At 56.9% G+C, this 137,205-nt stretch overlaps 5 protein-coding genes across 11 annotated transcripts; 2 read left to right on the top strand and 3 right to left on the bottom strand.

Moving 5' to 3' along the window:
- Positions 1-6,912: 6,912 nt before the first annotated feature.
- BAK1 (BCL2 antagonist/killer 1) lies at positions 6,913-13,343 on the bottom strand. 7 transcript variants are annotated; one of them, XM_058664412.1, is made up of 6 exons: positions 13,239-13,343; positions 10,188-10,288; positions 9,492-9,627; positions 9,025-9,168; positions 7,900-8,080; positions 6,913-7,814 (listed from the first exon to the last, which is right to left on the bottom strand). In XM_058664412.1, exons 2-6 carry the CDS (start codon positions 10,255-10,257, stop codon positions 7,710-7,712), a joined length of 636 nt encoding a protein of 211 aa, XP_058520395.1. In that variant the 5' UTR covers positions 10,258-10,288; positions 13,239-13,343; the 3' UTR covers positions 6,913-7,709. The 7 variants fall into 7 exon arrangements, with proteins under 7 accessions (XP_058520395.1, XP_058520423.1, XP_058520401.1 ...); XM_058664440.1 differs by having other exon boundaries at positions 9,492-9,565; XM_058664418.1 differs by having other exon boundaries at positions 13,319-13,341.
- A 1,035-nt stretch (positions 13,344-14,378) lies between these two features.
- On the top strand, positions 14,379-18,730 carry LOC131481350 (gametogenetin-binding protein 1-like). The gene is made up of 6 exons (XM_058669791.1): positions 14,379-14,921; positions 15,401-15,504; positions 16,114-16,259; positions 16,421-16,544; positions 17,867-18,012; positions 18,692-18,730. The coding sequence occupies exons 1-6, from the start codon at positions 14,464-14,466 to the stop codon at positions 18,728-18,730; spliced, it is 1,017 nt and encodes a 338-aa protein (XP_058525774.1). The 5' UTR covers positions 14,379-14,463.
- A 22,346-nt stretch (positions 18,731-41,076) lies between these two features.
- On the top strand, positions 41,077-100,547 carry ITPR3 (inositol 1,4,5-trisphosphate receptor type 3). The gene is made up of 58 exons (XM_004590276.2): positions 41,077-41,461; positions 55,692-55,762; positions 67,027-67,148; positions 68,432-68,518; positions 69,125-69,283; positions 69,458-69,556; positions 69,760-69,843; positions 71,540-71,686; positions 71,851-71,946; positions 72,413-72,463; positions 72,670-72,812; positions 73,736-73,835; positions 73,922-74,082; positions 74,672-74,813; positions 76,881-77,042; positions 77,500-77,672; positions 78,107-78,226; positions 78,505-78,687; positions 80,208-80,459; positions 80,549-80,693; positions 80,884-81,025; positions 81,539-81,738; positions 82,373-82,502; positions 82,647-82,704; positions 83,029-83,194; positions 83,959-84,123; positions 84,204-84,278; positions 84,605-84,730; positions 85,262-85,384; positions 85,462-85,662; positions 86,392-86,643; positions 86,828-86,953; positions 87,329-87,454; positions 88,826-88,946; positions 89,451-89,641; positions 90,020-90,168; positions 90,261-90,369; positions 90,464-90,554; positions 90,675-90,844; positions 91,537-91,714; positions 91,806-91,990; positions 92,092-92,292; positions 92,397-92,507; positions 92,862-92,957; positions 93,060-93,161; positions 93,259-93,345; positions 93,757-93,867; positions 93,955-94,147; positions 94,313-94,438; positions 94,650-94,822; positions 95,373-95,537; positions 96,119-96,311; positions 96,678-96,782; positions 96,866-96,990; positions 97,546-97,711; positions 98,228-98,388; positions 99,277-99,438; positions 99,895-100,547. Exons 1-58 carry the CDS (start codon positions 41,373-41,375, stop codon positions 99,961-99,963), a joined length of 8,016 nt encoding a protein of 2,671 aa, XP_004590333.1. The 5' UTR covers positions 41,077-41,372; the 3' UTR covers positions 99,964-100,547.
- Positions 100,548-101,122: 575 nt separating this feature from the next.
- LOC101516846 (ubiquinol-cytochrome-c reductase complex assembly factor 2) lies at positions 101,123-114,807 on the bottom strand. Its single transcript, XM_004590277.3, has 4 exons — positions 114,631-114,807; positions 105,038-105,112; positions 104,107-104,176; positions 101,123-101,316 (listed from the first exon to the last, which is right to left on the bottom strand). The coding sequence occupies exons 1-4, from the start codon at positions 114,766-114,768 to the stop codon at positions 101,189-101,191; spliced, it is 411 nt and encodes a 136-aa protein (XP_004590334.1). The 5' UTR covers positions 114,769-114,807; the 3' UTR covers positions 101,123-101,188.
- A 9,740-nt stretch (positions 114,808-124,547) lies between these two features.
- Positions 124,548-133,793, bottom strand: IP6K3 (inositol hexakisphosphate kinase 3). The gene is made up of 5 exons (XM_058672123.1): positions 133,543-133,793; positions 129,106-129,295; positions 128,117-128,274; positions 126,959-127,137; positions 124,548-125,110 (listed from the first exon to the last, which is right to left on the bottom strand). Exons 1-5 carry the CDS (start codon positions 133,742-133,744, stop codon positions 124,817-124,819), a joined length of 1,023 nt encoding a protein of 340 aa, XP_058528106.1. The 5' UTR covers positions 133,745-133,793; the 3' UTR covers positions 124,548-124,816.
- Between the last annotated feature and the right edge of the window lie 3,412 nt (positions 133,794-137,205).

The following is a 137,205-nucleotide window of genomic DNA, read 5'->3' as shown; positions in this document are numbered from 1 at the left end:
CAAGTGGGTGGAAGGCACCTAAGTACATGAGCCATCTTCTGTGTCCCAGGGTAGTCACTGGCAGGAAGCTGGATTGGAAGCCAAGTCGCCAGGACTTGAACAAGGCACTCAGATATGAGATGGGGACATTACAAGTGGCACCTTAACAGCTGAACCAAGCACGGATCTGAAGTTATCTCAGAGACTTCATACTGGGTGATAGCACTGCGACACACCAGAATAAGCCTCCACCTGTGACCCTGTGACAGAGCACGGGTTCAAGTCCTGGTTACTCTGCTTCAGATCCGCTTAGTGCCAGTGTGCTTTCAACAGTGGAAGATAGGACCCTCACTTCGGCCTGGCAACAGACCTGGCTGTTGCAGCCATTTAGGAGAATGAACCAACAGATGGAAGATCTCTGTCTGTTTCCTTCCTGTCACTCCACTTCTCAAATTCAAACAAACCAACCCTCTGGGCAGACATTGTGGCCCAGCGAGTTTGCATCCCTGCTGCTCCATGTCCAGTCCAGCTTGTGGCTGTCAGTGCACACTGGCCCGCTGTACCAGGGTCTCTGCCACCCTCGTGGAGACCCTTGAGTTGGGGCTCCAGCCTTGGCCTGTCCAGCTCTGGCTGTTGCATATCTAGGAGGGATGAACCAACAAGTAGATCTCTTTGTCTATCCCTCTTTCCCTGACAGTTTGACATTCAAATAAACAAATCTAAAAAACAAAAAACCTTAAACTTTTCAGCTTCAAAACACAAGTCTAAAATAAATTACACAGTTCAGTTTGAAACCATAAGACTCAACTGTCTTATTCTCTACGGTACCAAATACGTTTAAATTCTGTAAATACATTAGGAAACAAACACACAGAATGCCTCAACCTCCCCAAATCTTATCTAACATTTTCATAAGAGAAGTAGCATTATGGGCTTATGCCGTCATTTCTGTTTTTCTTCCCAAAGTGGTAAAGTACTTTCTGTTCCTGTTTTCCTCGCCAGGGCTTTACAATCATCTTATTGATTTGTCTCTGCAGCTAAAGAAAAGTCTGTGACTACCCTTCTAAATTTAAACTGAGATTTGAACAAAACTAATATCTTTATTATTTATGCAAAGAAGTCAAGTTAATACAGTTAAGCCAATGGTGCAATTGTTCTTGCACCGTGTGTTTTCTTTCTTTGGTGTATGTTTATTTTCCTTCCACTTATACTTGTATTTCATCTATAAAACGCACATAATCATTCCATAGTCTCTCTGACTTGGAGGTCTGTGATGCCAACATGCGACACCTGTCACTAGTCTTCCACACAGGTTTATTTCCTCCTGCCTCAGAGCTCAGATTAATGCTGAGATCCCCCGTCTCTTCTTTTCTACTGTAGGAAGATGTGTATTTGAAAGGCAGTTTGTGATAATGGAGAAAAATGTCTTACTCTGGCCACATAACTTATGTTGCTAAAGACAGTATTAGCAGGTTGGGGACCAACAGAAGATTAACAAGCTGTGTTCTGATTTTCACTTCCTCTCTTGCTTTTCTCTAATTGCCATGGAAACAAGCTTAGTCTAGGGGCCAACGTGCCAAATCAGGGTAAGCTGCCACCTGTGATGATATGAGCTCTGGTTCAAGTCCCAGCTGTTCTACTTTCAATCCAGTTCTGTGCTATGTACCAGGGGAAGCAGTGGAAGATAACTCAAGTACCTGAGCCCCTACCACTTCTACGGGAGAACCAGATGGGTTTCCAGGCTCCTGGCTTTGGTCTGTCCCAGTCCCGGCTGTTGCAGCCCATGGTTATAATGGCATGCATCTTTGAGACATACTGGAATGTGTGTGAGTGTGTTGTACCCAAAAGCAGAACATGTCCGATTTATTACATTGGTGATTCTAATTGTTCTCTGATCTGTGTATCCTCTGAAAATAAAAGGAAAATTCTGGGCCTGGCGCAGTGGCTCAATTGGTTAATCCTCTCCCTTCAAGCACCAGGATCCCATATGGGTGCAAGTTTCTGTTCTGGCTGCTCTGTTTTCTTCCTCCCTCCCTCCCTCCCTCCCTCCCTCCCTCCCTCCCTCCCTCCCTCCTTATCTCTCTCTCTTTTTTTCTAAGATTTATTTTATTTTTATTGAAAAATCAGATATATAGAGAGGAAGAGAGACAGAGAGGAAGATCTTGCATCCAGTGATTCATTCCCCAAGCAGGCCACGGTGGCCAGAGCTATTCCAATCCAAAGCCAGGAGCCCAGAGCCTCTTCCAGGTCTCCTATGCGGGTGCAGGGTCCCAAGGCTTTGGGCCGTCCTCAACTGCTTTCCCAGGCCACAAGCAGGGAACTGGATGGAAAGTGGGACCACCGGGATTAGAACCGGCGCCCATATGGGATCCTGGCGCATGCAAGATGAGGACTTTTAGCCACTAGGCTACTGTGCTGGACCCAGACTGGCTGCTCTACTTTGCCTCCAGGAAAATTCTGATGAAAGCCACTTAGCAAGAGCCTTTCTTTCTTTTTTTTTCTTTTAAAGATTTATTTATTATTTTTATTACAAAGTCAGATATACAGAGAGGAGGAGAGACAGAGAGGAAGATCTTCCGTCCGATGATTCACTCCCCAGGTGACTGCAACGGCTGGTGCTGTGCCGATCCGAAGCCAGGAACCAGGAACCTCCTCCGGGTCTCCCACATGGGTGCAGGGTCCCAAGGCTTTCGGCCGTCCTCGACTGCCTTCCCAGGCCACAAGCAGGGAGCTGGATGGGAAGTGGAGCTGCCGGGATTAGAACTGGTGCCCATATAGGATCCTGGTGCGTTCAAGGCGAGGACTTTAGCCACTAGGCCACGCTGCCAGGCCCGTAAGAACCTTTCAAGATGCAGTCAGGCAACCCTTGGGCAAATAGGCCTTGTGTGCAGTTCCAGCTGCCACCCAGGGTGCAGATGGGGGTCACGCCTGCCCTTTGCCTAACGGGGTCCCTCGTCCAGCGAGTGAAGCTCCGACACAGGTGCTTGCTCTTATGAGGATTTATTGAAGGACAAACTAATTACATAACATAACAAAACAAGAAATCCAAGTATAATACAGAAGGACAGTAACTACAGCATATTTACAGGCTTCCTCTTCTACTACTACTACTACCACTACTCTACCACTACTCCTCTTTGTTCTTCTTCTTCTTTGTTCTCTCTCAAACTTAGGTTAAAACCCTATCAACAGCCAATCCCAACAGGGCTGCTTGGCCACGCACCAAACACACCAATCACAGCCTTGATCACGCACACACACACCAATCACAACTCTGATCACGTGCACACCGTGCAGACTGCATGAGACCTTGAACCAATCTTCTGCAACTTCCTAAAACTTGTTTACTGCCTTTGTGCCGCGAGAAGACAATAACAAACGCCATCTTGGGGCATAGTCCCGCTCTCCACATTTGCCAATGGCTTTGGAATGACCTTCAGAATGTGTATGGGAAGGTTGCAGGGTGACTGTTGTCTGGACTCTCCCCTTCCCTTTGTGTATCCTTTGCTTTGTCTTCTACTTGTCCTTCCTTGGGGAACTCCTGCTCCAGGCTTCGGTCTGGCCCACCCTGGTTGTTGTAGTCATCTGAGGAGTGAATCAGCTGATGGAAGATCTCACTCTGTCTCTTCCCCTCTGTCTATAATTCTGCGTTTCAAATAAAGAAATCCTTCCGAACAATAGAACAAGTCTTTGAAAATGGAAGTGAGGATCGTGGTTGTACAGCAGTTTTGAAAACAGAACACGGCAGAAAGTCTTCATGCACCTGCCTGCTCTCCACCAGTTACATTAGTGATGCCACAAATACCAGAGCTGAGTCATCAGGGACTCTTGCTCCACGTGGGGGTGCTGAGGCCTCAGGGATTCAGGAAGTGTTTGAATGAGTGACAGTAAGCAAGGTTTCCCACTGGTCTCCTGCTTAGAAGGAGTGGCCCCAGAACCCATTCAGAGACAGAACTGTGACTCACACATCTTCGCATCACTAGGTTCTGTCTGTGAGTGAGCAGATGGGAAGCCCTGGCCAGAATCGGCCTAGTGGCCTCAGGGTCCAATGGGGAGTCTCAGAAGGTTCCATGGCAGGGGAAGAATTCACCTGGGATGGTGAAGGATAGAGCAGCTGGGGGAGCTGTGCAGTGGCCAACCCTCTGAAAGGTGGTGTGGGAGGCACTCTGGATACCCCAAGGTTTGTGGCACCTCCTCAGGGCTCACGCCTGCCTGATAGTAGACTCGGCATCTGGGCGGCCCCCTACCCTTCTCACACACAGTGTGATGGCAGTGTTACCAAGGTTTCTGGAAACCTCTTGCTTTTTCAGCAGATGGGCTGACCAGGCTCCCAGGTCCAGCTCAGGGCCTCTCCTGCCCTTGTTTTGCAGTATCCAACACTGCACGTGCCCAGCATGCCCTGGTTGGTGTGGCCTGTTTGAGCCTTGAGCATGACAGTGGCCACACTCATAAGGAACTCCAGTTCAATGCCACACCACAACACTCAGACACACACCCATCATTCATCGTTAACACATCCAGCTCCCTGCTTGTGGACTGGGAAAGCAGAGGAGGACGGCCCAAAGCCTTGGGACCCTGCACCTGTGTGGGAGACCCGGAAGAAGCTCTTGGCTCCCGGCTTTGGATCAGCTTAGCTCTGACCAGCAGAGAGCTGAATGAGAAGTGCAGCAGCCAGGACACAAACCGGCACCCAAATGGGATCCTGGCACTTGCAAGGGGAGGATTAGCCAGTTGAGCCATCGTGTCGGGTCCCAAGTGCCACGATGTTATGTCTGTATTTTATTTGAAAAAGAGACAGAGATATCTTGTGTGATGATGGTTCAATCCCCAAATTGGTGCAAAAGTCAGCGCTGGGCCAGGCTGAAGGCTCAGGAGCTAAGAACTTAATCCTGATCTCCACGTGGGTGGCAGGGGTCCTAGGACTCAAGCTGTCGCCTGTGGCCTCCCAAGATCGCATTATTAGAAGGTTGTTGGGAGCCGGCGCGATAGCATAGTGGTTAAAGTCCTCATCTTGCACGCGCCAGGATCTCATATGGGCGGTGGTTCTAATCTCGGCAACCCTGCTTCCCATCCAGCTCCCTGCCTGTGGCCTGGGAAAGCAGTTGAGGACGGCCCAAAACCTTGGGACCCTGCACCCGTGCGGGAGACCCGGAAGAGGTTCCTGGTCCCGGCATCGGATTGGCGTGTACCGGCTGTTGCGGCTCACTTGGGGAGTGAAACATCAGATGGAAGATCTTTTTCTCTGTCTCTCCTCCTCTCTGTATATCTGCCTTTCCAAAAATAAATAAATCTTAAAAAAAAAAAAAAAGGTAGTTGGATTTGGGGGAGGAGCGCAGAACCCGAAAACTCCGAGATGAGCCCCGCAAGTGCCAGCTCAGGAACTGGCGAATTTCGAGGAGTAAGTTTCTGCAGGGCTTGACTTCTTCGAGGATCCCCACAGTGCTTCTGCCCATCCTAACACTTCACCCCCGGGGATTGGAATCCAGTTGGATAAAGGGATGGCGTGGCCAGACTAGGGACAGGATGAAACCTCCCGGGACGCCTCGCAGCCTCAGGACAGAGCTCCCTCTCGCTCCTCAGAAAAGCACTAGGAGCTCCACTGCGCACGCTCTGCTGTTCTGCGCGCGCCGCTGCCATTCAAAACCAGGAAGCCCCGCCCACGAAAGGGCACGTGACGTACGCGAAGCGGCTGCGGCCATTTTGGACTCAGGCAGCCCGCGCGCCTTCTCCCATCTTTCCATCCTGCCATCCCTACCGGGTCGCGGAGGTAGCTGCTTGAAGGATCGAAGGGACAATCCTGCACCGCGTCTACTCAAACCAGAGTCGGACCCGAACGGCTTCACCGTTAGACCTCGAGCCAGTGCCCTCGTGAAGGCACCCGTTTCCTTATGTGTGATGTGGGAGTTTGAGCATCCGGCACCCCGTCTTTGGGCATCGATGGCAGAGTCCCCGCGTGTCCCAGCACGTGGTCCTCAACGTTGTCCCAGCTTTTCCTGAGCACTTGGGGTGCCTTGTAGGGCCCCCTCTGCAGCTGTCTGTCTGCCACCCTGCTGGTCCCCGCTGCTTGCAGCTGCCGGGGGACTCTTGGGGGAGTGACGAGCCTACCCCAGGGAGTGAGAAAAGGAAGCTCGTGGGTCCTGTGGGGTTCCCATGTGACTGTTGGAAGGGTGTCAGCCACGCAGACCAGGGTGTCCATACCTGAAAGGACTGGAGTTGGGAACATTGCAGCGCCCCTGTGCTTGTTATTTTGATCACCCCTGACTGTCATTCCCGCAGGGACTCCCAGGCAGGCTGACTGCTAGAAAGAAAACAGCCCTGTGTGTGTGTGTGTGTATGTGTGTGTGTGTGGCCGTGGGGACCTTAGGAAGGAGTGGCTGGGACACTGTGTCCCAGCTACAGCTAATGAAGCCAGGAGGCCTTTCTGCTGAGTGTGGGTGGTGGCCCCAGGAAGGGAGGGGAAGTGAGGCCCGGTCCAGGTGGCTGTATGAGAGGCAAGACGGGGCCTCAGATGTGTGCAGTTGTTGGGGACAGGAGTTCAGGGACCCCAACAGAGGCGGGAAGTGGGTGGAACAGGGGTTAGAGGAGGGGCCCGAGTCGCACAGCTGGAGGTGAGGACTCTGAGGCCCAGCGTGCCACCTTTCCTGGGAAAAATGCCAGGTGAGCAGCAGGCAGGTCCAGGGCCCTGAGGCCCGGCCTTATGGAGATGGAGCAGAAGACACAAAACAGTGGCAAGTTTGGGGGGAAATGCACAATTTATTTCAAACAGAGGGGCAGAGAGTAACAGGCAGGCTGTATCCCCTTCCCTGCTTTTTGGCTTCAAGACCCCTTCTCCCCTCACCCCCACCCCCAGGAGTGGCCTATGCCGGTGAGGACTGGTGTCGGGGGTAGAGTTCAAGTATTCACAGTTCTCCTGTCCACACCCAGCGATGGATCCCGCCTCTGGGGTTCTGCCTGATGTTCAGGGTCCCTCTCCAGATGAACCTTGTACCCCATTTCCCTGTACTGACAAAACAAGCCCTGACTCAAGCAGTATGGATCAGCAGTGTCCTGCTCCCCAGGGACGGTGGAGCAGGCCCTTCATGGGTAGTGAACGATGGTTTGGTTTGAGAGAGGGGAGATTCGGAAAGGGAAAGAGCTGAGACCCCCGTGGCAGGTGTGGAGGGACCCAGTGGATTCCTTCAGACAGCACCAGGGTGCACTGACAGTCTCCCACTCCCCAAGCTCAGAATCCCTGAGAGTCCAGCACTGTGGGGTGGGAACAGGGGGCAGAGCTGGGTGAGCAGCTGGGACCCCAGCTCTCAGAACCCACCCTTCCAGGAGAGCTAGGTCCTGGGGACATGGAGTAGAACCACTGACCACTCTGCCCGGGATGTCCTGACTTAGGGCAGAGCGGTGGGCTTGGGGAGGGCTCTCTCTAGAGTATTATAAAAAGCTAAAAACCATTAAAGTGGTTACCAGCCTCTTGCCCTGTTGCCCTCCAGACAGGGCTAAGGGGTTCCAGCGGGCTGGGGGATAAGGCTCTAGCCTCTCTCTGACAGGCCCATTAGCACCATGCAGTGTTGGGGCACCTCCGCACTGGACTGGTCCATGGCAGGGCCCTCTGATGCTGGAGTGCCCACCTGCTAAAGCTTCTGTACTGGAGGAGGGACCCCTAAGGGGGGAGGGGAGGAAACTTGATTTCAATCCAGGCAGGGGTGTCAGCAAGAACCCTAGAGGGTCCCTGCTGGGAGTCATGATTTGAAAAATCTCCGTACCACGAACTGGTAGAATAAAACCACAGCCAGGGCCGCTATCACATACTGGACTGTGTCGTTGCCCAAGCTCAGGGCTGCCACCTGCCAGGGAAGACAATAGGCTTAGTCAGAGAGAAAGAGGGGCTGGAGGAGCGGGAAAGTCATGGCATTTCCAGAGGGTACTCACCCAGCCGCCCCGCTGCGCGATCCACTGGGCGATGTGGCGATCCAGGATGATGCGGACCACAAAGCTGGTCACCTGGCCCAGAAAGCCCGTGAGGCCGCGCTGGTAGATGTGCTGGGCCAGGCGGTAGCCGAAACCCAGGAGGGCCACCACTCGGCCCCAGTTGATGCCGCTCTCAAACAGGCTGTAGGCAGAGGGCACCCTGTCAGCGGGAGCCCCGCCTCCCTTGTCCACACCTTCCCACGCCCTTTTCCCAGACAGAAAGCTAAATGGCTTAGCTGTGAATCGAGGCAGCAGAGGCTACCTCAATCCAACCTCAATTTGGGAGGAGCCTGTGTGTCTGAGGAAGCTCAGGGGTGCCTGAGCCACCTGCTGCTGCTGCAGGGTGTACCCTGATAGGCTGTGGGTGCTAAGAGGCACAAAGAGTAGAACTTGAAGGCAGAGGTTACCTGTGGGCCTCGCTGCTGGCCTGGCAGCCCGTGGCATGGCAGAGAGAAAGAAGAAGAGGACAGAAGAAGAGGTTAGGATAGGTCCTGGAACCACCGCGGAGTGGGGCATGGGCCTCAGAGGATGTGGTCTGGACGTGGCTGCCTTCACCTGCAGCTGCTGTCAGACCGCAAGCCTGACCCCTAGCTCAGGCGGTAACAAGGGGACTGCCAGTGGCGGGGTGGACCCCGACTTGCAGACAAAGAGGCTGCAGGCCAGGAGGAAGCTTCACCAATGCAGGGCAGGGCAGGGCAGGGCAGGGCCAGGCTCAGGCCCCAGACCTGTGGTCTCTCTGACCACCACACTAGGTTACCCCTCGGATGGCAGGTTACAGAAACAAGGATGCACTTCTAGGGCCAGCAGGTCAGCAGTCTTCTGGTCTCTGGCCTGTCCATGCTGGGGTACACTGAGGGAATCCCCACCCTGGCCCCCTCTGGAGTCCTAAGATAACTAGCCAGGTCCTTGGTACCAGAGCTCAAAAGAGGAGTCTGGGATGCAGAGAAAGACAGAGGCGGGGCAGGTGTTCACTGGGAGTTAGCCGCAGCCCCTAGGACAGCGCATCTGTGACAGAGGTGGTGTCCCCACCCAGGAGGGGCCCTCCCATAGGCTGGACAGAGCCCAGTGGTGGGGCCTGCGGGCTACCTCGAGGCTATCTTGATGAACAGCTCATAGGCATTCTCGGCTGTGGGCTGCAGCTTCTCCAGGATGCTCTGGAAGTCTGCTTCATAGCGCTGGTTGATGTCGTCCCCGATGAAGGCAAGCTGTCGCCCCACCTGTGCCATCATGCTGGAGGTGTGGCAGGCAGGTGGGTCACCAGACAGTCTGGCAGTGGCCTGGGAGCCCCGCCCCCACCCTGCCACTTCCCACAGGTGGCGCAATGTTCTTAGGCGTGATAGCTGGGCTCAGGAACAAGAAGTGTGCCAAGGAAAGTACAAGGTCTGAGACCAGGTGGAGAGCACCAGATGTAAAATGGACAACGAGAGGAGAGGATCCCTCCTCTCCACCTCCATCCTCCTGCCCCCAAGCCCCACCCTGGGACCTTCAGAGACTCCGTGGGAACCCCCACTTTCCAAGGACAGTCCCTGGGGAGCCAGGGCACTGGAGCTCACCTGTTAGGTGCTGGGTGCCAGGAGGCCATTTCGGGGTCAACAGGGGCGGCTGCCCCCTCGGTCTCCTGCTCCTGCTGGTGCCGGTAAAACACATAGCTGCGGAAAACCTCCTCTGAGTCCTGTACTACCTGCTGCTCTGCGGGTCAAAGCCAGGGGTCAGTGCTGGGGGAGGAGGTGTTGGTAGGTGGGGCTCACTGCCCACATGCTCCCAGGAAGGCAGGGCCCCTTATTCTATGCAGGACTGGGCACCTGAGCCAGGCTGTGATCCCAGGTGCCTGGGTTCCTGCATACTGTGTTCCTGCATTCTGTGGGATTTAGGGACTACAGAAAACAAAACAAAACTTGGGTCTTCAGCCCAGAAAAGTCACACAGGGACACGATGACAGAGCTGGTAGGCCACAGAACTGCCTGTGACAGGCTGAGCTTGGGCCTTGCTGCCGTGGATGGGAACAGGGAAGGCAGGCACAGCCATTGCTCCCTGTTCTGCAGACTTGCCCACATAAGGAGTGGCCCACTTCCTTGTTTCTTCTTGGGCAGGGATCATAGAACAGCCAATTCCCTTCCTTCCCCTTCCTCTGGCCTCCCTGCCTTGCCCTCTGATTTCTCTCTATCCCAAAGGGCCTAACTTTGACTGCAGCACCTGCTCCCCCCTCCCTGGCCAGCGAGGGACAAGATGGGGGCGCAGAAGACCCTTACCGGAATTGCGGGGCTGTGAAGGCTCATCGCACCCCTCGCTGGGTGGGCCTGGGCTTTGCCCGGATGCCATTGTTCAGGCCTCAGTGGAGGACAGGGTCAGCCTGTGGGTATGGGTGAGAAACAGCTAAGGTGGGGGACAGGACACCCCAGAGAAGGCCTCGCCAGCACGCTGGAGATCCCCTGTCCCAGGGACCCTACTGTCTCTGGGCTGTCCCCACCCTTCAATCTTCACTTTTTTTTTTCTTTCTGTTTGAAAGGCAGAAAGAGTGAGGTAGACCAGCTGATCTCCCACCCATTGGCTCACTCTCCAAATGCCCACAATAGCTAGGTCTGGGCCAGAGCAAAGCCAGGGACTCCATCCGAGTCTCCTAGCATCTTCCATTGTCCTCCCAGGCACATGAGCAGGGAGCCAGATTGAAAGTGGAGCAGTCAGGACTTGAATCAATACTCTGATAGGGGATGCTGAAGTTGCAAGTGACAGCTTAGCCCCCTGCACCATGTCGGTCCCTCTTTTAAAAAAATTTTTTCTATAGAAATTAATTGAGAGAAAAACAAGACAAAGATCTCTTAGGAGCAGGTTCACTTCCCAGATGTCCATAGCAGTCAAGGGCTTGCCCAGGTCAAACCTGGGAGCCAGGAACTCCATCAGGTCTCCCACACTGCCTCCCTGAGATACCCCCGCTGCCTTCCAGGGGCACATCAGCAGGCATCTGGAAGGGGAATCACCCAGGCACTGATACATGAGATGTGGGTATGCCAGGCGGCACTGCCAAGCCCTTGTCCCTGGGACTTCTCACGCCATCTCCTTGGGTCCCCGTAGTGTCAGCACCAGCAAAGGGAGCTTGCGCAGCACGTCACACACTCCCCATCGAGGCAGCCAGGGTTGCAAAGGGGAGGCAACAAGGACAACTGCCATTGGAGGCCAGCAGCCGGGGCCTCCTGGGGGGTGTGGCTGTGACTGCATGGGCCAGCTCCAGAGGCCAGCCCCACCCAGCACCTGCCTACCACAGGTGGTCACCGCACCCAGTCACCCAGAGAAGCTGTCTCCGAAGGCCTCACTTCCTCTGAGCATGTCAGAGCACAGCTCTCTTTCAGCCCAGGCCCCTTGGCCGGGCACATCTACTGAGAGCCTCCAGTGTGGGGCTACCATGTTGGAGCGCTGTCTGCATGTGCCGTGTTGAGAACCCACGTTAGCCCAGTGAGGTGGACATTCCCACAGCCATGTTACAAGTGGGAAAAATGAAGCACACAGACGCTGGTGCCCGAGGCCGCCGAGCGCGTCGGGCAGTTAGGTCAACCATGTGGATGTTCAGGTGGCCATGCAGAAGGGGAACTCTCAGAGGGCCTTGGTGGGGGGTCTTCATGTTCACCAACTGCCTGTGCCCTCCCCACTCCTGCCTTGGAGCCCCCCTAACCTGCTTCACCTCATATCCCCAGGGCCCCAAGCCGTGTACCCCAGCTTCTTAGCATATGGGGGTGTACTCCAGCCTCACCACTTGCTCCAACCTCTGACCTCACATCTCTGTCCGCTGGACCCTATGTACCCCAACCCCATACCTTATTCCAGACCTCCCACCATGTACCCTGGCCTCACACCTGCTCTCCTGTCCCCAGCTGGGTTTTTCTCGGTACCTGGTCCTGGGTGCGGCGCTGTTCTGCTGGAGCCCAGGCGGAAGGAGTGCTTCCTGGCCCTGTTGTGTTTCACTTTCAGTTTACACTCTTGGTGCTGCAGCCCTGTCTCCCCACAACTGCCTCCATCAGTATGACAGAAGCACCCCGTCTTCCTAGCCCTGGGGAGGGAGTCACCCACCTTCGACCAAGACCAGCAGCCTCCCAATCCCCTCCCCTCCTGAGTCTAAAAGGTGTCACCCCCACCCACCCACCCGCCTTCCTCTCCATCCAGGAGCATTCTGAAAGCTCCCCAGGTGCTCTCTGTGAAGGGGAGCGGGAGGGCTGGGCCACCTGTGTCCCCCAGCTCCCTAGCCTTCACCCTCTTAGGGGCAGGGACAGCCTAAGGCCCACCTTCCTGTCCCTCACCTCTGGGAGCCAGGCTTGTGTAGCCTGGCACAGCCCCTCCTCCCTGGCAGCTCCTTGCCACACCACATGTCCATCCCTCTCCCCTACTCCCCAAATCCCAGCACCTGGGGGTAAGATGCAGCCCCGGCCCCTCTAACACCTCCTCAGAGGCTCACTCTTGGAGGGCACAAGCCGAGCTCAGCAGAGCCCCCAGGCAGTGGCCTGTGCCAAACCAGATGTCCTGCCCACACCCGAATGGCTCCATTTTCTATAAGAGCAAACGCTTCACCACCCCAAGCCCCCACCCCAACCTTCTTGTGCCCAAGACTTATACTCCTCAGGGAGACGGGCCTGGATGGGCCTCAGACCCGGTCTAGGGATCCTGGGGCAGTGGAAGCCCTGAGTTTTCTGCCTGTCCTTGACCTTGGCTCTGTCCTCTACTCCCCATCTCCTGGACTGCTGAAAGCCCTAGATTTCTCATCCAGGGAGCCAAGGCCAGAGAGGAAGCTGGGGGACAGGGGGACAAAGCCAGAGGGAGTGCTGGCGAAAACAGGCCCTGCAGAGGGCTGCACAACTGCCCCGGCAAGCCTTACAGCCTCCACAGACCCGGCTCCCCGCCAGCCTCCCGGGTGGGCTTCCTGCCCCACCCTGGGGCCCCTGAAGCTGCTAGGTTAGGGAGCCTGGGGCAACCCTCCCAAGCTTACCCGCCCGGACTTGGGCCAAAGCCTCAGATCCTGAGGGACTGCTGGCTGCTCTCAGGGACAGGGGCGTCCCAGCTTCCAGGAGTAGTAGGCGTTAGGGCATTCCCCACGCAGCCTCTGCCGTCCCGGCGCGGCCCCAGGAACCCACACGGCTCTAGCGACCATAGAGGTGCCGGGTGCTTCGACTGCAATCAGCTCCCTCTAGAGGACGCATCAGCCAGCCGTCCAGAAGGAAGGCCAGGGACTGGGAGGCAGTGGGGAGGGGACCAGACAGCAGCCCATGTCCCAGCAAAACCATGGCTGCCCCTCGCCCACCTCTGCCTGAAACACCAACCTTTGTCCTGGAACTTTCTCCACTTTAATCAGCCAAAGACACAGGATGGCCAAGTTTCCCAATTGTTGCAACCCTCACACCTTATCAACCTTTGTCTTGTTGATCCAGTCAATTTGGACCGCTTCAATGACCCCCGGAAGTAAGTGTTGTGGACCACACCCATTGCACAGATGAGCAAGTCGAATCCCAGCCCGGCCAGTGAACTCTTCCCAGACTCCTGGAGCTCGCTTGGTGATCTGTAGGTGGGAAGTGATAATACCACACTGAAGTTCAGCCAGAACTTTAGACTTGTGCACCGGGAACTCTGGTGGTCCCTTGAGACTGGAAACCCCGAAGGAGGCAGGTGGGTAAGCAGAGATGAAAACGTGGTGGCAGGTCAAGCCGCCGTAGGCGACCCTTGCATCCCACATCAGAGCACTGTTCGAGTCCTGGATGCTCCACTTCCTATCCAGCTCCCTGCTAATGCACCTGGGCAGGAAGCAGAGGATGGCCCAAGTGCTTGGGCCCCTGCACCCACGAGGGAGCAGCAGGAGAAGCCCCTGGCTCTGGCCCAGCCCGGCTCTGGCTGTTGTATTCATTTGTCAAGTGAATTAGAGAATGATAGAGCTGTGTATGTGTGTGTCTTCCCCTCTCTATAGCTCTGCCTTTCAAATAAATAAAACTTAAAACAAACAACACACACACACACACACACACAGCAGTACTAGGTCAAGATGCTGCGTGGGACGCTGGCATCCCTATCAGGTGCCAGGGTTCAACTTCTAGTGCCACTTCCTGTCTCAGTGCAGCCGGTGATGACTCTGCCATCCACGTGGATGAGGGGGATGGAATTCTGGGCTCCATTCAGCCTTGGGGAGCCAGACCCAGCCTGATGCAAGATGCTGTTTGTCTTTCCCTGTCTCTCTGCCTTCTAAATCAAACGAGACCCGCAGATATCCCGGCAGCTGCATTCTTTGAGGGCAAGAGGGAGGGGACTTGTTTCAGGCCCTGGGAATGTTCCCCGGGAACAGAAGGGTACAGAGTGCCCAGCCCTGCTCTTGGGGTCCTGGTTGTCTCCTCCACTCCCTCCCAGGCCCTCCTGGAGCTGCCTCTGCCTTTAACTCACCCCTCCCCCAATCTGGTCTTGGCCTTCTAGAACCCCCAGAGGTTTAATTTGAAAACTCCTTTAACAGTTGGTCCTAAGGTGGCTGCCCTGGCTTCCCACCCTGGGTCAGGGGTCCCTCCCATGATGGAGGCCCCAGCCCCAACCCCTCAACCACGCATTCTGGGCCGCAGGTCCATGTTCCGGTTTTTCCATAGTTTGGCCAGCAGCACGGGCAGCCGGAGGAGCCCCAGACAGGCTCCTGTACAGGATCAGGGGGCTGGCACACTGATGCTGGGCTGCCAGGGAGGAAGAGGGAGGGAACCAGGGCCAACTGCCACCCTTCCCAGCACCCTGTCTGTGGCTAGGCCCCAGGGCTTCACACATCTGCCACGGCATAACCCTTTGGGGTTGGCCATGGAAGACATGAGAGCCCAGACCCCCGACCCCAAGGAGGTCCTGAGGGTGGCAGCCCAGGCTGTGGAGGCGGTGCTCGCCCTGCCCACGGGGAGCCAGGGAACGCTGGACAACCTATCCAAAGAGGGGCAGGAAAAGCAGCGGCCAGCAGGGGAGGCCCCCGGAGACATGGTGGCCCCAGACAGGTGCGTGGCACCAGAGGGTAGAATGGAGACCCTAGGTGGGATGGTGGTACCTGGGGGCACCTGGGTGAAAGCTGGGGGTGGAGATACCCTGGCTGGGACTTCCCGAGTGGAAAAAAAGCTAAAAGACACTTGAGTGGGAAGGGCAGGGGCATGGGAGTGTGGGTGGGGCTCAAAACGCAGGTGAGAGGACCCTGGATGCTGGAAAGGAACAGTGCCAGGGCAGGCTAGGCCCCCAATGCCCCCCCAGTGCCCGCAGCTCCTCTTCCAGACCCTGCCCTTGCCATTCTCTCTCCCCTAGGCATCCTGCTTGTCCCCTGGCAGCCCTCTCTCTGCCTCCAGCCTTCTTCAGGCTGCTCTGGGAGGCATAGCTGCCCCCATGATAAAGACCCCAAGAGGCACAGCATGGGGTGGGGGGAGAGGGTGGGCAGAAGCTACCCAGCAGGCTGCCCTCTCCCTCCCTGACTGTGCTGTGGAATTAGGAGCTGCTTGGCCTGGGCCCTGGAACTGGAGCCAGAATACCTGCAAGGGGCTTGGGGGCCAGCGGAGGACTGTACAGGGGACGAGAAGGACCACCTGCTAGACGGTGAGTAAGGTGGGGCGGGGTGGGCACAGGGCAGGCACTGCCCAGGGACCTTCTCCCTCCTGAGCTTCTTTTTATTATTATTATTATTATTATTATTATTATTATTATTATTATTATTTTGATGATCTTTACATAGTTGATTAGGACCCAAAGGGTCAAGGGCTACGGGAAAGTAGGTGTTACCATTGTTTCCACATTCTCTTTTTTTTCAGTGTATCTGGGGAAAAGGGGGAGATAAAGGGAGAAGCCCCACCCAGCCTCCCAACCATCCCCCTCCTGGGCTTCCTAGAGATTGCAACACACAGCGTGGAGGTTTGGGGGAAGGTGGTGCTGTAGTCAGAGGGCCTGAGTTCTAATCCCAACTCCACCACCCCCACGGAGCAGGGTGACAACGGCACTTTGCCCGACCTGAGTGTCCTCACCTATGAAACAGCAACAATTGGCACCTGTCTAGAGAGGAGGACAGTTGCAAGGACTGGTGGAGATGCCCTTTGTAAACTGACCAGAACTGCGGAAACTGGGCAACCCCACCTGCGGCTCAGCATCCTCCTCATCCCTGGCCTGCAGCCTCCCGCTGGGCACCCATCAGCCTCCTCTCCCCCTGCGCAGATGACCCCGGCCTGGCCTCTTCCAAGGCAGGGCTGACACCCTGGAACCGCCTCCTGCGTCTGTACAAGCAGCTTCAGAGATCAGCCACGGTCAAGGTCTGCTGTGGGGCCGATGTCGGCTGCGGGGATGGGGTGTCTCGTGTGCAGGTGACCTGGGCCCAGGAGGGCAGTCCCTTTCCCAGACCTTTATAAAGCTTTTCCTGTTCCTCTTCCTGTTTCCCTGGGAAGGGTGGGCCACGGGCTGCTGCTGCACGTCCTGGCTCTTGTCCTTGGCTCAGGGACCTGGCACACCCTGTTTTCCTTCCAAGGAAGCCTTGCTCCATGAGGAAGAGAAAATGGAGGACGAGAACAGCTCCCTCCAACTCTGTGTCCCACGCATCGTCACCCTACAGTCACCGCTGAGGAAGGCTTTTCGGCTCACCGACACAGTGGGTAAATGGACCCTTTTCCTGCCAAACTCGCCCCACTTTGGCCAGGGGCTCAGGGGTGCAACCCCAGATCCTACCACCAGATGACAGCAGAGGCCTACGATGACTGCGGAGAGGGCCGCCCCCACCGCGGTCCTCCAGGAATTCCCGTTAGGAAGGCCTGCAGGTGGGGACTATAGCGGTGGGACCCCACAGTGGCCACCTGCAGTCCTGGCTCTCCCATCATGAACCTCTGTGATGGAGCCCCAAACAGGAAGCACAGTTGAATTTGATGGTTATGACCTTCCAGCCCCTCTCCTAAAAGATTGCATTACTTTTGGGAACAGCCGGCTGTCTCCAGGTACCGGGAGAAAGCCCAGGCGCAAAGCGGTTAGACAGGGCATCCAGAGGAGCATAGCTGCGACTTCGGTGCCCGCGGTTTGGGCTCTAGAACCAGGCTTCAGGAGGGATGCTGAACGACTACTCCAACCTCCCCCCCAAGGGCATAAACTTGGCCTGCCTTTTGCAAGAACAAGCCCAGGCGACATGAGCTTCCGGGGGCAGGCTGCAGGAGGCAGGGGCTGGGCTGAGATCTGGAGAACCCAGCCACTGCCTTGTAAATGGCTCCGCCCTACTCCCTGCCCAACCTGGGCTCTGTGGACACAGCAACAGCAAGCTCTCCCTTCTCTAGCACTTACAATTGCCAACACCCATGGCGCCAGAGGGTGTGGTCATGTCCACATGCCCGGTGCTGGGTCCTCCGGCTCACCAGCAGCTGTCCTTGATAGTCAGGTTCAGACACCGCCTCCCTGGAGATCCCCTGAGTTGAGGGATAGGGGCCTCAAAGCAGCTCCCTTCCTCAGAGGCTGGAAATTGGGTCCCTCTCCCCACAACTTTCTGGTGGATTTGCTCAAGGGCTTCCCAGAACAGAGGAGCCCATCATGCTTGCATTTGCTACTTTATGATAAAGGACATAATTGAGGAGACACGTACAGGAAGACGTGGGGTAGCTGGGTGTGCAGTGGGCTGCCTGCGGTGTCCTCGGGGGCCACTGTGCACAAGTCCTGGCTCTACCTGAGGCCTCGCTGCGCAGGCACTGTGATGAGATCATGGCTCTTAACCTTCAGCCCCTGGCCCTGCCCTGTTCAGGAGGGGTCCTGGAAGGGCCAGCCCCCGACTTGGGCCTTGTTTTCTGCAGTGCTCAGGGTAGTCAGCTCGTTTGTACAGACCCATTAGCAAGGTCCCAGGGATCTTAGGAGGCACCGGCTCTGGCCCGCGGGAGGGCGATGCTAACGCCAAGGGCCTCCTCCACTATCCGATCACTCGGCCCTTCTCTGTGGCCCTCAGGTTTTGGGGAATCTGAATTGAAGAAGCTTCTGGCAGAACAGCAAGAGTCCTGCCTCTGGAAGCTGGGGAGCCGGGAGCACCAGGAGCACCAGGAGCTGCTGAGCTGGCCCGGGAGCACGCTGGAGGAAGGGGTCATGAAGGGCCAGGTAGGCCCACGGGCAGAGGGGCAGGGGGGAACCTTAATCAGACCCCAGCTGGACAGGCAGAGTCCACAGTTCTGATTTCGGGAGCCACACAGATAGGACTCACCCCGCTTTTCTGTCAGTCTCTTGCTACCTCGATGCCAGTTGCTAAGTCTTTGCCATCCTGATGGGCAGTCAGGCTTTCCCACAGTGTGGAAGTTTGCCCACCGCCTCCCCGCTCATACTCCCAGACCTAAAGGCTGGGATCACAGGTCAGACCCTGGACATCTTGAAGACTGGGTCCAGCCCGGCTTCCGTGGCATCCCTGATGGATCTGCCCCTCCTCTGGTGACATTTTAGCTCCTCCAGCCCCTTGTCTCCAGCGGACCCTTGGCCTGACCAGCTTTACACAGTCCTTAGCCACAGTGCTTGCTCTGGCGCCCACATGCCCTGTGACTTTCATGGTCACTTCTGTAAAAGGGGGTGTTAAAGCAACAGCCAGGGGCAGACCAGGACTGCGGTATCCTGCACAAAAATGCTGGGACTCACCCTCTGTGGTGGTGACGACCAGACAGAGCCCACTATGCTTGGGTTGGCACCTCACTCCCCTGCAGCTGCTGCAGCTCAACAGCCCAAATCCCTCACCCATACCTGAGCAGTGTCTACTAAAGGGACACACTCCGCCCCCTTCTCCTCCCTCCAGCCAGGCCTGGGGGTGCCTGAGCAGCATCGGGAACTCTGAAGGGGGTGATGACCCAGGAGTACCCAGTGCTGCCTCAGGACTGGCTTCCCCTTGTGGGTGCTCAAAGCCAACCTCATTGCCACCCCGTCCATCCTTACCCTCAGGAACCCCTACTGCAGGGGGAAGAAAGCCGCAACCCCCCAGCCTTTGTTGGGAGACCTGGGGGCAGTGCCCCCTTGGTGCAGTGTGGCCAGGACAGAGCTCATGAGGGAGGGACAAGGTGGCCGGAGAATCTTGCTCCTGGGGGCTCCCAGGAGGGAAAAGAGCCCCCCACTTTCTGGGAGGGCAGTGGCTCTATCTCAGCTGATAGAGAAAGAGGAAGACCTAGGAGAGGTGGTCCTTGAGCAGGGAGGGGCGGGAGCCACAGACAACACAAGCATCTCCCTGCCCCGTGTCTACCCCCAGCACCTGCTCCAGGAGGAGACAGACCACATGGGAAACTGACGCGGCCTAGCCAGCTCCGACATCGACGGGAAACATGCACCTCTCTCCTCGGGGCATATCCCAGGCTCAAGGGGCATCTGGGTTGAACACTGACCCCGTGTGCCCAGGCAGAGCTGCCAGCATGCTTCCTGTCCCTGACGCACACCCAGACCTGTGATGTGTTAATAAACCTTGCCTGACTTTGGCCTTGTCTCTCAGTCACTACTCCCCACCCCACAGCCTCAACTGCAGAGTCAGTGCAATTTTACCCAGGTTGTAGTTTGGTCTTGTAGGTGCCCACGGATCTGCTGGGACCACTCCGGCTGCCGACAGACAGGCAGGGGTGGTGGGCCTGACCTGAGGTGCAAGGACCCCTGCCCACAGCGCCCAGGTGGCCCCTGCTGCCTGCCCAGCAGCCGTGCTGCTGAGTCCCCGCCCTCCCCAGGTTTCCACGCCTTGCTGTGGCCTCACAGGGAAGATCCGGGAATTCTCCAGCAGGAAGTTCCGGCCCAGCCTGCCCAGGCACAAAGTCAGGAAAGAGGCCTGGAGGCCCCGCAGACCGCCTCAGGAGGCTGTGAGGGAGGAGCCCGGGGCTGCCACAGGAGGGGAGGCTGTCCAGGCTTGTCCACTGTCCACTGCTACGCGGCGTAGGGGCAGGGCCCTCCCTGAGCCCTGCTGGGGCAAAGAAGGTCAAAACGGGGCAGGCGCTGTGCCATAGTGGTAAAGTTGCCATATGGGCATCAGTTCAAGTCCCTGCCGCTCCACTTCCTGCCCAGTTTCCTGCTGATGTCCCTGGGAAAAACAGTGGAAAGTAGTAACTGCACTTGGGCCCCTGCTACCCACATAGACAGCCCAGATAAAGCCTCTGATGCCTGGCTTCAGCCCGGCCCAGCTCTAGCAGTTACAGCTACCTGGGAAGTGAACCAGTGGATAGAAGGTCTCTCCCTCTGTAACTTTTTAACTTCCAAATGAGGACATCATCTCTTAAAAATAAAGGAGGGTGTGTGGCTTCAGCACAGGTGTGGACACCTGGGAACCCAGTGCTGCCTAATTGCCAAGGTCAGGGTGGAGTGGAGAGGCCACGTGATGAGGCCCTTACAGGCTATGGGAGGCTGGCTAGCTGGTGCCAGCCGCTGCCTGGGAACCAGCAGGGTGGGAGGCCTGGACCCCTATGACCACCAGGAGGCGCTGTTCACCAGGGGTCCTGTAGACTTAGGGCATGGTGAGGGTCAGTGCTTGGTTCCCTTCTGCCTGGGCCAGGCTCTGAGTCCCCAGGCTTACCTACTGTAAGCCCCATTCCCTACTCTGCCCTGCTGCATGCCACCTATAGAAGCCAATCTGGTGTTCCCACAGGTCCCCACCATGTGAGCCCTGGACCTGTGCAGCGCTCCAGTTCAACGCTAGGATGTGGTGGTCAAGACTACCATGGGTTGCTGCTGTGACTGGCAATGGCTGCCTGGCCCTGAGGCCCCACGCCAGCCCAGCCCAGAACAGCCCAGCTCAGCCGGGGGGCGAGTAGGAGTCCGCCCTGCCTTCCCAGCCTGGGAGCAGGGGAGCCTGCAGAGCCCGGGGTTCACGGTGGGCTGGAACTGTCTCCTGGGCTTCCTGCCGGGGTCCATGGAGGCCTTGACTCAGAGTCTGGAAGCTGGCGGAAGGGCCCATCTGAGTCAGCCAGGAGGTAGCCGTGTGACTGTGTGACTCACCTGAGCTCTGACTGCCCTGCAACCATTTCCGCCCCAGGGGTGGCCCTGGTAGGTGGGGGCTGGGGCTTAGAGAGCATCTCCCCCATAGAAACTGTGTTCAGGGGTAGAAGTGGGGGTACCTTCCCAGCCCCAGGATCCTGGCTCGTTTCCAGGCATGGGCCTGGCCCAACAGTCTTAGGTAGTAGAGAAGGAGGATGAGTTAGCCCAAGGCTTGGTAGGGAGGGCTCCATGGATGAGCTTGGGCACTCGCCAAGGCTCCGGGAAGCACCGCAGACCCACCCGTGGGAGGGCAGAGACAGAGGCCGGCCTGCCCCCTCAGGTGCTGCACAGTCTGATCTCTCTCCGTGGGAACCCCTGGCCAAGGGGTCCAGACAAGGGGCCCTGTCTGGAGTCCCCGCTGATGGCCGCCCTCGCCTATCCTGGAGCCGCGGGCAGGCACTAAAGCCAGCTGCAGCCAGTTCTGCAGAGGGGGAGGCTCCACTGGGCGGGTACAAGCTCACATGACTGAGGGCCACACAGGTCAGCCACCTGGGAAATGAGCAGGAGAGCGGGACAGCGGAGGAGGGAAACCCTGCCGGGCGGGAGCAAGCTCACGTGACTACAAGCCGGGCCATACCCTCTCTGAGTCCCGGTTTCCACATCTGTGAAATGGGTGACTCATGGGTTCCCCATGGGGCTGAACGAGAGGCTATTTTGCTCACAGAAAGTTTTCCAAGAGCATCCGACATTGTTGCGTAGTGGACTCAGCCACTGCCTGCAACACAGGCATCCCACAGAAGCCCAGGAACAAATTTCAGGTGTTCTGCTTCTGATCCAGCTCCCTGGAGAGTGAACCAGTAAATGGAACATTCTCTCTCATTATCTTTCCCACTTTCTCTTTAACTGTCTTTCAAATAAATCATTATATTAAAAAAAAAAAAGGCAAGAAAGAAGGAAGGAAAGTCCTCCAAGAATCCAGCACAGAACTCTGCACCTGCGTGAACAGGACACGGGACACACGCAGGGCTGCAGTGCTGTGGAGGTCAGGCTACTGCTAGCGAGACAATCAGTCCACAGGCAACACAGGGAGTCAGGGTAAGTAGGGAAGAGGCTGCTGGTGAGGCAGGCACCGTGAAGATGCTGTTTGAAGCAGTGATAGGGCTGGGTACATGCAGGGAGGGACTGAGGGCAGCACGTGCTGGGAGGGGGACAGACTGTGCAAATGCGTGAGGCAGAAATAGAGGGAGACCTGTGTCCTGGAGTTCACAGTGGCCTGGGACTATCTCCTGGGCGTGAGGAGACATGAGGCAGAGACATGAGACAGAGACGTGAGGCGGAGATGTGAGGCCACAAAGGAAGGGGGCTGGCACTCCCTTCCAGCTTCATGCTTATGGCTTGGGATGGCCCAAAGCCCTGGGATCCTGCACCTGCAAGGGAGAGCTGGAAGAAGCTCCTGCCTTCAGATCTGCTCAGCTCTGCTCCTGCCACTGCGGCCATTTGGAGAGTGAAACAGCAGGTGGAAGATCTTTCTCCCTCTTTGTCTCTGTAAATCTGCATTTCCAATACAAAAATAAGTTAATATTTTAAAACACACACACATACACAGAGCTTCCCTCTGTTGCTGAGCAGGTAAGAAAGGGGTGGAGGCCAGCAGGTGGAAGGCAGGCCAGGGAGGGTAGGTTGGGAGGGACGCCCGCCTGCGGCCGGGGCGCGGGGTCCGGAAGGGGCCACACGGGGGCGCCCGCGGCCGCTGGCCCGGGCCTGTGCGCCCCAGGCGCAGGCTGTGCGGCCGGCGGCCCGACGGCCACCCGAGGCCACCCGGGGCTCCCACGGCTGGGACCCTCGGAGGGCGGCCCTGCTGCAGGACGCGTGGGCAGCCGTAGGGTGGAGACTCCCCCTTCTTCCAGGCGAGGGGAACAGGAAGAGCAGGAACAGGCCTGGATGACAGAACACCATGGGGTGACCTAGGCCAGGTTTGGTGAGCTCAGAGAAAGGTGTTCCAGCAGGGAGAAATCCAGAAGGTTCGAGGAGGCTGAGTAGATTTCAGTGGAAGAAGGGAACTGACAGATGAGGAGGAGAAGAACTTGCCCTCCAGGGAGCCACCTCTGTGGGAATGACCCGTGCCCCAAGCCACAGCTCAGGGTTTCTTCTGCCACCACAAGGACCTGCTCCTGGTCCCGCCATCCCTCCCCTCCCAGCCCTGCTCTCCGTGACTTTGCTGACCCACGGTCACTTCTGTAGCTTTTTCATCTTCCCCAAACAGTCCCTGCCCAGCCTGCGCCCCCTGTTCTCACTGCATGGGGTCCATGAGGGGTGAACGCCTTGCTAGGGCCTGGGAAGATGGGGATGACACTTGACGGGGGGGCGGGTGGGCAGTTTTGCCCCCAGTAGTGTTTGGTGTCACCGCATGGGAGAGGGCTGCTGGTGTCCGGTGAGCACAGGCCATAAGTACTATGCACAGTGACTGGCCCAAGTGTGGTTGGCTCCGAGCAGGGGAGACACTGCAGTGGGGGAACCTGAAAGAAGAGAAGCCGGTAGATGAGGGCCACAGGGCAGGCTCTCCAGAGCCCTGGGAGCTACAATGCTGGTTTCTGGGAAGCTGGGGTGCTGGGCTCACCAGCTGTGCTGTATGGCCATCAGTGTGGACTGGCCTGCAGGCAGGTGAGCTTGCTCCCGCCTGTTGGGGTCTCCCCATATGCCCCTGGACACTGCCTTCCCTGCAGGCTACTGGGAGGGTTATGTGGTCAGCTGAGTGTTCTGAGCCTGTGTCAGGGAGCTGCTGCTCCTTCAGGGCCCACGGCCAATGGCCGCCCTGCCCTGCCGTGTGCCCTCCACTACGTTACTCTCCCTGGCCGATCACCTGCCCCTGCCACATGGATTCTTTGCTGTCCATTGCACGTACCCTGTCCACTTCTGCTCAGGGCCTTTGGACTTGCTGTCCTCATTCTCCCCACCCCACCCCCACCTCTAGAAACCTCCTGAACCCCTACCTCATTAGGAAGTGGAGTAGCCAGGATAGAACCAGTGCTTATAAGGGATCTGGTGTGGCAGGCAGCGGCTTAACATGGTGCACCACAATGATGTCCCCTTTTTCTTTTTACTTCATTTGAAAGGTGGAGAGACACACAGAGATCTTCCATGGGCTGGTTTACTCCCAAAAGGGCTGTAACAGCCAGGGCTGGGTCAGGCTGAAGCCAGGTGTCCAGAACTCCGTCCAGGTCTCCCACATGGGCAGCCATGCTCTGCTGATCAGGAAGCAGGTGCTCCCTTGAGAAGGGGACACTGCAGGCTTAGCCCGCAGCGCCATCGAGCCTGCCCCCAGCGGGGATCTTAAATTCGTGGATAAGGGCAGTCAGCTCCGCGATGGGAAGGAAAGGGTAGGGCTGTGTGAGGAAAAGGGGAGGCCAAGTGGACCCTTGAGAAGGACTCAGGTTGTGCCTGGCAGGGCCTGGCGGGCAGAGCCTTGCTCCTCTGACTTCACCAGAAGCTTCCACGGCGAGCTGAGCTGCTTCCAGGGCCACCCTGTGGGCAGCATTGGGCTCTGCTCGCAGGCCCTGGGCAGGACACCTGCATCCGGGCACCGTGCCAGGCTGAATGGAATCTCTGCCCCTTTGAAAGCTGCCTCTTCTCAAGGGCATGGCCTGTGGTACAGGATGTGCCTGAGGGCCTGTGTGGGCCTCTTGAGTGGGTATGGGGCTAGGCCTTTGCTACCTTGAGGCTGAGTGGGCAGCAAGGCCCACGGCGGATTCTCTAACTCTGCCTCTGACTTCTGGCTTCCCTGTGTGTCTCCCTCTTCCCCCTCTCCTCCCACACTCAGCTGACCTAGACAGGGAGAGGTAGGGAGGTTGGCTGTGAGCAGTCCCTGCTCTGGGGTGAGGGGCTGATGGTGGAGGAAGGAGCCAGGGAGACTGTGTGGTGTGTGGCTGCCTGACACCCACTATGCCCTGGGCTGCTGTGGGGCTAGGTTAGGGAAGCTTGGGAGGCGGTGGGAACAGGCAGGTCCCTGTGTAGGGGAATGTGAGATGCTCCCCTGACTCCAGAAGGGGCGTGAGGACAAAGTGGCCCCTGCCCTCCCCTCCCTCCCCCGCCTCCCTGGTTCTAAGTGAGTTTCCCAGGCAGCCGACCGTGCACCGCAGCTTCCTGCCCACAATGCTGCTATTGATCGGCTGAGGCTCAGCTTTTGCACCACCTCCTCCCTGTCAGGTGCAGCTCGCTGCTGGCTGCTGGCTATGTGCTGGGTGCTCAACCAGGGCTGGGGATCATGGCTGTTTCAGCTTGCCGGTCTCAGGGTCCCAGCCCTGCTGCGCAGAGCCCCCTTGCAGGTGTCAGCCCCACCCTTCTGCAGCCTTCACACTGGCCCAAAGGGCAGGGGGGCCCTGCTCTGGGGTCCTCAGCCTTGGGGTGCACCATGGCCGCTGGCCTGAAGTCCTCACTGTCCTCCAGAGCTCGGCCCCGGGATCCCAGTTAACGCAGGATGAGAGCCTTTTGCTAAAGGCGTGCTGTGGGATCAGGGAGGCTAAACCCTTGCTTCCTAGGGCTCTGGCGTGAGCTAACCTCCATATAAGAAGGCTCAGGACCCTGAGTTTGGGAACCCAGTGTGGCAGTAGGGGTGTTGGGAGTCTGGTCAGGCTGCTGCCCACAGCCAGCACTGCCTGGTGCCAGGGGAGGGCAGCAGGTTACACAGCCAGCCAGCTAAGCCTTTTGCACGAGTGCAGGAGAGCCCTTACCCACCCCAGCCTCCTCCAGCAAGGCCCCAGGCCGGATTCCTGGGCCACAGTGCTTTGAGCAAAATCAGAAAGCTTCCTGCATGGTTGCAGTAGGAACTGGAGCATTCCTCAAAAGCATTCCCAGTTTTCTCTGGGTTCCCTGCCTGCTATTTAACCCCAGGCTGCGCCCTCCTCCACCTGCCAAAGCCAGGTTCTTGGGCTCAGACAATGCAGGCGTGGGTTTGGGCGAACAGGCTGCCCATCACACCCACGCCTCTAGCAGGGAAGCAGGAAGTGCTCAGTGGCACCTGACACCCAACACCTAATGACTGGCTGAGCACCGCCTTACTGAGCTGCCAGGCAACACCTCCGTGCCAGGGCCTGCTGTTTGGCCAGGACCAGGGCGTTCCTGGTGTCTGCCTGTGTGCCCGTGCTTGGCCTTTGGCCAGACCCTGCCCTCAACCCCTGGCACCTCGTGTCTCTGCGGCCTGCCTTCCTGTTCCCAGTCTGTTGGCTGAACAGGCCTGGAGCTGCATGGGGACAGGATAAGCCTGTCCTGAGGGCTGGAGCCCTGGGGAGCTGAGACCTGGGGCATGGCTAGGCTGGACTCCAGGCTGGGACTGTGACCAGGGCTGGGAGAGGCTGGCCATGGGCACAGGGGCCAGTGCCTGGGGCTGGGCAAGGAGATGTTTCCCAGGGTTCCTTTTGTACCTGTGGCTTTGACACCTGCTCTGTACGCACATGCTCACGGCCTGCTGCTAATACACAGACAGTAGTGGCATGTGAGTGAGAAGAGCTGGCATGTCTTGGCAGGGCGCTGCAGGTGTGGGAGCCTGGGGAGACGGGAGGGACTGCAGCCTGCTTCCGGAGTGCCCCGCTCACATCCTCTCCATCACTGAGCCCGTCTTCCAGGATCCTTGATGCCTCTGCCGCGAGGAAGACCATCTGTGGGAAGGAAGCTGGTGTAGCTGCTGTGCAGGTGGGAGGCTCCCAGGCAGAGCCTGCACACTGCGGCTGGCCAGGAGTTGGCGAAAGAGCAGCCCAGGGGCCTCTCAGCTGGCCAGGGTCCCTGCACTGCCTTCCATGCCCATCTAGAGAGCTCCAAGGGGACTGGGCTCTGATGCTAAGATGCTTCCTGTCCTGTGGGTGCTGCCTCTGGTCCTCCGAGGGCCTGCATCCTAGACAGGACAACAGAGTGAAGGGTGCCTGACCACCCAGGGCTCTGGAGTGCCTCCAGCCATTGCAGCTACCTCTAGGAAGCACCTGCCCCGCCTGAACGCTCACTGTAGCCCTCATCCGGTCCTTAAAGAAGCTGAGGGTTAGAGAAGTCACTTGTTCAAGGCTAGGATGTGCCAGGGTGGCCTGGTGGTGGCCCCTGTATGCTGACTGCACCCTGGAGAAGCCAGGGGTCCTTAGCAGAGCTCCTGGAAAGGTTGGGGGGGGGGGTTGAAATCAAACCTTGAAGGATGAGTGCAAGCAGCACCTGGGAAGGACCTTGGGCCTCAGTTTACTCATCTATGAAGTAGACACAGGCCTTGTGGGGATTGAGAGTCTGTTGAGAGTTTCCAATGTGCACCAATTATCACCAGCAGGGGTGGACTCCATGTGAGCTATCAGTGCATCCCCTGCAGGGCCTCAGGTGGTCCACAGGGGGTCTTCCAGCTTGCACTGTCACGCGAGCCTCTGAATGGAGCATTGCAGGGGCTTCACCAAGCAGCTCAGCAGGTGTCTGTTCTAAGGACCAGACGACTGTGCCACCCGGTCATGCAGCTGGGATGACACCCTGCTCTCACTTCTTGCCTTCCTGCCTGTGGGGATTCGAGGGGGGCTTGCCAGTGGGCCGGGTGGAAGCCACACGTGGTTCCTGGGCCTGTGGGTCTGGAGAGCCCTGGGCTAGCTGCAGAGGCTGGCAGCTTAGCATGCAAGGGCGCGGTCAGTGCAAGCTCCAGGCAGTGGGTGCAGGCAAGGGTTCTGACAGTTCCTCCCAGCCAGTGTCTCAGTGAGGACAAAGGAACTGCTCTTGGTCGGGCTGCTCTCTCTGTTTGTGCAGCCATTTCTCCTCCCAGGTTCCCTGCTGCACAGAGCCCAGCCTGCAGGCTCTAGGGTCAGCAAAGACCAGCAGTACTCAGCCAATCCCTTCACCTCCCCAAGCTTTCCCTGTATGAAAACCTGCAGGCGCCCCAGCGGTGCCACCTTTAGCAGCCCGAGATATCCCCAGCCCATTAGTCATCGGTTCTGTGAGCCTCAGATTTCCCTATCTGTGAAATAGGGGACCCAGACACAGACCACTCAGGGGTGGACAGTGCATGTCAATGCTCTGAATGTGGGCAGGACACAGCAGGGCTTTACCCGTGTCCCTCAGGGACACAGCCTCAAGGAGACTGACTACAGAGCCCTGCCAAGCCACATGCTCCCTTCCTGGGACTCTGAGATTCTAGACTCTTCCACTGCCTGATGCTGCCATGAAAAGGGCCCAGCACCAGGCTGGCACACAGCAGGTGCCCAACACCGGGGTTGTGGGTTGAGACTCCGAGAAACTACAGTAGGACCTGGGTTGGCGCCTTGTCCACCTTGGCGTCCCTCTGCTAGCCCACTAGACTCCCCCTCAGCCTTAGGGCCTGCCCGGTGCCTGGGGGGTTGATGGATGGACACACCTTCAGCCAGGGAGGGGGCAAGTCTTACACGACTCCCCAGAGCTCTCCAGTGTGCACCCCTATGATTGTCTCCTACAGAAGCTGCGACCCTACTTGCTGGCCTCAGGGTCTGCTTGAGAGGCAGCCCTGGTTAGCTGCCCTGAGTCCTGACTTCCTCACCCTGGGCATCCCTATGGTTCCCCTGTCCCCAGGAGGGTGCACAGCAGTGTCAGGGCTGGCTGCACAGCAAGGGGCAGGAGCCTGCCTTGGAGTCACCCTCTGGGTGGGAAAGCGCTTCCTCTGACGGGGTTGTTAGTGGCAGACACCTGGCATGGTACACCCCACGTTGCAGCCCCCTCCTGGCCCCGGCTTCCTGCCAGGGCAGACCCTGGGAGGTGCTGGGTTCCTGGCTCTCATTTGGGAACCCTGCAGGGAGTGGCTCAGTGGATGGGAGCTCTGTCCAATCAATAGAAAATGAGGCAGCAACATTTAGGACTGCCATCGTGCAGTAAGCCCATGTCAACCATGGGCGTTAGTTAATACAGAATTACTTAATAGTGGTTGATAATGTGCCGATCTTGGCACAATTTGGGTGCAGTTTTTAAAAATATTTCTTTATTTTTTTGAGAAAGGGGAGTTACAGAGGGAAAGAGAGAGAGAGCTCTTTGCTATGCAGGTTCTCTCCCCGAATGGCTGAGGCCAGGAGTCTGAAGCTTCTCCCAGGTCTCCCACATGGATGCAAGGACCCAGCACTCGGGCCGTCCTCTGCTGCCTTCCCAGGCCATTCACAGGGGCAGGAAAAGCAGGCAGGACTCATATGGTGTCCCTATGGAATGCCAGCACCACAGATGCAGGCTTTGCCAACTAGGCCACAGTGCTGTCCCTTTGGTTCATTAATTTCTTTTTTAGTTTTAATTTTTGAAAAGATTTATTTTTTTGTTGGGAAGTCAGATTTACAGAGAGGAGCAGAGACAGAGAGAAAGATCTTCCATCTGCTGGTTCACTCTTCGAAACACTGCAACATCTGGAGCTGAGCCTATCCGAAGCAAGGAGCCAGGAGCCTCCTCCGGGTCTCCCATGTGGGTGCAGGATCCCAAGGCTTTGGGCCATTCTTTACTGTATTCCCAGGGCACAGGCAGAGAGCTGGATGGGAAGTGGAACAGCTGGAATATGAACCAGTGTCCACATGGGATCCTGGCACATACAAGGTGAGGACTTTAGCCACTAGGCTATCATGCCAGGCCCTATTTTCAAATTTTTTTTTTAATTTTAACTTTTATTGGAAAGACAGATTTACAGAGAGAAGGAGAGACAGAAAAAAGATCTTCCATCTGCTGATTCACTCCCTAATCGGCTGCAATGGCCAGGGTTGAGCCAATCTGAAGCCAGGAGCAAAGAGCTTTTTTCGGATCTCCCGAGAGGGTGCAGGGTCCCAAGGCTTTGGGCTGTCCGCAACTGCTTTCCCAGGCCACAAGCAGGGGTTGGATGGGAACTGTGATCTCCAAGATTAGAACCAGCACCCATATGGGACCCCAGCATGTGCAAGGCAAGAACTTTAGCTGCTAGGCTACTGTGCCAGGCCCTATTTTTAATTTTTTAAACATTTTTTTATGTTTATTGGAAAGACAGATTTACAGAGAGAAGGAGAGACAGAAAAAAATATCTTCCTTCTGCTGGTTTCTCATTCCCCAAATTGTCACAATGGTTGGAGCTGTGTTGATCCAAAGCCAGGAGCCACGAGCTTCTGAGTCTCCCATTTGGGCTAGCCTCCATTGCTTTTCCAGGCCACAAGCAGGGAGCTGGAAGGGAAGTGAACCAGCGGGGATATAAAGTGATGCCCATGTGGAATGACCCATATGGAAGTGGAGGTTTAGTCAGTGGAGCCATTGTGCTAGGCCCAGTTCATTAATTTCTTTTTAAGATTTATTTATTGTTTTTACTGGAAAGGCAGATATACAGAAAGAAGAATATACAGAGAGAAAGAAGATACAGAGAGAGAGATTTTCTGTCTGCTGATTCACTCCCCAAGTGGCTGCAACAACCAAGCTCAGCCAATCTGAAGCCAGGAACCGTGACCCTTTTCTGGGTCTCTCACGCAGGTGCAGGGTCCCAAGGCTTTGGGCCGTCCTCCACTGCTCTCCCAGGCCACAGGCAGGGAGCTGGATGGGAAGTGGAGCAGCTGAGATTAGAACCGGTGCCCGTATGCGAGGACTTTAGTCACTAGGCTACCACATCGGACCACCAGTTCATTAATTTCTAACAAATGTGACATGCACATGATGTGGGAAAACCAGGAAAGGGAGGTTGCTAGAAACTTCTAAAAAAAAAAAAAAAAAAAAAAAGAGAAATGGTATGTTGATTATGATTAGAAAGAAAAACAGGAATGAGTGACTTGGAGTGAGTGAGTTTTCTCTGGAATTGCTCTCCCAGGAGTCCTGCCCCGCCTTGTGTGAGGGTCAGAGACAAGGAAGGAGGAGGAGGGTGGCTGCCAGCCTGCCAGGCTCATCAGTTAATGCCTACGTAGTTAAATCCACGGACTTCCTCCTGGCCCCAGGTTCCAGCTGCAACCCTGCATCTGCTTGGGGAGGGGAAGAGAGGGCGGGAAAGAGGGTGGGAGAAGCCTGAGGCTGCCTTGCCCATTCTCTTTCTGGAGTCTCACACCAGACATGTCCCCTGCCCCTCCACCCTTGAGACCTGAGGGTCGAAAAGCTAGTCTCATGCTGGCCGTCAGGTGGGTTTTGCTGCCGCCATTCTGTCCACTTCTCCCTGTCCCTGCCTCCCTCACTTGTGTCCGACCTGTCCAGGCCCTGATTTCTTGTTGTGGAAGATCCAGGCCAGGTCCCTGCCTGAGGCTGGGCGTCCTCTTTGTCCTCCCCTCTCGCCATGGGCGGCTGTTCTTGCTCTACTGCATTGGTGTGGAGGTCCTCACTGTATTCCTTGCTGCCCCAGGGCCTTTGCACATTCCTTGTCCCCTGCCTGAGGCCCTCCAAGGGCAGCCTACTTGCCTCCCCTCCCCTCGTGCCCAGCCTGTGCCGCGCTGGGGAGCCCCAGCCCTGTGTGAGCACACCGCAGGACCAAGCTGCAGTGTTGTCTAGGTGGGTGATTGACATCCGCACTGAACCTGACTGTGCGCACTTGGGGTCCCAGTGGCACCCCAGTCCCTCGTGTGGGGGCTGGCACATGGTGCAGATTCTGTGTTCGCCCGGTTGTTGAATGCAGCCCAGAGAAAACCTGAGCTGGGGCACCTGTTGGGCTGGGTGCTCCCCAGCCCCCAGCAAGGCTGCCTTTGTTCCTCTGTGGCCCTCAGGCTGGAGAGCTTGGGGGAGGGGGAGGAAGGGAGGCCGAGGCTGCCTGCTCTGGCCTGGCCAGCAGGCTGCTCCCCATCTGGCCAGCAGCCTCCCCCACGTCCAGCACAAGGGCTCCAGTGTCTGCTCAGCTCTTGGGCACACAGCAGCCCTTTCTCTTCCTCCCCACTCCAGAGCGCCTCAGCCGTGACCCCCGTCTGCCCCTCTCCCTGCTGAGTGATGCCCAGTGTGGGAGCAAGTTTGGCTGGGCGTGGAGGTGGGGTGAGCCAGCTGCGGTTGCCGTAGCAGCCAGGGCCAGTGCTGGCTTCAAGAGCCTCAGCCCAGCTCAGGTGGGTGTGGGGCGCTGCTGGAGGCCAGGGCCTAGCCCAGGTGGACCTGACGTCATCCCTTTCCTCTCCTGTCAGTCTGTGCTCGCTCCTGTCCGGCTCTGCTCCCAGGCAAGTTTTCCATGACATCCAGCCTTGCCCCAGGATCCCACAGCAGAGGTTAAGCCCCCATCTGGGCAGACTCTGGGGGCTTTGCTGTGCTCTCCCTCCCTGGGGTGTGGGGTCCTCCTGCAGAGCCTGTCCTGTCCTGGGGGGACCCCTGCCAAGACACTGACTTGGGCATCTGGACAGGAGACCACATCTGGGGTGAGCTCCCCCTCAGCTCAGACTCAGTTTGGCCCCTGAGCTTTCTCCTTCCTGGTGGTGCAACATATACTCAACAGCTGAGTACTCAGTGTGGGAGGCCTGGAGGCCTGGTTTGTTGGGCTGTTTGTTTCTTTCAGATTTATTTATTTATATTGGAAAGGCAGATTTACAGAGAGATGAGGAAACAGGGAGAAAGATCTTCCATCTGCTGGTTCACTTCCCAAATGTCTGCAATAACCAGAGCTGAGCTGAAGACAGAAGCCAGGAGCTTCTTCTGAGTCTCTCATGCAGGTGCAGTGTCCCAAGGCTTTGGGCTATCCTCAACTGCTTTCCCAGGCCACAAGCAGGGAGCTGGATGGGAAATGGAGCAGCTGGGACATGAACCAGCACCTATCCGGATGCTGGTGCTTGCAGGTGGAGGATTAGTCAGTTGAGTCATCATGCTTGCCCCTGTGGCTTCTAACATCTGCAGCCCATCCTTGGTCATCCACACAAAACAAACTTCTACTCTTAGATTGTCAATTCCTGGAATCTCTAAGCACTTCCTTATTTTCAGAATCCTTAGGCAATGACAACGCTAGAGGATGTTGGCTGGCCGGGAGCTTTCAGCTTAGACGCTCAGCAGGTGGGGTCTGTGGTGCCGTTGGTAAACCACTTTGTGGATGTTCACATCCCCTGTGGAGTGTCCATGTAGTCCGTGGCCGAGGCCAGCTTCCTGGGAGGCGGCGAATGCTCATGGCTCAGGTGCCGGGACCGCTGCCACCATGTGAGACACCCAGGCGGTGTTGCAGGTTCCTGTCCTCAGTGGGGCCCAGCTCTGGCTGCTGTTGCCAGCATCTGGAGAGAGAACCAGCAGGTGGAAGATCTCGGTCTCTCCCTCTCTGTCATTCTGCTTTTCAAATCAACAAATCTTAAGAAAACCGAATATCTCAAACTAGTTTAGAATCATGAAATGCCACAGGTTGTTGCCATTTCCTAAGCTCAGCCATGCAAGAAGCCACGCTTCCAAACCCGTGAAGACCCCATTCTGATCACAGCTGTGGCAGCGTGAGGGAGACCCCATCCCTGGCCTCCCGTAGCCCACCATGAGGGTGCGGAATCCTGCCTTGAGGAATCATTTCCCCCACTCCATGGCCAGAGCACCCTGAGGGCAGAGAGCTGGCTCCGGTCCCCAGCCTGGTTGGTGTGGCCGTTTGCAGAGTGAGTCAGTGGCTCTTTTATACACACGCACACACACACACACACACGTGTGCGCATTTAAACAGGTGTCACTTTATGGAGTGCTTAGCCTTGTACTTCAGATGTCTACGTCCTGTGCTGGGGAGGCCCTGGCTTCAAAGCTCAGCTCTTCTCCCAGCTTCCTGCTGATACAGGCCCCTCAGAGCAGCGGGTGATGGCTGGATGAAAGGATGCCTCCTGGGACCAGCGTTCTGGCATAGTGGGAAAAGCTGCCACCTGCAGTGCCAGCAGCCCTTCTAGGCTCCAGCTGGTGTCCCAACTTTTTGACTTCACATCCAGCTCCCTGCTGATGGCCTGGGAAAAGGGGGAGATGGCCCAAGTGCTGGAGTTCCTGCCACCTGCATGGGGGACTGGAGTAAGCCAGAGATGCAAGAGCTTGTGTGTATGTGTTTGTATACTCCGACTTTCAAAGAAATAATTAAAAAAAAAAAAAAGGAAGGAAAGAAAAGGGAGACATAGATGAAGTTCCTGGCTCATGGCTTCAGCTGTTTTGTGCATGTGGGGAATGAACCACAGGGTGTGGGAATGCTATCTTTCTCATGCGCTCAGGCAAGTAAATAAATAAAATGACAGTACTGGGCCTGTTGTGATAGCCTAATGGCTAAATCTTCACCTTGCATGTGCCAGGATCCCATATGGGCACTGGTTAATATTCCGGCTGCTCCACTGCCATCCCATCCAGCTCCCTGCTTGTGGCCTGGGATGGCAGTGGAGCACAGACCAAAACTCTAGGACTCTATACCCGCGTGGGAGACCTGGAGGAAGCTCCTGGCTTCTGGTATTGGATTGGCTCAGCTCCAGCTGTTGCAGCTACTTGGGGAGTGAGTCAGCAGATGGGAGAGCTTTCTCTCTATATCTCCTTCTCTCTGTATATCTGCCTTTCTAATAATAATTAAAAAATTTTTGTTTTAAATGACAATACTGGGAGCTGGTATTGTAACATAGCAGGGTAAGCCTCTACCTGCATCTCCAGAATCCTCTAAAGATACAGTTTTGAGTCCTGGCTGCTCCGCTTTTGAAAAGCAGCGGAGGATAGCCCAAGTGCTCAGACTATGCTTAGAACCAGCCCTGGCCAGATCTCTCTCTCTCTCTGTAACTCCGCATTTCTAATAACATAAACAAATCTTTCTTTAAAAAGAAAACAACAGCACTCAGTTGTGCTGGGTATCTCATTCTCACTCCACACCCACAGCCGACTCGGAGGCACTAGTTTCCAAACCCCCATCCAGCTTGAAGCATCTGGCTGCTCTGCGTTCTGCTCACCAACAGCAGGCCTGGTACGGGGCTGGAGGCAGGGGCAGAAGGAGGCTGGCTGCAGATCTTGCGCCCCCAGTCCCCCAGAGCAAGCTGTGGGGGCGCTGGGCTTCTCTTGGTTGGCGAGGGGTGGGGGGTCCCTGCTGTTGTCAGCCCAGGGCACTGGGCCAGGCCCTGGTGCTTCCTGCCCGCACCTCACCTGCCTCCACTCGCCCGCTGGGGGCGGCATCGCCCAGCTCCTGCTTCAGTGCTGCATCCTGATTTCACACCGGGAGCTGGGGGATTTTCCATCCAGCCTGAAGTGCCCCACCAGGACTCTGGGGCCTGCTCCTCTGACCGTGAAGGCGCTCCGGGGATCGCTAGCCAGCAGCTCTGGGGGCGCCCCTCAGCCTGGGGAAAACCTTGAGCACTGTGGGTGGGGGAGAACAGCAAGGGGGCAGGAGAGTTGTGTGGCTGCGGGAAGCACCCCCCGCTCACCCCACGCCAGGACCGTGTGGCATCGCAGCTGGTTCCCCTACAGGGCCCTGCCTGGGGAAGGCAGGCAGGCAGCAAGGCTCTGAAATCCAGGGTCATACACTGACCACTGACAACAGGGTGGGGTGGGGACAGTGAATGGTGTGTCTATGAGTGGGATGATTGTGTGTGGGACTGTGTGTGTTTGTGTGTATGTTTGTGGGACTGTGTGTGTGTGTGGTGACCGTGTGTGTGTGGTGACCATGTGTGTGTTGACTGTGTGTGTGTGTGGTGACTGTGTGTGTGGTGACTGTGTGTGGCGACTGTGTATATGTGTGTGTGTGGTGACTCCGTGTGTGCACAAAGGCTCCTGGGGTAGGTATAGCCCTACGCACTCTCCCTGGCTGAGGCTAAATGGTGATTGTGGTTGGAGTGCCTGCCCAGGGCGGCTTATGGCATGGGGAAGGAATTCTCTGGGAGCCCCAGCGGGCCAGGCTGGCACCCCACCCACAGCGGGTGACCCAGCAGGGTGGCTGCTGCACTGAGTCAGCCTCCTGGCGGGCTCCACCCACCTTCCTGCTCTGCTATGTGGCGAGCACGAGCTACAGGAAGCCCTGAGAATGCCCTGGCACCCACCGCAGACCACGACCCTGCCTGGGCACAGCGCCAAGTATGCATGGGGCTCCCACCCGCAATCATGGTCACAAAGGATGATAGTAGGAGCTGTCAGGGCCCAGGGGGACGTCTGTTCTGGGTTTCAAAGAGGATCCCGAGACCCAGAGAGGCTGTGCCTTGTGGGACAAGTCTCCAGCAGATGGTTGAGGGGGAGGGACACTGCTGGAAGAAGTCTGGGGTTCATGCTGGCCACTCCACCCCAGACCCCCTTTTCTGAGGCTAGGAGAAAAGCTCCACCTCACCATTCCGAAGCCCTGGTTGGGTGGGGGTTCTAGAGGCTGGCTTCTAAAGCTTTTCTGGAGCTGGTGGATAAGGGAGGCTTGATTTATTTTATTCTTGGTTAGAGACTGTTTATCTACAGTGTTCAAAATTCACAAGACTTTTTTTTTTTTTTGAAAGGCAGATTTACAGAGGGAGGGAGGGAGTGAGGGAGGAAAGGAGGAGAGAAGGAAGGAGAGAGAGAAATCTTCCATTCACTGGTTCCCAAATGGTCACAATGGCCAGAGCTGAGCTGATCTGGAGCCTGGAGCTTCTTCTGCATCTCCCATGTGGGTTCTGGGGCACAAACACTTGGGCCACCCTCCTCTGCCTTCCCAGGCACATTAGCAGCGGGTGGGATCAGAACTGGAACAGCTGGGACTCGAATCAGCACCCACATGGGTTGTGGCGTTTTGTGTAACATCTTAACCCACTCTACCACAACACTGGCCCCAAACCTGAGCTTTAAAGCTGCTGATATGGTGATGGTCACGGTGGCTCAGCACGTTAAGCTGTCACTCGGGAAACCAACATCCCATAACTCAGAGTCTGGGTCTGAATCCCGTCTCCACGGATCCAAGCTTCCTGCTAATAGAGACCTGGAAAGCAGCTGGTGATGACTCCAGTTGGGAGACCCAGGTTAAATTCCCAGTTCCTAGCTTCCTCCTGGCCCAGGCCCAGCTGTTGTAGTTATTTGAGGAGTTGACAGATTCCTGTCTCTTTTAAAAAGAACTGGACAGGGTGGAGGGGGGAGCAGGCAGGCATTGGTGTAGCAAGCTGCTGCCTGGGCTGCGAGTGTCCCGTATCACAGTGCTGGCGTCCCAGTTATGTGCTTCAATCCAGCTATCCCGCTAATGCAGCAGGGCGGCAGACGACGAAGGCTCAAGTCCTTGAATGGCTGCCACCCACGTGGGAGACCCAGTCGAAGTTCCTGGCTCCTGGCTATGGCCTGATCCAGCCCCGGGTGTTGTTGCGGTCATCCAGCAGATGGAAGATCTCTCTCTCGGTTTCCTCCCACTCCCTCTCTTGGTTGCTCTGCCTTTAAAATAAATAATCTTATGTCTTTAAGGGATTGTACTGCAACATTTAAGAGCAGGAGCTTAGCTAAGTCTTTATCTAAGCTGTGTCACCAATAAAATGAATAAACAAATTGTGATGTGGTCAGGAAGTGCACTACCACACAGCAGCCCCACGAATCAAAGGAGACGCAGAGGGACGGCACTCTGTCCATCAGCAGGCTTGCAGAGTGCTGTCGGACTTGGCTTCTGAAGGCCACTGTGTGTGCACCAGAGTAGGGTGCCTGTCCCTGGAAGGAACTGCAGCTGAATTTTTAAGGTTTCGTGCTTTATAAAAAAACAAGTTGGAACCAAATTTCGCAAAAATTTTAAGATTTGACCAAGTTAGAAGAAAAGTATTGGACATTATATTTTAATCTCTTATTTCTTAAATATTTCACAAGAATTGTAAGATTTATTTTGTTTGAAACGCAGAGTGACAGAGAAAGAGAGAGAAAGAGAGAGAAAGAGATAGGAAGAGAAATGTTCCATCTGCTGGTTCACTTTGCAAGTAGCTGCAATAGTGAGACCCATGCCAGGACTCTGCAGCTCCAACTTGGTCTCCCGTCGGGTTCAGGGGCCCAGCCCTCAGCCATCCTCTGTCGTTTCCCAGGAGCGTCCCAGTGGGTTATATGGGAAGTGGGGAAACTAGGACCCGAACACACATTGCATTGTGGGGTGCCAGCATGCAGATGGTGGCTTGATCTGCTGTGCCATGGAGCCAGCCCCTCATATCTCAGAGACTGGTGCTCCAGCATGGGGCCAGAGACCCTGTTCTGGCCAGGGACACAGGAGGATAGAAGGGTAAGGGGGGGATGCAACAATATGTGCACAGTGGGTACAAGTGCAGGAGGTCCCTAGGAATGGCACTAGGTCACCCGGGGCCCTTCCTCCCATGTATTAATCCTCTCCCCAGCTGACCAACGAGGAAGCCGGGGCTTGGAGGATGTGGCAGCGCTGGGACTCAACCCAGGCATCTGAGAGCTGGAACCTTCCCTCGGAGAGGCCACAGGCAGCTTCCACTTGAGGAGCAGTCTTGGCATGTGCCGGGGTGCAAGTGGCACAGGTGGGCTGTGAGGGTGTGAAGGTCTGGAGGGCCGTGCAAGCCATCTGGTCTCTGTCTCCTGGGCAAGGAGGAGGTCCATGGGGCAGCAAGCAGGGTAGAGGGCAAGACTTCGGTGGCATTCTCTTTCTTTTCTTTTTTTTTTTTTTTTTAAGATTTATTTATTTTTATTGGAAAGGCAGGTTTACAGAGAGAAGGAGAGACAGAGAGACCCTCCATCTGCTGGCTCACTCTGCAAACGACAGCCACGGCTGAAGCTGGATCAGTCAGAAGCTAGGAGCCATGAAGCTGGAGCCAAGAGCTTCCTCCGGGTCTCCCACGTGGGTGCAGGGCCCCAAGGCTTTGGGCCATCTTCTACTGCTTTCCCAGGCCACAGGCAGGGAGCTGGGTGGGAAGTGGGGCAACCAGGGCACAAACCAGTGCCCATAGCAGATGGCAGCACTTGCAAGCAGAGGATTAGCCAGTTGAACCATCGCTCTGGCCACTGTCTTTTTTAAAAAAAAAAAATGTTCCTATGTTTTATTTGCATGAAGGAAAGAGATAGTGAGGCATCTTCCACCTCTCTAGTGTATTCTGCTACCTGCAATAGTCAGGTTGGGCCTCGTTGAAGTCAGGAGGCCGGAGCTCAGACTGCACAGTAGAGACCCCAGTTGGAGAGTCACTGGCTGTTCCCTCCCATGGTGCAAATTAGCAAGAGAAGAGTGACATAAAACCAGACACAGGGATATGGGGCACAGGCGTCCTGAGCATGGCCTGATTTGTTGCACCAAATGCCTATTTTTGTTTGTGTTTTACCCAGCTGAACCGTTCTTTAAGCAAATGCCTGCCGTGATGCCTGGGACCTGGCATCTGTGGAAACACAGCATGGACCAGAAAAACTCCGAGTGTGGCAGCAAGTGGCAATGCCTGCCTGTCTCCCAGCACTTCCCAAGTGTCTAAGGAGGCCTGTTCCCCTGGCTAGGTGCCCCTGGGTGGTGGAGGCCAGAGGTACTGAGCACCCCAGGGAGGGTGTGTGTGTGTGTGTGTGGCTGGGGGTGGGGAGGATGGGGAGGACCAGGGGCAAGTGCTTTGGGACAGATAAAGCCAAAGTGAGGCATCTCCAGGTTCTTGGGGTGCACACATGGATGTGTGGACGTGGTGGGGTGAGGAGCACACAGGTGGCCCCTGCAGGCGCTGTTCCCAGCTCCTCCCTCTGCACCGCCACTGTGTGGGGAAGGGGGACAGGCAGATGGGTGCAGGCTGGGGACTCCACCCGGGTCTGGCACCAGCTGAGATTTTCAGGGAAGGCTGGGTTTAAACAGCTCTTTCCCTCTTCTAAACTTTGGGGAGACAGGGGTGACCTGACTCCCCGGGAACAAGAGAGACTGTGCAGGGGGCTGGTCCTTCCTGCGGAGGCGGCAGCAGCAGCTGCGGCTCAGCGTCAGGGACCCAGAGCACCGGGCTCAGAGTCAAGGCGCGTCTTCCTGCTCCTGCGAAGAACCTGCTGCCTGACCTTGAGATCTGGCACTTCATCTCCGGGCCCTGGTCATCTCTTTGGGGCAGAGTGGCTAGGATGAGATTTGTCACACTGCCGTTTACAACGCGTGTAGGTGCATTCAAAAAGCCATGCATTGTGCGACGACAGCCCACATTTTTTAAAGAACAAAAACAAACACATGAAGGAGCATAGAAAATAAGCCAGTGCCTCCCGGGTCCTGAGGGCAAAGCATTGTCTTAGAAAAGTATTGTTGCTGTAGCATATAGACCAAAGAGTGCACCACTGGTCAGAGGCTGTGAAACTTTACCCTGACTGTGCGTCCCAGCGAGAGGGTCAAACACGGATCCCAGCGGCCCCACACACGTCCTCCCCTCCCGCGCTCCAAGGGGACCACACCCCTTGGACTCCCCTCCTTCCTCGGGTCCTCAGCTGGCTTCTCCTCTCCCCTCCCCTCTTTCTTCTTCCTGTTTCAGCATCAGAGTCCCTTCCTTTCTGGGACGGACGCCCCCTACCCTACCCCTCAGGAAGTGGGGCGGAGTGTGTAGGGGAATCCGGAAGGGAACAAGAGATCAAACGGGAGTAGGGTGCCAGTGGGCACTGCAGCCCGGGAGTTCAAATAGAAGGACGAGGAAGCAACACCAAACGCCTGTGGCACGGAACAGAAAGTGGGCAAGCCGGGGACAGGGATCCGAAGGCAGGACTTGGGAGAGCAGTAGCCTGGCAGCCGTGCCCCGCACCGCAGACTCCTTGCGTGGGTCGGCTAGTAACTGGCCAAGGTAGCTCCCTTCCACCCCGCACTTTTTTTTTTTTTTTCTTTTTGTGGAAACACAGAAGGAGCCGAAAGTTCCTTAAGCCAACTCCTGGAGAGGGAGAGGCTGAACTGATTGGGAGGTTGGATCTCATTGTACACAGGAATGCGGAGAGAAAAAACAAAACCCACCCATTGCTTCATTTCCCCTCCAAACCCATGCACTTTCTATTGTGCAATGAAAAGGCTTCTCGCGTTGAGAAAAATGAATCCGGATCCGCTCGGCCTCAGAGGGACGAGCGCGCCTCTAAGCGCCAGACGGCTTCAGCTGGGCGCAGAGGCTGCGCGGCGGCCGCGGGGCTGGGCGCTCCGGGGCGCGGCCTCTGTGCGCCGTACACCGTAGCGCCAGCGGGAGCGCGGGGTTCGCCCCTTCCCCGGGCTTTGGCATTGAGTCTCAACCACCCCAGGGCTGTAGGTGGGAACCTCGAGGGCGGAGACGGCGGGGTCTCCAGGGAAAGGCAGCCCAGCGAGCCTGCGGGAGCTCGGCACTTCTCCCGAGTCTTGCAGAGCGTTTTCAGGGGGTCGAGAGAGCAGGCGACGCCCTAGGCGTCGGGGAGGCCGGGCCGGGAGGCGCAAGGGGAGCGCCGGTGCACGTGGGTGCCGGCGGGCGGGCGGGCCGAGGCAAGGGGGTGGTGGCGGAGGCGGGGTGTGGCGTCCCCGCCTTCCCGGGCGGGATTTGCATGTGTGTGTGGCGGCCTCAGACTTCCTGCTCCCACTACGCTGCAGGTACTCGCGGGCCGGGCCGGGTCGGGCTGGCGGGCGGGCGGCGGGCGCGCCAAGACGCGGGCATCTCCTCACCCGGACCCCGGGCCGCACCGCGCCGCCTCCCGCTCCCGTGGCCGCCAGCCCGTCCCGAGCGCCGGGCTCCGAGGTGGGGGCGCGCCCCTTCCCGCCCCCTGGACGCTTCGGTGCTCCGCATCCAGCCTGGGCGCGCGCCCCTGGGCGCCCCAGCCGCCCCTCGCTCTAGAGGCACGCAGCCATGAGCGAAATGTCCAGCTTTCTTCACATCGGGGACATCGTCTCCCTGTACGCCGAAGGCTCAGTCAATGGCTTCATCAGCACTTTGGGGTGAGTGAGTCGCGCTCGAGGGGGCGCGGGCAGGAAGCGGGCGCGATGGGCCGTGGTGCCAGCTGCGCGTGTCCTCCCACGGTCACCGCCCCGGGGCTGGGACCTAGACGGCGCGAGCCCCCAAGGCGAGGGGCATCGGCTGCCGTCAGCTTTTAGAGAAAGGAAGTGAAATGTTTGTTCAGGTAGGAGTCGGCGCCCTGCCGGAGTTGGCAACAGGAGCCCGGCTCCACCAAGCCTCCACCCCCCCATGCACGCCTTTCTTCGCAGGGCGGAGGGAGACTTCCTCTGCAGGTGGTCCTGGGGGTGGCAGGTGGGTGGTGGCTTGGGGCCCCGGCTGGGGAGGGCACCCGGGTCCGGACATGCCCGGTTCTGGGATGAAACGGAGCTACGAGGTGTGGGTGGGCAGGCTAGGCCCACAGCCCGGAATCCTGTGGTTGGCTATCCTGTGGTACAGATGCGGAGTTCTCACTTTTTCTCCTGTCCTGCCCCAACCCGTTCAGTATCTTCGGATTATCATTGTTTTAGGGACCTACCCCTTCCATGCGTCTGGGGCCCTGGCTCACTGGCCTCCCTTCTCCCCGCCTCTCCTTGCCAATTTCCTGAGCGGCTCATCTGGCGCCCCTGGGTCCCTGGTCCCAGGCTCTCTCGGGAACACTTTACAAACATTAATTAATTCTGGCCGCCACCCCCCAGGGTCTGCGCTGGATAAACAGAGACTCAGTTCCTGTCCCTGGGAGAGGGCGTGTCCTGTGCCAGGCTAGGGCAGGGGAGGAATTGGGCAGAGAATGGGCTGGGAAGAATTGGACTGGGAAGAGGGGCTAGAGTGCGTCCCCGCCTCTCCAGCAGGCGCCTGGGAAGGACCTGCTGCGCCCATTCTTTCCCTAGCTCCTCCTCCCAGACACACCCAGCTGCCCCTCCGGGCAAGCCCACCTTCTTCTCCCCGCTGCTGGACTGGATGCTAGCCAGCCCTGGGCACCTCCTCTTTGGAGGAGAGCCTTGTCACCCTCAGTCCTCCTGCAGGGGTGGGAGGGGTAGGTTCCCCTGGCTCTGCCAGCAGGGAGTTCTGATTGGGAATCCCAGTCCACTCAGCTGCCTTATCTCTCACTCCAGGCCTCTCCTGGTCCCTCTCCATGCCCGGCTGGCTTGCCTCCTCTCAGTAGATTTGACTTCTGCTCAGGCCCCAGTGGACAGGGTTTTTTGAGGGTAGGGATAGGGCCACATCTGGGTCAGCATTGTGCAGGCCTCCCTCAGCAAGCGCTGAGGCCAGGACCTGCCTACAACAGGTACACATAGTGTAGGGAGCACCCTGAATTCTGCTGAGGGGGGAAGCAGTGGGTGGGGGAGCCGATAGGGATGCTCCCCTCCTAGTGTCTGATGGAGGCTTCTGGGAAGTGACTCTCTTCTGAGGAGAATCCTTGTTGCCTCCTCCCACCTTGGTCTCTGTGTGTGGCCCTGCAGCCCTTTCCTCCACGCCATGTTGGTCCTGGGGACCAAGGTGTCCTTTCCCTCTGCAAGTGCCTCCAGCAACCAGAGACAGCCACCCTCCCAGCCTGGCCCTCTGGAGCCGGCTGGTGTGTGCAGGCCCCAGCTTACTCTTCTGGGGTTCGCTCTGTCTGCGGCCTTAGATGTGGTAAAGTGCTCCTGGGTCCTGCAGCCTGTCCTGGGCTCCCCAGCCCCTCACCTTTGCTCCTGGCTGCTCCTGCCTTCCCGCCTGCCAGTCTCCACCTGAGGATGTGTGTCCCACCCTTTAAGACCTGGTGCCCAGCTCCAGCTTCTCCCAGCCTGTAGGGCAGCATTAACCCTTTCCTCTGCAGTGCAAACTGCTCTCCAGGGTTAATCACGGTGTTGGGTCAAAGGCTTTCCCTGCAGGCTCATTGCATGCCAGGTGGGCCCCATGCCAGGATTAACTCATTAATCACACCGTTCACCCGTTTGGCTCCTTCCTGGTACGGTCCTGGGCCCCTGGGGCTTGGTGGAGGTGCAAGTGCTGCAGATCATGTCTGTCTAAGGTGCCGGCTTTGGCGCAGTGCCCAGGCCCGCTCCATCAGGGTCTGCAGTGAATTTTTCCGAGTTCCCAGGGGCCTGTGTGAAGGTTGCTCTTTCTGTGCCACCTTGTTCCAGCATCTTTTGCCTCCATTTGCACTTGGTTCCTGCCGCCTCCCTCTCCCTGGATGATTGGAGTTCTGGAGGCCGATTTGGTTGAATTCCCTGGGCTGGTCCAGCACCCAGTAAATTAATTTATTGGGGTAGCCTTGGTGGGCAGAGGGGGCTGGGGCATCTGGGGAGAAGGATAGAGGGGGCATGGAAAGGGAGGGGGCTGGGGCGGCCTTCAGATCCTCTCCGGAGCTATTGAAGGTAAGTGGAGGGGTTCCTTGGAGTCTCCCATGTAGTGAGCATTCCCCATGCAGATTGTACATTAACTCTGGCTCGGGAGGAGGGGTGGGGGCTGGGAGGGGATCCCCAGTGGGTGGAGACTGCTGGCCGCAATGGAGAGCAGGCCCATGCCTGTTCTTGGCAGCAGAATGTGGCCAGCACCCCGTCTCACCCTGCATCCTGGGTGGAGGCGGCAGAGGCCAGGGCTCTGGCTGCTGACTGGGGCGAGTAGAAGGGGCAGGGTTTCTGCTGGCTGCAGCCCAGGAACTGAGGGGAGCAGCTGCAGGTGATGTGTGGACCCTGGCAGGATCTCATGCCTGCTCCCTGAAGATCTCTCCTGAGGCCTGGAGACCTGGGCCATGTGAGGGTCAGAAGGGACCCCACCTCTCGCCCGCCTATAACTTCCTGTGCACTTCCCAACCTGCTTTACCATGGTGATGAGCCCAAGGCAGGGTTGGTGGTGGGGGAGGGTTGATGGTGTAGCATCCCTTGGGTCAGGGGCCTCTTGGGCACAGTTCTGGGTCTCATGGCTCCTTCCACCCTGGCAGCCAGGCATTTTGGACCAGGTTCTGCCTTCTCAAAGGATGTTCCTGCCAGCCTATGTATTCTCTGCCAGAGCTGGGCTTGTCTGAAACCAGAAGCTAGAAGCTTCTTCCAAGTCTCCCATGTGGGCACGGAGGCCCAAGTGCTTGGGCCATCCTCCTCTGCTTTCCCAGGCCACAAGCAGAGAGCTGTCTTGGAAGTGGAGTACTTGAACCAGCGTTCACATGGGATACTGGTGCCTCAGGTGGAAGCGTGGCCAACTATGCCATGGCACTGGCCTCACCCCAGATGGTCTTAACTGCACACCTCTGCTGGAGTCCCTGCTCTGAGACCTTCTCAGGCAGTGAGAACACCTGCCTGCAGGGTGGACACTGACAATTCATCTCTTTGCCCTCATTAGACTTCGTTAAGTCACTCAGCAAACATTGACTGTGGGTACCTGCTGTGTGCCAGACACTGCTGTAGGCACTGGAGAATCATGGGCAGTGGTGACCGAGTTCCTGGAGGTGGGTGCTGGTCTAGGGGACATGCCAGGACCCCTGTGCCTGCAGGAGGGGCTGCCCCTTCCCTGCAGAGCGCAGTATGGGCATGCTGCAAGCTTGCCCAGGCCTTCCTTGCCTTTTGATTTCACTGGCATGAGATGTTCACTTCTGTATGTCTAGGCAGGGGCTTGGCCTCAGTTCACCCGCTCCATGCAACTTTGTTAATGGTTTTTTTTTTTTTAATTAAAAAATGATAAATGTTGGGCCCGGCACTTGTTGGCTCAGTGTCTGAATCCTTGCCATATGGGCTCCGGTTTGTGTCCTGGTTGCTCTACTTCTGATCTAGCTCCCTGCTTGTGGCCTGGGAAAGCAGTCGAGGATGGCCCAAAGCCTTGGGATCCTGCACCTACGTGGGAGACCTGGAAGAAGCTTCTGGCTCCTGGTATTGGATAGGCTCAATTCTGGACATTTGGGGCTACTTGGGAAGTGAACCAACGGATAGAAGATCTTTCTCTCTGTCTCTCCTTTTCTCTGTAGATCTGCATTTCCAATAAAAATAATTAAATCTTTTTTTTTAAAGATTTATTCATTTTATTACAGCCAGATATACACAGAGGAGGAGAGACAGAGAGGAAGATCTTCCGTCCGATGATTCACTCCCCAAGTGAGTTGCAACGGGCCGATGTGCGCCGATCCGAAGCCGGGAACCTGGAAGCTCTTCTGGGTCTCCCATGCGGGTGCAGTGTCCCAACGTATTGGGCCATCCTCAACTGCTTTCCCAGGCCACAAGCAGGGAGCTGGATGGGAAGTGGAGCTGCCGGGATTAGAACCTGCGCCCATATGGGATCCCGGGGCTTTCAAGGCGAGGGCTTAAGCTGCTAGGCCCCTGCGCCGGGCCCAAAATAATTAAATCTTAAAAAATAGCACTGTTTAAGAAAAAGAAGATAAATATTCCGTGGAGAAAACGTGGCTTGAAGTCTTCTGTGGTGTCTACTAATGCTGTGTAAGCTTGCCAGTCTGTCACACGCACCAGTAGACACTTGCTTGTGACATGAGCCCTCCCTGCGGCTGGGGCTCTGGACACAGTGGCCTCTTGTTCCCCAGGCCCACCTCTTAGGCTGTGCTGTGCCTTCCTTACCGCTATCCAGCATCCAGGCAGTTCCTAAGCTTTTGCAGCTTCCAGACTTGAGCACTTGGGCAATTATCCTTTCAGCATTAACTTCCAGAAAGAGACAGCCAGGCCAAGCAAGGCTCCTGGCGCTCTCACTCCTGGGGCAGCGAGTGGTGACGGAACCCATGCTGCAGGGGTTCCCTGGAACTTGGGCCTGTGGTCACTTTTGAGCCGTGTGAGGATGTGATAAGGAGGGGGTGACATGGGCAGGTGGCAGGCTGAGGACAGACCCAGCCTTGGGCTTCTACCCTGGGACTGCAGGGTCTCAGGTTGCACAGGGCTCTTAGGCCTCCCAGATTGCTGCCAAAGTCACCTGTGTACACTTTGCCCAGCCTGCATTCCTGACCCCTGCCTCCTCCCTGATTTGGGCTATGTGGGGTGGTGGCTTAGGTTGGGGGTGGGAAGGAACCAACTTTTCTGCTCTCAGTTTAGACCGAGTCTCTGCTTTTTGGTGTCTCCCACCCCCGCATGTGTGGCTGGGGTCCTGACATCACCTCTTGTTGGCGAGGGGGCGGAGCTCTCCATAGAGTAAGAGAAGAAGGCAGGAGTCCTGGAAGAAGGGAGGCGAGCAAAGCCCAGCTCTCCAACAGCTTCATGGAGGCCTGTGTGTGCTCCAGGTCCGCCCTGTAGTGTGGCAGGCTGATCGTGTACTTGCTGTCACAGGAGGGGCTGGGATCAGGTAGCCGAGGTCCAAAGAGAGGAGGGCATAAGGCCTTTTGGATCTGGGAGCAGAGATGAGGCTTGGGAATCAACCTAGTGAGCCGAGGGGGTGGGCTGGGGAGGGCCTTGCTCGGACTGTGTTGGGGAATGGGGTTCCACATGGGGAGGCGGGTGGAAGGGTCTTGCCCCCTGGGTTTGAACGAGGGAACACTGTGGGTGTCTTCTGACCAACAGGTGGGTGGTAGCAGAAGGGGCAGCAAACACAAATCTCAGCCAGGGGACAGCTGCAGGTGCCCGAGGCGGACACCTGTGCCTATTTGCTTAGCAAATCCGCTCCTCATCACAGGGTTGGTGGCTGCTGCCCCTCCCCCGGCGCTCTGCAGCAGAGACTGTGTCAGAGTCCCAGAGTTAATGACAGGGTCCTTGCAAGCCACAGGAGGAAAATGAGGTCTGTGTCCCAGACGTGGCTGCCATGGTTGCCGGAACCTTCATGTCTATTGGGGTCAGGTTAATTTTTTTTTTTTTTTTTTTTGGGTGATTTCATTCTTCCTGAAGTTCTCTGAGCCAGGAGCTGCCTGTCCTCTCTTAGCCCCGCAGGCCTCTGAAGGCATGGGCTGTGTTTGGATTCAAGCCCCATGTGTTCCGTACACTGCCTGGCCTCGGGGCGGCACAGGTGGATCCTTGAGGGGATCCAGCTAGAGGTGAAGAAAGGGATGGCTATGCCCAGATGTAGGATTTCTTCTTTTTTCTTCTTCTCTTTCTTCTTCTTTTTAAAATTACAGATTTATTTATTTTAATCAGAAAGGCTGATTTGTAGAAAGAAGGAGAGACAGAGAACAAACACTCTTCCAACCATTGGTTTGGACCTGGCGCAGTGGCCTAAAGGCTAAAGTCCTCGCCTTGAACGCATAAGGATCCCATATGGGCGCCAGTTCTGATTCCAGCAGCTCCACTTCCCATCCAGCTCCCTGCTTGTGGCCTGGGAAAGCAGTCGAGGACGGCCCAAATCCTTGGGACCCTGCACCCATGTGGGAGACCCAGGAGGAAGTTCCTGGCTCCTGGCTCTGGATCGGCACAGCACTGGCCGTTGCGCTCACTTGGGGAGTGAATCATCAGACAGAAGATCTTTCTCTCTGTCTCTCCTCCTCTCTGTGTATCTGACTTTGTAATAAAAGTAAATAAATCTTAAACACACACACAACGGGCCAGTGGCGCAACGGATAATGCGTCTGACTACGGATCAGAAGATTTTAAGTTCCAACCAACCTCCCCAAACGGCCACAGTGGCTGGAGCCGAGCTGAGTTGATCTGAAGACAGGAGTCAAGAGCCTCTTCTGGATGTCCCATGTGAGTGCAGGGTCCCAAGGCTTTTCTTGCTTTTCCAGGCCATAAGCAGGGAACAGAATGGGAAGTGGATCAGCTGGGACGTGAACTAGTGCCCATATGGGATCCTGGCACTTGCACGGGGAGGGTTAGTCAGTTGAGCCATCATGCTGGCCACCCAAATGTCTGTTGAGTTAAGGGACTTCAGCCAGTTAATCCAGGTTCCTCTCCCAACGCTGCTATCTCATCCTTGCCTTGGGCATCTATGTGCCAGTCCATCCGAGTGTTCTCACAGTGCCTGCCGAAGCTGGCCTAGATTTTTGGGTGGTGGCCAGTGGCCTGAGCTGGCAGGCAGGGGCTGTGCCATAAGTTGGCTTTCACAGCTGCAACAGGGTCCCTTGATGGGGGGTAGGAGGGTTCCCCAGGCTGTGGCACCCTCACCCCGGCTGCCCTGATGGTGGTTAGGCCGGAAGGTGCCAGTTTGGATTCAGACTCTCTTAGTAGGCATCTGCCCCACTTTATTTTTTTTTCAGGTTCCCTTCTTCCTCCTTCTTATCTAATCTTTGCAGGCGGCACTGACTCGCCCAGTTGCCTTTTCCTCAGGGCTCCCACCTGGGTCTCAAAGTCCACTCCAGGCAGGCAGGGAGGGGATGGCCACCCAGAGGCTGGGATGCCACTGTCCTTCCTCAACACTGAGGTCTTGGGCACAGAGCCTGCGCATCTTTCAGGAGCAGCACCCTCCTCCACATTCTGCTAGTTCCTCTAAAGTCCAGCATGTCCCTGCCCACAGCCTCCGGCCAGTGCACCACCCCCCTCGTCTCTCTAATGATGCTCCCTTGGGGCCTGTACAAGGCCCGCTGGTCTTGTAGCACCCAGAGGATGGAAGACTCACAGCAGGGGCTGGCCTCTGGTGGGTGACAGCTAAAGTAGAACAGCAGCTGGGGCTCATGTGTGCATGCAGGGCCCCCAGCTAGGGCAGGGGACACAGGTCCAGCACAGACAGGTGGCTCCAAGTCAGGCTTTGTTGGAGAGGGGGAGACCTGAGCAGCTGCCAAGATCACATCAGTGCACCTGCACGCCCCAGAGCAGAGAGGCTCTGCAGCAGGGAGTGAACTGATGATGCCAGAGGGATGTAGCCCCGACACACTGGAAGGTCAGGTGTGCTCATGTGGTTGTGGCAGGGATTCCACCGCCCTGTAAAGGGAGGGCTGGGGGCTCTGCAGACAGGTAGGTGGCCCCTTGGAGGTGTCAGTAGACCTTGGGGCCCAAGGACTTCGAGGATGTACAGCTCCAGAGAGCGGATGAAGCATGCACCGTTTGTCCCTCAGCCCTGCTTCGGTTACGGTGCCAGGGATGTGCACCTGGAGTGACACCTGTGACCCGGCCTGGTTTAATAAACACAGGTGCTCTCCAGGACCCCTCCTCTCCACGACCCCACCTCCTCCTCTCGCCGCTGCCTGTGGAGCCCAGGAGAGGAGGGAAGCGCAGGCCGCACCGCACGTCCTGGCCCGTCCCGGGCGCGCTGGCGGAGGCGCAGCGTCGCACAGGCCGGGGCGAGGCCGAGCTCGCCCGCGCTCCGCGGCCGCGGCCACACGTGGGGTGGCGAGTTTCGCTGGGCGGCGGGGGCGGACAGGGCGGGGCCGGGGGCGGGAGCAGGACAGGGGCCCCGCCCGGCTCCAAGCGCCCCAAGACGCTTGGCAGTCCCGACCTCGCCCTTCAAGGCTCCTCAGCTGTCTGGCGCCCTGGCCCTGGGGCCTCCCCCGGGCTCCTGATGGTTCCCAGCCCATCTGATAAGGGCTTTCTGGCTAATCTGTTACCGACTTCACGCGCGGCACAACCTCCACCCTGCCCCGCCCCCAGACTGCTAAATCGTTGGGAGTTCCCGTCCTGACCGAATTCCCCAATTCCTTTGAAGGAATGGGGCAGGAGGCTACAGAGGCCTGTAGTCAGACTGTCCCAGGGCCACGTGGCCTACGCTCTGGGGGAGGGGTGTTGTCAGTCACGGGGAAGGGGAGGAGGCAGGAGCATGGTGTCTCACCTTAGGGTTCTGGGCAGGAGCCGGGTCCCACACCCAGGGGAAGCTCTCTTGCCCCTGGTTTTCACTGCTGACCCGGCTCTCCAGGAGGCCGGCCCGGCTCCCTTCATCCCCCACGCCCCCAGCACCTGCTGCTCTGTATCTGGCCTCTGGATTCTCGGCTACAGCCCAGGCTGCTTCCAAGCCTTCTTCTGGAGCAAGCTCCCCTCCAGGGTAGTCCTCCTGACCTCTGAGCGGTTTCCTTTGCTCTCCCACCTGCGATGGAGGGCAGTGGGCATGGGGAGTTCCTCCAGACACTGTGCGACTGGGATTCACAGCTGTGCTGTAAAATAGGATGCCACTTTAGGAGGACTCCTTCCTGCCCGGGTACCCAGACAGGGAGTTTACTGGAAGGTGTCTGGAGTGAGGCTCTCAAGGTTCGATTCCTTGGATTGGGGTCTTTGAGGCTGCCTGTTTGTGCCTCCCCCACCCCACCAAATCCTGGTGTGCTGATCAGGACAGGGACTGAGGGGCCTACCTCAGCCTCAGCTGCCCTGTGGCCCCAGCACCTCTGGCAGGTACTGGCCCATGCCTGTTCCCCTCCTCCATGACAGTTTGCCCACCACCAATGTTCATTTGGTGCTGTGGTTAAGATGCTGTCTGGGACACCTGCATTGCACATCGGAGTGTCTGTTCCAGTTCTGATTCTGGCTTCCTGCTCATGGAAACCCCAGGATGCAGTGGGGTTGGGGCGTTGATCCCCAGCTTGGTTCAACCCTGGGTTTTGTCAGCCATTTAGGAAGTAAATCAGCAGCCTGTATATTTATCTCTCTGCTTTGCTTTTCTTCTTTAAAAAAATATATTTATATGTATTTTTTTACATTGAAGATTTTATTAAAAATATTTATTTTTTTTGAAGGGGAGAGTTGTAGAGAGGAGAGACAGAAAGAAAAATCTTTTATCACTCCCCAAATGGCTATAATAGTCAAAGCTGAACTGATCTGAAACCAGGAGCCCAGAGCTTCTTCCATGTCTCCCATGTGGGTACAGGGGCCCGAGGATTCGAGCCTTCCTCCATTGCTTTCCCAGGCCTTTAGCAAGGTACTGGATTGGAAGTGCTGCAGTTGGGACTCAAACTAGCATCCATACAGGATGCCAGCACTGCAGGCAGAGGTTTAGCCTACTATGCCAAGTCATTAGCTTCTCTGCTTTTTTTTTCTCTGCTTTTCAAATACATAAAACAAACATATATTTTAAAAGAATTTCTTTGCTGCATCCCCTTCTCTCAGGGCTTTGCTCAGAGACAACTGTCTGATCTCGTTCACTGATGTCTTACAGGAGGGTCTATGAATTATTCAAGACTCTGAACGGCTGCTGCTTCCTTTTACATCTCTCTGATTGGCTAAACCCGGACTTCCTTCTTCTCTCAGTTCAGACAAAACACACAGCAGCGCCCTGGCCAACTGGTTATATTCCGTCTCTGCTGAGGCTGTGACTGACCTGCCAGTGCGGTTCTTCTACCCCTTCCGGTGGGGACCTTATCTTTTGCTTCTCTGCGCTTCCTCCTGCGGCCAGTGGCACAAGTTAATTCAGGCACTTGGGGTGTGTTGTGCATGTGCTGGCTCCACACCAGGCAGTGGTACCGTGGGGAGCAAAAAAACATACACATGGGTGTCCTCATGGGTGGGGGTGAGGGGTCATAGTGAACCAGGTAAATAAGACATGCAGCCAGCAGGTGTTGTGCACGGGGCAGGAGAATGGGTCATGGCAGCCAAGCTCTGCAGGAGGTGAGGGTGGCCCGAGCACAGGGCTCTCAGCAGAGGGAAATGGCCTGGGAGACTTGAGGGCCGGGAGGGGGTCTGTGCGGCCAGCCGGGGCAGAGCGGGTCAGGGGAGGCAGGAGGAGGTGAGGGCGGAGAGAGGGGAGGTGGAGTCCCAGGCTGCTGTATTTTCTTTGGCTTTGCTCTGACGTGGGGCATTTTGGCGGGTTCTGATTTGGCTGAAGGACTCCACTCTGTGGGGACCAGGTGTAGTGGAGGAAGCAGTTTGTGGAGGTAGACGGTGAAGTAGGTGAGGCCGGGAGCAGCTGGAGGTAAAGGGAGTTAGAATGTGCCTGCATCTGGAAGCAGCTCTCCTGAGACTCTGACAAAGTTGGTATGAGTGGAAGGAAGAAATTAGGGGTTGATCCCAGGTCTTTGGCTCGAGCAACAGGAAAGATGGAGCTGCTGTCTGCTCAGATGGGGAGAGTTTGAGAGGAGCAAAGGGTCTGGCACTGTGGCATGGCAGGGTACACTGCCACCTGCGATGGGCATCCTATGTAAATGTTGGTTCAAGTCCTGGCTGCTCCACTTCCAATTCGGCTCCCTGCTAGTGCACCTGGGACAGCAGCAGAAGACAGCGCAACTGCCTGGGCCCCTGCCACCCACGTGGGAGACCGGAATGAAGCTCCTGGCTCCTGACTTTGGCCTGGCTCAGCCTTGGCCATTGCAGCCATTCTGGCAATGAACCAGTGGATGGAAGATCTTTCTCTCTGTAACTGTGCATGCTAAGGTTTTGTGTTGTTGTTTTTTTAAAGGCAAATTCTTTAAAAATGTTTACATTTTAAAAATAAGTTTTACTTATTTGAAAAGCAGACAGAGAGATAGAGGCAGAACTCTCCCCTAGGTTGGTTTATTTCCCAAATGCCCATTTTGGCCAGGGCAGGGCCATGCTGAAGTCAGGAAGATCCTGAAACTCACCTGAGATTTGCAGCAGAGGACCCAAATACTTGAATTGTCACCTGTTGCCCTTCAGGATGTGCCTCCTCAAAAAGCCAGAGTGGAATGCAGAGTCAGGACTCAAACCCAGGCTCTCAGTGAGGAATGTGTGTATCCCACGTGGGGTCCTAGCGCTGCACCAAGTGGTTTTGAGATGTTTGTGGGTTTCCTAGCAGAGTAGGCAGTCGGATCTCCAAGTCTGGGGCCTCAGGGCAGGCGAGCCTGGGTGGGGAACAAGAGTTACCCAGGATGGATTCCTTGTGCCTCTGAAGAGCCCCACATGTGGCCAAGTAGCCCAAGGACGTGAATGCAGATGGAGAAGGGAAGAAGGTCAAGGATGAACCCCTGCAGCAGGCTGGGGGACTGTGTGTGTGGGGGGCAGGGTGAGGGCCTGGCATTGCAAAGTGCTCCAGGCACCTGCTCTATGTCTGCCTAGCCTGGCTCCACAGCCCAGCTGGGCAGATTGTTCAGCCTCTGCCTGCTCTGCTTTCTCTGCCTGTCAAATGGCAACAGTAACAAGCCGACTGAGATCATGAATAGCAATCTGCAGACTCATCAGACTGCTCCTCCTGCTCTGGCCATGCCCATCTGTCATTGGGGTCTGACATGCTCCGTGTGTGGAGCACAGTCCAATCCTGCAGGCTGGGGGCCCAGTGGGGGATAGGGAACTGAGCTGTATGTGGTCACCAAACCACCTTGCCCTTTGAGGTTTTGCATGGAAGTACCAGTGGGTGTGGTTAGACTCTCATCCCTCAGGTCAGCCTGCAGGCCCCTCCCCTGTCCCAGAGCAGGTTCCAGTGGGGCTGGAAGTCCCACCTCTGATCCCGTGGTCAGTTCCTCTGGCAACCCCACTCATCTTCAAGGGCTTCCAAAAGTCGCCTGATCAATAGGAGTTTATGAACATAAATTCAGGAGTAGGGCCTGGCACGGTAGCCTAGTGGCTAAAGTCCTCACCTTGCATGTGTCTGGATCCCATATGGGCATTATTTTGTGTCCTGGCTGCTCCACTTTCCATCCAACTCCCTGCTTGTGGCCTGGGAAAGCAGTAGAGGACGGTCCAAAGCCTTGAGACCCTGCACCCACGTGGGAGACCCGGAAGAGTTCCTGTCTCCTGGCTTCAGATCAGTGCAGCTCCAGCCGTTGTGGTCATTTGGGGAGTGAATCAGCGGATGGAAGATTTTTCTCTCCTTCTCTCTGTAAATCTACCTTTCCAATAACAACAAATAAACCTTAAAAAAAAATTCAGGTGCGTTTGAGAGAACCTTGCAGTTCATCCTGTGTCACCTTTACTGTTCTGGAGCTATGTGCACAAACATCCAAATTTTGTAGCCAAAGATGCTCTTGTTGCTGTCAGCCTTCAGGCAGTATGGTGGGAGCAGGGATGAAGACCAAGGGCCTGTTTGTTGCTGTGTCACGGGGCTGCATGGTGTGCAGCGTCAGCGGATTCCCATTGCAAGGGACAGGGGTCCCGACCTGTGCAGGCCTAGCAGTAAGAGCAGGCAGAGAGCGGATGCTGGGGCGGCCAGGACCAGGGCCCCTGGGGAAGTATACAGGATGCACCCCTGTGGAGAGACCACACCGGCTCAGGAAGGCTTCCTTTATTTATTTTAACAGGGCTTTATTTAAAAGTAGAGTCACAGAGAGAGAGAGAGATATCTTCCGTTTACTAGTTTACTCCCCAGTAGCCAGGGCTGAGCCACGCTGAGTTCAGGAGCCGGGGACTCCATCTGGGTCTACTATGTGGATGGCAGGGGCTGCCCATTGCTACCTCTCCAGGCAGGAAGTTGGGTTGGAAGTGGAGCAGGTAGGACTTGAACAGGCCCTGCGATGTGGCAAGAAGCTGTCCCAAGCCGTGGCTTACTGCCTTGAGGAAGACTTTGGAGGGTGGTGTGTGTGTGGGGGGGCTGTCTACCAGCCTGAGGTTCCCCAGGGGCCAAAGAACGGAGCAGAGGTCAAGGCAGTGGGAGGTCGCCAGGGTCCCTCAGGATCAGCCAGGAAGCTGGAAGGCCAATGACAAGGTAGGGAGAGACCAGAGCCAGCCCATGGAGGGGAGGTGCAAGGGGGCCTGGGCTTCTGGCGTCAACGCTGCATCCTTCAGGCCCGTGGTTCAGTCCCCCGCTCCCCTCTGTGTGAAGCAGCACTAGGGAGTAGTGCTCTGCTCAGAAGTGGGTGAGAATCCGCCAGAAGCAGCCGGCGGCAAATGCTGACATGCACCTGACCCTTGGATGGTCAGCGTTTCATCCCAGGGGCTGGTGGCATGGGAGACTTTTGAACGCAGGAATGGGGTGGAGAGGGGCAAGGCTGGGGGGAGGGAGAGGAATGTGGGTGGGTGGATGAATGGGTGGATGTGCAGATGGGAAGGTGAACAGTGGGAACTGAGTGAATGACTTCCCAAGATGCGGGATCAGCTGCAACCCTGGCTGCATGGAAGGTGGGGAATTTCAGACCCTAGGGCAGCCAGAGGGCAGCTCTGGTCCTGTCCCATGACACCCGGAGACTCACACGCCGAGGTCTGTATTTAGTGTGTCTTACTTGTGTCTGGTCTCGCACCTTGCGCTTCTCAGCGTGTTCCTGTTTCTCACTGTGTCCTCTCTTGCTCTAAGTGGCCCATTCTGTTCAGCCCCTGCTATGTTTCCTGCCCTCTTCCATTGAGGGCAGCATCTATGGTGTGCATGGCCCCACTGCACAGTGCATCTTTGGGTTGGGGTCTTTTACCCACCCCTGCCTCAAGAGACTTGGCCGTGAACAGTGTCTGGGGCCGGGGCAGAATCTTGTTGGCTGGGGGCCTTGCCTGTAATGGAGGACATTTCCAGGGGCCTTCCCCGTGCCTGGGACCTCCTCCGCCGAAGGAGGGATGCCAAGGGACTGGTGGCCTTTATTCTGTGCTGACTGAGAGCTTTGTCCCCTAGGCTGGTGGATGACCGCTGTGTGGTGGAGCCTGCTGCCGGGGACCTGGACAATCCCCCGAAGAAGTTTCGAGGTGAGACCTAGGCCTGTAGCCCAAGCCCTTCCCAGCCTGGTGACTGCTGGGCCTGGACCAGCATTTATTTATTTGACCTCGTTTAGACCTGGTGGCCTGGCTGGAGCCTCCCTGTGGCTCCTTACTCTGCTGTCTGGACTCCCTTGTCCTGTACGATGTACCCATCCTTCTCAGGGCACCCACACTCCTGGCTGCTCCAGCTGGGGCTTTCCCTGTTGGAGGGAAGCAGAATTTCTGCAGGCCTTAGGGGGCCTGGGGAGACCTCTGTGCCTCAGTGTTCCTATCCCTAAGGGGCTTGGCCCTGGTGCTTGCCCGCTCTGTGGCTGGGCCAGCGCTCTCCAGTGGGCCCCTTATCCCTGCCTGTAGGCTGGACAGTCCCTGGCAGTCCTGGGGCTGTGTCCGGTTAAAGTGTTACTGTTGTGGTCACTGGTGAGTGGCAGGACAGACAGCTGGACAGGAAGTAGGCAGGGAACATGCCCATCAGGAGAGGTTGGCTGAGATTGTTCTGTGAGGTCGATGGCACTTATGACAGCCTTATAGCGCCCTTGGTGGCTGTCAGGGTCCTTGCTGTCGGGCAGGGTGTGGGAGTAAGGGTTCCTCTCGCCTGCATATAGACCCCTGGACTGAGTTGGGTTTTAGTCCTGTGGCTCCAGAGGTTCCTTGCTTGGGGGCATAGCTCTGGCCGTGCTTGCCCCTGGCTCCCTGGACCCCCGGAAGGTTGGTGGTGGCTGGGGGCCGGGGGCCTGGACGTCTCCCAGAGCCGGGAGCTATACACAGAGGGCAGGCCGCTGCTCTGACTGAGGAGTTATGAGGGGAGAACGGGTGGGACCAGCATGTGGCATGGTAGGCTAATCCTCTGCCTTGTGGCACTGGTGTTCCATAGGGGCACTGGTTCCTGTACTGCCTGTTACCCTTCTGATCCAGCTTCCTGCTTGTGGCCTGGGAAATCAGCGGAGGATGGCCCCAGTCCTTGGCACCCATGTGGGTGACCTAGATGGAGCTTTGGACTGGCTTTGGACTGGCCCAGCTCTGGCCATAGTGACTATCTGGGGAGTGATCTGACAGATGAAGGATTTTTGTTTCTCTTCTCTGTAAAATCTGCTTTTTAAGGGCCTGGTGCGATAACGTAGCAGTTGAAGTCCTTACCTTGAACGTGCTGGGATCCCATATGGGCGCCGGTTCTAATCCTAGCAGTTCCACGTCCCATCCAGCTCCCTGCCTGTGACCTGGGAAAGCAGTCGATGACTGCCCAAAGCTTTGGGACCCTGCATCGGAAGAAGCTCCTGGCTTCTGACTTCGGATTGGCTCAGTTCCAGCCATTGCGGCTGCTTGGAGAGTGAATCATCAAACAGAAGCTCTTTCTCTCTGTCTCTCCTCTCTGTATATCTGCCTTCCCAATAAAAATAAATAAATCTTTAAAAAATATAAAATAAAATAAATCTGCTTTTTATTTTTTAAGGATTTATTTATTTTTATCACAAAGCCAGATATACAGAGAGGAGGAGAGACAGAGAGAAAGATCTTTCGTCCGATGACTCACTTCCCAAGTGACCACAACGGCCGGTGCTGCACCGATCCGAAGCCAGGAGCCAGGAACTTCCTCCAGGTCTCTCACATGGGTTCAGAGTCCCAAGGCCTTGGACAGTCCTCGACTGGTTTCCCAGGCCACAAGCAGGGAGCTGGATGGGACGGGTGAGGGTCCCCAGGGTGGGCCTGCCTGGACACGGAGGGCGTTGGCACAGGGCAGGAGAAGGTTTTGTGTGGAGGTGTGCAGTCAGTGCTGTGGGGTGACAGGCTGGTGACAGGAGGTGGGTGTGGCAAGGCAAGATCTGTGCCAGGCTTCTGGTAGTCAGAGTTTGGGGCCAATTTTGACAACAAAAAAGCCACTCAGCAGAACAAAGCATCTTTTGACTTCACGCCCTTCCTCCCTGGTGCTCCTCCCCATGCCCCCTCGGCTCTGCGGCTCCCTGTCCATGATCCCTGAGCCTCCCATGATGCGCCCACCCCCACAACCTTGGCTGAGTGAAATAGAGCGGAGGGATTCAGACTCCAGCCCCCCCAGGTCCCCTCTGTCCTGGCCCTCGGGAGGCTGGCAGAGGCCTAGCCATGCTCCCTGGGGCCCCACCCAGCCCGGTAAGAACCTGTAGTGTCTGCTGTCTGGGTGCGAGTTGGAGCATTGGTGCTTGGGCCAGGGATACGAACGGCAGCCTTTTCAGTTTTGACACTGACGTGGGAGGAGGATCTTGGCTCGGCTGGGCAATGCAGCCTTCATGATTCCTTAGATATCCCTGCAGACAACCCTGGCCCTGGAGGGAGTGGCCAGGGCGGGTGTGGAGCTCTGGAAGATGCTTTGGAGGTTGGCTAGGAGGAGAAGGAGAGGGGACTGAAGGTGACCCTGTGCCGAGTCCCTCAGGGACTCTCTCCTGGACGCACTTTCTCTGCCACACAGTCGGCTGCTCACTGCCCTGCCGCCTTCACCTTCACCTGCTGCCTCTGGAGGTGCCCTGGTTGGGCTGGGCGAGTCTGGCAAAGCTTCCGCCCACCCCTGCTGGGCCCCTCCCTGTGGTTTCAGTCCCAGCTGCCTTCCCAGGCTTCCCAAGCCCCAGCATGCTGGGGGAATTCTGTCTAGGCTTCAGGGAGTCTATCCTCGGGGAGGGCCTGGCTCCTGGTGGCCCTCTGCGTGCAGCAGTCCGAGCCCACGTTGCTGTGACTGCTGTGGGTCTTGCATGCTGGCTGCAGCCAGGGCCCTCTCTAATCCCCTCCCGCCACTTGCCCTTTCCACCGGGGCCAGAGACAACCTCATGTCAAAACACGTAGGTTGGTGTGCATTAGCAGGAAGCTAGATGGCAAGCCAGACAGAAGGGGACTCCTTTGTGCCTTTTTTTTTTAAAAGAGGACTTATTTTATTTGAAAGAGTTGAGAGAGAGGGAGAGACAGAGATCTTCCATCTGCTGGTTTACTCCCCAGATGGTTGAAACCAGGAGCCAGGAGCTTCATCTGTGTCCCCTACATGGGTACACGGTTTGGTAAATTGGAAGTGGAGCAGCTAGGATTTGAACCAGCGGTCATATAGGATGCCAGCCAGTGACTTAACCTGCTATGCCACAGCACTGGCTTATTTTTTTTTTTAAAGATTTATTTAATTTTTATTGGAAAGTCAGACATACAGAGAGGAGGAGAGAGAGAAGAAGATCTTTCGTCCGATGATTCACTCAAGTGAGCGCAACGGCCGGTGCTATGCCAATCCGAAGCCGGGAGCCAGGAACTTCCTCCAGGTCTCTCACGCGGGTGCAGGGTCCCAAGGCTTTGGGTCATCCTTGACTGCTTTCCCAGGCCACAAGCAGGGATCTGGATGGGAAGTGGAGCTGCCAGGATTAGAACCATTGCCCATATGGGATCCTGGCGCGCTCAAGGCGAGGACTTTAGCTGCTAGGCCATGGCGCCGGGCCCAGCACTGGCTCCTAAAGCCCACATCTTAAAGGCAGCCTTCTGCACCAGTGTCTGCATGTGGCCCTTGCACGCTCCTTTTGGGATCCTTCCACTGTCGGATGCGCTCTGGTGCGTGTGACGGATGGCTCTGTGCTGGTCTCCTGGGTGAACAGGCTGTAGTGCCTGTACCTGTGCGGGCTCCTGCCTGCTGACAGTGCATCACTGTGTCGCTGGTTGAGCAGGCTGTAGTGCCTGTACCTGTGCTGGCTCCTGCCTGCTGACAGTGCATGGCTGTGTCGCTGTGTGTCCCCTGGGGCTTCTGTGCAAGGCTTGTCTATGTGGCTTGCTCTGCGGGGTGGGTGCACCTGCCCGCTCCTGGTCTGGGACCCTCAGTCCTCTGCAGGTCCTCTCAGGCTGCCGTGTCCCTGCCAGCTCGGTTTGGGTGCAGCCGCAGGGTGTGACTAGGCGTATCGTGGTGGTTTTCATTCTTGCTTCTTAGATGTTTATTGGCCACGTAGGATGTGGTTCTTAACACTTTGACCCCTTCCTTTCATGAAAGTGATTTATGCACAGGCTCTGGGATGAAGATCAAAGCCTGTTCCTCTGCCTTTACCTCTGGTCCTTCTCCCCAGGGACCCAAACTAGAGACCTTGGGCAGGCCATTTCTTTGGTGGGGAGCTTGGCGCCCATCTATCCACCTGCCTCTCCACACGGCCCTTATTTCTCCTTGCTCCTTTATGTAAATACAGACGTCATTCACCCCCACTTGGCACACGGGGGTGGCGTTCTGTGTGCTCTGAGCCCTGTGCTCATCTTTCTGTTACTGTAGGGACCTCAAACCTACAGCTTCCCTAAAGCATTCTTGGTTCTGTTTCCTAGACAACTCTATGAGGGCAGGGTAACTGCAAAGTCCACACTTCTAAAATTCGAAAAAGGTTACTTTTGATTGGGGTAAAATACACACTCATCAAGCTTACCACTGCAACCACTTTCAAATGCACAGTTGAGTGGCATTCAGTGTGGCGGTCACTTGTTGTTCTCCACTTGAAGAACTGACCTGCAAATTCACGAAACAGCAACTTCCCCCTTCCCTCTTCCTGGCCTCTGGAAACTGCGGTTCTTTATGTTTCTATGAATTTGCTCTAGGTGCCTCAGAGAAACAGACTCATACTGCATTGTCTTTTTAAAACTACATGAAGGGGGGGAGGGAGAGAGGAATCTTCCCCTTACTGCTTTGCTCCCCGTTCTCGCAGAGCTAGGGCTGGGCCAGGCTGAAGCCAGGAGCCAGAGATGTCTGGGTCTCCCACGTGGATGGCAGGAATTCAAGAACTTGAGCCATCACTTGCTGTCCTCCGGGATGTATGTGCGTGGGAGGCTGGGCTAGAAACGGAGCAGGTGCTCCAACACAGGCTCTCCGCGGGGATGCAGGCCTCCCAAGCCGGTGTTGAGCTCCAGTCAACACCCACCCCTGGATTTGTTCTTTTGTAACTGGCTTCTTTCTCTTAGTATAATGTCCTCCAAGTTCTTCCAGCCTGTATCATGGGTCAGAATTTCTCTCTCTCTCTCTCTCTTTTTAAAGATTTATTTATTTTTTATTTTTATTGCAAATTCAGATATGCAGAGAGAAGGAGAGACAGAGAAGATCTGTCTGCTGATTCGCTCCCCAAGTGGTCGTAATGGCTAGAGCTGAGCTGATCCAAAGCCAGGAACCAGGAGACAGGAGCTTCATCCAGGTCTCCCAGGCGGGTGCAGGGGCCCAGAGGTCCTGGGCCATCGTCGACTGCCTTCCCAGGCCACAAGCAGGGAGCAGAATGGGAAGTGGGACCGCTGGAACTAGAATCAGCGCCCATATGGGAGCCTGATGCACGCAAGGTAAGGACTTTAGCCACTAGGCTACTGCACCAGGCCCAGGATTTCTCTTTTCAAGAGGTATATGGCTCGGCACGATAGCCTAGTGGCTAAAGTCCTCCGCTTGCATCTGCTAGAATTGCATATGGGTACCGGTTTGTGTCCTGCTTGCTCCACTTCCCATCCAGCTCCCTGCTTGTGGCCTGGAAAACAGTGGAGGACAATCCAAAGCCTTGGGACCCTGTGTCCATGTGGAAAATCCAGAGGAAGCTTTTGACTCCTGACTTTAGATTCGCTCAGCGCTAGTCATCATGGCGACTTGTGGAGTAAACCGGTGGACAGAAGATCTTTCTGTCTCTCTCTCTGTGTATCTGCCTTTCCAACAACAACAATAAAAAGAATATTAAAAAGGAAGAAGATGTGGGGCTCAGCACAGTAGCCTGGCAGCTAAAGTTCTTGCCTTGCATGTGCCAGGATCACATATGGGCACTGGTTCGTGTTTCAGCGGTCCTGCTTCCCATCCAGCTCCCTGGAAAAGCAGTCGAGGATGGCCCAAAGTCTTGGAACCCTGCATCTGTGTGGGAGACCTGGAAGATGTTCTGGGCTCCTGGCTTTGGATCGGCTCAGCTCTGGCTGCTTGGGGAGTGAATCAGCGGACAAAAGATCTTCCTCTCTGTCTCTCTTCCTCTCTGTATATCTGACTTTCCAATAAAAATAAAAATCTTAAAAAAAAAGAAAGAAGATGCATAGTAATTGATTTTCATCTATTTGAAAAGCAAAGCAAGAGAGATAGGGAGGGAAGAGGAAGAGAGAGAAAGAATGAGAAGGAGTGAATCTTTCATCTGGTACTTCACTCCCCAAATGTCTGCAGCAGCCAGGACTGGACAAGGCTGAATCTGGGGGCCTGGAACTGCTTCTGGGTCTCCCTTGTGGATGCAGGTGCCTAAGCACTTGAGCCATCCTCTGATGCATTTCAGGCACATTAGCAGGGAGCTGGATGGCAAGTGGAGCAGCTGGGACTTGAACTCACACTCAGCCACTCATGAGCAGCTGAAGCTGCTGCACTGCCGAGCCTGCTCTAGAGTCTGTCGATCTTAGGAGTATGTGGATTCTGCTTCATGGCTGGCTGTGATTTGTTTCATCAGTCCTCCCTAGGGGTCCATCGTTCCTTTGGTGGACCCAAATCCAAGGTACCACCTCCCTCCTCCTGTGCTCCATACCCCGTCTCTCCCAAGCCATGGCAGGTGCATTTTTCCAGCATCAGGACCGCATCACCTCCACGTTCTCTGTAGCTGCACGGATACCCCAGTGTGTGCCTGACAGGTAGTGTCTGTACATTGGAGACAATTGGAGGAGTTGCTGTGCACATTTTTGTGGCGATGTAGCTTGCACTGGGCTCTGTCCCTGTGTCTAATTCCAACAGTGACACTTCAACCTTGGTTGGTAGCCAACTATCTATGATGGAAAATGGGGTGTGTGTGTATGTCTTTAAAATGCCTGTTTGGGGGCCTGGTGCGTGGCTTAACGGTCCTCACCTTGAACGCCCCGGGATCTCATATGGGTGCTGGTTCTAATCCCGGCAGCTCCACTTCCCATCCAGCTCCCTGCCTATGACCTGGGAAAGCAGTCGAGGACTGCCCAAAGCCTTGGGACCCTGCACCCGTGTGGGAGACCCGGAAGAGCTCCTGGCTCTGGCATCGGATTGGCTCAGCTCCAGCCGTTGCGGTCACTTGGGGAGTGAACCATCAGACAAAAGATCTTCCTCTCTGTCTCTCCTCCTCTGTGTATATATCTGACTTTGCAGTAAAAACAAAATAAGTCTTAAAAAAAATGCTTGTTTGGGGGTGGGCACTTGCGTCTGGTTAAGATATTCTCACCCCCTTGCTCTGGCTCTTAAATCCAGCTTTCTTCTAATGCAGACCCTGGGAGACAGCAGGTGCTGGCTTTAAAGAGCTTGGGGCCAGAATGAACAAACAAAGCAAGCTTGGGGTCCTGGTGCTGCTGTGGAGACGTGGGTTGAGTTCCTGGCTCCTGGCTTCAGCCCTAGCCCAGCCTTGGCTGTTGCAGGCTTTTCTTTGGGTGGGAGTGCGGAGAAGGTAAATGACTGGGTGGATGAATGGGAGCTCCTTCCCCCCCCCCACATTTAAAACGTGCATATTCTCAGGCCTTGCCCCAAATCTGCCTAGATCTGCAGGAGGTTTAGGAGTTTGTGTCATTTAAAGCCTCCTTGGGGCCCATATTGTGGCACAGTGAGTAAAGCTTCCACCTGCCATGCTGGTTCGATTCCCTGTTGCTCCACTTCCTATCTAGCTCCCTGCTAATAGTCTGGGAAACCAGCAGAAGAAGATGGCTCTAGTGCTTGGGCCCCTGAGCTCATGTGGGAGAACAGGAGGAAGCTCTTGGCATTGTGTTCAGGCTGGCCTCAGCCGCAGTCACTTGGCCTTTTGGGTCTTCAACCAGAAGGTAGAAGATTTGTCTAATTATTTGTCTCTGTATCTGCAACTCTGCCCTTAATAAAGAAAATAAATCTCTAAAAAAATTTTCAGGCTTTAAATCTGATTTTGTGAAGTTTTCTCCTTCTCCTCTCTCTCTTTTTAAAGATTTGTTGATTTTTATTGGAATGGCAGATTCCCAAAGAGGAGAGACACAGAGAAAGATCTTCCATCTGCTGGTTCACTACCCCAGGTAGCCACAGTGGCTGAAGCTGAGCTGATCTGAAGCCAGGGGCCAGAAGCTTCTTCAGGGTCTCCCACGCGGTGCAAGGTCCCAAGGCTTTGGGCTGTCCTCACTACTTTCCCAGGTCACAAGCAGGGAGCTGGATGGGAAGTGGGGCTGCCGGGATTAGAACTAGCGCCCATATGAGGTCCTGGCACATGCAAGGTGAAGATTTAACCACTGAGCCATTGCACTGGGCCCTTTCTCGTTCTCTTTGAAAAAAAGACTTATTTTTATTCATTTGAAATCTAAAGTTACAGATATGAAGAGAGAGGAGAGTGAGAGAGTGAGAAAGATCTTCCATATACTGGTTGGTACAACTAGGTCTGGGCCAGACTGAAACCACGAGCCAGCAGTTCTGCTCATTCTTGCCCTCTGCAAGGGTCTTCAGGCTTTCTCGTGATGCCTGCAGCGGGGCAGGCAGTGAGAGGAAGCCAAGGGCGTCTGATTTCAGGGTCCTCTCTGGATGCTTGCGGTCCCGGCTGCTGGCTCCCGGAGCTGCCTGAATGTGTTTGACTGTGTATGACTGTTGCCTTTGAGAAGCTGGGTCTCAGCGGAGGGCGTCTGGGTTGATGCCACACTTGCTGCCAGGCCCTGGGGCTTCATGGTGTCGGATCCTTGGTGCCCAGGGCTGCCCTGGGCGGGCTGGCAGGGCGAAGCGGGCATCCCAGCTCCCGTTCCACACTCAGCCCCTGAGGTCCTGGGCTTGGACCCCCGTCCCTTCTTGGTGAATCTGTCCAGATACAAACTTGTGTTTGCTGAATCAGCAAATATCTCCCCCCACCTGCTCAAGGAGCTCAAGTGTTTGCATGTCTGCTTTGTCTATTGTCTTCTACCCTTAAATCCTCACTGTTTGTCAGTTCTTTAGAAAGTCTTACAGCAATACACGAGGGGACTTGACAATATTTGGGGGGCCATGGCATTACAAGGTCATGTGCATTTTCCTGACACTCTCAGAGGCCTGTGCATGCCCGTGCACCCTTGAAAATCCAGTTGCTGTGGCTGTTTTCTGTTGGGTTGATTGACGCATCATAACGAGGGTTCTCAAGGCTATTCCCAGAGCCCGCCTACCATGACGGAGCCATGACTTAAGTACTGAAATGTGTTTCCTACTTGGGCCTGGGTCAGGACAGCTCCAAGGAGGACAGGGCAACTCCTCCACCTTGCTCTCTGATGAGGGTGCAGGGTGGAGTCAAAGGCTGGTTGCCCTGCGCAGCCCCACCCAGACCCAGCTCCTGGGCCCCTGCCACCTGACCCCCCTTTCCCAGGGCTCCCTGGCCCTGCCAGCAGTGGCCTCCTCCCCCTTCCTCCCTTCAAGGCTAACTTCCAGCCCCACCCCTTACACTTGGAGTCAGTTTAGGTTACTGTGTGCATGTGGCAGGTACTTGCCAAATTTCAGGCTAGAGGAAGGGGCTGTAGTGACAGTCACCAGGACCCTGTCGCCTCCCTTGTGTGTGGTGAGGAGGCCAGCCGAGCCAGCTCATGGGAAGTGTCCTTGTGAATATGCCGTGTAGTGGTGGCAGTCCACAGCCAGGGAAGGGAAGTGGGGCCAATGGAGTGCCCCAGAGAGAAAGGAAGCAGCTGATAGTCAAGTCACACCCAGTCCGTTGTAAAAACATTAGGCCGGGCAAACCCAGGGCAGACCCAGAGAGGTGACAAAGAGCTTCCCTTGAGTCACCACAGTGGCAGCCCTGAGTGCACCCAGCAGCAAGTAGCAGACTTCTGGAAATGGCCAAAGGAAAAACAAAGAAACCCCAACTGCGGGTGATACATGGACATCACCCGAGACAGTCCCCACCCTCACGCCTCCTGGGAAGTTTGGCGTTTCCCAGCCCCACAGGGACAGTGGCGCAGAGCTGTGCCCCGAGTGTCTACCTGCACTGGGGGTGGGCAGGACGCTTGGGTCTGCAGTCCCATGGGGCAGTCCTGTTGGTGCAGGTGCCCAGCATCCCGGTCTGTCCCCCAAGTGCCAGCTGTGACTGCCATTGGGACAACAGAGATCTCCTCCCTCGACCCGATTTCCAGAAGGTTCTTTGTTATGGCCCCTGCCTGGGCCTCTAACCAGGCAGTGGATACATGATGGCAGTGGGCCAGGCTTTGAGGGTGGGGGAGCCCTGCCTGGAGGAGCAGGAGGCCCCTGCTGCATTAGTGGGGCTGCACGGGGCCCTCTTGGCCCTGCTCCCTCTGACAGGTGGGGGCTTGTATCCAGGAGCACCGCTCACTCTGGCTGGGGTGCCTGGGTGGGCAGTCCTGGCCGCTGCCCATGTTGTGGAATTGCCATCCCCCCTCTTCCAGAAAGCATTGTCTTCTCTAGTCCTTAGCTTAGCTGCCTTCTCCTCCCCATGGTGCTTGGGCCTCTGCCACCTCTTGGGCTGTATGGAAATCCAGTGTTGCTTTGGTGCCCAGGGGCCGGGTGACCAGCTGTGACCAGAGGAGAGAGCCCACCTTCTTAGGAGTGTGAAAGGGCTGTCCCCTCAGTGGCCCTGGTGGCACCTCTAGTCCTCTCCCACGTCTCACGGAGCCCAGTGTGATGGGTTATGGACTCACGCTACTGAAGCAGGTGCAGGAGTTCAGGGTGATTGAGGCTTGCTCCTTGCCTGGGTGCAACTTCTGTACTAGGAGCTGGCTGCTGGCTGCACAGCCCAGGGTGTGACGGGCAGGCACCTGTGTCTTCCCTCCTGCTCTTCATCACACTGTAGGATCTTCCAAGGGGCTCGATGAGTAGAAAATGGGGTGCTCTTGATGGAGTTCAGATTTAGGAAGTGGATGGGTGCTGTGTTTCCTTGCAGCCGGACTCAGGGCAGCGTGTGCACTGGGATTTGCCTTGTGTTGGGTCCAGGGCCCTAGAAGCAAAGCCGGGGGTGGATGTCTTCCTTGGGAAGGGGTTTTGGATGTAGCTTCTGCACAGAGCTCAACAAGGGTATTGCACTTCCATTCTACGTCTATTTCTGGCGTCCCTCAAGGGTGCGGGGCCACACAACTTCCCAGACATCTGTGTGCCAGCTAGCTTGCGTGGGCTGAGGTGCTTGGCCAGAGGACAGGTGTGCGCCATCAGCCACCAGAACCCACCAAAGCTGGGCACAGGTATGAGGCCCAGGAAGCTTCAAGTAACTCCGCACAGGGAGACTCCCTGAGGAGAGCCCTGACAGGCTGCTCAGATTCCCTAGCTGGTGGGGTGGGCCCTGGAGGGTGGAGCTGCAGCCTGGGCTAGTGCCAGCAGGGCCTGGGTCCCTGGGTGAATGGCGCCTCTTCCCCCTGTAACCCTCGCACAGACTGCCTCTTCAAGGTGTGCCCCATGAACCGCTACTCGGCCCAGAAGCAGTACTGGAAGGCCAAGCAGACCAAACAGGACAAGGAGAAAATCGCTGACGTGGTGCTGCTGCAAAAGCTGCAGGTACGGGAGCCCTGGGAACTGGGGTACGCATGTAGGGGTGCTTCTTAGAGCTAATGGGACCCTGTGGCTGAGCCTGCTGACTTTTAACCCACCCCGTGTGAGTGCCAGTGAATGGGGGGCTGGGGTGAGTACAGTGCCCTTCTGGTAACTCCCTAGTCTAACTCCTCTGTACCAGATAGAAGAGGGTGCCTCTTTCCCTAGGCTGGCACAGTCTTGTGTCAGGGGCACTGGTTCTGTGAGTTGAATGGACACCATTGTATCCAGCTGTCCGTAGAAGTACTAGTGGCTCCAGGGAACCCCATGTGAAAACTCCAGTCTTAACCTCCTTGTTTCAAAGCCAGACCCTTGGATGGGACTGGTCTGTCCAGAGCCGTCCTGTGAGTTCTCCAGCATTCTTGATGGCCTCTGGTCTCCAGTGAACCTTGCGTTCTTTAGACAGGTGGACAGTGTCACAGTGCCGAGGCTGCTGGTTGTCCATGGCCTCCTGTGGCCATCTTGAGCAGTCTCCCCTGGATAAAACTCAGGACCCCAAACCTGGTGCCCATGGCCCAGGGAGTGGGAAGCCTTGCCTGGGCCAGCAACTCTGCAGTCTGCTTCTGTACCCTCACTTGGCCTGGGTGCTCCCCCTGCCTTGCCACACAGACCTTGCTTGGCCCTGCCCTGGAGAGGGGGTCTGAACTGTCCTTAGCTGTGACCAGGGCTGGAAAGAGGGGGATGGAGGGTGTTGCCTGAGCCCCTTCATAACCCTGCCTGTCTTCCTGTGTGGGGCGGGCAAAGACCTTCCTCTTGCTGCTAACACAGGGAGGTCAGTCCTGAATGGGTGTTCACCGTGCACGGGATGCACACCAAGCAGAGCAGGGACGCAGTGACTGCTTCTCCGGGGGCTGCGAGCTCCCAGAGCCATTTCCAGAGGGCTCACAGGGGAGTGGAGAAGGGAGTCGGGAATTGTACTCAGCACACCTGAGCAGGGCTTTGGGCTTGTGGGGGTCCCGTGTGGGGCCCTTGGGAGTCTGGGGAGGTGGAGTTGGCGTTGGGGTACAGCCCTGGGTTGCTGAAAGTGTGGGGCAGCTTTGACTCCTGGTGTACACCCTGGAGGACATGGAGCCTCAAGCCCGCCTCGGCATGGCCAAGGCCCAGCTCAGAGGCCCCCAGGGGTGCCTGTGAGGCCAGGATGTCCCAGAGGCCTGCCTGGGTGGGAGTGTATGTGTGGGCTAGCAGGTGCCATGGGAGGCTTGTCTCCTGTTGGGAGCAGCTGCTGAGCCCTGCTGCGTGTGTCTGCCCAGCATGCGGCCCAGATGGAGCAGAAGCAGAATGACACAGAGAACAAGAAGGTGCATGGCGACGTTGTGAAGTATGGCAGTGTCATCCAGGTGAGTGTGGCGGACTCTGCCTCAGCAGGTGACCTCAGTGGGCAGCTGTGGGTACTGCCCAGATACCGCCTGTATGTCTGGCTGTGGGTGACCTTGGCGGTATACGCTCTGGGGGCTGTGCCCAGGCATGTTGTGGCACAGTGGTCACGATGTATAGTCTGGAGCCATGATGTCTGCTTCCCTCCTGCCTCTGCCACTCCTTGCTGGCGCGCCCGTGGGCAAGTCGTGACACTTCTCTGCCGTGGGTCCAACCAGAGAGTCACTACAGGATTATGGGAACAAGTCTGTGTGAGGATGTGGGACAGTCCTTTTGTGACCCCTTGGGTGCCCGACAGGGTAGGCAGGCATGTGATGTACATGCATGAGGTGTGTGCATGTCATGTATGTGTGTATGTGTGTGCAGTCCTGTGTGGCCTCTGTGTGTGTGTGTGTGTGTGATGAGCCTGTGTGGTCATCCGTCTCAGCCCTCAGTCTGTGTGTTTGTGCAGTGTGCCTGTCACTGCATGTGTGCCAAGGCTGTGACCAGGAATCCGGCAGGTGCCCCCCAGGGTTCCACTCCCTGCTGGCCTCTTGCAGCCCGGTGACCAGTCCCCACTCCCACCCCAGCTCCTGCACATGAAGAGCAACAAGTACCTTACTGTGAACAAGCGGCTGCCAGCCCTGCTGGAGAAGAACGCCATGCGGGTGACACTGGACGCCACGGGCAATGAGGGCTCTTGGCTCTTCATCCAGCCCTTCTGGAAGCTGCGGAGCAACGGGGACAACGTGAGGATGGGGTTGGGGCTGGAAGGACCTACTGGCAGTTTCAGGGGGGCACTTCCAGGGTCTTTGATGGGGGTTGTCCCATTTCCTGGTAGGGCAGACTGAAACCCGGATAGCATCGTGGGAGTGTCCCTGCCCTTCCCACCTTCACCGTACCCTGCTGCTCTGTCCCCTCAGGTGGTCGTGGGAGACAAGGTGATCCTGAATCCTGTCAATGCTGGGCAGCCACTGCATGCCAGCAACTACGAGCTCAGTGACAATGCCGGCTGTAAGGAAGTAAGTGGATGGGCAGCAACGTTCTGGGGCGACTTCCCTGCTGGCTGCCCACGAGTGTGGTTGGGAGAAGACACTCTCACTCCCAAGTGTATCCACGGCTGGGCTGGGTCCTCCCTTTAGTCCCTCCTGGTCTCCCGGTGCTGTCCTGTTGCTTGGCCAAGGGGGACTACCTGAGCACCAGGGGTCTGTCCACCCTTCTGTAGGTCAACTCTGTGAACTGCAACACCAGCTGGAAGATTAACTTGTTCATGCAGTTCCGGGACCACCTGGAGGAGGTGTTGAAGGGGGTAAGCACGGGAGCCCCCAGGCCGCTGCCTGCCCAGCCCCTCGTGCCCCAACTGGACCCCCACATCCCTACAGTCTTCCTTCAACTCTGTACCCTGCCTACCCCTCTCCTGCATTGCACTGGGCACATCCATGCCTCCACAGCCCTCTTCATCCCCTCTGAGTCCTGGCCGGCCTCAGTTCTCCCTCTCTTTCTCTCATTGTCTTTCATTGCTAAGGGCTGGCAGCTGGGCAGGGCTCAGGTCATGGGAGGACCCAGGCCTGTGCCTGCCTCCAGGACACGCCAGGCCCTCTGTGGCTCTGCTTATTGCCCTCTTTGGCAAAGATGCCGTTGCTGAGTCAGGAGTTACTACCCAGCCTGCGTGGGCGCCAGGATAGGAGGGAGGACTGGCAGGCCAGAGATGGCCAGGGCCTGTCGGGGGCAGGGTGCCTAGGAAATCCGCAGGAAAGATTCTGGGAGGGACACTCGGGGGGGCTCTCTGGGGACAGGTGACAGGCTCTGGAGAAGCCACCATAGGGGCCACCGCAAAGGCGCTGCTCCCTGCCCTGCCCTAAAGCACTGTGCCCCACTTCCCAGCTGGGCTGTTGTATTATTTCCTGGCCCCCTAATCCTTTCCACCATGGGCTTCTCTGCTCTACCCCAACTCCCCCATGCATACTGTGCATGCTCTCCACACCCTGAAACCCATGTAAGTCCGTGCATCGTCCACTCAGAGTTAGAGCCCAGGCTGGGCGCTGCCGTCCACTGGGGGCACACACCAGCCTCTGTCCATGGGGCACTTTGGGGATGGAGCCTCCTGCGGGCGTCACCCAGAGGGATGGCTTGTAAATGCACCACAGCCCAGGCTGACTGCAAAGCCCCCTGCAGTTCTTTCCCTTGTGCTCTCCCTGTACCACCTGGGTGTGGACATGGCTGGTTCTGCCACAGTGATGCTCCTGGTGTGTGCACAGTCTTGGCACATCCTGTGTACATGTGCGTGTTCTCTGAGTGCTCCGGGCAGGGGCAGGTGATACCAGGAGCAGCGGCTCCCCACCCCCAGGGACACACACCCAGGGGTGGGAGGTGGCAGGGATCTTGGGCCTGGATTTGTGCCACTGGCTACCTGACCCTTTCCAGGACACTCTCTTCCTGGTGCCTGGGCAAGCCCTACCAGGTCACCTGCCCAGAGGAAGTGTGAGTGTTGGTGAGAGTCCTTGTCAGATGCTCACATGGTGGCTGCCGTGTGCGTTATTGCACTGGACGTGTCATGAGCCTTGTAACTTCTGCAAAGAGGCCGGAGTAGTCTCAGCTGATAGAAGACACACCCGGGGCTCAGAGATGTCGAGCAACTCACCTGAGATAACACAGTTTATAAGAGCAGAGCCAGGGTTCACATTGGATCTCTGAGCCTTGGCCATGGCCCCTGCTCTCCAGCTGCTCTGGCCTCCCAGGGCAGCAAAAGCAATGGGTGTCGTCACCAGTAGCAGACAGAGAGGGCCTGCGGGGCTGAGCAGGTGCAGTCCCTGCTGCCCTCATCGGGGTACAGATGGCTGAGGGAGAAAGGCTAAGGTGGGCTGAACAGGAGCAGACCCAGGAGAGCTGCAGGTCGGGGTCTGGGGTTCAGATTGTTGCTGTGGTTTGCCTCTGATGGACTCAGCAAGGAGACCTGGCTGGCTGCTCTCAAGGGTCTCAGAGCCACACCCCCTGCCTGCCCGTAGGGAGATGTGGTGCGGCTGTTCCACGCGGAGCAGGAGAAGTTCCTGACATGCGATGAGTACAGGGGCAGGCTGCAGGTGTTCCTGCGCACCACGCTGCGCCAGTCCGCCACCTCGGCCACCAGCTCCAATGCCCTCTGGGAGGTGGAGGTCAGAGTCCCCAACCCGCCTGCCCAGGGCTCCACCCTGCCTCTTGCCCACCTCCCTAGAGGGTGGGATGCAACCTCACCTCTCTCCTGGCATCCTCTTCCCTATCCCCCCATCCCTGTCCTGGGCCAGCCTCTCCTCTGGCCTCACCCCTGCACACCCCCCAGGTGGTCCACCATGACCCCTGCCGGGGAGGAGCTGGCCACTGGAACGGCCTGTACCGCTTCAAGCACCTGGCCACGGGCAACTACCTGGCTGCTGAGGTGAGGGGGAGGCAGGGGGCATTCTGAGAGCTCAGGCTGAGTGTGCACCTGTGTGTGGGAGCCCGTGGCTGCGGACAGGTGCAGGTGCCCGCAGACCCCGGCTGATCTGTAGCCATGCATTGATTGATCAAGTGCTGGTGGCTGCACTGCAGGTCTGCTGTGCACCTGCTGTGTGTCAGGCACTGGTCTAGCACTGGGCATGTGGCTGCAGTGCAGGTCTGCTGTGTCCAGAGCACACATGCCTGTGTGTAGTGGGATGGGGTGAAGAAGTGCCCTGAGGTGCTCCCAGGGGTGGTTCTATGGGTGTAATGTGGATCTTGGGCTGGCCTGGGCACTGTGGGAGGGTGGAGGCTGGCTGCACAGACCCTTTGTGGGTGGCTGTGTTGTGGGATGGGCTCAGGGGTGTCTGGTTTGGTATGTCCAGGAACCCTTTCCCCCCTACCCCCCAATCCTGTATCCCTGTTAGGAGAACCCCAGCTACAAAGGTGATGTCTCGGATTCCAAAGCGGCAGGAGTGGTGAGGACCACAGCAGGGCTCATGAGCCCTGGCAAAAGTGGCCGTGGCCTTCCCCAGGGGCTAGGTGGGGACAGGGGAGGCTGTGAAATTGCAGGAGGTGGGCTGGCTTTGGACGGCCCCTTAGGCGGGATTCCAGGGGTCTTAGGGGGCTGGAGGGGCTAGAGGGGCTGGAGAGGCTCCTGCCTGATGGGGGATCCTTCCTGCAGGGTGCCCAGGGCCGCACAGGCCGCAGGAATGCCGGGGAGAAGATCAAATACCGCCTGGTGGCTGTTCCACATGGCAATGACATCGCCTCCCTCTTCGAGCTGGATCCCACCACGTTGCAGAAAACCGACTCCTTTGTGCCCCGGTGGGTGTGCGCTGGGGACTCCCCGGCAGGCCATCCTGTCGCTGGGACTCTGAGGATCAGGCACCTCCCTCCTTTGCAGGGCCTTTGGCCTCTGGGGTTCCTGCAGGTCCCACCCCTCTGGTGGGGCAGCTCTGAGGTGCCAGGGAGTTGACCACCACCTGCCCAGCCCCAGTGCTGCACACACCGGTGCTGCCCTGTGCTTGCTGCTGGATCACGATATCGCTCTAGGGGTTTTAATCAGTCACCTGACCCGGTCAGGCTGGTGCCTTGTCCAGTTTGTGCATGGGGAACCCCAACGCTAGCAGGCAGACCAAGCTCTCCGACCACTGAGGTCCCGCCAGCCCCGAGAGTTTAGGAGTCTTCTAACTGGTCATCTAGGCATTAGCATTTACTAGATGAATGACCTCAGACAACTGACTCACTCTACCTCAGTCTTCCCATCTGTGCAGTGGGACTATCAAGTGTATATCTATTCACAGGGCTGGTGGGAGAATGGAGTACCACCTTACCCAGAACCCTGGGGGCCCTATGCTCTTGGGGGTTCTGGCTTTGTCATTTCAGAAGGGTAACCATCCATTTCATAATCAAAGACATGACACACACACACACACACACACACACACACATCTAGACCTTAAGTGGAATGAATCATCCCAGTAGCCGTGTTTGTCCAAATATATCTTGGTCCCAGGGGTAAAACAAGCATTGGTTTTGCAAGTGAGAAGTCGCTGGTCTGTGGAAGAACCGTAGTGGGGCTGGGGGCCGGTGCCACCACGCGCCCGGTGCCCCTGGAGGGGCACCAGTGACCCATGCTCTGAGGCTGTGCGGGTGCAGTCAGGTAGACGAAGGGCCGGACTGGGGAGGTAGCCCGGGCAGGTGTTGGCTGTGCTCACGGCGCACGCTGTGCTCCGCCCTACCTGCAGGAACTCCTACGTGCGGCTGCGGCACCTGTGCACCAACACGTGGATCCAGAGCTCCAATGTGCCCATTGACATCGAGGAGGAGCGGCCCATCCGCCTCATGGTAGGGGCCGCCTGGGACAGGGGTGGGGTCGGGGCTGGGTCCAGAGCTGGTTCCCAGGGGCCCTGCTCTGACCGCTGTCCCTGCAGCTGGGCACCTGCCCCACCAAGGAGGACAAGGAGGCCTTTGCCATCGTGTCGGTGCCAGTGTCTGAGATCCGTGACCTGGACTTTGCCAACGATGCCAGCTCCATGCTGGCCAGCGCTGTGGAGAAGCTCAATGAGGGCTTCATCAGCCAGAATGACCGCAGGTGGGCAGCTGGGCAGGGTGTCCGGATGGACCGCGCGACATTATCCTCCTGGGGTGTGCATTTCATGAACAAAGAAGTCAGGAAGCCTGGGCAGATAGGCTTGACCCTTGGTCCCTGGCTCCCCCTGGACTCGTGAAGCGGGGGGCCTACCGCACTGCCCTGGTCTCCCCAGATCTGACCTTGAGGACTCCTGATTACTCAGGAAGGTGCTGAGGCTCAGAGAGGCTGAGACATTTGGTCAGGTCACACAGTGAGGAAGGGGGAGTGTCAGGGCACAAGCTGGGATCCCTGCACGTCAAGCCCCTGCCTTGAACCCCATGGTTCCCATCCAGATGGTTCAACCCTGTGGTTCACATCCAGAGTCTTAGTCTTAGGGGCACTTCGGGATCTAGGGAGGATAGGCCTGGGTTGTTTTGGGAGCTGTTCAGGGGGCAGCTGGGGCATGAGGCAGCAGGCCAGCGATAGATGTGGTGCTTGGGCCAGAGTGTATGAGTGACCTCACCGATGTGCTCCCAGGCCTGTGCTCCCTGGAGGCATGTCCTGGGCGCAACGCTTCACACTCCGCTCTCCCAATTGTCCCCTTGTCCAGGTTTGTCATTCAGCTGCTGGAGGACCTGGTGTTCTTCGTCAGCGACGTCCCCAATAATGGGCAGAATGTCCTGGACATCATGGTCACCAAGCCCAACCGGGAGCGGCAGAAGCTGATGAGGGAGCAAAACATCCTTAAGCAGGTGCTTGTGGGAGGGGTGGCCCCACGCCTCACTCTCCCGTTTGCCTGTTCCAGCTCACTCAGTGGGAGCTGCTGACTCCCAGCACTTGCTGTTTGTCCTCCTCTGAACAAAGGGACACTGGGCTGGAGGTGTTGTGGTGCAGCAAGTTAAGCCGCTGCTGCTGGTCTGCCCGCATCCTGTACCAGAGTGTCCGGTCCGAATCCTAGCTACCCTGCTCTCCATCCAGCTCCCTGCTAATGTGCCTGGGAAGGTGGTGGGAGATGGCTCAAGTGCTTGGGCCCCTCCCACCCACGTGGGAGACCCGGATGGAACGCCTTCTGGCTTCCACCTGGCCTAGTCCCAGCTGTTACATGCTGCGGGAGCGAGCCAGCAGGTGGGAGAGTTCTTTCTCCCTGTTGCTCATTTCTTCTCTCTGTGTCACTTTGTCTTGCAAATAAGTGAACATGTCTTTAAAAATTTCGAGAAGGTGTGCTCGTTGAGCATGTGCAGACACTCCCTGAGTGCCCTTCACTTGCTGAATTGTTTGCGCCACCCTCAGGGGAGGAGTGGGGAGCCTAGTGCACAAACGGATGCTGTGTCCTGGAGCACCATAATGGCCCAGAGCACACAGCTCGCCAGCACTAGAGCCGGATTTGAACTCAGGATGTCGAGTCAGAACTTCTGCTTTTTCTTTTTCCCCCCTTAAATTTATTTATTTTGATTTGGAGGGCAGAGTTAGAGAGAGATTTTCCATATGCTGGTTCATTCCCCAAATGGTTGGAGCTGGGCCGGTCTGAAGCCAGGAGCCAGGATCCTCCTCCAGGTCTCCCACACAGGTGGCAGGGGTCCTAGGACTTGAGCCATCCTTTGCTGCCTTCCGGGGTGTGCATTGGCTGGAGTCAGGAGCCAGGGTTGGGAATTGGAGTCAGGCACCCTGATGCAAAGCATGAGTGTCTTAGCTTGCTCCCTGACTTGTGCTTTAGGAATAATTTTTTTTCCTCAGTGTTTTAATATGAGAACTTGGTAGTGCGGAGAGGTCAGTGAACCAAGAGTCCAGTGAATACCTGGACTCTTGGTACCTGTGGTACCTGAATGGGGTCGGCCCCGCCTGGGCAGCCCAGCTCTCACAGCCTTCCTGGCTGTGCGCATTTCCAGAGGCCGCCGCTCACCTTGGGGTTCAGTATGTGTCCCCTGGGAACCAGCACATTATCCACAGCACCATCCGTGCACCTGTGATCCCCAGTCCTATCTGTTCCTCTGACTACCCAAGTACGTTTCTTTTTAAAGCTTGTTGTTGGTCTGTTTAATCAGAATCCTATTTGGTCTTTTCATTCTAGTGTTCTTTTTTTTTTTTTTTAATTTAAGATTTATTTATTTCCAAGAGTTAGAGAGAGAGAGAGAGAGACCTTCCATCTGCTGGTTCAGCCCCCAAATGGTTTCAATGACTGAGCCAGGCTGAAGCCAGGAGCTTCTCTGGCTCTCCCACGTGGGTGGCAGGGGCCCACATAGCTGGGCCGTCTTCCACTGCTTTACTCTAGTGCGTTAGCAGGGAGTTGGAATGGAGGTGACTCAAACTGGCGCTGCTGTGGATTCTGGCGCTGTAGACAGAGGCCTAGGCCACTATGCCTGAGCGTTGACCCCTGTTGCTCATTTTTATTTCTGTACTAGAAAGGTTTTTCATCCCACCCACCCAGCACTGGATCTTTTTTTTCTCACTTTTACGATTGTGTTATTTTGTTTTACTGGTGAGGACAGCCTGTGTCTTGTTTCCCTAAGCTTGGGACACAGCGGTCTGGCCGGCCGCTGCTCTCATCCTCAGTGCCCGAGATGCTGGGACCTTCTGCTCTCCCTCCAGATGCTGAGGCAGGCTTCCCAGAAGGGAGGGGCAGGCTGAGGTCAGTGTCGGAGGCTGGCCAGGAGCGCAGAGAGTTAGAGCCTGTGTTAGGACTCACGGGGTCCGGCCTGAGTTGTGGTCCTCAAATCAGCTCAGGGTGCCGGGCAGTGGCATCTGTAACAACTAGGGTCATGGGCTGGGGTGGGGGCTCCCTCCTCATCTTCTGTGGCACCTGTTTGTCTGCACCCCCCCAGATCTTTGGCATCCTGAAGGCCCCGTTCCGTGATAAGGGGGGCGAGGGCCCCCTGGTGCGGCTGGAGGAGCTGTCAGATCAGAAGAATGCCCCTTACCAGCACATGTTCCGCCTCTGCTACCGCGTGCTGCGCCACTCACAGGAGGACTACCGCAAGAACCAGGTGCGTCGCCTGCCTGCTGCTGCGCCCTCTGCCCAGGCCCGGCTCGCTGCCTGGCTCCTATGTACCCTCATTAGCAGGCCATTCCTTTGTGCCAGGCACTGCTGCTGGTGCCAGGGCAAGGTGGAATGCCAGAGAGCAGGGCCAGCGCATCATAGGTATACGACCTGGCCTGGTGCTCCCAGGGGCCTTGCTTTGTTGCCAGCTTAACATTTTCAGATTCTGAGCCAAGGCTCTGCTCCTTCATTTTGCAATGTTCCTGCAACATTCTGCGGTTGGCATAGAGTGGTGGGGGCATGGGCTGTGAGCTAAGCCACCCCATAGCACACGCATGCTCTCCTCTTAGCACTGGCCTCTGGGTTGGCCCAGAGCTGGGGGTCTGGCGGTATGGGGTTCCAGAGCACGGCTGCCACCCCGCTTTGTGACCCCTGCCTATGTGTCTGCCCCTCCCCCTTACCAGGAACACATTGCCAAGCAGTTTGGGATGATGCAGTCGCAGATCGGCTACGACATCCTGGCCGAGGACACCATCACCGCCCTGCTGCACAACAACCGCAAGCTGCTGGAGAAGCACATCACCAAGACTGAGGTGGAGACCTTCGTCAGCCTCGTGCGCAAGAACCGCGAGCCCAGGTGCGCCTGCGCCAGGGCTGTGCTGCTGGCACTTCTGAAATGCAGGGGAAGGGGAGACCTGGAACCTCGGCTGCCAGGCTCCTGTCTGTGCATGCCCCAGTGAAGACCTCTTGTCTTCCCCCGACCCCCAACAACTGAGCTTTGTCATCTGCACCTGCTGCTGAAGGGATGAGGTCATGTCTGTGTGATTCTAGTTACTACCCATGTGGACTGTCACCCCCTGCCCTTGCAGCTCCTCCTCCACCCCTTGACTCTAGCTGGAGCCTGTCCTCTGTCTCGGGCCAATACCCTGTGGGCTGTCCCTTCCTGGGAACCTGTCTCCCCTCCATCCAAGGCTTGAGGATGGATCAGCAGCCTGCTGGGGGAGGGGGTGGGTTTCCTCCCTGCAGGGCCTGCTGTCTGAACCCCTTCCTGCCTGTACGTCACCACCACAGGTTCCTGGACTACCTCTCTGACCTGTGTGTGTCCAACCACATCGCCATCCCCGTCACCCAGGAGCTTATCTGCAAGTGCGTGCTGGACCCCAAGAACAGCGACATCCTCATCCAGACTGAGTGAGTGTTGTCCCTCACCATGGCTGCCTGGGCATGGGGGAGTGGGAGGGAGCAGGTAGGCACTGGCATCCTTGCCCTCTGCAGACAAGGACCCAGCCCCTGCCCTGTGCCCAGTTTTTTGCCTGGTACCATGGGGGAGGGGAAGGGACCACAGCCCTGCCTGCCCTGGGCTGTTTGCCCACCTCCCCACCGACTTGGAGCTGCACACTGCACAGAGGGCTGCACTGTGAGGCTCTGTGAGGCCGGCTCGCTCACAATGAGGTGGCCTTGGCCTGCAGGCTCCGGCCCGTGAAGGAGATGGCGCAGTCCCATGAGTACCTGAGCATCGAGTACTCGGAAGAGGAAGTGTGGCTCACGTGGACCGACAAGAACAACGAACATCATGAGAAAAGTGTGCGGCAGCTGGCGCAGGAGGCGCGTGCCGGCAACGCCCACGACGAGAACGTGCTCAGCTACTACAGGTGTGTGCCCGCCCCGCCCTGCCACACCCACCCCACCCCGTGGACTCCCTGACCTCCCCTGGTCACAGCCATCACCCCCAGAGGGATGAGTGAGGGGCCGGCTGGGCAGCCAGGGAGTGCTGTGCGGCCTTGTGATCAGGGTCAGCCCCAAAACCAGTTTGGCAGAAACCCTGAACATTCGAGGGGCCTTCAGAAAGTTGTGGGAAGTAGGGATTAAAATGCCACTGAAGATACCTGTCTCTCATCTTGGAGCTTCCGGCTCATGTGCCCTGAGGGGCAGTGGTGATGGCTCACGTTGGAGTCCCAGCTGCTGGCTCTTGTCTTCAGCCTGGCCCAGCTCTGGCTGTTGAAGGTGCTAGGGAGTGAGCCGGAAGACAGGAACTGTGGCTATCTCCGTTTCTTCCTCCAGGTCCCTCCCGTGGGTGGCCAGCCCCTTTCATCTCACAGCGCTGTGCACATCCTCATCTTTCTTTTTTAAAGATTTTATTTCTTTTTATCGGAAAGTCAGATATACAGAGAGGAGGAGAGAAGGAGAGACAGAAAGATCTTCCATTTGCTGACTCACTCCCCAAGTGGCCACAATGGCCAGAGCTAAGCCAATGTGAAGCCAGAGCCTGGAGCTTCTTCCAAGTCTCTCTCTTGGGTGCAGGGTCCAAGACTTTGGGCCATCCTTGACTGCTTTCCCAGGCCACAAGCAGGGAGCTGGATGGAAAGTGGGGCCTCCAGGACATGAATCAGTGCCCCTGTGGTATCCAGACGCATGCAAGGCGAGAACTTTAGCCCCTAGGCTACCACATCAGGCCCTCTTTTTTTTTTTTTAAGAATTATTTATTTTTATTGGAAAGGGAGATATATAGAGAGGAGGAGACACAGAAAGAAGGATCTTCTGTCCACTGGTTCACTCCCCAAGTGGCCACAATGGCCGGGGCTGTGCCAATCTGAAACCAGGAGCTTTTTCCAGATTTTCCACATGGGTGCAGGGTCCCAACATTTTGGGCCGTCCTCTACTGCCTTCTCAGGCCACAAGCAGGGAGCTGGATGGGAAGTGGAACAGCTGGGACATGAACCTGCACCAGTATAGGATCTGGGTGCATGCAAGGCGAGGATTCAGCCACTAGACTACTGCACTGGACTTTGTGTACATCCTCATTTTTCTAGCTCTGCTCCCAGAGCTGTGTTACCAGCTGCTTGCCTTGCCTTCCTCCCTTGCCATCCTGCCTGTCCTCTCCCCGCCCGCAGCAGGATTCTCCTGCCTCCCTCTTCCCCTCCTGCTAGCCGTCTCTCATCTCTGACACCCTTCTGTCCCAGAATGCTGGTGCTGGCTGAGTCAGCCGATGGGGGGAGGGGGACTACGATGCTCACAATTCCAGGTGGGTTTGCCTGTCATCCTTCCTGGGTCAGGACTATGGTCCCTTCTGTCATAGTGACCGGGGTATGGTCTAACCCATGTCCCTATGCACAGACCTCCATGCATCTGCAGCATCCTCACTGCCCACCTGCCTGCCTGTCCTGGCCCACAGGTACCAGCTGAAGCTCTTTGCCCGCATGTGCCTGGATCGGCAGTACCTGGCCATTGATGAGATCTCCCAGCAGCTGGGCGTGGAGCTCATCTTCCTGTGCATGGCTGATGAGATGCTGCCCTTCGATCTGCGCGCCTCCTTCTGCCACCTGATGCTGCATGTGCACGTGGACCGCGATCCCCAGGAGCTGGTAACGCCTGTCAAGTTCGCCCGCCTCTGGACTGAGATCCCCACGGCCATTACCATCAAGGAGTGAGAAAGGGGTGGATGGAGGGCGGGGCACTGGGGGTGGCTTGGGCGTGTGTCAAGGGACCTCATGCTTCCTGGCCTCGGACCCCCAGCTATGATTCCAACCTCAACGCCTCACGAGACGACAAGAAGAACAAGTTTGCCAGCACCATGGAGTTCGTGGAGGACTACCTTAACAACGTGGTCAGTGAGGCCGTGCCCTTCGCCAACGAGGAGAAGAACAAGCTGACCTACGAGGTGGGCCGTGGTCAGTGTGCTGTGGGGTGCTGGTCTGTCGAGTCCACATACCCTAGCCTGGCGCCCCCCGCCAGTGCCGGGAGACCAGGTGAAGCCAAGTAGCAGGTGTCAGTACTTATGCCTGCCTAGTCCCTCCAGGGCCCCTCCTTCCTGGCCCCGCCCCTGCTCACAGCCCTTCCCCTCCCTGCAGGTAGTCAGCCTGGCGCACAATCTCATCTACTTCGGCTTCTACAGCTTCAGCGAGCTGCTGCGGCTCACACGCACACTGCTCGGCATCATTGACTGCGTGCAGGGCCCCCCTGCCATGCTGCAGCCCTATGAGGACCCAGGCGGTGAGGTGCCGCCCGGCCAGGCCAGGCTTGCTGATCCACCTGCTGTGCTACCTGGCTGTCTGTCCTGCCACAATGGGACTCTGTAGACCCACCCCCCATGCCCTTCCAACCTTACCTGGGCCACAGGGATAACTACCTGGGCTCTCCGGTGACCCCCATCTTTGGCAGAGTAGCTTGATGTGACAGAAGAGTCTGGGGCCAGAGGGGACACAGCCCTGCCATCTTCCAAGCCAGGCTGAGAGGGTGGGAGTGTGCCCTGCGTGTGTGAGGGGCAGGTGCAGAGCTGTTCCCAGGCCATCAGGGCCTCTTCAGAAGGTGCTGGGCTTCTAGTGCTGGGCTGTGCAGCAGATCTCCTGGGTTCCTACCTGGGCACTCGCTTGCTCCCTCACTCTGGCCATCCCTCCTTTCTCCAGAATGGCCTCCTGGGGTCGTCCCTGAACTGTGAGTGACTCTCCCCAAAAGGTGGGTTCCCCATCCCAATACCCCTTCTCAACTTCCTCCTGCAATTGGCAGGCAAGAACGTGCGGCGCTCCATCCAGGGCGTGGGCCACATGATGTCCACCATGGTGCTGAGCCGCAAGCAGTCTGTCTTCGGCGGCCCCAGCCTGCCTGCTGGTGCCGGAGCGGCCGAGCCGCTGGACCGCAGCAAGTTTGAAGAGAATGAAGACATTGTAGTGATGGAGACCAAGTTAAAGATTCTGGAGATTCTGCAGGTGGTTGGGCTGGAGCCGGGAGGTGTGGGCACAGGGTGAGGGGGAGTAGACACAGATTTCTCACTTCTGCATCTGCTGACTGCTGGGGAGGGGGCTGTCCCCAGATGGGTGGGCAAGCAGTGACATTGTGGGGGACCTGGTCAGAGGAGGCTGACAGAGCTGCCGAGCCACTGAAGGGCTGGAGCTTCAAGTCTGCATCCTGGGGTGTGCTCCAGGAAGAGGGCCACTCAGGGGTGTCCCCTAGGGACCTTTCTGCATCTTCATGGCCTCGACTTCTGCTTCCTCTGAGTGCCCAGGGTGCTGGCTTTGGACCCGGGCCCTCTAGGTCAGGTCCTGTCAGCTCCGAGCTGGGACTCGCTGTGTGTGTGCCTATTCCTGCCATGTGTGTGCTTGTGTCTGTGTGCATGGGTCCAAGACTTGCAGCTTCTGGGAGGATATACCAGCTACTAGGAAGAGGACACTGGGCTTCCCAGGACACAGGGGCTTGGTTCTGTGGTGACACTTAAGAACCTCCCCTTATATCCCTCACCCCGAATGCTGGCACCATTCCGGGTCCTGCCCCATCTGCTTCCGGGAGCCAGAAGGGCCTGCTGACCACAGCTGGTGCTCACCTGCGCCCACTCCTCTTGTCCAGTTTATCCTTAATGTGCGCCTGGACTACCGCATCTCCTACCTGCTGTCTGTCTTCAAGAAGGAGTTTGTGGAGGTGTTTCCCATGCAGGACAGTGGTGCTGACGGCACAGCTCCCGCCTTCGACTCTACCAGTGAGTCTGCCTGCCCACACAGACCAAGGCTTGGCCCTTGGTTTCAGCCAGTTGGCTCTAAGGCCTAGGCCAGAACCAGGAGTGTCTCCCTGTCCCCTCGCTACGTTCCAACCCCTCCCTCTATCTGCCTCTTGCTCCCCACAGCTGCCAACATGAACCTGGATCGCATTGGGGAGCAGGCAGAAGCCATGTTCGGAGTGGGGTGAGCAGATGGGGGAGCAGGGTCGGGGCCCTGTTTTGAGGTGATCAGGATTCTCAAGGCTCGGGAACGGGGGAGGAGAGTGCCAATAAGGAGGGAATCGCTGCTGCGGCCTCTTCCTGGTCTCTGGATCCCACAGTGGGAGTCCCTGTTCAGGTGCATGATTTTGAGGAGTGCTTAGGTGCCCTGGGGCACACAGGGGCCACTCAAGGTCTTGGGGCAGTGAGGCAGCCGGCAGCAGCAGCTGCCATGCTGGGTGGGAGGTGTGTGTGGTGGCAGCAGCGGGGGTTGAGTGCAGCATGCGCCTGCCATGCCTGGTGCCCGCAGGAAGACGAGCAGCATGCTGGAGGTGGACGACGAGGGTGGCCGCATGTTCCTGCGGGTGCTTATCCACCTGACCATGCACGACTACGCCCCATTGGTCTCGGGGGCCCTGCAGCTCCTCTTCAAGCACTTCAGCCAGCGCCAGGAGGCCATGCACACCTTCAAGCAGGTGCTGGACATGCTTGCTGGGTGGGGGACTCGGGGGAGGAGGGGCGTGTTGATGGACACATTTGAGATCTCAGCCTTACACAGCACCTTGGGAGCCAACACAGAGCCTGGGCCTCTCTGTCCATCTTTGTTGGCTGCCCAACCTGCCATGTCTTGCCATGTGGGCAGCACTTGGCAGCTCTCAGGCTCCTACTACATACACCTGGGCCAAATACTTTGCCTCCTGGCCTGGCACTCTGGCTGGCCAGCCATAATTGCCTGCTGTTGTGACATATGCATCTCACGATCTCTGTGGCCCATGTATTCACTGGAGTGGGCTGGCACTTCCCAAGTGCCCACTGCGTGCCAGGCACCAAGCCTCGGGCTAGACATGTCTCCTGGCCTTGTCACAGTGGTCCCCAACAGTGGTCACTGTTCATCCCTGCCGGGGACAGTTAAGGCCCAAGGAGCTTCCTGCCTCGCCCCCAGGCCCAGGGTGAGGAAGCTGGGGGTATGGCCAGGCCCTGGTTCATAGCTCTCTTGGCTGTCACTCGGGGGTGAGGACAGTGGGTAACAGGACATGAGTCAGTGACTGAAGCCAGGTGATGTGGCTTTTCAAGGCAGAGAGGCCTGTGGCTATCAGGGAAGTCCTGCTGGAGGTGGTGGGTCAATGACAAGGCAGTAAGCCCTGAGTAGTGTTCGGCAGGGTGGGAGGTCCTGGCCTGGGCAGAGTACACAGGAGTCCCAGTGTGACCGGCCATGCCACTCTCATCCCCCACCCCTCAGGTGCAGCTGCTGATCTCGGCCCAGGATGTGGAGAACTACAAGGTGATTAAGTCTGAGCTGGACCGGCTGCGCACCATGGTGGAGAAGTCGGAGCTGTGGGTGGACAAGAAGGGCAGTGGCAAGGGCGAGGAGGCCGAGGCGGGGGCCGCTAAGGACAAAAAGGAGGTGAGTCAGGGGGCTGGAGCTGGGCTGGGGCTCCCTGTGGGGCTGGGCCCAGCTGACCCCGTCCTTCTCTCTGCTCCCAGCGGCCCATGGATGAGGAGGGCTTCCTGCCCCCGCCCGGGGAGAAGAGCAGTGAGAACTACCAAATCGTCAAGGGCGTGAGTGCCGGGGTCCTGGGGCAGTGTGGTGGGGTGTGTGCATGCCCCCTTGGAGGCCCCTCTGCCAGCGGCTGGCCTCGTCAGGCATCTCAGAGTCCAGCTACAGTGACCACAAAGCTGAAAAGTATTGGTGGGATTCTGTCTGGTGGTCACGTTCTCTGCTTTCTGGGGTGGCCTTGGGGGCCATTGGGGGCTAATGCAGTGGCCATGACCGCTGTTCCCCTTCCCACCCCAGGTGTTAGCTGGGACCTGGCTGTGGGGAACCGGGGGCAGCAGGGTAGGGGTGAGGTTGAGGGCCTTCGGTCTCACCCCTTGGCCTCCTGCAGATCCTGGAGCGGCTGAACAAGATGTGTGGGGTCGGGGAGCAGATGAGGAAGAAGCAGCAACGGCTGCTCAAGAACATGGACGCCCACAAGGTCATGCTGGATCTGCTGCAGATCCCCTACGACAAGGTGACCCTGACCTCTGACCCCCAGACTACTTCACCCATTAGTCCCTAGCACCAACCTGATCCAGCTGAATTTTGACCTTCTCAGCTTGACCTTGATTTGGCCCTAGCCTTACCCGAATGTTAATCCTGATTCCAACTTCTTCCCTGAGAATCTGTTTCATCTCACCTTAACCCATGTGGACCCTAACCTGACCCCAGCCTCTCCTTGGCCTAGACACATAGCCACAGCATTGGCCTTGTCCTGAACCTCACCTTAGGCTCATCCTCTTGGTGTGTCCCCAGGCCTGCCCTTCCCAGCCTTTGGCCCTGGCTCCTCATGCTCACTGATGCTGACTGGTGCCAAGCCTCACCCAGGCCACCGACTGTCACCTGCCCTAGCCCCTTGCTGCAGCAGCCTTCCCTCTGACTTGGCCTCTTCATTGTCCCCATGCCAAGCTCTGATGTAGTCCACACCTGTCCCAGCCCACTCTGCCTCCCTGGAACCCCCCCATCCTGACCAACTACCCCCTTTCCACCTCGTTTCCATGCCCAGAGCGACGCCAAGATGATGGAGATCCTGCGTTACACGCACCAGTTCCTGCAGAAGTTCTGTGCTGGGAACCCTGGCAACCAGGCCTTGCTGCACAAGCACCTGCACCTGTTCCTCACGCCTGGGGTGAGGATGTGGGGCCTGGCGGTGGGTGGGCAGTGCTGGCCCCGCCCCCGTTGACCGCTCTCTCCCATCCCCTGCAGCTCCTGGAGGCTGAGACCATGCAGCACATCTTTCTCAACAACTACCAACTGTGCTCCGAAATCAGCGAGCCCGTGCTGCAGCACTTCGTGCACCTGCTGGCCACACACGGCCGCCACGTGCAGTACCTGGATTTCCTTCACACCGTCATCAAGGCCGAGGGCAAGTACGTCAAGAAGTGCCAGGACATGATCATGACCGAGGTGAGGGCAGGGCAGGGCTGCGCTTGGAAGCCTGGCTGGTGGGTTGTGGTGGGCAGTGGAGACAGCTTCAGGTGCTGCCCAGTGGCGGGGAGGTGGTGGGAGACCCTGGGCTGTGGGTCTAACAGGATGGCAGCGGGGCCCCTGGGGAGTGAGGCCCGGGAGGAACTCGGATAAGAGGCCTGAGAGATGTCAGGCCCGTCTTCCTGCTTCCTTCAGCTCCTTACAAGTCCGGAAGCGCTGGGTTGTGCCCAGCATCCTGTGCACTTGAGATGGGGTAGGGGGTGGCGGGACTGGGGCTAGTGCTTTGTCCTTTATGCTGGTTGCTGGCACCCCAGAATCTGGCACACAGCGGGGACTCCACAGACACCTGCTGGCAGGAGGCATGGGGGCTGCGGCTCAGACTTGGTCTGTGCCCGTTTGTTGCTGTCGTTAGGTGTGAAGAATACAGTGGCTGAGGCCAGAGGACACTGTGTGGGCTCCTCCAGACAGCCCAGGGGATGAGGGGAGGGGGAGATCAGAGAAGGCATCCTGGAAGAAGTGAACTCTGAGTCCGGGAGGCCTGAGACCCTCAGCCAGGGACCCTGAGTGCCGGGCAGGTGGGCGTGGTGGGCAGGCTGGACCCACAGGCTCAGCCTTTCCCTGGCAGTGCAGGACAAGGCTAGGCAGAAAGGGGGCTGGCATGTGTTTACTGAGGGGTTCTAAGGCGCGCCTCCGCTGACCTCTCCACAGCTGACCAACGCAGGTGATGACGTGGTCGTGTTCTACAACGACAAGGCCTCGCTGGCTCACCTGCTGGACATGATGAAGGCTGCCCGGGACGGCGTGGAGGACCAAAGTCCCCTCATGTACCACATCTCCCTGGTGGATCTGCTGGCCGCTTGTGCTGAGGGCAAGAATGTCTACACGGAGATCAAGTGCACGTCCCTGCTGCCACTGGAGGATGTGGTGTCGGTGGTGACACATGAGGACTGTATCACTGAGGTGCGGCTGGAGATGGCAGAGTCGGGTCATAGCACAGGAGGGGAGAGGCTGGACGGGGAGACGGCCCATGGGACAGGGAGAGCCTGGACAGGGCGATGGCAGAGCTGAGCCACGACACAAAGGGGAGAACCTTGGTGGAAGGGGGCCCTGTGCACTTCCTGTGTCCATCTTCATCCCCATCCAGGTGAAAATGGCCTATGTGAACTTTGTGAACCACTGCTACGTGGACACGGAGGTGGAGATGAAGGAGATCTACACCAGCAACCACATATGGACGCTCTTTGAGAACTTCACCCTGGACATGGCTCGGGTCTGTCTTGGCAAGGAGGAGGGAGAGGGGAGGTGTGGGAGTAGCCTGCTAAGAAGAGCAGTGATGGGGTACCCTCCTGCCCCACATTAGGGGAGGTGTGGGAGCAGCCTGCTAAGAAGAGCAGTGATGGGGTACCCTCCTGCCCCACATTAGGGGAGGTGTGGGAGCAGCCTGCTAAGAAGAGCAGTGATGGGGTACCCTCCTGCCCCACATTAGGGGAGGTGTGGGAGCAGCCTGCTAAGAAGAGCAGTGATGGGGTACCCTCCTGCCCCACTTCAGGGGAGGTGTGGGAGCAGCCTGCTAAGAAAGGCAGTGATGGGATACCCTCCTGCCCCACATCTGGGCTGCCCCGAGCATCTGCCCATGCTGTTCCAGGTCTGCAATAAGCGGGAGAAGCGGCTGGCTGACCCCACCCTGGAGAAGTATGTGCTGACCGTGGTGCTGGACACCGTCAATGCCTTCTTCAGCTCGCCCTTCTCGGAGAACAGTACTTCCCTGCAGGTGCACCTCCCCACGGCAGCAGCTCTGGGGGGTAGAGGGGATAGGTGGGGAGACATGCGGGGGTGTCCATCAGCCCCGCTCTCACATCCCCAGATTCTGCATCTTCAGATGCAGCCCCCTGTGGATTGAAATTCCCCACCCTGTGCTGAGAGACCCACAGGCGTACCTGCCGCCTGTGGGCTCTCCGTGGTGCTAGGCCTCAGAGTGTCAGGGGTTGGGACTCACGTAGAAGTGACAGGACATTGTGTGAGAGGAGGTGGTACAGAAACGCCCACGCATGGTCCTTAAGGGGCTCAAGCCTCGTGGGACCTGCTAACTTCAGGGGTCCTGGAACCAGTGCGCCCCCTCCAGGTCTTGAGGGAATGTGTTTGTGTTTGCTTGTACCACCAAAAGGAGTAGCGGGCTGTCACCCCTGTGCAGTCATGAGCTGTGCTGTTGAATAAAGTAGTCCCTGGGTCAGCAGTCTAAACAGCAACGTTTAGGAGCTAGTTTCCAGGGCTCAGAGATCCCCAAGTTCAGTGGGCCTGGCAGATCCCAGCATGCCAGCCAGGTGGGGGGGTTGGGTGTTATCATTGCATCGGTAATCAGGGAAACCTGATTTGTATAGGTCAGACCTGCTGGTCATGGGGGTTGTGGTGTCCCTAGGGTTGATGAAGTGGGCTAGCCATCTTGGGTCTGCATGAGCAGGGGAGCCTCAGGCCTGACCATAGCCCCTTGAGGTGGGCAAAGCCAGGGTTCCTGGAGGAAGGGCCATGCCTTGCTGCGGAAGTCAGACACACCTGAAAGGAACAGCAGGAGCCAGATAAAGGGGCACCTACCAGTGATGAAGGAAATAGTGGGTCCCACCTGTGAGCCCAAGGCTCTGTGATTGGGCCTGGCTTCCTCAGGATTCAGTTATATTATGCCAACCTTGCCCTGTCAACCCCAGGGTGCGAGTGGGGCGGAGGGATCCAGGGTAAGCAGCGTGTGTACGGTGGGTTACCATATGGAGAGGGAAGTGGCACAAACTGTCCTGTCTGGGTCACTCACTCCTTGAATGCTCACAACAGCTGGGGCTGGCCCAAGAACTTGAACCAGCATCAGCTGCCGCCTCCCAGGGTGTATATGAGCAGGAAGTTGAGATCAGGGACAGAAACTGAAACCTGAACCCGGGCTCTGTCCCGAGCAGTGGGTTACCTGCTTTGCCCAGAGCCTACCCCTGAATTCTGCTTTCAGGGGAGGAAAGGGTCAGGCACCTGGCCGTGCCAGGGCTCGAGGGAGTGAGGGTGCCTTTTCCCACTCCTGCTCTCATCCCTGCTCTTAGTGGTGCCCACTTGGGATCCCAGTTGGGAGGGGCCGGGCCATTGCAGTGGGTCGTGTGGCCTCTTACAGACACATCAGACCATTGTGGTCCAGCTTCTGCAGTCCACCATGCGGCTGCTTGAGTGTCCGTGGCTGCAGCAGCAGCACAAGGGCTCCGTGGAGGCCTGCATCCGGACCTTGGCCCTGGTGGGTGAGTGTGCCTCTGCTGCCGGCCAGCCACCTCCAAGCCCTCCCCTGACTCCACCCTCCCAGGAGCACCTGACCCTGAGCACGCCCGGCACCTGTTCCCAGGTGGCTCTCTGGGCGTCTTTGTGGGCTCAGCACCTCGGCATAGCGAACAGCTGTGTTGTCCTCTGAGTCAGTTTCCCAGCAGAGCAGGCCGGGTGATGTTCCCCAGCTGGGGTCTGCGCTTATGTTTTGTGTTTGCAAATGACCTCGGGCAGGAGCCAGGGCTACAGAGGATCAGGGCCAAGGGTAGATGGCGGAGGCAGGATGGGGCCAGGGTGAACTAGGAGGGGAAGAGTGGACTTGAGTCTGTCCAGTGGGGAATGGGATGGGAACCCCTGTGCCCCACCTGCCCAAGGCTCTTGGTCTGGGTTTTGCTGTCCTCCAGCACAGCAGCCCCAAGCTGCCTCCACCCCACCCCACCCCACCCCACCCCACATCCAGCCTTCAGCGCCTGCTTCTCTCCTAGCCAAGGGCCGGGCCATTCTGCTGCCCATGGACCTGGATGCCCACATCAGCTCACTACTCAGCAGTGGGGCCAGCAGCACGGCTGCTGCCCAGCGGAATGCTGCCAACTACAAGGCAGCCACACGGACCTTTACCCGTGTCACGCCTACCGCCAACCAGTGGGACTACAAGAACATCATTGAAAAGCTGCAGGTACGTGTGTGTGGCCTGGTCCTTCTCCGCTCCTCCCCTCTACTGCCCATCCCTTCAACTGCACTCCTTCTCTCCTCTGGGGACTTGAGGCCTTGGGGCTCATGGGGGAGGTGGGACCTCCCCCCTCCTGTATGCAGCACATTCCTCTCCACTGTCTCATTGGCCATGGAGGGGATGGGGTGGGTTATTCTCCCCTGTGGGGAGCAGACTGAGGTTCCCCGATGTCATGCTGCTGGGGACATGCTGGGCCTGTGGGTCTCACTAGGGGCCTGGGGCTCATGGGCTTTTCCTTCAGAAGTCTCTGGGTCTGGGGTCCCCTGGTTGGGTGCAGGGCAGTGTGGGGGGTAGGATGGTGACCCTGGCCTGCCCTGTCCCCAGGACATCATCACAGCCCTGGAGGAGCGGCTAAGGCCGCTAGTGCAGGCTGAGCTGTCGGTGTTGGTAGATGTCCTGCACTGGCCCGAGCTGCTCTTCCTGGAGGGCAGTGAAGCCTACCTGCGCTGTGAGAGTGGTGGCTTCCTGTCCAAGTGAGTGGGGCACCTGGGGGCTGGCAGGGTCAAGGGACCGGGGTGGACACCGGTGGCACGGGGCCGGCCTGAGCTCCCTTCGGCCTGCGCAGGCTGATCCAGCACACCAAGGACCTCATGGAGTCTGAGGAGAAGCTGTGCATCAAGGTTTTGCGCACCCTGCAGCAGATGCTGCTCAAGAAGGCCAAGTACGGGGACCGGGTGAGTGTCCTGCAGGGAACTGGGACCTGGGGACCCTGGGCTTGGGCCCTGTGCCCACTGGGCACCCCTTTCCTGTCCTGCATCCACCCACCAGGGCAACCAGCTGCGCAAGATGCTGCTCCAGAACTACCTGCAGAACCGCAAGTCCAGCTCGCGGGGTGACCTGTCGGACCCTGTGGGCACGGGTTAGTACCGCCTTTCCCAATAGGCTCATTCCATCTCATTCCACCTGCTTTACTCACTTGAGTGAGCCCTGCCCACTTGAGTAAGCCCCACCCCCTAAAGCAAAGCCCCGCCCCTCTTAGGCTTGGACCAAGACTGGTCCGCAATCGCAGCCACCCAGAGCCGGCTGGACAAGGAGGGGGCCACCAAGCTGGTGTGTGACCTCATCACCAGCACCAAGAATGAGAAGATCTTCCAGGAGAGCATTGGCCTGGCCATCCGCCTGCTGGATGGAGGCAACACTGAGATCCAGGTGTGCAGGGGGCCCTACCTGCTCAAGAGATGGGTCGAGGCTACCTAGTGGCAGAGGCCTGGGTGCTGGTGTCCCTCAGGAGTGGCTCCTACTCCTCCCTCTCAGCCCCTGTATTGGGTGGTCTCTTTACCGACTCATGTCCCAGCTGGGCCTGAGCCTGCCCTCCACTGTCCTGTCTGTATTGTGACTGTCCATTCATCATGTGACTTCCTCTGGGACCTGCACCTGTTGCAGGGTTTAGCAAGGGGCAGTGTGACTTCCAGGACTCCACCCCTCTGCTGCTGGGTAAACAGGTGGTGCGAGGTGGTTGGGCCTGCTCTCACGGCCCTGCTGACCTCCCCTGAGCCTCAGCTACAGGGTCCCAGGCTGTCTGTCTCCACCACTTCAGGTGGGCCTGGGCATGTCTTGGGAACCTTTTCCCCTTCATTGCTGCCCCTGCGGCCCCAGGAGACCTTGGGGATGGCCGTTAAGAGAGCCAGGCTACGGGCTCAGCAGCGTGGCCTAGTGGCTAAGGTCCTCGCCTTTATCCCATATGGCCGCTGGTTCTAATCCCGGCAGCTCCACTTCCTCTCTATCTCTCCTCCTCTCAGTATATCTGACTTTGTAATGAAAATAAAATAAATCTTAAAAAAAAAAAAAAAAGAGCCAGGCTTAGCGCTGGGGTCCTTCCTGCTCCCCTGTCCACCCCCCAGAAATCCTTCTACAACCTGATGACTAGCGACAAGAAATCAGAGCGCTTCTTCAAGGTTCTCCATGACCGCATGAAGCGGGCACAGCAAGAGACCAAGTCCACGGTGGCTGTCAACATGAGTGACCTGGGCAGCCAGCCACGGGGGGACCGGGAACCTCCTGACCCTGCTACCGCCAAAGGTCTGGAAAGGGACCAGGGCTGGGGCAGCAGGAGGTGGTGGCAGTGCTTGTGTGCCTGGCCGTCACGCCTCACCTCTGCCCCACCCTGCAGGTCGTGTGGCTTCCTTTTCCCTGCCCAGCTCCCCCTCCCATACCATGCTGGGCCCTGGCCTGCACCGGGGGCACGAGGTGGGCGAGCGTGTGCAGAGCAACGAGATGGGCACCTCTGTGCTCATCATGCAGCCCATCCTGCGCTTCCTGCAGCTGCTGTGTGAGAATCACAACCGGGATCTGCAGGTGTGTGCACAGCTTGAGGGTGGGGACCTGCACCTGAGCATGGGGGTGCCCCCATCAACCCAGGCAGGCACCCCCACACCCACCGCTCCTGTGCTCTGCAGAACTTCCTGCGCTGCCAGAACAACAAGACCAACTACAACCTGGTGTGCGAGACGCTGCAGTTCCTGGACATCATGTGTGGTAGCACCACAGGGGGCCTGGGGCTGCTGGGGCTCTACATCAACGAGGACAACGTGGGCCTGGTCATCCAGACCTTGGAAACCCTCACTGAGTACTGCCAGGGCCCCTGCCATGAAAACCAGGTGGGCTGGTGAGGTGGCACAAGCCGCAGAGGTCTTGGCGCAGGGGGTGGTCCCTGGGGCTGCTGCAGTTCTGAGTCTCCGCCTCCTCACCCACCTCCTGCCAGACATGCATCGTGACACACGAGTCCAACGGCATCGACATCATCACTGCCCTGATTCTCAATGACATCAGCCCCTTGTGCAAGTACCGCATGGACCTGGTGCTGCAACTCAAGGTGACCCCCAGCAGGCCTGTGGGTGTACATGTGGCATGTGCGATGTTACTGTTGAGCATATGGTGGTACATGCAGGGTGTGTGTGTGTGTATGTGTGTGTGTGAGGTGTGCACACAAGGGTGTATGAGCCAGCTTCACAGGGTGCACTTAACTCTGCTGCCACTGCACTGGGAGAGTTGACAAAAGGCCCGTGCGTGGCTTGGCTGGCTGGCTGGCTGGCTAGCTGTGCTCGGGGTCACCTTGAGTGGTTGGGGCCAGAGGTTGGGGAGGGCCTGGCATGTCTCTGGGGTGGGGAGGTTGTGGGACTCTGGTGAAGGGCCTCACACCATGTCCTGCCCTGGCCCCTGCATCCAGGACAATGCCTCCAAACTGCTCCTGGCACTGATGGAGAGCCGGCACGACAGCGAGAACGCCGAGCGTATCCTCATCAGCCTCCGGCCCCAGGAGCTGGTGAGCTGGGCGGGTGAATGGATGTGTCCTGGAGGGCATTAGGGGTACAGCCGACCCTCCGGCCCCAGGAAGAGGGCATTCAAGCAGGTGCTGCCCCACCAGGTGGACGTCATCAAGAAGGCCTACCTACAGGAAGAGGAGCGTGAGAACTCGGAGGTGAGCCCACGGGAAGTGGGCCACAACATCTACATCCTGGCCTTGCAGGTACCAGCACTCCCCAACATCCCCGCACCCACCTCCCACCCCTGACCATGTTGCTGGAGGCCAGCTATGCCACATGACTGCCCACCCTACCCATCAGCTTTCCAGGCACAACAAACAGCTGCAGCACCTGCTGAAGCCAGTGAGGCGCATCCAAGAGGAGGAAGCTGAGGGCATCTCTTCCATGGTGGGTGGCAGGGCTGGGAGTGAGGGGGTGTGGCCAGGCAGTGGATGGGATGGGCTGGGAACCAAGCTTGGGGGCTGTAGCATGGGGGTAGGACCAGAAACTGGGGGCGTGACCTGGGGCAGAGTGAGGAACTGGGAGCTGGACTAGAATGTGGGGGTGGAGTCCAAGCCATAGAAGGGGCCTGGTAGCCAGGGAAAATAGGGATGTTAGAAATGGATCTGGGGCGGGTCTGGGGACCCAGAGCAGGAGCCAGGCTGCCCTGGGGGAGTCCCTGGCTGCCGCTTCTCCCTCCTGTACAAGATCCTTAAGGCTGGCTCGGGGACCGTAGAGGATGCTCCCTGGGCTGTGACTTGGAGCTGGACTCTGGCCTGCCTATGGGGGGCTGACCCTGGCACTCTGCTCCACCTCCAGCTCAGCCTCAACAACAAGCAGCTGTCCCAGATGCTTAAGTCCTCAGCGCCTGCGCAGGAGGAGGAAGAGGACCCCCTGGCCTACTATGAGAACCACACTTCACAGATTGAGGTGGGCCGGTGGGGCGGTATGTGAGGGCAAGGCTAGTGCCCCTGGCCTCGCGTCCCCTGACCTTGTTTGTGCTCCCTGTGCTCCCAGATCGTGCGGCAGGATCGCAGCATGGAGCAGATCGTGTTCCCAGTGCCCGGCATCTGCCAGTTCCTGACGGAGGAGACCAAGCACAGGCTGTTCACCACCACCGAGCAGGACGAGCAGGGCAGCAAAGTGAGCGACTTCTTCGACCAGTCCTCCTTCCTGCACAACGAGATGGAGTGGCAGCGCAAGCTCCGCAGTGAGGACCCAGTGCCCCCCGAGTCATGTCACCCTCTCGCTGCCACATCCTCCTCCCCGAACCCTGGCCCGGTGTCATATACCCATTCCTTGCTGAGCAGGACTTGGTTGGGGGGTGGCAGGAGTGTTAGTGGGGACTCTGCTCACTGCCCCACCCCATCCCCAGGCATGCCACTCATCTATTGGTTCTCACGCCGCATGACCCTGTGGGGCAGCATCTCCTTCAACTTGGCAGTGTTCATCAACATCATCATTGCCTTCTTCTACCCTTATGTGGAGGGTGCTTCTACAGGTATGCGCAGCTGTCAGCCTCTTGGCGGGGGGTGGGGAGACCCAGATGTGGTCCAAGGGAACAGCCAGAGGCCAGAGAGGGCAGCAGCTGGCCAGGGCATCCCCCAGGGCCTGGAGATGCAGGTGAAGTGAAGGAAGCTAAGATCGGGCACTGGGGGGCTCCCAGGGAGAGGCGGCTGATGAGCCCTGTCCTCTGCTGCTCCCATTTCCAGGTGTGCTGGGCTCCCCGCTCATGTCGCTGCTCTTCTGGATCCTCATCTGCTTCTCCGTCGCAGCCCTGTTCACCAAGCGCTACAGCATCCGCCCCCTTATTGTGGCGCTTATCCTGCGCTCCATCTACTACCTGGGCATCGGACCCACACTCAATATCCTGGGCGCCCTCAACGTGAGTGCCCTCCCCAGGGACCTGGAGCTGCCCTGCCTGCCTGTGGGTCAGGGATCCCAGGCTTGTCATGGACCAGCAGTCATGGAACATACCTCAGTCACTGCCAGAGTTCACTGGAGTGCTGGTGTCAGGGCTTCCATACACACCGTGTGCGCTGCCCAGGGTCATGTTCACATAGCGGGTTTCAGAGGTATTGTATGATGATGGCTCTAAAGTGCTCCAAGCAGAGCAGATCCCTTCCTGCCTGGTCACCATGAAGGCCTGGGACAGTCCCCCTCTGTCCCCTTCCAGTCATCATGCAGGCCCAGAATGGTCTTCTCTGTCCCTTCCTGGTCACTGCACAGGCGCGGGATGGTCCTCTCTGTTCTACACCTGAACTGGAGGATCCAAGGGATCCTCTTCTGGTCTGAGTGCTAGGAGCCTCCAGCCTTTCTGGGAGCAGCTTCTGTTAGTGCTAGGCCTCCAAGTGGAGCATTAGCAGGCATGGGGACAGGATGGGGACTTGGGCAGGACACTGACCCCTATGCCCTACCCTTTCCCTTCCTCTCAGCTGACCAACAAGATTGTGTTTGTGGTGAGCTTTGTGGGCAACCGCGGCACCTTCATCCGTGGCTATAAGGCCATGGTCATGGACGTGGAGTTCCTCTACCACGTGGGATACATCCTGACCAGTGTCCTGGGCCTCTTTGCACACGAGCTCTTCTACAGCATCCTGGTGAGGCCTGGGGTCAGTCAGGGGTGGGGGAAGCTGGCGGCTGGATGGGGCTGTGTGGTCAGTGTGGGGCTTCTCTAGAGCTACCAGGGGCTCCCGGGGGCCAGTCTCTAATGGCTGTGCTAGCTGGAGGGATGTTCAGGGTCCTCTCTCATTGGACTCCAGCCTGGCCCTCAAGCTCTGATGGCCACTGCATCTGGTGCAGTGGAGTTCAAGCTTGGACTCTGGGACCAGGCAATGGGTGTATATCCCAGCCTGGCCACTCCTAGCTGGGTGCCTTTGGGCAAATTTAACTGCCTGGTTGCTCAGTTTCACAGCGACAGTGTCTGGTGCATTTCAGAATAAGCCTGTGGCACACTGAGTGTGTCCTGGCATTTAGCACATGGCTGGGAGCATCACCACTCCCCTACCCCTGTCATGTGGTACCTTGCCCATAGCACTCCAGGTTACCCCAGTAAGTCTCCCTTGCAGCCCCACCCCACCCCTGCTTGCTGCTACCCCTGTGCAAGCACAGAGCAGTGCTACAGCCGGAGTGGCCTGAAGGTCAGCCATCCAGCTGCTCAGGGCCTGTCCCCACCCTGCAGCTATTTGACCTCATCTACCGGGAAGAGACTCTGTTCAACGTCATCAAGAGTGTGACCCGCAACGGCCGCTCCATCCTGCTCACCGCCCTGCTGGCCCTCATCCTGGTCTACCTCTTCTCCATCGTCGGCTTCCTCTTCCTTAAGGATGACTTCATCCTGGAGGTCGACCGGTTGCCCAGCAACCACTCAAGAGGTCTGGAATAAGACAAGGGCGGGGTGGGGGACACTGTAGTGCTTATCCCAGGCCTCCTGCCTCAGTTTCTCCCATGAGACTCTGGGGAAGTCATGACATCTAACAGAATCTTGGGGTTCTGACCTTGGCCTTGAGGACTGGAGTCCCTGGGAGCTATTGTCACTCATGTTTAAATTGTTTCAGGGGCTGCCCAGGTACCAGGCCTGGGCGTGCAGAGACCTGTCCCTGTTCACAGTAGGGACCAAGGCATGAAACCTACTGGCTGTGGCTGGAGTGGGGGCAGGCAGCACCAGGAAGGTCTCCTGGAATGGTGTCAGGTCAGGGGGGAAAGACCTGGGGTCATAGAATCTTGTCACTGTCCTCCAGCCAGCCCTCTGGGGATGCCACATGGAGCTGCCACATTTGTGGGCACCTGCAGCGGGGACAATGTGGACTGTGTCTCTGAAGTGTCGGTGCCCGAGGTCCTGGAAGGTGAGGGCGGGGTATGAGTGGGCATCTGGGTGAGGTGGGCGCAGAGGCCACTGGCCCGGGTCTGAGTGCGCTGACCATTGTAGAGGAGGAGCCAGACAGCACAGAGCGAGCCTGTGACACTCTCTTGATGTGCATCGTCACTGTTATGAACCACGGGTTGCGCAACGGTGGCGGCGTGGGTGACATCCTCCGCAAGCCCTCTAAAGATGTGAGTACCAGTGCCCCTGCCCTCGGTCCCAGGAGCTGCCCCACCCCCACCTTCCCCGCCTGGCCCCGCAGCTCCCTGCTGCTGCTGTAAGCAGAGGGAGGGTGGTGTCCAGGGCCTGCAGCAGGGAGGCCAGGGTGTGGAGGCTGAGTCAGCGCTGCAGGGCGGCCTCGTGATCTCCCTTGGGAGCCAGCCTGTCCTGAACGTCCGTCCATCCCTGGGTCCCCGGGAGTGAGAAGCTGCCTCCCCGGCCAGACAGGGTTTCTAGAATGTGAGGTCAGGCACCCGGAGGGTGGGGCAGAGGATTTGGGAGCTGGCTTCTGCCCCAGCTACCCAAGAGTGAGGGGAAGGGACAAGCCCAGACTCTTCCCATGGGCTGCACCAGCCTGTGCTGTCTGCTCCTCCCCAACCGTTCTCTGTGTTCCATGGAGCCAGCCCGGGGCCACTTGCCTTCCTCATGGCCTGGGAGCCAGAGGCCCTGGTCTCTGGAAGGCACCGGGCCCCTGCCTTGGAGAGCCACGGGGACACTGGGCCAGCCCGCCTGCCTTGCCTTCACAGGAGTCCCTCTTCCCGGCCCGAGTGGTCTATGACCTCTTGTTCTTCTTCATTGTCATCATCATTGTGCTGAACCTCATCTTCGGTGTGATTATTGACACCTTTGCTGACCTGCGCAGCGAGAAGCAGAAGAAGGAGGAGATTCTCAAGACCACGTGCTTCATCTGTGGTGAGGCCTGGGGCCTGCTGTGGCTGCAGCTGCCCTGCTGGGGGGCCCAGGGTCCAGGGCCCAGGGCCTGCTGTGGCTGCAGCTGCCCTGCTGGGGGGCCCAGGGCCCAGGGCCTTCCTGCAGCCACCCTGCCAGGGCGTTGCCAGAGCCCAGGGTCTGCTGTGGCTGCAGCTGCCCTGCTGGGGGGCCCACCAGTGGCTACTTGCTTGTCCTGGGATGGGACAGAGCAGAACCTTGCCTTGACTGCAGGCAGTGGGAAAGAGCCTCATGTTTCCAGTTTCAGGCTCCAGAATGCAGTGGCCAGTTCCCTCAGCAGTGGGACCAGCTCCTGCTACCTCCCTGGGGTGCAGGGCAGGAGCTGCAGTTAGGCAAAGCAGGCTCTGGCTGGTTAAATGGCTGGTGCTTAAACAGAAGTGTGCAGAGCAGCCCAGCATGGGCTGTCAGGCATGTTCCCCCAGCCCCGGTAGGCTGCTGGAGGCCGATGGCCATCTTCTCACCCACCCCCACCCCCTGCAGGCCTGGAGAGGGACAAGTTTGATAACAAGACAGTGTCCTTTGAGGAGCACATCAAGCTGGAGCACAACATGTGGAACTACCTGTACTTCATTGTGCTGGTCCGTGTAAAGAACAAGACCGACTACACCGGCCCGGAGAGCTACGTAGCCCAGATGATCAAGGTATGGCAGGCTGGGGCCAGAGTGGCTGCACAGCGGAGGCCTTCAGGCCTTTTCCTGCAGTGGCCACTCTGGGAGCCCAGTGGGGAGGGCTCCGACAGCTGGGGCTGGTCCTCTATTGCCCCCTGGCCCTGCCAGCAGCCTGCAGCCATGCAGGAGCCTCCAAAGCCCGCGGTGGACGAGTATGTCACTGCCAGTGGTGCAGTGATGCTGGGGAAGTGACCAATTGTGGGGCAGTTTCTCAGTCTGGGTGGTCCCAGGCAGGGAGGGAGCCTAGAAAAAGGTAAAGGTATCTGACATGGTGGAATCTACTGGCATTTCCGCTCTCTGGAGCCAGGGACAGAGGGAAAGGGAGGGTAGTGAATGATGCCACGGGCGGGAGAGTGGGTGGCCCTAGTTGTCTGGAGTCCCAGGACAGCTGTGCTGGTGACAGGACCACAGTGCTCACTAAGTGCCCCCACCCCCCACAGATGGATAGGCCGCTGCTGCCCACACACGTCAGGGGGTAGCCCTCAGTGCCCACCCCCTCCATTCACCATTTGTCTGACTTGTGTCTTCTGGGGGCCTGCATGATGGAGTGGGCCAGAGGAAGGAAGGATAGGAGGGGCTTCAGGGTCCTGGCACCTTTCCAGTGTCAGAAGAGTTAACTGATGGCACCGACAGCAGTGAGGGACCGATCCTGGCTGACAAGGCTGGCCGGCCATGGGCAGTCCTGTCTTGGATCCTGCCAGTTCTTTGTGGCCGCTGGTCATTTCAGATCTTCCTGTGGCATTTCCAGAGAGTCAAGGGGTTTGGCAGGAGTGCTCCCTTCAGGTACTGTTCTGAATGAGGCCTTCAGAATGGCCAGCCCCTGCCCAGGCCCATGCCCCTCACTGGGGTGATCCCTTTCAGAACAAGAACCTGGACTGGTTCCCCCGAATGCGGGCCATGTCCCTTGTGAGCAACGAGGGCGAAGGTGAGCAGAACGAGATCCGGATCCTGCAGGACAAGCTCAACTCCACCATGAAGCTGGTGTCCCACCTCACGGCCCAGCTCAACGAGCTCAAGGAGCAGGTAGCCCCCCACCCCATCCTGGCCCACTCTTGGCATCTCCAGTGGGCGTCCTCCCTGCTGGCCTGCATCAGGCTGTGAAGGCAGTAGAACACCTTGCTACACTAAAAGGGTCCCACTCCAAGGCCCTGGAGGACAAGGCCAAGGGGAAGTTCAGCCTAGGTGTGTGGGGGCCCCTCTTCAGCTCTTCCTCCTGGGGACTCCTTGGGCCAACTTCAGAGCTACCTGCCTCTCCCCACTGCTGCCCAGCACTCCATTCCAGGCATCTGGCAGTGGCTGCGGGGAGGAGCTGCCCCCCTTCTCGGGTTTGGCGTCACAGCTGCACCGAATCAGGAGTTTGTGACATGGAGGAGGGGCTGGAGCTGACAAGCTGCATTTCCCAAGGGGCCTGTGGAGGGTGGGAGGGGACAGGGTATATGTGTGTGTGGCTTGATTGTGCCTCCACCTGTCCCTCCTTAGATGACGGAGCAGCGGAAACGCAGGCAGCGCATGGGCTTCGTGGATGTGCAGAACTGCATGAGCCGCTGAGGACAACCCCAGAAAGCTCCCACAGGGACACACGACATGGGAGACTGTGCCTGGGAAAACGGCCCTGCCAGAGCCTCTTCCTGCTAATCTCGGGCTGTGGCCAGCAAAGAGAGGGAGCCTCAGAACTGACAGTCCTGTCTGGGGCCCTGAAGGACTCCCTGGAGCTCGGTTTTCTTTGTCCTGTGGTGCACGCCCCCTTGTGGGCAGCCAGCAGTGGACTCCCCTCTTCTCTCCAAGCACTACAGGTAGTTGCGCCTCCATGGGCAGGGGGTGGCGAGCCAGTCTCCAAGTGACATTAGGAGTTAACTTATTCCAAGATGCCCTGCCCAGCCTGTTCCTACACCTCAGGCCCTGCTGGGGACGGTGTACAGACCTTGTTCCCATTCAGGTCTCCTGATGATTCAAGGTTGGACAGCCTTTCCCCAGGACCCACCTCTCCCAGGGCCAGTCGTGGGCCAGGACATGGGCTGGGCGGGTCAGCAGGATGGCTGCCTGCCTGGGCTTTCTCTTTGTGGCGTTAATGTCTTACAAGTCTTTTTGTCTTGAGAATTAATGTTAATTGCCTAAATAAATTAATGAAATCTAGTTAATTATAAAGGGTGCATTTCCTATACTCCTCTAGGGTCTGTGGGGTACACAGCACCCCTCCCTGCTGGCCTGGCCGCTGCCCATGGGAGGTGCTCACAGCCATTCTGGGATGTTCTAGTTCACTGTTCCTGGCTCCCACTGTTCCATTCATTCCACAATGCACAGGAGTGACCATCCGCTGCCACTCCTCTTGCTAGCATTCCTGATTCTCGATGCTCAGGGGACATGTCTTGCGGCCGCCTATAAAACCCGCCCAGTCTGCAGCCTGTCTAGTGCAGTCCCTCCATCCAGCCTGTCCTCCTCCATCTATGGCTGTACTGCCAAGCAGACCATTGGCATCGCTTGGCCTCCCTGCTGCTTCAGCTTCCTCCCAGGGCCTCCCACAACAACAAGGAGCCCCCCCACTCCAGGCTATGCAGGAAGTGTCTTGGCACGAGGCCCTGTAACCTTCCCATGGCCCCATGGCCCCTCCCTGAAGACCTCTCTCCCCTGCCAGTCACAGCTGACAGCTCACTCGCCACTTCTCCTGGGTAGAAACTTTGTAGAGCATGGACTTCCGTTCCACCGAGGCCAGACGTGGCTCCCAGGCTGGGAGGTTAATGGCTTTATTGACAAGGGCAACGGAAGGGACTGCACACTAGGTTGGTGGGCGGGATAAGGCCCGCGCCCAGGCCTTATGCTTCTCCTCGGGACTCTGGGAGGCAAACTTCTCCTGCAGTTTCTTCCACATGCCTTTGTTCATTTCCTTAAACTCTTCCAAGGTATCTGCAAAAGACAACATGGAGGTGGGCTGGAGTCTGGGCCTGGACTGCATATACATGGGCAGCTAGTAGTGGGGTGCACCTCGGTGCCTTTGCACCACAGTATGAAGAAAGTATGCAGTGGTGCGGAGCATGCCACCCACAGCCCGCCTGCTTCACTCCACATACGGCTCACTGCCTGGTTTCTGGATGTGGAACCAGCAGGAGGAGGGTTTTTCACTCGTTCAGCTGGCACAGCTAGGGAGTGGTGGAACTGAGAAATTATTTTCTTTTTGAAAACATCTATTTTCACCTACTTGAAAGGCAGAGCAATGGAGGTGAGAGAAGTACTCTCCCATCCCCTGGTTCACGCCCCAGCGCCCTGAGTTCCCCCTTCATCTTCCATATTGGGTGGCAGGAGCCCAAATCCTTGAGCCACCATCTGTGACCTTCTAGCTGTGTTAGCAGGGAGCTGGACCGGTATTCTGGTTTGGGATGGGATACTGAAGCAGCAGCTCAACCTCTGGGAGCTGTACCTACCTGACAGTGCAAGCTCCCTACATGCTATAGAGCTGAGGTAGACCAAGGTCAACTTAATTAACCATTTGAGCCCCGGGCTCATCTGTAAAATGATAAAAAATCAAACAAAAAAACTTTCAAATTTGTGAGGGTTGGGGCTGATACTGCAAAGCCAGCATCCCATATGTGTGCCATTCCCAGCTGAACCATTTCTGATCCAGCTCCCTGTTGTGGCCTGGGAAGGCAGTGGAGGATGGCCAAAGAGCTCGGGCTCCTTGCACCCAAGCAGGAGGCACAGAGGAAGATCTTGGCTCTTGGTTTTGGCCTGGCCCAGCCCTGGCTCTTGCAGCCTTTTGGAGTGAACTAATGGATGGGAGCTCTTTCTTGGTCTCTCCCTCTATCTGTAACTGTGCCTTTCAAATAAATAAATCTCCAGGAAAAAAATGTTGTAAGGGTTAAAGGAAATGAGGAGGGTGGCTTGCATGCCCTTCCCCCTGCTGAAAAGATTTCTTTGTTAATCTGTGGGCCCAAGGGGCTGGGCAGAGCATGCGTCCATAATGTGAGCACACCTGCTAACCCAACCCAGGAGGCAACCCAGGCTTCCCTTAACCTCCACCCATCTGAGGCCAGAAGCACCTGCTTGCTACCTGCTGTGACAACCAGGATCATCTCTGGATATTGCACCAGGGCCCCTGGGAAATAAAACTGTCCCCGGCAGAAAACCAGTGGGCTCCAGTGCCCCCTTAGGCTTGGGGGCCACCACAGCTGGCTTCCTAGCTACATTTAACACATGGACATTCTCAGGCCATTTGCTTAGCCTTCATGGGATGAATGTCCACCTGCTAGCAAAACTCCAAGAGAACAAAAATAGCCATTCTGACCAGCAAAAGGTAACTGACATCATTTATTAACGACATCCACTGTCAGTGGCTCTTGGCTAAATCAGCACAGGTGCTGTCCTTTAGCCACCAGGCCAGCAGCCGCCCTGGGAGAGCCCTGTCTGCCTGCAAGTCACGAGGCCTGCATGAGTGCTGCCCCTCACCCCACATCCAGGGGACACCCGGGGTCAGACTACAGCCCCTTTAGGTTCATGGTCTCCCAGGCTTGTGCTACCAGGGGCTGCAGGTCCTTTCATGCCCTATCACGGGAAATGTGGGAAGCTTATCTCCAACACCTGCCACCAAAACATGAGGCTTACTGGCAACACAAATTACAACCCGATTTCCCAAGGCCGGAACAAGCTGCAGCACGGCCGATGCAGGCAGGCCCACACCTCCCCGTCTCCCTGGCCTCTCGTCCCCCATAGACTCGGGCTTCCCTGAGGGGTCCCAAAGGGGGCAGAGGCAGGTCCCCAGAATCAGTGTCCATTCCACTCTCAAATCCACACTTTGTTTAGACCCTCTGGGCCCTCATGATGACCCTGAGCATCGACATGACAGCTACACAGACCCAGACAAATGCCATTCTGCCTGCCCAAAATACCTTCATCCCAGCTTTCCAGAGAGCACTGTCATAAAAATAGGGTCACAGCCGACAAGAACAGCAGGTGACAACATCAGGTTTTCAATCTGCACAGAGTTTTCTAGAAGGTCAAGTCCCTGAACCTAGCTGCCAGGGGCTGCTAGGAGAGGAGAGAGCCTTGCGGAGTGCCAGAAGGCAGGTGCTCTGGGCTGTGCCCTCACAGGAAAGGCCAGTCTATTTTGGTATACAATATCCTTGGCAATGGAAAGAATCATTTTCCAGTACCTGCCCGCTCTCCCGCCTGGCTCCTCCGCCCCAACCCCTCTGGTGACAATGGAACCCAGGAAGTGAGAAGGGGCCAGGCCTAGCAGGGTGGGGTCTATCAGGGCTCCCATGCAGACCTAGAGAATCCACAGACTACGTCCCTGGGGTCAGATAAGTCTCAGTCGGATATCCCTATACAGGCTTTATTGAATGGCTTTTTGTTTTAATTAAAACCCTCATTGTTTATAGAGCCCCCTTAGGGCTATAAAAATAAAATTATTTTCCTCCCATCCTGATTTCAACTACTTCCATTTGGCAAATACGTATTCCCTTGTGCCCTGCTGCCCAGCCTTGAATTTGAAAGCACTAAAGATGGATTTTCTGTTTTAAATGAGGCCTCTGACCTTCTCCACATTCCGTGGCCTGGCAGCACGGGCCCTGCAGCTTCAGCATTTCCTTTGGGCAATTCCATGAGCCACCGCATCGAGCAGCACTGTCTCATTAGACAACTCCCCTGGCCACTCAAAACTCATTTGCAAAGTGACAGGGAGGGCAGCTGTGCTCTCGGTACCTGTGGACAGGATCAGCTTGTACTCTTCCAGGGACAGGCCGCTGAAGCTGGTCTCTCTGGGGCGTGGGTACTGGGGCAGAAAGGGAGAGAGGGAAGGGAGGCAAGGTCAGCTCTGCAGCACACAAGCAAGTCACATGTGGCCCTGGGCACCCAGAAGCCTGCCAAGTCCAGCAAGGAGAGCAGCAGCCCCACCATGAGGTCAGACTTGGCTTCACAAGAACCAGCTGGGCCCAGAGCAGGCAGCTCCACCCTCTGGGTCTCAGAGACACCCACGTGGTGAGCCCTTAGAACCCTCTGGACATCAAGTGCATGGCTGTTCACATCCCTTATAAAACTGGCATATAGCATTTGCGTATCACTTATGCATACCCTCACCTCCATTTGAATTGTAACACCTGATACCCCTGCCATTCAATAGTTGTTATACATATTTAGGAAACAATGACCAAAAAAATCTGAAATTCTTCTCCTGAATAGTTTTTATCTGTGGGGACATGATTCTGCGGATGCAGACTCTTTGGCTGAGGAGGGCTGGCTGTGTAGGTGTGGAGTTAAGGAACTTGCTTTTCAAGCCTGGGGAAAGTCACATGACATGGCATCGGACAGTGATCAGCTCAGGGCAGGGGAGAAACCTGGGTCTGGCCACAGGGATGTCCAGCCTGTCCTGTGCACCTGCACAGAAGGGAATGCAAGAGCCCCAGCACCTGTCACAGACCCAGGAGTACACACCAGCACAAAAGCACTTGGCTCTTATGCAGTGCCTTCACAGCCTTTGTCTAGCTGGCCTCAAAGCCTCCACAGGCACCTTTGTTGGCCTGGTTGAAATTGCTGGTTACACGGCAAAGCAGGGAAGGCACAGCTCTTCAGGAAATGTGGCATAATCAGGTTTCACTCATTTTTCCCAGCTGTCCCCATCAGCAGGCCCACTCACCTTGTGTTTGTAGTAATTTGAATGGAGCCGTGCTAAGCTCTCGTACATCTCATCGCAGGCCTCGGGCTCTGCAATCTGGAAAACAAGGAACCCCAAAGGAGTGAGCCATGGAGTCCTACCGCCCACGCTGAGCCTGTACTCCAGGAAGGACCACTCTCGAAGCGGCACAAGCCCCTTGGCCTCATGGGGGTAGAGCTGACCCACAGCCCCCTGTGGCGGGAAATCGCCTTTGCTGCGGAGTGGCTCCACCTCATCAGCACCTGCTGAGCTCCACGGGGGTGGGGGGGCAGACACAGAGACAAAGTGTGGGAAGGGCGTCCCTAACCAGGGCCAGGTCAGGCCCGGTGTTGGGAGGTGGCTGATGGGCTCCATCCCCAGGGATGCGAGCTGTCATGGCACCAGTAAGACTCAGCTGGTTCCTGACGGATGTGCAGGAGTCAGGGAGCAGAAATGGCCTTCCCAGGGGACAGGGCAGCCTGAGTGAAGCTGACCAAGGCCAGGGTACATTACAGCCTGGACAGTCTGCCCGAGGACCTGCTGCAGGTACAGGCAGACAAACCCCTGATGTTGGAGGTACACCTTCAAGAAGAATATTTTTAAATTTTCTTTTTATGAAAAGAAAAAACTAACCAAGTGAACATCTGCCTGTGTAATTGGGAAGCTGCTGAAATTGGGGAAGAAAGGGAATAGGAAGGCAATGTTTAAGGTGAGCAAAGTAAATAGGACAAGAACCTTGACCTTGAGCCCAGGGTGGCAAATGAAACCCTGCCAACAGAAGGGGAAACAAATATGCCTCTGGCCGCCCCTACAAGGAGTCACAAGGCCAGATGGGAAGTGAACTTTCCCTTGCCTGGATGTTCCCCTGTTCCCCTCCCGTGGCCCCTCTGCCCTTGCTTTTCCTTGTCCAGCCTTAGATTTTTCTGCCAACAATTCTGAAAGTTCTGCAGAACAAAACTTTTTCTTTCATGTTCTCTCCCAGAATTCCAATGACAGATCTCTTTTCTAACTGGAATTGTCTCTCCAAGAAGGCAGAGCATAAATAAATCAGCAGTTAAGCGCTCTAATAAGGCGGCTCTGCTTCTGCCTCCATGTGCGTATCAGACAAGGTCCCCATGTGACTGCAGGCAGAAGAGATGCCCCGTTCCTGAGCTGGCCCCTGCTCCTCGGGGGAATGCCCGGGGGTGAGGAGGTGGCTGGGGTTGGCTGAGTGGACAGAACAGGTGGCCAGCTCCTCAGGGCACACTCTGGAGGACCATACCTGGAGCACTCCATCTCCAGCAGGCCAGTATAACAGAGCTGGCACAGAGCAGGGCGGGAACATCACCAGGAAAGGCCGAGGGAGGGGTGTCTCTTTCCCCAAAGGTGACCAGGCTGAGGGAGGAGTGTCTCCATCATGCAAGGTGACCACACCGCCTCTGTCGCCTGTTCGGACAGCTGTGTTTACTGTGGATGTCAGGCAAATCAGCTCATCTCCCTGACACCCACCGGAGAAGCGCCTGCTTCCTCCTCCCTGTAATTGCCCACCCAGTTCCCTTCATCCCGCGGTATCTCAGGGACTATTTCTGAAGGATGACCCACAGTTCGCATTTAGGACACCCAGCATGGGCTTGACTCCATTTCTAACCCGAAGTCCACATCCTGATTCTACTGTCAGCACAGAGGAAAAGGACCGGGTACCGCACCTAAGGCATACACCTCTGGTCCTTTAATTGGGGACACTCTGTGGCCTCTGTCTTTCACGAATGGACACTTCTGAAGCCTATGGACTAACTTACCCTTGCTCTAAAAAGCCCCTACTTGGGAGGGTGGTTGGAGGTTAACCGAGGGGAGGCCTAGACGACCGTGATCTCAGACCTGGAGCACCAACAAATACGCGGGAGCACTGTGTACAAGCTATCAGCCGCAGCTGTATTAAATGCAGGTCTCTACCTCTGAAACTAAGAGACACAGCCAGCCTTGTGGCAGGGGGTAAAGCCATCTTCTGTGATGTCAGCATCCCACAGGGGCACTAGTTTGTGCCCCAGCTGATCTACTTCTGACCTAGCTCCCTGCTAATTGCCTTGGAAAGCACTGGGTGATGGAACAAGTACCTGGGCCCCTAACACCTATGTGGGAGACCTGGAAAAAGCTTCAGGTTCCTGGCTTCAGCCTGGCCCAGCACTGGCAAGAGAATCAGTGGATGGAAGGTCTCTATCTCTGTAACTCTTTCACATTTAAAAATCATTTTGAGAAAGGTGGTGTGAGGGCTGGTGTTGTGAGGGCTGGTGGCATGGCCTAGGATTTTAAACCTCTACCTGAAGTGCCAGGTGGAGTGGGTGTTGGTTTGAGTTCCAGCTGCTCTACTTCTGATCCAGCTTCCTGCTAATAAGCTTGGGAAAGCAGTAAAAGATGGCCAAAGTGCTTGGGCCCCTACATTCACGTGGGAGACTCAAAAGAAGTTCCAGGTTCCTGCCTTAGGACCGGCCTGACTGTGGCTGTTGCAGCCATTTGGGAAGTGAACCAGCACACTGGAAGATCTGTCAATCTGCCTTTCAAATAAGAATAAATCTTAAAAAAAAAAAAAAAAAAAGACCCAAGAGAGGTAGAGGTGAGGAGGATGGTGTGGAATGAGATGGTGTGGGTGGAGGGAGGCTGACTCTGCTGTGGAGCTGGGAGAACTGCTGGCAGACAGTTGCTGGAACCAGGAGGCTGCAGCTGGTGGCGCAGGCAGCCCATGGCAAGCAGAGACATGGAGGATGGCCCCTGTGGACAGGGCTTCCCTGGGGACCTGCCAGCTCGTGGTGGCCACCACACTCTCAAGGGTCAGGTCACTGGTTTGCAGACACACACTGCACCTGGCTGGCCTCCACCTGGATCTGTCCTCCTCCCGCCCTGCTCTCCATCAAGCCACCTTCCCAACCAGGCTCGCAGGAAATGAGTTCAAGCCCCAACTCCCCACCTCTGTGTCCTCAGTAAGTCTGCCCTGCAAACCCAGGTGCCCGTCCTGCCTCTCCAACTCCCCTGATGTGAGGAGGCCCCAGCAAACTGTCATTGGCCTCTCATCATAGCCCTGGGATAACGAGGACTCTTCCCCCATCTTGGAGAGCCTGCTGTTTGCTGTGTGCCTTCCTCTACCTCTACCACACCCCTCAACACAGCCTTCCGGGGGCTGATGTGACACCTGAGAGCCACAAGCACAGCCAAGCCAGCCACCTGCCCCCTGCGGTCAGAAGGGCTTCTGGGGCTGCAGCTCAGAGGTGAGAGAGGGGTTAAGATGAGTCAATTTCCAGCTAGGTTCTCACTGTGCAAGGAGAGAGGGAGAGGAAGACAAACAGCCAGGGCTGGGCTCCCAGGCACACCTCACCCCGGCTCAGCAATGAACACGGAGCTTGTTCACCACGCAGAAGGCCATCCATGGACACTGCTAATTCCAGAAGCCTAGACCAAACACCTCCTTCTCACACTTCCCTCTTGGACTCCAGTACAAACATTCCTGAGACGTGAAATATACAGTTTTCCTGGTAAAATACACTATGCATTTTTTAGAAAATTTCTTATGCATAAGCTTTAAAGTACCCGATTTTGCACCCACACCTAATGAGATTACGGACATTTGAGGACTAATAGCAGTGCTGCCTCTGAGAAAGGCAGCAGTGGGGACACTATGAAAAATTCAGTACCGCTCCCTAAATGTGAGTAAAATAGATGTGTGACTGACAAAACGTCCTTTATGGCTCTATTCTTGCTCCTTTTGCATTTCCCCTGCTCAGTCGTCAGTAAATTTCTCTTTACCATATTAAACTTTTATACACGCAAATCTACAGCAGTGCCACAGGCACTGATTTCGATTTTCAAAATTGAATTTTGGGTGGCTACAGCAATCGGCTCAGCGGCCTCTGTTCTCGTCATACAAAGGGACGCATAAGCACTTCTGGGAAAGGGTGTCGCAAATTGCTCTGCTAATTAAGGGAGAGCTGGATATGGTCCAGAAGGATCTAGGAAAGGAGGTTTTCATGACTTGGTAATGAACTTTGGAAATGAGTTCACTCTGTTATAGGCGCCTACTCCCCCTCAATTCAATTGAGCAGGTATTTCCCAAGCACCTATGCGGACAGTGCTCTGCTGGGAGCTGTGGGGGTGCACGAGGAAGACCCTGCCACGGCGCAGGAGGAGCTGACTATCAGGCCGAGAAGGACTCCGCCAGCCATGCCTGGGGCAGCACAGAGTAGACTCGCAACACCAGGCCCCTGCAGGTACAGGTGCAAGGTAGGAGCCAGACGCTGGGCGGGGCCCACACAGAGCTGCAGTCCCTAACTTCAGGGCTGGACTTGGACCAGAGGTGTGAGGAAAACACACAAAAGGCACAGCGATGAAGGTGCTCCTCAAGCAAAAACCTGGGAAGGCTTTAAGGGCCAGGGCGAACTCCACCCACGAGGGTCCTGGATGCAGTAGTACAGCGCTCCGGACTCTCCTAACAACCACTCATAGCTAGCAAACCACACACCCTCCTGAGGTCAGGTCTGCTCCTGGGGTGGTGAGGCCACGATGGACCCCTATAATGGCCTGCCAGCTGTCCAGGCCCTAAAGCCCTTGGAATATAGGGATGCCCCAAGGGAAGCAGCCTGCAATGGATCTTGTCAGGGCAGCACTTGATTCTTTTAAACCTACTGAGATCAACGCAGCGCCCTGTCCAAATATCACCCCACCCAGAACTGGAAGAGAAAAAAAGATGGAGGTGTTTGAACTTGTTCTTAAGAGAGCCAACTCTCCTCCCAACACCTGTTTTGCAGTGGGTTTGAGATTATACCTAAAAACACATCATCTCTCCTTAGGCCACTCCTCACAAATCTGACTTCAGGGGGCTCACATATTGGAGGATGGGGGTGGGGAACACTGAGCAATGTTGCAATAGCTCCACCAGGATGGCCCCCATCAGGTATGGTGGTGGCGACTGACTCTCTGCTCTAGAAGAAAGCCAGAGGCCAGCCTCAACCAGGTGGCGACCTAAAACCCCTGCCAGGAGAAACCCAAGACCTCCAGCCAGGGCCTGCATTAAACCTGGACACGATGCAGTACGGCAGTCTGTGGGCCAGCAGCGGCAGCCCCTGCACTGGGTAAACGGGTGCTGTGCACAGGCAGGATCTTCCAGAAACCACTTAGGCGCCTAATGAAGTCAGAACTTGTTTCCATCCCTGTAGTTAATCAACAATCCTAGCTGTTTGCCACCTTCCCCCACACTGTGACTTTTGTGAAGCCCTCAGCACTGCAGGGAACGCACGTTCTCTTGACAAAATGGCATTCAAAACCATCAACAGGATCTTAAGAAAGCACACACCAGGCACGGGGTGCAAGGGGTGTTCCCTGTGTTCCAGCTTCCCACCAGGCCCTCCCCCTAGTAGGGTGGGGAGCCCCAAGACTCCCCAGCCGGTGGAGTAAACACAGGCAGTGGCTTTGTCCTCAGGTTTGGGGTATGAATTATTAACGGCTTTTGTGTCCCACTGAGAGGACCCTGTCCCTTCCCACCCTGAGGGAGGTGGTGGAGGTTCACAGAAAAGCAGGTGTGTTAACACTGGGCAATGCCTAATGCCCTGACCCAACTACCCACGGTCCTAAAGGACTGTGCAGGGCACAAGAGACAGGCCTGAGGTGCAGGAACAGAGGCGATATACCACTCCAGAGAGCAGTGACAGTGTACCGGGGGGTGAGGCCAGACAAGAGCCAGAACAGTCTCTCATGGCCAGGAACCCCAAGTGAGCCATTTCATCTGCTTGCTCCCCATCTGTACAATGGGCCTGGGAATGACCCCTCTGCTTAGCTGCAGATCTTCAACACACCACGCTCTATGCATCTTCCAGGGTAACAGTGAGATGCAGGAAGCTAGCAAGCCCACTGCTGGTCCCTCTCCTCTGTGGGGACAAGAGGGCTGCAAGAACAAACCATCCCCAGCCCCAGACCTAGCCTTCTTTCTGGCAGCTAGCAGCGTCACCAAGGCGGAGCGCCATGCCAGTTGGCAGGACAGGTCTCAGCCCCGCCCCTGCTGCCAGTGGAACCACCTTTTGTTCTCAAAGTCTCTATCCTGTTGGAGGGAGTGACTCAAGGTGCTGCTCCCTAGACCTACCGCAGAGATTGACTAAGCCCAGGTGCATTCTCAGGTGCTGTGAGGATGTGGGACCTTGATGGCAGTGGTCTTGAGGGATGCGCCTGCTGGCATCGTGACGCAGCGACGCAGCCATCAGCATGGGCCGCCTGCGGAGTGGTCACAGGGTGTTGTCAGAGCAGCAGTGGCAAGCAGGGAAGCGCAACCCTGGCCAGTGCAGACACTTCTCTCCCTGGTGCTTCAGCTCAGGCTCAGCTGTGCGCCAGCCCAGACCTGAGTGGACACACGTGGACCAGTCCCAGAGCCCACCCTGTAGAGGCAGTCCCCTGGCTCCTGCTGGGACACACATAGGGAGAGGGATGGGGTCAGCCTGAAGACATCCCCTAGCTGAAACCTGCATGCACCTGCAGTTGCCACTCAGACCACGGGAGTGGCTCTGTCAGGAGCTATCTCCCCTCCTGCTGCCCTACCCTGCTGACTGCTCTGGCCCTAACCACCGAGTGGGGGGCACTGTTACTTCCTATCTGCCTAAGCATCCAGCTCCTGGCTTCCTACCTGTGAGCTGCTAGGTGACGGGAACAGTGGTCCTCCTCTAGATGCCACAGTTTCCCGACTCGGAGCTCTCAAGCTATGTCTCACGCTCTGAGTACTGAAACAGCCCCTCCTCACTCTCCACTACTTCTCTCCACCGAGTTCTGCTACATCTGCAACTCTGTCCAAATGACTGTGACTCATGAGCCATAACCAACCATCTACTTAGCTCTTCATTCAGACGTCTACCGAGCGTCTTCTATGTGCGAGAGCTAGGGGGAGAGTGAGGGAGGGAGGTGAGGAGAAATATAAAAATGGCATCATCTCTATTCTCTGGAAGCTGTGTGAAAACAGTAAGTACCAGCCTTCCAGGCCTATGGGGCTTGAGGACAGGACTCCAAGGGTCCCTCCAGATCTTCACATGTTATACCAGTGGAGGCCCCCAGGAACAGAGTGGGGAACCTGAGTGGAGTGCAGGATCTGCCTTGTCCCAGAAGTCCCGGGCCAGACGCTCCACTTGCACTGCCACCCCATCAGCAGTCAGATCATAACGATGCCATGGGGGCACTCTTGCTCCACCAGGGGCACCAGCCAGACTCCCTGCTGGACCAAGCCGCCATAAGCACCTGTTCCTGCTTTGACAGGTCTAGATTAGGTTTCCCAAAGGCCCTGTCTCCAGGCTGACCCCTTGCCCGGGGCCTAGACTCAAAGAGCCTAGTCCCTACGTGACATTTCCACGTGGGTGCCGAGTCCACGTGTTTTCTCACATTAAATCAAGTAGTTCATCCCACACAATGGCAGTCCCTTTCAGCAGCCAGAACAGAGCCATTTTACAAGTAGCTGCTCAGCTGAAAGCCTCACCTTGGTGCTATTCTGGGGCCCGTTCCATCTCTCCGTCCACAGTGTATCAGCAAGTCCTACGGGCTCAGCCTGCCCACTCTACCCCTCGCTGTCAGCCTCATCCAGCCTTCAGCACCTCTAGCCCAGGGCTCACTGCTGCTTCTCTCCAGCCTCCAGCTTATGTTCTAGTCATCTGTAACTCACTGACCACAAATGACAAGAGGTATCTTTTTTTTGAAGATTTATTTATTCTTATTGGAAAGGCAGATACACAAAGAAAGGAGATTCAGACCTTCCATCTGCTGGTTCATTCCTCAAAAGGCAGCAAAGGCCAGAGCTGAACCAATCCAAAACCCGGAGCTTCTTCCGGGTCTCCCATGCGGGTACACGGTCCCAAGGCTTTGGGCCGTCCTCGACTGCTCTCCCAGGCCACAAGCAGGGAGCTGGATGGGAAGTGGAGCAGCTGGGACACAAAATGGCACCCAAATGGGATCCTGGCACATGCAAGGCAAGGATTTAGTCATTAGGTTATTATGCCAGGGCCAAGAGATATCTTTCAGGAAAAGTAAACTAGGTCACACCAATTCCCTAAATGGTCCCCCCCAATTGACTTCTCACCAGCTTTGTAAGATACACCTCCTGGAGCCGGGTGGGGTATCTTAGTGACTAAATCTTCACCTTGCATGAGGGATCCAATATGGGTGCTGGTTCATGTCCTGGCTGCTGCACTTCCCATCCAGCTCCCTGTTTGTGACCTGGGAAAGCAGTCAAAGATGGCCCAAAGCCTAGAGACCCTGCACCCGCATGGGAGACCTGGAAGAAGCTCCTGGCTTTGAATCAGACTGGTTCCGGTCATTGTGGCCAGTTGGGTTAAACCAGCTGGATGGAAGACCTTTCTGTCTCTCTCTCTATATATCTATATATCTGCCTTCCCAATAAGAATAAATCTTAAAAAAAAAAAAAATTTCACCTCCTGGGGCCAGTGCGGTAGCTCAGTAGGTTTTACCAGCAAGCACTGGCACCCCACATAAGCACTGGTTTGTGTCCCGACTGCTCCACTTCCCATTCAGCTTTTTGTGGCCTGGAAAGCAGTAGAGAACGGCCCAAGTCCTTGGACTCTTAAACCCACATGGGAGGCTCCTGGCTTTGGATCAGCTCAGCTCTGGCAGCTACAGCCATTTGGTAAGTGAACCAGTGGATGGAGGATCAGTCTCTCCTTCTCTATATACACTTGCCTTTCCAATAAAAATTACTAAATCTTAAAAAAAAAAACCAACCATGCCCTACCCAGAGCCTTGTAGGCCTGGCCTGCCATGCCTAGCTCAGGCCCTCCTCTGATTTCACCCTAACTCACCACTCTATACCATGCTAACTGGCTCCTGGCCTCAGGACCTGGGCAGCACCTGCAGCACGGCCCCTGTGGGCAAGCGCACACTGTGTGTCACCCGCTCCCCTTGGGTCTCCGCAATCCACTTCCTCGACTCTGCTAGCCTCTCTTATTTTTACGTGTTATGGTACTGATGTGAACTGTCACAGGTGCACCTTCTTGTTGATGGTGTGTCCTGAATGGCGTCACATTCCGTGGCAGGACCTCATGGGTCCCAACCACTGCCGCCTGCGCACCAACCCGAGGCCCTGGCGAGCCGCAGGGGGCTCAGTAAGCACGTGCTGGACTGGTCACTGCATCCCAGGTGACAGCAAGCCTGCAGTCCTGTTACACACAGCAGCCCGAGTGTCTGATCCCAACCTGGGGTACGGGGTCCAGGAGCCTAGGAAGAACGCTGGGCGAGGGTCACAACCCAACACGGGGAGGTGATGCCGTCGGGCCGAGCCCGGGGGCCACAAGCTTGAGGCGGTTCTCATCTGCAACAGGTCAAGTTGTGAGCCGCAACCCTCCTAGTGTCTTCCATGGCCTGCAGAACTTTCTAAAACATGGAGGCGCAGGCCCCGCCCACCCTGGGACTCGGAGACCTGAGGCTGGGCGGCCCCGGGGCACTTGGCGTTGCAGGGACGACCGGCGCCCTCCACAGCCCTCCACGCACCGACGGGGTCCCCGCGCCCGGAGGGAAGGCCGCGCAGGCCCCGCCCGCCCTGCCTGTCCTGCCCCGCCACCCCGCCTCGCCCAGCCGTCCCCCACGCCGGTCACCTGCGTATTTTCTCCCTCCCGAAAGGCCTGTGCTACCCGCTGCCGCAGGTAAGCGCCCAAGTCCCGGCCCCGTTTGGTCTCGTCCACCGGCCATTCCTCACACAGCTTAAGAAATCGCCGGTAGCGGCTGGCGGCCATCTTGGGCCCCGCGTGTCCCCGCCCCCCGGGGACGGAATCGGCGAAGGCGGAGGGCGCTTGCGCACCACGGCTCTCCGCCTTCCCGAGGGGCAGGGCGCGCGGCGGAGTGGGCATGCGCCCCGCCCTTCGCCTCGCCGTTCGCCAGGGGGCGCTGTTCGCCCGGCTCTGGCCCTGAGCTGGCTTCCCCCGCACCCCGCTCTTCCTCCGCCTGCAGGTAGTGGCCGCGCTCGCAGGGACAGGCCGACGTGCAGTACCCGAGGGGCAGCTTCTCTTTACAACGACTACACAAGCTCGAGACTTCGTAACTCTCCTCTGAGGCCGCTGCTCTTTTTGCATAAACGAATACATTTGCATGTAGATATTGCTTGTCTTGGGTAGAAGATGTATTTGAACTTCACCGCAGCGCCTACCCGCTCTTCACACCTAGCACTGGCTTTCTGTTGTACCTCCCGGGCTCCTCAGCCGTGTCTGTCTGCCTGCCCGTCTCTCCTCTCTCTCCCAAGCCGGGCGCCTTTTACTGCAAGGTGCTGGTTTCCTAACCTGAGCAATGTCAGCTGAGCTGATTCAGCCTGGGAACCAAACGAACAAAACGAATGGTGAAATATATATAGAAGATTTGCCTTATTTATTTATTTATTTTTATTGGAAAGAGCAGAGAGAAATATCTTCCATCCTCTGGTTTACTCTGTAAATGGTCACAGCACCAGAGCTGAGCTGATCTGAAGCCAGGAGCCAGGAGCTTCTGGGTCTCCCACGTGAGTACAGGATCCCAAGGGTTTGGGCTGTCCTCTCTTGCTTTGCCAGGTCATAATCAGGGAGCTGAATCTGAAATGGAGTAGCTGGGATACGAACCAGTGCCCTTATGGGATGCTGGAGCTTGCAAGGTGGGGATTTAGCCATTGAGTCATTGCACCAGGCCCCCAATGCTTTACCATGTTAACACAGGGCCTACTGCTGGGTGGTATCAAATACACTCTGAATGCTGTACATCCCTCCTCCTCCTAGCTCTTCCTGTCTTGTGCAACCCAAACCCTAGACCCAGTAGGAACTCCATTGCCCTCTCTCTGCCACCCCCCCCCCGTTTTCATCTTTCACTGCCTTCCTGGAAATATTAGCAGGGAGCTGAATTGGAACCCAAACAGTCGGAACTCAGATCAGTGTTTATGTGGGATGTCAGCGTTACAGTTAGTGGCTTATTCCATTGTGCCACAACACCAGCTCCTAACCACTTTTTAATTAATTAATTAATTATTGGGAGAGTAACTCCACAGAGAGGGGGAGACAGAGAAAAAGATTTTCCATCTGCTGGTTCACTCCCCAAATGGCTGGGGCAATCCCAAGCCTGGAGCTTCTTCTGGGTCTCCCACATGGGTGCAGGGTCCCAGGGACTGGGGCCATCCTCTGCTGCTTTCCCAGGCCATTAGCAAGGAGCTGGATGGGAAGTGGAGCAGCTGGGACACAAACTGGCAGCCATCTGGGATGCCAGCCCCACTGGCAAGAGGCCCAAGCTGCCACACCTCAGCATCCCCTCCTTCCTTTTTAGGGCTGAATTACATTCCATCGTAAGCACAGACACTTTGCTTGACCTTCATGCTGCTGTGACCTGGGATATAAATATCTCCCTGAGTCCCCGCTTCCCTGGATCTGTACCCAGAAGTGAAGCTGTGGCTTCCTACAGTAATTCCATTTTTAACTTTCTGAGGAACTGCCCTGCCATTTTCCGTAACAGCTGCCCCATTTTCCATGCTGTCCACCGGTTCTGAGTGGCCTGTGCCCTCCCCAGGGAGTGTGAAAAAGTATCCCGTGGGAACTTTGATTTGTATTTCTCTCATAATTGGCGATGTTGAGCCGCTTACTGTCCTTTTGTATATCTTTAGAGAAATATCTACTCACGCCCTTTGTCCAATTTTTTTTCTTTTTAATTAATTTGAGAGGCAGAGGAGAGAAATTGTATCCACTGGGCAAGATGCTTACCTCGTTTCTGAACTGGATTGCTGTTTGTTGCTGCTTTCAGAGGCTCTTTGTATATTAACGTATATTCCTGGATATTAATCATATTTATCATTTGCAGATTTTTTTTTCCCACTCACATTTGTTTTGGGGCTGGCTTAGTGGCATCATGGGTAAAACTGCACCCTACAGTGCCAGCATCTCATTTGGATACCAGTTTGAGTCCTGGCCGCTCCACTTCCAGTCCAGATCCCTGCTAATGGCTTGGTAAAAGCAGTGGACGGTGGAAGCTGAAGTGCTTTGGCCTCTGCCACCGGTGAAGGAAACTAGATGAAGCTCCTGGATTTGGCCTGGTTTAGCCCTGGCCATTGCAGCCACTTGGGAGAGTGAACCAGCAGGTGAAGATCTTTCTCTGTCTCTCCATCTTTCTCTCAGTAACTCTGAGTTTCAAATAAAAATAAAGAAATATTCTATTTTTAAAAAAATCTGCTTGCTACACCAAGCCTTCTCTTAGACATCTCTTACTGTGCCACCATAGGGGCTGGCTTTTCTCTTGAAAAGATCGCCTCCCCGCATCCAGATTTTCCTGAAGAAAGCCCCTGCCCCAAGCAATGTCCCCCACCCCTCTCCCCCTTGTGTCTCCCCCTGCCCACCTTGTGCAGGGGAAACCCGGGCGATTCACACCTTAGTGGATTGGAGTGTGAAGTCCGGGTGTATTTATGTAACCAGATCACACAGTTAGTGGCGATGGAGGCTTTGACTAAAGTGGGAGATGAAGCTGTGAGTGTCTAGCAGCTCAGGGGAGTAAGGGAAGAAAGATTCAGGTGGCTTCTAAGAGTAGCAAGCGGCAGTTCTGGGGCAGGCAAGGAGCCAGAGGGAGGGGGGAGTTTAATTGGAGGAGAGATGAATGGGTGTTTTAAAGCAGTAGCAGCTTAAACAGTTTGGGCTGCTTTGAAGGTGTTAGGAATCTCTGAGGATCCAGGGTGTGCATTCAGGGCATGTGAGAAGTGAGGTGTCCAAGGGCACTGCCTCCAGGGAAGCCTGCCTAATGGCCCCCCATGCACACCAGGTTCTGAGTCCACAGATACCTCCTGCTCCATCCTCCCTCAGCTACTGTGTAGCCACCAAGTTTCAGTGGCTGTCCAGAAGCGCAGAGCACAAGGATTCTGTGTCTCTCTCATGGAATGCCAGGCACCCAGGGGCACCCCAAGACCATGTAATTTGAAGAGCACAGGGCTGGCTGACAGCTGCCTAGGGAGCTGGGGACCGAGGTCCATCTGTCACAGGCAACAGGAAGAGCAACTCTGGGTGGCAGCAAGAACAACCAGAGAGTGGCTGGCTGCCAGGGCGAGCTGCCCCAGTGTACCCTTCCAATGCTCCCTCTTCCTGCACGTCTGTGCCTGGTCCCTGATGCGTCCACTCTGCCCACCTGTCCTCCCCCACCTGGCAACGTGTTTGGCAGCTGCTTTAGTTGCCATGCTTTTGGAGTAGGGTATTCCTGGCTTGTAACGTGGGCTCCTTTATGTATCCGCTGTGTGATTTTGTCAGAGCCTGGCATAAAGTAAAAACACAAGGACCCTGGTAAAAAGCTATTGAGGATTTCCAGCCAGGGCCCTTCCTGGTACTGGGCCTAAGGCAGCTGCCAGCAGGTCACATTGTCATGTGGGGGGCCAAACAGGTGAGGACCCTGCACCTGTCGCTTCTAGGGTCAAGTGTGAGAGGCAGTAGTCCAGCACACAGAGTGACAGTGTCCTGGGTGTTTATGTCTCCATTTGTTGGCTGACTAACAGAGTGATTTCCACCATGTTTTTTGCCAGGGAGGGAAGGAGATGGGGTACGGGGTGCACAGCCATTAGGTTGGGGTAGCCAGGTGGGGCTTGGATTTGATAGACACAGGGTCACAGGGGAGGCTTGCAGGCAGAGGGGCAGCAAAGAGAAGGCCCTTGCAACAACTGGCCTTGGGCTGCTTCATTGCTCCAAGCTTCAATGGGGCTGAGGTGAGCAAGTGAGCAGGGAGTGTTTATTGTTCTGAGTGCCTGATGTGAGTCGGCTCATTCAGTCCTCGCAGTGGCTCTTGGAGGTCAGCCCCACCAGCATCCCCCTGTGCAGAGAGGGACACTGAGGCACAGACAGGCTGGGCTCTGGCCATCGTCATCCGCTGGGAGGTGGTGGAGCCAGCACTTGAAGCCAGGATGAGCACTCCAGAGCCCCTACCCCTTCTGGCTCAGGTGCTCTTGTGGCCTCCTGGCTGCATTTCAGCCCTGGGGCCTTTTCTGGCCTGATTTTCCCTAGGGCCTGTTTCCTTTCCTTGTGCCTGTGGGTGGCTTGCACCAGAGGCTCCTGGCTAGTCAATCTACCCAGCGCCTTCTGGGAGCATGAAGAGGCCGCTGCCTGGAACACAGTGCCAGCCCCTCAGGGAGTTGACGACCACTTGAACACCCACCTGCTGCTGTCACTCATTGCTGGCTGAGAGCAGCCTTCCACCAGGTCCCACCTCCCAGCCCTGGGGAGCCAGTACTTGGCCTTTCTGGAAAGAAGGCACCAGGGAGGGGGCACACTGCCTCAGCATTTCAAGCCACAATGATCCCAGTAATCAAGACCCCAAATTGCCCATTTCAATGGCTTGAAAGTAAAAATACCATTCTGAATGCTGGTGTTAATCATGTAAACATTAAAAAGGAATTAAACACTTAGCTTCATTGTGGGGCCATTGCCTGGGTTTTCTTCTTCCGACTCATTCAACTGAGGAAACAGTTGGCATACAGGACCTCAGTGTTGCCAGAAAAACATGGACCTGGACTTGAATCCAGTCATTCAGTGCCCCTTTTGTAGAAGTAGCTGGAAGGGTCCCACTGGCCATGGCTACCCCACTGCCTGGGGCGGGCTGAGCTCCTTCCAAGTCAGACAGGTGCTTGAGCGGGTCTCCCTGGACCCCTCCAGTGCAACCTCAGCAGGCAGCGCTCTGTCCCCCTACACCAAACTGCCTGATAGTTAGTGCACTCCCCCACCCCACCACACCCCACCCCAGAGAGGCCTTCCTGAACCCCATCTACAATGGCCATCCCTCTTCTAGCCCCATGGTCCCCTTTCACTTCAAGGTCACTATTGGGTGGGAGGGCCTGTTGTACAACTGCCTGTCTGTGAATACTGAGTCTTTAGAGTACAACCTGGGCCTCCCGGCCCACCTGTCCCATCTCCACCTGCTAGGACTTGGGGAGAAAGAGTCAGGGCAGAGCCACAGCACCAGGATGGCAGGATTTTGTGCTGGGGTTTGTTTTCGAATCTTTCGTCCTGTCTCAGGAGTTTCTGACACCAAATTAAAACGGGCCCAAGCCCGGCTGCCTGTCGGACTGCCTGGCCCGCTTGCACATGCCTTGGCTCCAGGCTGCAGCCCCCTCCCTCTGGCTCTCGGCATGCTTGTTTTAGTTTGTTCCTTCGTCTTCTGCTTTATGTTTCTGGCCACAGAGGCTGCAGATTTAAATCAAAAGTCCAAAGTTTAGATCATTCTGGAGAGCTGCTGATGAGTGGTCTTGCCTTGCCATTTGTTTTATTACCCTGCCGCCTGCCCTTTCCTGCGCGGTCTAGGAGCTCCGTGCAGCTGCCAAGAGTGATGGGGCTGCCAGGGCGCTGCCCAGAGGCCCCGCGCGTCCCGATGACACTGCATTATGGAAAAGCTGTAATAACATTCCACTCCGTAGCCTCCTCCTCAATCACACCGGGGAGGCTGGGGCTGGGTGGGGATGAGGGGGAGGGGAGGACATCCCCCTGCCCGCTGCTGCTGGAGGTTGGGTCTGGAGCAGGTTCTCCACTCGTACCTAGGAAGCCGTGTTCATTCTTCTGCCGCCTCCCTTGTCTTGGGGCTCATACCACAAGGTCCCTGCTGTCCCCCACAACACCCACTTGCTCCTTATTCCCCCTCCTTCGCTCTCTGTGAATCAGGTAGAAAATGAGGTGGTGGAAGAGAGAGCCTGGGGGTATCATCAGACTCGCTTCCTGTTTGCTGCCACAAAGGCTGAGCCCCATGTCAGACACCCACCCCGTCCCCTGTGTCCCCTGGCTGTCACCGGTCAGCAGTGAGCAGCACCAGGTGCCAGGGGCTTGGAGACAGAGGGATCCCTTGCTGGCCACACTGGACTGGACTGCCGTGCCCCTGATGTCGGCGGATTGTGTATCACAGGGTTTCACTCAACCCGTGTGACTGTAACCCCAGGAAAGAAGAGCAAGGCCCAGCCGGGGCAGGGAGCCCAGGAGGAATCAGTGTAGGTGGAGGGCACAGATGCTTCCTGGTCCCCACAAGAGGGCCCTGTGCTTCTGTCTGGTTCTCTTGGGCCCCAGAGCCAGCCCAGCCCAGACCATTTGCCAGTCCTGGACAGAAAACCCGGAACCCTGCTGTGCGTTGTGGACCCACTTTCTGGAGCGCAGGCCCTTCTGCACCACTCTTCCAGTCAGACACTCTTTTCAGGCTCAGAGCCCACATGGGCATGCCCCACAAGCCCTCTGCCACATCCAGCACCCCCCAAACCGCCGTGACTGAGCACTGTGCCTGTGTGTGCGGGCAGCCCTCCGCTCCTGCTGTAGCTCTGGAGGTATTGTCAATCCGGCTCTTGTAAAATCCCAAGGTTCCTAACAAGAACATCACGATCCTTACCCGTCCTGGTTTCCCATACGGGCCTAGCCCTGTGCCGTGTGTACCGGGAACTTGGTAAATATTTGGTGAAAGGATGGAAGTCAGGCAGGCTGGGAGGATTCATAACATCATGATGAAGAACTCCTTGGCTAGATTTCCCAGTGTCTCCACCATCTGGGCTCCTTGCCTTCCTCTCCTGCCCATTTCTGCTGCTCCTTGTCACAAAGTCCCCACGCTGAAGTGGCCTAGCCCACCGTAGGGCTTTCCTTCCCCTCCCAAACATGGGCGCCTGCCCCTTCTCCACTCCATTCGCCCATCGGAGCCCACACAGCTCCACTTCCTCCAGGGCTGTGCTATCAGCGAACCTCTTCAGGCTCAGATTAGGGGGTGTTCACCTGCCATCTCTCCATCCTCGGCACGTTCTGGGGAAGGTTGTTGTCAAGTCCTTCAGCATGAGTAAGGAGCCCAGCCTGAGTGGCTGCTTGGATACACCTGCCAATTATGGATGATCCCGGCTTCCTTGCTTCCAGCTAGTTCAGATTGCGGAACACACACACACACACACACACACACACACACACACACACACACACACCAGCCATCTTCTCTCTCTCTGCCTATCCTATCTCTTCCCAAATTTAGACCAGTCAGGTAGGCTCACCCATGGAGGTTTTTTTGTTTGTTTATTTTTTGGCTTTTTTTTTTTAAAGATTCATTTGTTTTTATTCGAAAGGCAGCTTTTACAGAGAGAGAAAATCGTCCACTGATTCACTTCCCTAATGGCCACAACAGCTAGAACTGAACTGATACAAAGCCAGGAGCCAGGAGCTTCTTCCAGGTCTCCCATGTGGGTGCAGGGTCCCAAGGACTTAAACCATCCTCCACTTCTTTCCTGAGCTGTAAGAGGGAGCTGGATTGCAAGTGGAGCAGCCAGGGTATAAACCAGCGCCCATATGGGATCTTGGAGCTACAGAATGGGGGATTAGCTTGTTGAACCACCACACCTGCCTCTCTCCCCAGCCCACAACCTCATGGAGTTTTGAATCTGCAGTCATTTCTAGGGTTCCAGACTGCATCAGGAATACAGAAAGATGCTTCTACACCCGTGGCAAACTCTGTCCACTTCTTAGCACAAATGGCAGCGCTGTTGCCAGGGATCTCAGGAGAGAGGTTCTGAGTTGATGGGGACTCAGGCTGGGCCTTGCTTCATGTGGGGAGGAGGAAGAAGGCCTCATGGGGAAGGGTCCTGGGGTGGTGAAGGGAGCACCCCATGACAGCAATGAGGGCACAGAGGGCAGTGGGAGGACAGGTGGCACCAGCCACGGGCCTTGTTTCCCTGCTGCCCCTCTGTCCCATTCTCAGGCAAGTCTCACAACCTTTTTCTCTTGGGCTCAGATAAAAGCTGAGGTCTGGAGCTCTGGGCTTGGTGGCTGTGGTGCCAGGTTCTCAGGCCTAGCGGAAGCAGTGCTAAGGGCTTGGCTGGAGGCCGACTCCCCTTGGTTGCTCCGTGTGCTCTGACCCTCCGCCCCAACCACAAGCACTGAGTGGGGGAACCAGTTACAGCATTGCCTGGCCAAACATCACTGGGGACCTTCACCTGCTTTGGAATCCATGCAGGCTGTTCGGAAATCAAATAAGAGCTGATATTCTGCAATTCCCTCTTTCCTTCTGGTGATGTGGATTTGGGGTCTTTGGTGGTCATTATCCACAAGAACCCCCCAACCCCTGAACCTTGGATTGTCTAAGGTGCAAGTAAAAGGACCCCTTGGCTCTTGGGGCTGGCGCCGGCCTGGCATATCCACATGAATGCTTTCTTAGCCACCATTTCCACCTAGGCTCCCTGAAGGATGGCAGGACATCAGTACGTCATTCTTGCCGTGCTCTCAAGTCACCCGTAAATCAGAAGGGCTGTGCGGCATGATGATCGGAATAAATAAACAGAAAGGGTAATAAGGCATGCTGATAATCACTGGTGACCTCAGCAATTTTATTAACAAATTTATTTCCCTAATTGGGTAACGCATCCCGGCGCTCGACTCCAGGGCATTGTAATAGGTCTCCACGCTGCGGCAGAAGGAATTAATTAGGCTCGTGCATTCTGGCTCCATATTTACACTTCTCAGCCAGCCTTGTCAACACTGCCCCTGGTTTCTGCACGCCTTCAGGTTCTTTTCTTCTGCCTCTCCCAACACTCCCCCACCAAAAAAATAAATAAATAGAAAGTGGGGAGGAGAGGTTCATGTTGGCTCCTCCCTTGCTCCCCCTCCCCCGAGAAGCTGCAGGTTCTGCTCAAAGGCGTTAGGCGGTCAGAACGTGCAGAAGCCTCATTTCCCAGAGGCGCTTAGGAGGCTGTAGAGAGACCTTCTTTGTGCCTGCAGGCTTCATGGAGAGAGAGCTGCAGCCCCAGCTCACCTGCACTTGTGCCTGGGTTTTTCCTTGTCCCTTCAGAGCCTAGGGACGGAGCAGGTGAGATGGACAGATGTGCCTCACTTTATTCTGCCCCACTGCTCCTACACTTAGGAACTGGAGAGGCATCTGTTAGCTCGGTCTGCCCTTGCAGCAGGTAGCCCATATGAAGAGAAAAACCATGGAGTGGCAAACTCACACTTCAAGTCAGGTTCTTGCTCACGGCATGTGAGGACTGTGGTGTGGCCGCAGGAAAGCATTGTTTGATGCAGATGCTGTGGGTTTTCCCCGGAACACTGCATGTCCAGCTCCCAAGGCCGCTCGCTAGGGGCTCAAAGCAGGGCTAGCATTGGAGTGAGATGCTGGCATGTGTGGAGTTACCTCCAGAAACCTGGAGGAATTGTCTCACAGCTCTCAGTACAGTCTGCTGTGGAGAGAGATGGCTTTCAACGGTAGCTGTCTTTTTTTTTTTTTAAGATTTATTTATTTTTATTACAAAGCCAGCTATACAGAGAGGAGGAGAGACAGAGAGGAAGATCCTCCGTCCGATGATTCACTCCCCAAGTGACCGCAACGGCCTGGAGCCAGGAGCCAGGAGCCAGGAACTTCCTCCAGGTCTCCCACGTGAGTGCAGAGTCCTAAGGCTTTGGGCTGTCCTCGACTGCTTTCCCAGGGCACAAGCAGGGAGCTGGATGGGAAGTGGAGCCGCTAGGACTAGAACCAGCGCCCTTATGGGATCCCGGTGCGTTCAAGGCGAGGACTTTAGCCGCTAGGCCATGCCGCCGGGCCTGGTAGCTGTGAGTCTTAAGTGTCATTAAGACAGCCCTGGCTCCCAAGAGGGCCTTGTTGGAGTTGTGGTACCCAGAGAAGCCCAGGTGGGCCCCAGAAGGGTCAGACTCCCTCTTGGATGTCCTGTAGCATCCCAATGAGATTTTCCAGGCCAAAAATATAGCCAGGATCTGGTCCGTCATAAGTGGTATGCCCGTCTCGGGAGCCCTCATATATTGTGTGAGCAAAGTCGATCATCCGGATGTCCACCTTGGGGAACCCTCCAGGACAGCTGGCCTAGGTTTCTTGAGAAGCTTCCAGAGCAGGCCAGCCACCTGAGGTCCTCTCTGGCAACTGCTGCCCATCGTAGATGAGGAGGAGAGAGCTGGAGTAGAAGCGGTATGATGTCTGGCTCCTGATGACGGCCAGGAGGGCCTGGAGCTGGCTCAGCATGGGCCCCAGGAGCTCTGTGCGCAGGCGGGTTCCGTCGTGCAGGAACTGGTGGAGGGTCTGTCTGAACCCCTCCACCGAGAGCTTCCGGCCGTCATACTTGTCTTTGCAGAGATAGTACTTCCCAGCAGTCTGGTATACCTTACACAAAAAAAGAAGAGCCTGTGAGGAAGGGCAGACTTCAAACAAAATCACATCTGTTACCTTTGCAGCATTACCAGCTACGATAATCTATGAATAGGTTTCCAGGGCATGCAGGGCCCCGAGAGGGGCTGCCACAAGCGGAAGATGATCCTCCCTCAAGCACCAGCCTGGCGGATGCATTTAACATGCCTATGGTGTGTTTCTAAAGGTAACCCAAGGTCTACAAATCCATCATCCAACAGAGGTGACACTCCACCCACTTGGGAAAGATGTGGATCTCCTTCCTTGTGAATTTCCAGCATCACCTCCAACTCAAAATTTAAGTCTTGGCTCCCGGCCCTCTTCAATTCAAATATTAGCAAACCCAAGCTTGCGAGCTTTAGCCAAAATCTGCGATCACGGCCAACGGCCTTGGAAAGCCAACCAGATTAAATTTTTTCCCCAACAAAGTTTATGAAATCCTTTCTCAGCAGGTTCCAAGGGAGCAGTAGTGGTTCTTCAGGGGGGCGTGGGGTGAGTTGTTACAGGGTGAAAATTCAGGCAAGCTCGGTTGTGTCAGGGGTCTGCTGGCGGCCCATGTGCCCCCGGCATGTGGGGGGGATGTTCACTGCCTCTCTGGGGGGCTGATGCCTTCTCTCCTCTCCCTTCCCTCTTATGTCTTGGCACCAGAAGGGAGCAGATGGAAGGGAGACGCTGATGAAGGGGCTGTGGTACCCGCCCCCATGTCACTCAGATGGTACAGGAAGCTGTGAGGCTGAACCATGGTCTGTGGTTAGCATGGCCAGAGGGGGACTTGGCACACCTGGGCAGGTCTGCCCAGACAAGGCCAAGATGGTTTCTTTCCTGCCTTCAGATAACCTGATATGTTTACAGAAAACCGAGGTTGGAAAAAAAAAATCAGAAAGGTATGATAGGCTGTGTCTTGCCTTTGGAGGGTTAGAGACTGGCTGTTAAATTAGCTGTCATAAATACACGACAGGCGTCACCTTCCAAATCAATCGCATCAATTTCAGGTGGTTTGTGGTCCAGAGAGAGAGATTCCATTGACACGGCAAATCATCACACTTCATTCTCTGGAGGATCACATCCCAAGCCTTCCAAGGGACATCTGTGCCACAAATTTATAGACTCCACTTGCAGCTGCAAGGGGTGGCAGTTTCCATTAAGGGAAGCTATAACGTTTACCATCCAGCCGGTGTCTGCTTCTGCTTGGAGCAAGCAGACTGTGCGAGCGAGTGCGGCCAGGGCGTTCACTGCCTCTTGCTCCCCTCAGCCCTGCTGTGAACCACATCGGAGCTGCTGCAGTAAGGAGGCATGGAGTCTGCGCCTCAGGAAAAATAACCAGTCCCTTGCCTGGGGTGAGCAGGGTGTGGCCTTCCCACTCTGATAGCCCAGGCAGGCAGCCAGAAGCAGAAGAGAGTGGACAGGGAGAGAAGCGCTGGCTAGTAAGGATAAGCAGACAAGAGGCCGATGGCTGGCAGCACTTGCGGAACCAGGGGCCACCATGGTGGTGGTGGTAGTGTGTGTGTGTGTGTGGGGGGGGAGCTGGGGGAGCTGCCTAGGCGCTTCCCCTCTGCTCCTTCCCCAGCCCCTGACCACACACTGATGCCTACCTGGGCAGGACCATGCAGCTCCAGTGCCGCGTTTCAGTTGCCAAGAAGTAGAGAAATGATAGGGCATTGACACCCCACTGCGTTAAAAGTGCTCGTAAAAAAAACCCTGGGTGTCACAGACCAGGCGTGTTCCTCCTCTCTGCAACAGTGGCTGCCCAGCCCGGTGCGAGGGGTCAGTGGTATGTGGCTGGGCCAAGATGCATCCCCAGCTTGAGGCAGACAGGCTACCAACCTGCATGCCGCAGATGCGCACACCCAGGCGTGCCGAGGTGCTCTGCGCACACTTCTTGGTGTGCCGGGCCTTCTTCTCCTCAGAGGCGTCGTCCCCATGCTGCCGTGTGCCCATCTTAAGGTCCAAGATGCAAGGGTGCGTGTGCCGGGACACCACGTTCTCCAGCAGCAGGAACCCTGCTCAGATGAATTAAGGCGGCCACAAGGGGGCGGTACAGAGCAACTTACCCGGAGAGCTGAGTGCCTACCCTCCTCCCTTCCCTCCTCCTTCTTGTAATTAAGAATACAAGATATTCGCTTCGCAGTATCTTGCATTATAAGAAGTCCATTTATTTAGAGGGAGTTTATGAATATGTGAACTTTTAAAAATTTTTTTTCTCTTTTACATTTTTGCTCTGGGGTTGAGACTTCAATGCGGGCATGAAATCCCGAGTGGGTCATGCCCAATTTAGATTTTATGGCAGAAAATCACTAGGCAGAAACCTTCAGTCGCTGAATGGGCCAGTACCTTTTGGGAGAAGCGGGCCATGGATGTGAGCTCCGGAGAGGAGTTTCAGGAATGTTAATTTCGGTGGAGTACTTATCCTGCAAGATCTTCATGGGGTTCAAGGCAATGGGTGTGATTCCGTATATAACGTGAAGCTGGCTGCCTGTCAGAGGAGCGAGCCCAGCTGACCAAGGGCCATTTCTAACTTGACTCTGTTCACTGGGTTCAAGGCAGCCCCAGGGAGGGCATGGTGGGGTCCTCACTTATCCTAGCCTTTACCCCGCAGGCCTTGCCCAGGCTCCATTCTCTGGGCCCAGGGCAGAGGCAGGAGTGCGTGTGCCCCAGCTGCCTGCTGCCTCCCCACACAGTGTGGCATTAATCCCTGCTGTGTGCTCACAGAGGTGACTCTTGCCCGTGTTGCCCTGAATGCCCAGGTGGTAGAGACCCAGCCAGGGGCCCTGTAAACAACCTTGGGTCCAGCTTTGTGTGTTCCCAGTGAGACTTCTCTCTCCATGGCGCTGTCACTGCGAGGGAACCCATTTTTCTGGGTTCTAGGTTTGAGGCCTCGTTCTTCCATGCCATCCTCACACTTGTCCCCACCTCACCCCGCTCCCCTGTATCTCTGGCCCCTGATGGGGTCCACCCTGCTGTTGGCCAGTGGGGCAAGGATACGGTGCCATTTTTTCTCGGGGTACTCAGAGCACAGGCGGGTCAGGTAGGCCTGGTGGCAGTGCAAACCCCAAGGGTTACAGCTCCTCCTCTCCGCATGGTTCCTATTCGCATCTTCTGCCAGCAAGGACGTCTGGGCATCCCGGTGGAATCTGGCCAGGCTGTGGTGAAGGAAGCGAGGGCAGCTGAGGGCCAGGGTGGGCTCTAACAAGGGCTGTCCCTGGCTGCTGCCTGGCAGCAGGTTATACAACACAGCCTCTCATGGGGAAGGGGAAGTGGTTCCTCCAGACCCACTCATCAGAGTCGGAGCCATTCATACTCACTTATCTGTGAAGGGGTTTATGGGTGGCTTGCTATGGGGCACAGCCAGGGCTTGGGTCCTTGGATTGCTGGGAGCATCCCCCACCCCATGTGGGCCTTGGCCTCCTTGTCGGGTACAGAACCAGTCATATTCCTTGTGGGGAGGAAGTGGTCCCCATGGCTGAGCCCTGGGGGTTCTGTCGGGAGTCAGCTCCCTCAATGGGAGGGTCCCTGACCTCTGAGAGGGGGAGGGGAGGCTCAGGCTTCAGTCTTCTGCATCTCAGGGGCCTGAGCCTCGACACCCTACCAGCCCCACTCCTTGTCCCATCTTGAGATGACTTCCCAAACAGGCTGGTCATGCTTCTCCTCTCTACCAGCTATCTGGGGTGTCTGTGATGCCATCACACTCCTGACACTTCCTGCTTTCAACAGGACAGGTGTCTGAGGAGGCGAACCTGCCCTGACCCCTCCTCTGTCCACAGCGCTGCCCCCTGCCTCAGCTGCAACCCTGGCCACCTGCCTGCCAGGAGTGAGGAGTGGCAGAACTGAAGACTGTTCCTTCCTCGGTGTCATTAGGGGTTCTGGACAGAGCCTGTGTGAGAATGCCTCCTTTCCCGGCCCTGCCTGGGTGGGCTCAGGCGGGAGCAGCCATCCCCATGTCCGTCCATCCGTGTCTGCATGGCAAACCTCACCTCTTGGCGGGCGAGTATGGCTGCTGGACCAGGGGCCAGGCACTGCCACTGGTCTTGTGGTACTCATGCCGCGCTGCTGTGGCCGCTGACTCTGGAGGTGCCTGGAAGGGCTCCCGGTCCTCCTGCAGTGGGTGGGCAACCAGGCTGAGATGGCCCCTGCTGTCTCTGCGGAGGTGCACAGACATGGTCCCTGTGGAACAAGGTGACGGACGTCTCTCAGAGGGACGCTGGGCCATGGTCACAGCCTGTGAATCAATCAACTCCCTCCTTCCTTCCCCAACTCCTGGTCCAAGGAGGGCAATGGGGACTGGCCTGGTCTGGTTCCCCTTCCCCCTCACCTACCCTGGGCTGACCCAGGCCCATCCTCACCTCATTCCTCCTCTGTGCCCTTTGGGGCTTCTTTTCTGGCTTATCTTGCAGTCACACCCTCCACATCACACCAGCCACCGCAAGCTCAATGCGGCCAGCCTGGGATGGCCGAGGGGTGCTGGGGCCCTCCCCTCCACTCCCCTGTGCTCTGTGTGTGTCTATCTGGGCAGCATTTTCCAGGAAGCCTTGCTCTTTTAGGATGCCCCGCCACACCTCAGTGCCCCTGCCCCACATCTACCTGTCTCTCGGTGAGGCACATGGGCGCATGGCCTTTGGTGGTGGCCCAGTAACTTTGTGATGCCTCCTCTCCTGGGAGGTCATAATGGAGCCAGGAGCAGAGACCCCTGGGAACCCTCCGCATCAACACGCTGCCCGGGCATATCCAAGAGGTAGCCACACCCACAGCTCAGGCACCTGCCCTTCCTTCCTGGAGCTTGGCAGCCAGAAGGGGTCAGGTCTTGCCAGTCCTGGGATGGCATGAAAGACCCCTCAGGCGGTTTTGCCAAGAGCACCTGCTACTGGGGGGGTTCTCCTGTCTGCACCCCACCCCTCTGACCTCCCACTAGTCCTCTGGGCCAAGCCTGGTGTCACGGCGGGGGTGGGGGGAGATGACCCTATGCAGGGTGCCTGTGAAGTCCCTGTCCTTCATTCCCCAGTGACTCCCAAGCTGGGGCCAACACCTCAGGCTGACAGCAGGGTTCAGTTCTGCACAGTTCTGTATAGTGCAGGCACTGGCAGGTGAAGGAAGCGTAGGAGGAAAAAGGAAGGGACATAGATTGCTCACCTCCCTCCCCCGTAACTGAGGGCTGGTCAGCTACCCCACTGGGATCGAGGTCCCTCAGGCCCGGGGCCATCCCATCAGTGATTATTCTTAGAAGCCTGCAACCACTTCTAAAACAGCCCCTTTAAGTAACACCCCACCTCCCCCACCTTTGAATGTGCCATCTGCTTTCCACAGTGACCCTGAAGTCCAGAGAAGGTGGGCTGCAAAAACAGACTCCTTCTGAGGCATCTATTGCTACCCCGCCCCTGGCCACTTGGCCACCTTCTCCAAGTAGAGGGGAATTTCTGCTTAGCAGGCAGATTCCCCCACCCAGTCAGGGCTGGTGCTCCCTGGCAGGGCTGCTCCGCAGAACTGCTGGTAGTGAGGCCTAACCCAGCGGGCTTCCCAGACACCTTCAAGTCCCAGCGCCCTCATTCCACGGCCTGACAGTGGTGTTCAGTTCTGCAAATGCATGCAGCTCTCCTGCACTGCCTCGCAGGTGCCCGTGTCTGTGAAGTCATCAGAGCAACCGCAGCAGTGAGACTGACACACTCAGCTCCCCAGTGCTGCTCCGCTCATGGCAGCAGGGAACAGAATCCCGGGAGTAACCACCACTCCAGGGGACCACGGCACCTCTCCTGCCTGCTTTGGGACACTGGCTCTGTGGCACTGACATTTGTGGCCTCTTGGTGACTAAATGTCTGCAGAGCCTGCCCAGGGGTGCTCCCAGAGTGCTTCACCAGAGCCATGCATGGAGGCAGGGACCCAGGGTGCAGGGCTCACCATAACCCACGTGTGCCTGAGGGATGTCCCTGCTGTACCCCTTGTCCCATGGTTCCCGGGGGCTCTGTCTCATGGGAGAGAACAGAGAGGTTATGACACCAGCACCTCTGGATGGGAGTGTCAGCTGGTGTCCAGGAGTGCAGAGGTACAGAGGCAGGGGGAGGGCTTGTTCTAGAGAGAGCTAGGCTGGGAGTCAGTATTGGGGGATCCCAGAGCCCAGTCCTGCCTGAGCAGGAGTGGGGCAGAGCCATGGGCTGTATGCTTGTCTGTGGGGAGCTTAGTGGCCTCCCAGCACCTGGGGGAGGGTGCACTGGCCATGTGAAGTGCAAGCTAATGTCCAGCTCATGGTGACAGGCCTAACAGGTGAACCCAGGAGGCACCCCTCTTCTCCCGAGGGCATGGAAGGTGATGTGCTCCTGCAGGTCCCAGTGCTTGTTGCCACTTGTCCTAAGGGCCAGAGTGAATGCAGGAAAGCACAGGTGCAAATAGGCCCACACCAACACAAAGCCCCAAGTCATCTCCATTGCTCATCTTGTCAGCACCACAGTGCCTGCCTCGCTGTCTTTCTGTGGGCCTCTACCAGCTCAGAGTCCATCTCTCCCTCTGCCTCTCCCACTCCTCCTTCTGTGCTCCAGTCAGCCCTTCCCTCAAAGCCTAGGACCCCTTGAAAGGAGGCGAGAGCAGACAGCCCCCCAGGGCAAAGGCCCTAGCTGTTACCCTTGGCCAGGCAACGTGTCTGGGGCCCACGCTTCTGGCTGCTTGAACCGTTCACGTTCAAGCCCATATGGGCTCTGCCTTGCCTCTAGCATGCCCCGTGTGTCTGGGGAAGCAGGCCATAGAGGTTCGGGGCCTTTCCAGAGCTCCAATGACTGGGAGTGCACAGGGCCCAGTTAGGGCCCCATCTGCCTGCTCCCCGGCTGTCCCCTCACACCTTGGCCCCAGACCCTGGCCAGCTGGGTGGGCAGCTTACTGCCAGATCGGCATGCCCAGGGTATTTCCCCACTTGGGCTTTGGTGGAGCAGCTTCCAGAACCTCGGCGAATATCCTCCCGTGGGCTTATTTTTAATCCCATGAGAGAACATTCAGCTGCCACCGTCTGTAATACGAATCTGGCTCTACTGTTAGGCAGCAGGGCCCAAAGAGCATGTCCTCACCCGCCCAAGGCTGACAGGCAGCCTGTGAAGGAGCGGGATATAGCCGCACAATGCTACGGTACTGGGGGACCCCCCCAGGGGAGTGCTGCTCCCTTTGGTGTTCTGTCACACAGAGCTGCTAGAATGGCCCCTTTCTCAGGACAGGCTGTTCCCAGCCCAGAGGCAATGGGAGAGCCCAGAAGGTAGCATGGCCCAGTGCAGGATGCCTCTCTCACCACCTCCCCTTTGCCTGGGGCAGAGCTGATGGAACCAGTGTGAAATGCCACTGGCAGAGGCTGCCATGGCCAGGGCCTGCCACCTCTATGTTGGCTTCAGTTGTGAAAAGACAAACATTAATTCCAGCGGGTGCCCTGGCGAGATGGGCAATGACCCACGTCTACCAGGCAGCTCCAACATGCAGCCTTGGGAAGCCTCAGGGGAAGGCCAGGCCCTGTGGGTGAGGGGGCACCTGCGGGGCTCACCCTCCCTGCTCCTCCAGGCCACAGTCCCTCAGAAGGTCCCGGAGGAGTAAATGGAAATCCTGACATGTGTGGACAGTGTGTGGACTCAGTGGCCAGGCCACAGGAGCGTAGAGGGTCTCTTCCAGGGGGCCTCATCCTGGACCATGCTGCAAGCAGCCCGGGCACAGGTCTGCACTGGGGCCTGAGTGTCTGCCACATGCCCGCACTGTAAATGCTGCTTGCCACTCTTTCCCAGTGTTACCTGCATGGTACAATTGCAAGGACTCATTTGGAGGGCATCTCCTTGAGCACTTTCAGTGATGGCCAGGGTGGCTGGCGACCTGCAACCGGGCGCTGCAAGTGCTGGGCAGAGGCCTGTTCTCTGAGCATCTGCCCCTGTACTCCTCCTGCTGGGGTTTGTGGGGTGGACGAGGTGATCGGCCTTGGGGATCGTGACAGGGGCAGCAGACATACCCTTGCCAGAACCTGCCCTGTACTCAGACCTGAGGTACGGGCTGCCTCGTGCAATTTCCCCAGCTCCCCCAGGCACTGTGTGGTCCCCCGGCTTGCCCCTTTCCTGCATGCAGGTGAGAATTCTGGTTTGTGGACAAGCTTTGTCCCCCAGCCTTTCCCCCTCAGCCTGAGAGAAAGACTCCCCCCTCCACCTGCAGGATCCCCCTGTCCTGGAAGCCAGTCGTACACTACAGGCACAGCCGAGAGGAGCCCTCACTGTGGGCCGGTGGCATCTGGCTGCTCACTTCTTCTATTCTTCAGTCCTCCAGGTCTGGTGACTTGAGTTAACTGACAGGGAAGCCAGACCTAGAGGCTGGGAGTTAGAGAAAACTAGGACAGTGCAAGCTGCCCTGCCTACCGGGGAAGAGGGGCTTGTCACCATGGCAACCCTCCCCACCAGGGTCCAGCCCCTCACCTTTATACTGTGGGGTGAAGTGCTTCATGGCCATGGGCAGGGACTCGTAGAACCTGTGCTCGCGGGAGATGAGGGGCTTGCACACAGTATGCTCGTCGTAGGTCATCACGCTCAGGTGGCCCCCAACCTGGTGCAGGAAGGGCTCCAGGGGCACACCCACCTGGCTGTCCGACGTGGCATCCACGCTGTCCTGCACCACCATGGTGCCACACAGGGAGGCAGGGTGGTGGGAAGGCAGCAGGTGGAAGGCACAATCCCGTGTTGGAGGCAGGGCACGGGTAGGGCCCTCAGCTCACTCCTTGCCTTGGTCAGGGCCTCTAGAAAGCAGAGGGAGGAGGAGTTTAATGGGGTAAGAGTCCACATGGTCCCACTGGGACCACAGGGACTCCTCATTGAGAGCTTCTGGGATGATAAAGATCACTGAATCACTGGTTCCAAGGACCTGGCAATGGGGTCACCTGGTGGAGCAGGGTCCAATGAGCAGCAGACTTTCATACTGTACTTTTCAGGTTTCAATGTAAAAACACTAGGAAAGAAAGAAGGCCCTACTACTGTGTGAGTGCCAATGGCATCTCAGCTCCCACATCCTGCTGTCTTTCTCCCTTTGCGGACCAGGGCCCCAGATCCACAGGAAGCAAGCAGAGCTCCTGTCCTGGTCAGGATCCCTGTAGTACTGACCTACCTCATGGCTCAGCCACTCCGTGGACATATGCAAAACCCCTGGGCCTCAGTTCCCACATCTGTAGACAGACCATAGCGTCACTAATGCCACTGGAAAGACTGGCCCAGGGCGTAGAGTGCAGACCTTGGGAGAGTTGGTGGGCACTACTTTGGGCAGCATGGCCATGGTACTCACATCCCTGCAGGCCTGGGCTCTGGGGAAGGCAGGCTTGCTCACAGACACTTTGCAAAGAAAAAGTGAGACCAAGGACTGGCATTGTGGCATGCAAGCTAAACCTTCACCTGTAGAGTTGGCATCCTATGTGGGCACTGGTTTGTGTCCTGGCTGGTCTACTTCCCGTCCAGCTCCCTGCTTATGGCCTGGGAAAGTAGGCTGGCTCAAGGCCTGGGAGTCCCTGCACCCACATGGGAGTCCTGGAAGAAGATCCAGGCTCCTGGCTTCGGATTTGCTCAGTTCCAGCTGCTGTAAGCCATTTGGGGAGTGAACCAGCAGATGGAAAATCTCTTTGTCTCTCTTCTCTGTAACTTTGCCTTTCAAATAATAAAATAATAATGAATAAATCTTAAGAAAAAAAAAGTGAGGCTTAAACTGCCCTGGGCAGCAGAGCTGGCAGTGGAACTATGGACCCACATCCCTGGGCCTGCCCTCCTGGGTGTGGGCTTGTCCCACAGCTTCTAAAGTTGTTGTGACTTCGTCGCAGGAGAGCACCAAGGAGATTCTGCTAGGGGAGGCGCTCATGGCCCGCCTGCTGTGAATGAGAGGACATCCCTGCAGCGGGGCCCTTCACCACGAGTTACTAATACTCTCTCTCCACTGGACTCCTGGCTGTGGATGTCACCGGGCCAAGCAGCTCTGGGCATGACGAACCCTCCGCCCAACCTTCGGGCCACAGGCATGGCTCATTGGTTCTGCACACAGCAATAACTGTCCATTTGTTCAGGCTTCTGCTCTGAGAGGCTCCTGCCAGCTGCTAGGCCTCAGGACAACGCGGCATGGAAAGCTCCCGCGTGACTTTGGCTTCTACTCCACAAGCCGTACAGAGACCCTTGAGGAAGGCAGACAGGTGAGAGTCTGCTCTGGAGAAAGTGCGGTGCAGCCTGTCCTCAGCTCTTCCAGTGGCAACACAGAGACTGTCCCTACTGGGGCACCTGCTCCAAGGACCGAGCAAGGAACGTCTGGGAGGGGGGGACACGTCTAGAGGTGCAGGGAAATGGGCAGGGACAGGCCTGGAGCGATGGCTCAGTGGCTTGCCTTACACAAGCTGGGATCCCATATGGGCTCTGGTTCGTGTCCTGAATGCCCCGTTTCTTATCCAGCTCCCTCTGCTTGGGTCTGGGAAAGCAGGAGAGGATGGGCCAAGGCCTTGGGACCCTGCATCTATGTGAGAGACTGGAAGAAACTCCTGGCTCCTGGCTTCCGAGGGGCTCAGCTCCAGCCATTGTGGCCACTTGGGGAGTGAACCAGTGGACAGAAGATCTTTCTGTCTCTCCATATCTGCCTTTTCAGAAGAAAGAAAGAAAGAAAGCAAGCAAGCAAGCAAGCAAGCAAGCCAGGGACGGGTTAATATTTCATCTCTCTCTCTCTCTCTCTCTCTCTCTCTCTCTCTCTCTCTTCTCTCTTGTCCTCTGGGACACTGGCCTTTGACAGCTGACCTGTCCCCCACAGAGGCCCTGCTGGTGGCTGCAGACAAATGGTCTGTGATACACATTTATACCCATCCCCACAGGGAGCTTAAATCCCCACCCCCCACCGCTCCTACCTCCCTGGGGCTGGCCCAGTGCTAACCAGGCTTGACACACTGCATCCAGTAACTGCCTATGCATCTAGCTGGGCTCCACTAGGCCTTCTCACTCCTCTCCCTTAACCCTTACAGGTCCCCCAAAGGGCATCGGGAGGGGACAGCAGTGGGCAGTGACACGTCTGAGCCCCCGAGCTTCATGTGGCCAGCACGTTTTGACCTGTGTATCACCGGTCCTGCTTCACAGATGCGGGAACAGAGACAGAGTGCCTGAGTGGTTTCCCTGGGCGCAAGAAGACAGCAGAGGGGGAGCAAGGATGCCAGCCCTAGCACGGGCTTCCTCCTCCCCCCGAAAGAGTCCCAAGGAGGCAGCTGCGGGGGGAGAAGGTCACTCACCTAGTTAAACCCACCCCCCGGCATCAGGCCCCATTGAGGAAGCGGGACTCTGCCCAAGTCACCTGCATCTTCTGTCTCCGGAAGGACCAAGGCCCTGGGTAGATGCCCCTGGATTCCCCATCCCTACCCCACTCTGTCTCTTAGGAGCACTGGGCAGGGTCAGGAGCCCAGGGTCTATGCCAAGCACCCTGCCAGCTTGCTATGGTGCCCAGGATGAGGTGGGACACAGCCCTGTCATGCTGCTAGGATGACCAGCGTGCAGGACTCCTCTGGAGAGCACCAGTTCTGGGGCTTCCCACTCAGGTCCCCCACTGAGGGTCGTTCTCTGGATGGCCTGGGTACGGGGAAGGCAGGTGGGGTGTGAGGGGGGAGGTAGGCTCCGCTCCCTTCCCACACCTGCTAACTCTGATGTTCTAAAGGGAATAGGCTGATCCTTCCTCCAGCACATGCCTCTTCCTACCACCCACCAGTCCAGAGCCCGGCCCCACAGTGTTCCTGGGAGCTCCTGGGGCAGGCATGAGAGGGGGTGCAGGTAGGGAAGAGCATGGGGGTTAAAGAAAGGCAGCAGGGTGTTCAGCTGAATGGCTGCTCCCACCCCATCCAGGGCGTGCACTGATGGCCCTGGGTCCCTGTGTCTTGCTGCCCCATCCTGGGGTCACATCCTGAATTAAGTAACTCTGGGCCCCACTCCAGCACACTCGAGAGCTGATTTCTGTTGACGGGCATAGAGCTGTGGAGCCATTGTGAAATGAGGGCCTGGGTTGGCAGTGGCAGTGGGGCCAGGGAAGCAGCCAGCCTGGCCAGGGTTGCGAGGAGGGCCACAGATGCCAGGGCCGCGGCTGTGTTC

Source organism: Ochotona princeps, chromosome 1 (assembly GCF_030435755.1).
Source record: "Ochotona princeps isolate mOchPri1 chromosome 1, mOchPri1.hap1, whole genome shotgun sequence".
NCBI lineage: Eukaryota > Metazoa > Chordata > Mammalia > Lagomorpha > Ochotonidae > Ochotona > Ochotona princeps.
Note: the sequence above shows the minus strand (reverse complement) of the source record. Positions and strands in the feature narration are given on the sequence as shown.

Coding starts and splice junctions, on each gene's coding strand:
- LOC101516846 (XM_004590277.3), bottom strand. CDS start 114,768: ATGGCCGCCAGCCGCTACCGGCGATTTCTTAAGCTGTGTGAGGAATGG. Junction 105,113..114,630: donor GGGAGGGAGAAAATACGCAG/GTGACCGGCGTG, acceptor CTTGTTTTCCAG/ATTGCAGAGCCCGAGGCCTG. Junction 101,317..104,106: donor CAAGCTGATCCTGTCCACAG/GTACCGAGAGCA, acceptor TGTCTTTTGCAG/ATACCTTGGAAGAGTTTAAG.
- BAK1 (XM_058664412.1), bottom strand. CDS start 10,257: ATGGCATCCGGGCAAAGCCCAGGCCCACCCAGCGAGGGGTGCGATGAG. Junction 9,628..10,187: donor TTCACAGCCCCGCAATTCCG/GTAAGGGTCTTC, acceptor TTTGACCCGCAG/AGCAGCAGGTAGTACAGGAC. Junction 9,169..9,491: donor TGGCACCCAGCACCTAACAG/GTGAGCTCCAGT, acceptor CCACACCTCCAG/CATGATGGCACAGGTGGGGC.
- IP6K3 (XM_058672123.1), bottom strand. CDS start 133,744: ATGGTGGTGCAGGACAGCGTGGATGCCACGTCGGACAGCCAGGTGGGT. Junction 128,275..129,105: donor CCATACTCGCCCGCCAAGAG/GTGAGGTTTGCC, acceptor CCTTCACCACAG/CCTGGCCAGATTCCACCGGG. Junction 127,138..128,116: donor CCCCGAGAAAAAATGGCACC/GTATCCTTGCCC, acceptor AATTCATCTGAG/CAGGGTTCCTGCTGCTGGAG.
- ITPR3 (XM_004590276.2), top strand. CDS start 41,373: ATGAGCGAAATGTCCAGCTTTCTTCACATCGGGGACATCGTCTCCCTG. Junction 91,715..91,805: donor TGACCCTGCTACCGCCAAAG/GTCTGGAAAGGG, acceptor CCCACCCTGCAG/GTCGTGTGGCTTCCTTTTCC. Junction 93,162..93,258: donor TCTACATCCTGGCCTTGCAG/GTACCAGCACTC, acceptor CCTACCCATCAG/CTTTCCAGGCACAACAAACA.
- LOC131481350 (XM_058669791.1), top strand. CDS start 14,464: ATGATGGAGGCCCCAGCCCCAACCCCTCAACCACGCATTCTGGGCCGC. Junction 16,545..17,866: donor TCGGCTCACCGACACAGTGG/GTAAATGGACCC, acceptor TGTGGCCCTCAG/GTTTTGGGGAATCTGAATTG. Junction 18,013..18,691: donor AAGGGGTCATGAAGGGCCAG/GTAGGCCCACGG, acceptor TCCTCCCTCCAG/CCAGGCCTGGGGGTGCCTGA.